This window comes from Polyodon spathula, chromosome 6, assembly GCF_017654505.1.
Source record: "Polyodon spathula isolate WHYD16114869_AA chromosome 6, ASM1765450v1, whole genome shotgun sequence".
Taxonomy (NCBI): domain Eukaryota; kingdom Metazoa; phylum Chordata; class Actinopteri; order Acipenseriformes; family Polyodontidae; genus Polyodon; species Polyodon spathula.
In genome coordinates, this window is record NC_054539.1 from 46013365 (window position 1) to 46145856 (window position 132492).

General features: G+C 37.1%; 1 protein-coding gene across 1 annotated transcript; it reads right to left on the reverse strand.

Annotated features, from left to right (window-relative positions):
* Positions 1–31239: 31239 nt before the first annotated feature.
* aplf (aprataxin and PNKP like factor) lies at positions 31240–121451 on the reverse strand. The gene is made up of 11 exons (XM_041252944.1): positions 121253–121451; positions 96031–96102; positions 78367–78533; positions 70868–71033; positions 70224–70341; positions 59938–60086; positions 50437–50816; positions 48073–48198; positions 41967–42013; positions 41418–41459; positions 31240–31507 (listed from the first exon to the last, which is right to left on the reverse strand). Exons 1-11 carry the CDS (start codon positions 121391–121393, stop codon positions 31305–31307), a joined length of 1611 nt encoding a protein of 536 aa, XP_041108878.1. The 5' UTR covers positions 121394–121451; the 3' UTR covers positions 31240–31304.
* Between the last annotated feature and the right edge of the window lie 11041 nt (positions 121452–132492).

A 132492-nucleotide genomic window follows, 5' to 3' on the forward strand; every position in this document is an offset into this window, starting at 1 on the left:
TAACAAACTACTCATCACAAGCAAGCAGCTTCTAATAAGATTCCTGAGTAATCTGAGCTAACCATAGGGTTTACATAATAGACACGGCTTTCAAAACAGTTTCGTCATACAGTACATATTCAACTTCATGACAGCTGTGCACGTAAAGGGGCATCAAGCAGCATTTGAAGTCTTTGATTTGAAGAGGAGTCATGAGTAAAGCAAGACAAAGACCATTATGAGGACATTCTGATAATTACAATGATGACAAAACATAAGAGAGCAGTTAGCCAGAATGTTGATAACAGTACAGAGCAAACTCCACTTTAACAGGACAACAGTTATTTGACCATGAAGTTGAAAGAGTTGGATGCTTTTAAAACTAACTTTACAGAGTAATAGCTTCAAATTGCGTTGCCATGCTTTATGTGATACTTTTTTTACAACCCAGTGACAGTGCCTTGAACAAGTAAATATATATATTGTGGTTGGTTTTGGCAGGGATGGGGTTAAAATCCACGTGAAATTGCTGTACGATTTCAGTTGGTCAGGCCAATTTCAATAGGAGGCATTAGCAAATTGAAATAGAAACAAAAATCCATGTGCAATAAGTGATCAGGCAAATTTAACCTGAACACATGTATTTAAAAGCAACTGCTAGAAGCATATGACTGAAGGAGATGGAGCATTGGTCACTGGTCAGTTATTTGAATGTCACAGGCTGGTGAGTGGATAGAGGCCCAGAGACAGACTGCAGTTCAAAAATAATACTTTTATTAACAAATAAACACAAAATAAAAGTATTTAAACACAAATAACAAAACACAAAGCAAAACTTACAAAATAAAGGTTTCCAGGCTGGGCGATGCCTTCACTGGACCAGAAAATACAAAAACCAAAAAACAGCAAGCACAAACATCAGCTTGCTTCCCCAGCTCCCTCCTCTCTCTAATGGGACGTTGAGACCTCCTTTTATGTCAGATGGCTGGGTGCTGATTGATCATTAATTACTCCAATCAACCCCCAGCCACCTGAACACAATAAACCCAGACAGGTAGGGCAATTTAACCCCATCACTGCCAATCTGTACAAGGCAGAGCTCTGCTCTGCCACAATCTGAAACTATTTACTATTTACATCCATAGGCCATTTTATTATTAAAGCATTTCAACATTATACATACATATATTTCTCCTTTTTTCACAAGTGCAAAAAAAATGTAGTAATTATTATTATTATTATTATTATTATTATTATTATTATTATTATTATTATTATTATTATTATTATTTTGTTACAAATTTCAACTACAGGTCTATCTCAGTGTCAAGACATATAATGAATACATTTGTCAAATAGTTTATTTTAGTGATGCTACATATTGTCCCATTCACAATCCATCTGGTTTCTGACTTCTGAATACTCTCTACTGTATCCCATTTACTTATTATTATTGTATGTCATGAATAAAGTTGTATATAAATAAGTCTTTACTGACAAAGGCAGCCATTATCATGCAAGCAATATAAGGCAATTCTATTTTAATATTCCATCCGGGTTTATGAGTACATGAAGGTCAGAAATGTTTATATTAAAAGCATGTACTCTCAAGGTTGCTCACTTACATTAATATTTATGACCCAGTATCTTCAGTTCAGCTCTGCTCTCATCTTGGCGCACGAGTACTTGTTGATCCCCTGAAGCTGATTTACAGTGTTACAAAGCTACATGTACATTATCACCACCATATATTTGCATAAAACTCACAATGTAGAGTGTAGTAGACAGACAGATGGACGCTATTAAGATACATCAATTAAACTAACTAGTCCAAAGTTGTACTGCCTGTATTAAATATACATAAATGCCTGCTCATGATACAATGTTCCAATTTCATCTAAATAACACTGATTTCTATTTTTTAATTACATATTAGTATGTTGTAAGTGTTGTCCTAGTTTTTTCTTAACCTGTTCTTCTGTGACCTTATACTTAGTTGACCTTGGCTTACTTAATGCCCTCATCATAAAACCAAGTGAATATTGATACATAAGAATATAAGAAAGTTTACAAATGAGAGGAGGCCATTTGGTCCATCTTATTTGTTTGGCTGTTAGTAAATTATTGATCACAGAATCTCCTCAAGCAGCTTCTTGAGATATATCAATTTCTTTTCTGAGAAGATTTTAAAGCAGTGAAATGTGTATCTCTAAATCTGACCTGGAATATGAAACACAGACTACCTATTTCACTCAACAAGAAACACAATGATGATGCAGTTTACCCCTAAGATCTACAAGAAGGGAATGGTTATCAAGAGTTCTCAGACTTGGATGCATTGCTGAAATTTGAGTCAAGATCAGCTCTGAAATTATTTTTCATGAATTTATACCCACAAATGAAACTGAATCTGCCATGCAAATGTCCAATAGAATAATGTTTGTAAGAGTATTTTTTAAACATAACGTTCATCTTTTCAGTGCAGAGATTTATAATTCAAAGGAAGGGACAATTGTTGTGCTGTTCCTTAGCACATAAGCTCACTTAGGAAAGAAGACACTAACTTGTACAAACATTCATAAATTGGACTGGATATGCTGGACAGAATCAATAATCATTACTTGGCAAATATGTGACTTATTAGTTTGATCAACATCCCCTAAACTGACCTACTACTGTTTCTTCCAAAAGTTCCAGTCTCCCAGCAACTCTGTAGGCACCGTCTTGCAGTTAAAGGGTTCTGGAGTAGTTGCTCTGTGGATCAAACGCTCTCCTCCTTGATGTAAACAAGCAAGGTTTCATTCAGCGCTCATCTGTGTGGCAAAGGCCATGCAGTAGCCTCGAACTGTGGCGCAGACAATTTTTCAACTCCGCACAGTATCCCTAGGCACACCCCCCAGCCAATCTGGACCTCCCTATCAGCTCAGCGCTGGGCGAGCCCACTGCTCAACTGGTCGCTTAGCACCTAAATGCTTCAACCCTACACACTCACAGTAGGTGAACTGCTGGGGACCCCGTAGTTTAATGCATTACTAATCAAAAAAATCATCTGAAGACCCAAAAGTGTTACATAACACCCCACAAAGTTTAAAAAATGCATTTTGTTACTGTTGCTGTGTCCTGTGTTCATCGCATCACGGCGTTAGATTTTTAAAAATATTGCTGACTCTTAAACTTTTAATCATATATTATGTGTGAAATGAGCTGAACAATATATTTCACAACATTTATTTTGAAGTATTCGGCAGAAAAAAATACTTTTTTTTTATCTCAGTGTATCCAGATCATGCCCCCTTCCTGCAGGACCAGCACTTTGATGTTTAGAAGAAAAAAATCTCCTTCTCTTGGGGAACACTCTTGAGTAAAAGTTGAACCAAGGGGTTGGGTAGTACAAAGGGGATGCAGCTGTGTGAGTACAGCCCCTTACGCTGATGTGTGTTTGTTTTGTGTTTTTTGTGTATAGAGTACGAGAGGACAGGAGCTGCAGCCACGGAGCCAACTCACACTCTTCAGCACTAGTCTTAGCACAAGTGTTTAAAATGTATATTTTTGTATTTAGGCACGAGGATTGCACAGCACATCACGTGCAAGTAAAATAATATGTGAGCACGGGGAATTGCACTTTTATTAATTCACATGCAATTGTACCGAGACTGCATGTTTTCACTCACTCGCGGTTGTGTGTTCATGAGTGGAGAACGGGAGAGAGAAGGAAGTTTAAAAATAACAATTGCTACAGCATGCTGGAAATGCACTGTCTTGTTTAGCCTTGTCCATTTTGTTTGTTTGGCCAACATGCCCTTTATTCACCACCCTACCTTTGTTGTTCTTCGTCCTTCTTCTGGTCTGACATCACCCCTGCAAAGCCATCCTGTTCACAGTTGGTGTCAGAAACTGGACAACAGCGTCTCCTAGCGTCAGACCAGGAGTGTTTTTTGTTTGGAGGGGGGGAAAAGCGGCCGGAGAAAGCAGCAACCTCCCCAGCAGCCAGAGCAAGTGCTCTGGTTTAGATGACTACATCCAGGGAAATTCCTGATGAGGACCTGGATGCATTTGTGGAGGCCTGGGAGAGCCAGGGGGGATAGGGCCTCCTGTGCAAACGCTACAGCCATGGAGTGGCTGACTGCCCTCTCCCGGTTACAGAAGAGGGACAGTCTCCACGCCAGCGGCTGGAGCCAGAGCGCCTGGAGGCCCAGAAGAGGAAGGTAAGGAGAAGGAGGCAGAGAGGGGGAAAGGTTAGAGGAAGCAGAAGGAGCCAAGGTGGTGCACCCTGTGCATTGCCTGTGGGCATGAGGACAAGGACTGTCCAGAGCAGGAGCCAGAGGACGAGCATCCCAAATGGCCTATGCCTGAGTGGGAGGAGCCTTAGCACCCAGTCCCAGAAAGGTGGAGCACAGGCATCTACAGCCCACAAAGGGGGAGTTGGTGCGTCCACAGCTCCAGAAGGGGAAGGCAGAGCGTCCACAGCCCAAGTCTCCATCAGCAGAGGAAGAATGCCTGCTGTTTCCATCTCCACCAGCAGAGGAAGAATGCCTGCTGTTTCCAGCTCCACCAGCAGAGGAAGAATGCCTGCTAGTTTCGCCCCCTGCAAGAGAAGGAGAGCCGCACCAGTCCCCGGCAAGAGAGGGAGAGCCGCACCAGTCCACTGCAAGAGAGGGAGAGCTACACCAGTCCACTGCAAGAGAGGGAGAGCCGCACCAGTCCCCTGCAAGAGAGGGAGAGCCGCACCAGTCCCCTGCAAGAGAGGGAGAGCCGCACCAGTCCACTGCAAGAGAGGGAGAGCCGCACCAGTCCCCTGCAAGGGAGGGAGAGCCGCACCAGTCCCCTGCAAGGGAGGGAGAGCCGCACCAGTACCTTGCAAGTGAGGGAGAGCCGCACCAGTCCCTTGCAAGAGAGAGAGAGCCGCACCAGTCCCTTGCAAGAGAGAGAGAGCCGCACCAGTCCCCTACAAGAGAGGGAGAGCCACACCAGTCCCTTGCAAGTGAGGGAGAGCCACACCAGTCCCCTGCAACAGGAGGAGACTACATGCTGCTCCCAACTCCATCACCAGGAGACTACATGCTGCTCCCAACTCCATCACCAGGAGACTACACACTGATCCCAACCCCATCGCCAGGAGACTACACGCTGCTCCAAACCCCGTCGCCAGGAGACTAGAAGCAGCTCCCACCTCCACCAGCAGAGGATGAATTCCTGCTGGTTCCACCTCCAGCGCCGTGGGAGGACTGCTTGCAGCTGCTTCCAGCTCCCACCTCCACCAGCAGAGGCTGAATTCCTGCTGGTTCCACATCCACCAACTTGGGAGGACTGCTTGCAGCTCCCACCTCCACCAGCAGAGGGTGAATTCCTGCTAGTTCCACAGTTTGCTTACCAACAGCAGACTTCACTTTATATTACTTCATAAATGACAGAAGAGAAGATACAGTTTTGTTTTAATCTTCAACCTTGTACAAATTGTTGGAAAAAAGTTAACCTTTTAAGAAACAAAAACAGATTTATAGCTTGACAACCCAAATAAGGTTAAATCCAGACCTTAAGCCTGCAGTTCTCAAACTTTCTGGACCTTTCCTCCCTTCCTCTTGTCTGTGGTGCTTGATGCCGCTCCCCTCCACATTTTTTAAATCCATTGATGGAAATGTCCAGTCTACTTTTAATGTTTTCAAGCAAATTGGCTTCATCACTGCCATTCTCATATCGACTTTGATATCTGACATATTATTACACTTGTCCAGTGCTTCTTTAATCTGTTTTGTATGCCAGTCTGACAGAGGACAGTATCGCTACGACGACTGTATGCAACCCTCTGATTGGTGGAAGTATTATTGGCGATCCAATCAAAATAGCCAATACAGCCCAAATAAAGTATCCGCCAGTTACACAATATAGCCTAGGTTGTGATGTGCACTGTAATTTAAAATATAAAAGATACAGGCACACTCCCCAGTTTGAGAACTGCTGCCTTAAACAACTTGATATTTTCTTGAAATGCTATTCAGTATGTGTTATAGAATACTGTATATTTTACCTCAGTATGTTTTAATGATAATTGATCAGTTTGTTGTGCTTTCCCCATGCTTATATTGTGTATTTGCCATGGTTATTCAAAACCCTTTACCATTTTTATAGTGGTTTACTGTAGCTCACCAGTGCTAAACCACAAATTAAACTGTTTTTAAATATATGGTGAAACATTTAATATAGTAAGACAAAAAGACAAAGTTTTTAGAAGCACTGATGAAGGCACCAGCCAAAACATTTGTCTGCTTGACTTTCACTCCCTTTGGGCCCCTTAGCCAAGATCTGCAATCCAGTGCTAATGGAATTCAAATCACACTGACATGACTATCCCAGCACTTCAATTGGCAGTGCTTTTCCTAAGTGGGCCACTGAAGACCCTCAGGTGTTCTTCTTCAGTGTACATTTTCTACTGCATTAGGGTGGAATGCTATAACAATAAAAGTTAATCTGCTGGTAATGGTTATTGTAGAAATTGATTTAAGAAAAACAATCTATTGAAATGACACCCCTAAAGGGATATTGACTCAATAAAAAAAAAAAAACAGTTTGTGTAAATAGACGTCTATGGAGATTGATGATCACATTGCATAACCAATTATTGTGCATGTCCTTTCCAGTCATTCTGTTATCAATGCTTTGACTCAATTAAATATAGATTTGTTTCGCATGGTCTTCTTGGATATAAAAACATACCTAAACAAAAGTTTCCAGATGAAGAGATGGGTGTAGATTATACTAACTTTTTAAATACCTGTACAATTGTATGTTTTTGGTGAAAAACATGTATCTTTTAAGTATTTGATTTTTCTGTACAAGGTATACTGTTTCTGTCGTAAGACATGGTAGTCTTTTTTCTCATACAGGGTAAGTCAATTATATTGAAAGAATGTTTTCTTATTAAATGTGATATTGTAGGTATACTGAATGTGGTAGCTTTTCTAGTATTTATTACACTAATTACTTGCATTTTCTTATTAGATTTACATTACAGCTATGGCAAAACGTTTTGCATCACCCTAGATTTTAATTGAAACATATATATTTTTTTAAAACTATATGAACATTATTCAGATTTTTTTATTTATTTAACATTGTGTTATCAAAGAAACTACAAAATGATATTGCAAACGTCTATACTATTTTTACTTGTGTTCTCTGCAAAAGAATTAAAAAAAACATAACTGAAAATATGAAAAAGAAACAAGAGACAATGGGTCAGGAAAAAAATTTGTCTGTTACAATATTGCAGGGCAAGGTAGAGGACAAGACTGGGGGAAGAGATTGTGAGAGGGGACCAGGAAGTAGGAAATACAAGAAGCAGTGTTGGAGTGCAGAGGGTAGAGAGCAATGACGAACACAACGGATTAACTCTTTGCAGTCCATTTATTCAGCACTTGCCAGGCGCATCAGGTTCAATTTATTTTCACACATGCTGTTTAATTTTTTTTTTTCCCCCAGAGTAAAACAGGTTTAAAAGGCATTGAATCGCAAAAGGACACTCAGTACTGTACAGTCAAGCCCCACCTCTTGTTTGCTTTATTTTTCACATACATCTTTATAGATGTGCATACTAATAAATCCTCTCCTAATCACTCATTTTATCACTGAACTCCTCAATAATGCGATTCAAGTTATTATTTTATTACTATAGCATCTCAAAAAGCTCTGAGCGCTGGATGCAGAAGCAACTACCTCTTTTGTTATGTCCGTTATCTCTGCATTGGGCTATAAGATACACAATTTATTTTTTTTCGGCTTCATTCGATCCCTATCTGTCTCACTCAGCCATTGAAAGGTTTTCTTGGCTTTTTCCTGAGAAAAAAAACGACTAGCGACCTGTGCTTTACGTCTTTTTGATGATGTCGGACATCAAACTGGAAAAGTAAAATTGTAATGTTGGACCTGGTCCGACATAGGACCGCAAAGGGTTAATGTTGCAGGTGATGAACACAAAGGATATGAGGGATCCTCTCCTACCCAGAGGTTTAGGTTCTGTGGTGATGGGAGAACATCATATGTTGAACTGATAAGGAAACTAATCCTGCTCTGCTCTGTTCCATTGTCCATCAGTCTTGCCAGCCGATCTTGCATTGTTGCATATCTATCTATCTATCTATCTATCTATCTATCTATATATATATATATATATATATATATATATATATATATATATATATATATATATATATATATACACACACACACACACACACACACACACACACACATATACAGTGGCTTGGAAAAGTGTCAGACCCCTGACCAATTCTCTCATATTACTGAAATACAAATGGTACATTGAAATTTCGTTCTGTTCGATATTTTATTTTAAAACACTTAAACTCAAAATCAATTATTGTAAGGTGACATTGGTTTTATGTTGGGAAATATTTTTAAGAAAAATAAAAAAACTGAAATATCTTGCTTGCATAAGTATTCCACCCCCACACATTAATATTTGGTAGAGTGATTTTGGCCCATTCTTCTTGGCAGATTTGCTCCAGGTTGTTCAGGTTGGTTGGACGACGCTTGTGAACCACAATTTTCAAATAGTGCCACAGATTCTCAATGGGATTGAGATCATGACTTTGACTGGGCCATTGTAGGACATTCACCTTTTTGTTCTTGAGCCACTCCAATGTTGCTTTGGCCTTGTGCTTAGGATCACTGTCCTGCTGAAAGGTAAATTTCCTCCCAAGCTTCAGTTTTTTAGCAGACTGAAGCAGATTCTCTTGCAGTATTTTCCTATATTTTGCTCCATCCATTCTTCCTTCAATTGTAACAAGATGCCCAGTCCCTGCTGATGAGAAGCTTCCCCACGGCATGCTGCTGCCACCACCATACTTCACTGTAGGGATGGTGTGTCTTGAGGCATGGGCAGTGTTAGGTTTGTGCCACACATAGCGCTTTGAGTTTTGGCCAAAAAGCTCTATCTTGGTCTCATCTGACCACAAAACCTTTTCCCACATCGCAGCTGGGTCACTCTCATGCTTTCTGGCAAACTCCAGACATGCTTTCAGATGGTACTTTTTGAGTAAAGGCGTCTTTCTTGCCACCCTCCCATACAGGCCAGTGTTATGCAGAGCTCTTGATATGGTTGACTGGTGCACCATTACTCCACTTATAGCCACTGAACTTTGTAGCTCCTTCAAAGTGATTGTTGGCCTCTCTGTGGCTTCTCTCACATGTCTCCTTCTTGTTTGAGTGCTGAGTTTTGAGGGACGGCCTTTTCTTGGCAGTGCCTGGGTGGTATGATGCAGCTTCCACTTATTGATTAATGATCCAAATGTGCTCACTGGGATATCCAAACACTTGGATATTATTTTGTACCCTTTCCCTAATCTATGCATTTGTATTACTTTATCTTTAACTTCTGTAGAATGCTCTTTGGTCTTCATTTTCCTTCAGATTCACAGCCTTATCAATGATCCTTCAACAGTGGGGTTTTTATCCAGAAAATGTGACAGCAACTTTAATGGTTCACAGGTGGAGGCCAATGGTAAGGTAATTGTGTCCTCGTTAGGGCAGTTTCTTTCATCGGTGCAAACTGGGAGCTTCCACAGCACAGGGGTTGAATACTTTTGCAAAGCAAGATATTTCAGTTTTTTAATTTTCTTAAAAATATTTCCCAACATAAAACCAATGTCACCTTAGAATAATTGATTCTGAGTTTCAGTGTTTAAAAATAAAATATTAAACAGAACTAAATTTCAATGTACCATTTGTACAGTAATTTGGTAATATGAGAGAATTGGTCAGGGGTCTGAATACTTTTGCAAGGCACTGTATATATATATATATATATATATATATATATATATATATATATATATATATATATATATATATATATATATAATATATATTGTAACCAGGCAGGGAGAGAGTTAAAATCCTGCCAAAGTGATGTGTGTATCCACATTGCCCAGCCTGGAAACCTTAATTGTGCAAGTTTTGTTTTTGTATTGCTTTATTTGTGTTTAAATCCCTTTATTTTGCCCTTGTGCACTTTTATTTTGTGTTTATAATAAAAGTATATTTGTTTGAACTGCAGTCTGTCTCTGGGCCTCTATCCACTCACCAGCCTGCCACAGAAGGCATGACCAGTCGGCCAGTAGAGGAGGATTGGAAAGGGGCGAGAGTGGGCATAGGGAGAATTGTAGAGGAGGAGGCAGTGTGGAGAAGAGAGAACAAGGGCCTTAAATTGAATGGGAGAAGAGCTAGGAAGCCAGTGGAGGGAGTGAAGCAAATGGGTAGCATGACAGTAGCAAGGTTGGGAGAAAACAAGACAAGCAGCAGAATTCAGCTGAAGGGGCAGATAGCCAAAGCAGGGATACCACCAAGGAGAAAGTTACAGTAGTCCAATCTGGAGAGTACAAGTGTTTGGACAAACAGTTGAGTGGAATAAGTAGTGAAAAAAGGATGGATTCGGTAGATCTTGCTAAGAAAGAAGTGGCAAGTGTGTGTCAGGGAAGTGATGTGTTGAGATAAGGAAAAGGAGGGATCAAGAGTAACAGTGATAGTCAAGGGAGACTTAGATTGAGAGGTCAGAGGAGGAAAGAAGCAGAAAGAAAGTAGAAGAGGTCAGATTTAGAAACGTTAAGTTTAAGGTGATGTGAATGCATCCAAGCTGAGATAGCTAAAAGGCATTCTGAGATTCACAAGGAGATGTGGGAGTCAAAGGAAAGAATGTGGCAGGCAGTATATGACACCTTGGGGATCGTGTCCCATTTTTCTGATTTTTGGTTTTAACCAATAAAAACCGACAACACCCCCGATACAAAAAAAATTAAATGGGTGTATAGCCAATAAACACTGGAAAGACACTAGAAATGGTTATTCAATTCGCATTGACTTCACCCCTTTCCCATGTCCCTCCTTCCCTACTTGTATCTATCATTGATTCGTTCTGAATACATTAAACCCACCCCAACTAGCAAATGTAGGATTTTCCTACATTCCTCTGAAATTTAAAACGACATTACAATTTGAAGGTGTGTTCATGGGATTTAAAGCTATATTACAGTTATAGGGAGACTTTAAAACAGAATTGCAAATTGTGGTGAAGTATAAAAAAAATAAAAAGCCTAGACACACAAAAACCCCAGAAGAATGTACCCGTGTTTCGTTGTGGAAGATAGCAAAGGAAAGAAGGTACAACTTAAGTACTGTCGAGTTACTACATATTGCAACATAAAAAAAAGCCTAAGTATTTAGGAAAGTAACAGAAAACAATAATTTCATACAGTATATAAAAAGTGAAAGCCCCGAAATATTCTTTATCGTAGAAAATTAAAATGTTTTTGCACATATGTGTTACCTTTTAAGGCAGTGGTTCTCAATCTGTGGTCTGCCAGCTCCCTTCAGGTTGTCCCTGGAAAGGTTACACAATTATGAAAAGGAAGCGGCAGCATAGTTTATAGGTCCCATTGCAAACCCAATATGTGAGACCTTAAAAACTCAGCTACAGAAGCAGGAAGAAGTATGCGTCATAATTCATTTTTGGAGTGTCTAAAATATATTTTTTACTAGGGAGTTTGTGTATTACACTCACATGCACTTAATACAGCAGCTTGAAAAGTAAGGGATAACACATGTGTTGTTTTGCATTGACATACAACTGTAGTTGGGTTGAAGGCTCAAACATTTATTGTCTATCCTTCCACTTTAAAGAAAAAAAACAGTCCCTAAACAAGGTTCTATTTGTTGTAAACACTAAACAGGGTTTTCAATGTTTCCATTTATTGTTAAATAATTAAAATGAATGAAGCCTCCATGCTGGTCTCAATCGCTGTGTAAACAGAGCTGACATAATCCATAATGTTAGCATATAAAATGCCAATCATGTATTTTTGTTGATAATGAAAAGACAGAAAAAGAGGCAAAGACAAAGTTCAATATCCACACATTACTACTGCTGACCTGGAGAAACAAATACAAAAATACATTATACTACTCTTGACCAGCCGAATTACGCACTGAAGCACAGAATTCTCTTAACGGACCAATTAGATTTTCAAGACAAACTTCCTTCCTTTCTTTCTTTCTTTCTTTCTTTCTTTCTTTCTTTCTTTCTTTCTTTCTTTCTTTCTTTCTTTCTTTCTTTCTCTCCCTCTCCAACAACCTCCAACCCCAGTCAACAAAAGCTGTTGGTTGTTATAGTGGTCAAGGGATTAACTGGTTATCAATTACCTCGTTTATACCTCAACCACATTCCGCGCAGGTTTTCTAATGAGCGTGGTCGACAGCCAATTTGTCAATAAATTATTAGCTGTCGACCACACATTCTCATGGGATGTCATTTCGTAGAGATGAGAAGCAAACATTGTTCCTGCCAAATACATTTAACTAAAGTAAACACAAATACATTCAACAATAATACAAATAAACACAGGGGCAGGGTTTACCAGTCACAACGTGCTACATCCCATAATAATGATTGTGGAGGGAGAGTGATAACTTTCTAAGCTGCGTGGAAATTTGGACATTCTGGCCTGTCTAATCCCCATGATTAGTCTTCAACTCCCCAGTTAAAAAATACCGGTATGTCATGACTGGAATAGACTGCCTTAATGTTGTTATTGGGAATCCTAAGGCAGGCCTTTAATATTTGATGACAATTTAAAACTTTGTATCTTGTTAGGAATGTAGTTGATGTATTTTGTGCAATTAACGTCTTATAAAGGGGAGCGAAGTTATCAGAATAGACTGTTCGTGTTTCTATTATGAGAGTGTTAATAGATATGACTGTATCATTTAATATTCAGAAAAGGTCAGTGAACAATGGTCAATTTAAATGCCTCTGGATTAAAAAAAAAAAACAAAAAAAACAATTAAAACCTCCCAAAAGAGTATTCTGTCAGTTGTGCCTTGACCTTTGCATTGTTTTCTCTGGTATGCCAGTCATTTGAATGGCGCATCCTGTGACCTATTGTATATATTGATTCACTTTACACAGCAATCATTTCAAATTTAAATGTAGACTAGATCTTAGTTTTGTTTAAACTTTACTTGAACACTTTTGATCCCTGTTAAAATTCCATGGAAAAGGGGGAAAAACTGATAATGCATCCGGACATTATACAGAAAATACCATAAAATACCACTTGATATTTGTGGATGGGGAGTTTTACCTGGCTAATGAAGCATCTCTTTCTAAATCACATCCTGCAATGCTTAAAATCTATAGTTTATTTTTTAACAAAAAGAAATATGGCTTTTAACTGGGAAAGTCATTTCATATAAAAAATTATATATATATATAATATATATATATATATATATATATATATATATATATATATATATATATATATATATTTGTGAGGGTTTAAAATTAATTAAGGTACAGTTTGGGATGGATTCAAATATACCTGATTCTGAGTCAACACCCAGGGGGTGTAAAGTTACAACATTATTGCAGAGGCATTTTTAACATTAGGTAGATAGATTATGTTTACAATAAGGGATGCTTAAAATTCAAAGATCAGCACAGCACACAGGTACACTAAAGAATCAAGATGTGCAGTTAACATATTTATTGTTTAGTGAAATACAATTCGAAGCTGTTGCAGTATGTCCACTGTTTTGTTATTGGAAATCTTTTCATAAAACATTCAACTTTAAAGCTGCAGTGTCCAGTGCATACCCACATCACGAAAAACCACATTTTTAGGTAAAAAAGCTCTAAAATAAAAGTCGCTACATTTAGTAAATATATAAATATATATAAAGGGCTTTAAATATTCTCTGCAAGTAAGAAATTGCAGTGTCCAATGTGAAAGCACAACACAAAATAATATATTAGCATCCAAAATAGCGCTATAGTATTAAAATGTTCAATACAAAAAAATAGTGCCTGAGTTGCAAACTCTTGCAGTCTAAAAAAAAAAAAAAATCAAAAATATGGATTGTAGCATAACAACAGGAAAGCATAATCAATCAGACTGCAGTTTGTATCATCTGAACCGAACATGGCCCTAAAGGTCACCACACACCGGGCGCAGTGTGACAAGCGAATGTGACAACCGCACCATGACAAAAAAATAAATAAATGAAACATATATTTTTGATAAAAAAACGTACACAACACCTATGATGCGACACTTAAGAGACACAGAAGCAATATGAAAAAAATAGGATTGGTGTCCAAGTTTGCGATTTTGTGACGCGACAGCTGGGGAACTGACCAATGAGGAAGAGCTTCACTTGTGCGCCTTTGGTAAACAATGGTGAAGAAAGGCTATACTAAATAGGACTTTATATCTCCTAAGTGGGACTTTTTACTTCTAATTATGAGTTCATCTAGATTACTTCACAAGCTGAGGTACCCGGCACTGCATAATACATGGTAGTGGTAAGCAGTTTTAATGTTTTTCATTGAAAACTTTAACATCACACAACTACAAACGATGTGGCAGTTGATGAGAAGTTGGCTGTGATCGATAATAAATATGGAAACATGAATGTGGGGTCCTAGACTATTCAATACTCGCAAATTATCAGAAGTTGCGTACAGCACATGGGCCCTAGATCGTTTTTATAGGACAACACATTAGTCTTGTATCTTGTAAAGCACTTTGTGATGGTGGTCCACTATGAAAGGTGCTATATAAAAATAAATAAATTATATATTATTATTATTATTATTATTATTATTATTATTATTATTATTATTACAATTATTATTATTAAGAGCCTGTAAGTATGCACACAGTGTAAATGATTGCAGTTGCAAAAACAGTTTTCTTAAGATACGCTTTTATTAAATACAAATTGAATACTGAAATGAATAATCATTTTTAGAAAACAAAGACAGTTGGCTATAGCAGGACCATGATACCACTGCCAACAGAGCTGTCTATTTAGAACACCTTCAGTTCTTTTTGGGAAGAAGAAAATATGTTCCTTAACATTTGGATATACAAATGTGTTTGCCAACTGACGATAGGAATGAGAATGTAGAGATGGGAGCCCAGCTAACAAGATTTAAGTTTTTGCAGGTATCAGGCTTTTCAAGACTGTCACCCACAACTGTGGTGGCTTTGACAGACTCACTGAGAGCAGAAACTGGCCCAAGACTGTCACAGCTACTGGAAGCAGGTTGATCTTTGGGATACAAATTGAATATTTGTGAAACTGCAACAAATATTGTAATGACTGTAATGTGTTTTAAAGAATATTAAACCAGTAGAAAATATTATTAGAAGATCTGGGTAAGGCCTGTGAGGATTGCATTGAAGGTCAGACTTGCTGTAAGTTCTAAACCTCCCTTATCAGGCAAAAGGATCTTTTTTAACTACTCAGAGTCCAGCGAGAGCAGAATGGCAGAATCTATGGAGTAGTGTTAATATGCCAGAAGCAATTGAACTAGGTTTGATTATAGTAAAAAAAAACAAAATTTAAATAAACACATAAACCTAATATAATAACATTGAGTAAATGTATGAGCAAATCTAATTTAAAATATTCAATTAATATTAATAATAAAAATTAGCCTCTTGCCTTCTGTGTATACCAGTGAAGTAAAATAGAATTGCAGTTTATAAGAGATTGCTATATTGACAAACCTGAATTAGAACTACAGTACTTGTTATAAAATCATTTAAAGTATAAACTGTAACTTTACATATACGGTGAACCGATTTGTAACCTCGTTCTCACCTGCTTGTAGTACAGGTAGTGTTGACGATGACTCATTGGTTTTGGCCGATGAAGTGGGGATTTTTGATGGACAGCGATTTAAAAGCCAACATCTTCTCTATAATGAGCGATCTCGTTAATATTAACGAACGGAAATACCTTTCAGATAACAGAAGATAGGAGTTTATCTTACAATAATCATGTTCTATATATAAAATAAATTAATTAGAACCTGGTAGGAAGAGATGGGAATGGAAAGTGTAGGACATGTTGATACATTGTTAGGTATTGGTTTGAAATAATGAGTATTGGAAAAAGCTTACAATAGTGTTTCATATAAATCAATGCTAAAATTGGCAAAAAGCAAAGGTTGTCATAAAACCTGCTTTAACTGGATTTTGGCTATTATATTTAACATGTTTTATTATAGCTTAAATTTAAATGGAAATAACTGAACTGACCACGGTATTCTTATTCAAAGGCTTGTGATATACACCTACAGTCTTTTAGTTCTAAACTTTGTTAACACACATTTGTATATGAAGTTAAATTGACCCACTGACAACACACTGTTACATATTAAAAACATCTCTCATATATATGCATATACTTGTATTATATGTCATAGCAAGGACCCTGTGAACTCCAGTTCATCTAATTTTTAGGGAAAGGAGGGGTGGAAGATAGTGAACCATGAGCTCACATTCAGTTAATTTTGAAAACAGAGTTGACCAGATCCTTCTAGAAAATATCATTAACTCAAAGATAGAAACTGTCAAGGCAGATTAATGATCAGATTTAATTGGGACTCCTGATGTAAAATCCTATAAAAACCAAGGTAAAACCCCAGTCAAGTTGTGTGATCCATGCTCTGAGGACCACTGATTGCTGTTTGGTCCTATTCAAAAGTCTCTGTCTTTTGAAGACAGTTCTTATTTTTCAATATATCCTACACTACACATCTATTTTATATTGATGCATTTTTATAAGGTCGTTTTGTGCCTCGCAAAAAAGCGTGCTTTGGCACAAAATGAGAGATATTCCAAAATGGCACAAAACAGTTGTGAGACATTGGAATATAACAGTTTTCTGAGCAATTCACTGTCAATTCACTACCAATATAGCAACTGCACACAACAGCCAAGCGAGAATGCAGAATGATGGACAGTCACCATTAGTAATGCGACAAGCTGCTATCATTGGTGTTGCCACAGTATGTACCAATATGACAGCAGACGAGACCACACAATATGTCGTGCACACATACATACGGACCATTGAAATACACAATTGACTCAATAGCTAGGCGCTGAGTTTTCAAATTAATGTACTAATAATGGCACTGTTTTTTTGAATACAGACAGTATTGTATCACAAGGAAATACTATATAGGTTTCTTTAAAGAACAGCTGATCCGACATAGCTGTATGTTTTTGAAGTAAAATTTAAAAAAAATGCTTTGGATACTGTCCTTTTTTTCTGAATGATTATATATATATATATATATATATATATATATATATATATATATATATATATATATATATATATATATATATGTCATGCAGTGACAAAGTCTACTGTGGTAGCACACTCTCTGATTTGTAAATGTAACAAGGTGATTCACCTGCAAAGTAAACATCAATCAAGCATTTTTATATACACAATACACAGTATACGAGTTATGTTATTCATTCTACTCACCCATTTGAACATCACAATTAAGCCCAGTTTGTATTTTGTAAGGTTTTGAATGTCGCCGGAATGGATGTTTTTCGTTATGCCATTTTTTTTTTATTTTTATGAATCATAATTAATTCTAAATATGCTCCTAAAATGTTAATTATAGCCTACTATGATTTCTCAATAAAAGAACAGTCTCTGTACAACTAGCAACACCTACATTCAGCAAACTGGACAGCTGCATAAAAACATCAGTTAACAGAACTGTTTGTCCAGCCTCAGCTAACTTATAATTGGACTGCTACAGAGAAAATACAGGTCTTTGATTGGCTGATTGTATCACTGGTCTGATTTTAGGAAAACATTAACTGCAGCTGCCCACCCCTCACCCATAATGTACAGCAACCTGTGGAATAGCCAAATAAAGCAATGGGCCACAAGATGGGTGTATGATGTATTTATACAATTAATTTACAGATGCGTGGCAACACACAGCAAAGATAACAGACAGGTACACGTTGGATACCGATATGCCTATGGAGCAGTGAAGAACACATATAACTGTATATGTAAACACACTACTGCTGTCCATCATATCAATACAGTGATAAAACACATAACTGATCCGCCCATCCGGTGTGTGAAGATGCGGGGTGGGGGGGTTCTGTACTATTGTACCCAACTCCAGAGTGGACTGTTACTCTGACACTATTTGAGCCAGCAGTGCACAGTTATTGGAACTAGCAGTGCGCAGATATTGGGATATTCAGACGAATTAGGGCTTTCGCCCAATTCAAATTTGATTGCGCTATGTGCATATTGAATGTCCACCTAGAATACATTTGCATCTCATGTTTCTATTTACTGATGCATTACCATATGCTAATAGGACCATATTAAAGGAACAGAAGGCAGTGTGCTGGACAGAGATGAGTGCATGTTTCCAAACTCGTCTGTTGGGCATGAGAATACGCTATAAACGTCACTATGATATGCACTTATTATATATGTTTTGGGAAAAAAAAGAGAGGCTAATTGCTTGTATGTTTTTGCTGCAAATTGACTATGGTGATGCAGTATATAGGTTTGCATCACCATCAACTTTAGGTAAACTGGACTCACTATATTATGCAGCATTGAGGTACAATACAAATACAAGATTTAATACTCATCGTATATAAAATATACGATTTGGTAGGCTGGACTTCTTTGGCTTTGCACAGGTTGAAGCACTGGTATATTCTGGTATATAAGGATATTCAATGTAAATTATATGAATATACTTATTTAAATGAATACATTATAGCTTCCCATAGTAACCATAGCCTCAGATCTCATTCTTTTTTGCATTTTAAAATCCCAAATGTGCGTACTGAGGCTGGTAAAGGATCCTTTGCTTATTATGCCCCATGGTCCTGGAATGAGTTCCAGTCCAAACTAAAGCTGCAGACCCAGATATCTTTATTGCAATTTAAGAGTAAACTGCATGATTTAATGACTGAGAAGAACGAGGATGGAGAGTCCAAGTTTACCCAGTGGAGGTGGGTTGTCGAGGATTTGTGGCACACTCTACAACCCGGTTTCTCAGAGACGTTGGGTTCAGTGGCCAAGAGTTGCGTCGCACAGTGAAGAACTTACCTGAAGCAGCAGAAAGAAGCAGAAAGAAGCAGAAACTGGCTGTGGTTGAGATAGAAAGATTCTGGATGGGGATCTCAAGCACAATAGAAAGAAAGCAACGCTGATGTACACGTAAGTAAGCCAGGCTGAGCTGAGTGGGGGATGGAGGGGACACCAGAATCACTGTTGAGCCCTCTTGAGGTATCGTGGGCTAGTCAATAAAACAAAGAGGATAGAAGGTGCCCACTTGAAGACCTCAGAGATGTACCTTACTTAGCTCAATCCAGACGGTTGTCATGCTGATGCGCTGGGGAGACCACACTGGGTTGATCCCAGGAGCCAGCATCGTAGCCGTTGTGTGCTGATGCGCTGGGGAGGCAAAATGAGCTGATCCCTGGAACTAGCATTATACTTCAGCAATCAACACCAGACAGAAGGATATCTACATCATCAAATGAAAAACAACGCAAATGGATGGAGATGCAGATGGATCACATTAGTTTACTGCAAAGCTGCGAGAGCCGAGTTCAAATCAGCATGAAGTTCAACATCTACTCTCATGTAATGGAAATCATAATCTCAACAATAAATCCTGCTGAGGCAGATTGAGTTACGTAATTTAAATCCTGGTACGTAAATCCTGCTGAGGCAGACTAGGTGCATATTTGCAGTCCGGACAGTCAAGACTAAAGTATTTAATTACTAACATATCAGTCTGAGTTGTAGAACCAGCATTACAGTAAGAACAGTTTGCAGTAAAAATGGCCAATATACCACCATATTCTGAACAAGTGCTAATGAAAACAAATAAAATAATTAACAGAAACAAACAAAAAAGGAATTGATCTGTTCGAGTGTAAAACTGAACAGGAACTGTCCACTTAGTGGCAGGAATTAGGCAGTAAAAATAGATGTAAAAAACCCAACTTAATAAAAACTGCCACTCTACTGACAATAATGCTAGCAGAAAGAAAATGAAGAACAAAAAAAAAAAATTGAGTAGAAAACATGTTTTCCGGAAAAGGCGAAACATAAATCCAAAAGACAATGTCAGTATCTAAAAATGGAAAGGAATATAATTAAATTTAAAATCTCTAACATATAGCGTCATAAGTCCAACAATAGGGAAATTTACAAGCAAAAACTGAAAAGCGTAACAGATTTATTTTAGAGAGAGTATTTAGACGTCCAAATGCATAGGGGTTTACATGAGGTTTTACGTGCTAGGCAGAGATGAAGAGAAGGTTACCCCCCATCTGTCTAGAATGCAAAGGGCTTGCAGTTAGAACAGTTCATGTTGCCAAGAAGAAGAAAATAATAATATAGATTTCCGTATTTTACATTTCCAGCATATTTTAGTTTAGAAAAGTAAATGATGGCTGACACAGTAATGGAGCTGGTATTTCACAGAACGTCGGGGAGGATGAGGATTCCAGCAAATGGTCCGATGCCACTGGCTGATCACCCATTAACCGGTGCATTTCCTCCCAGAACCGAAATTGGGAACTCAAGCTTTGACCGGAGGACTGCAGGCATTGTCTCTCCTGCAGGTACAGATATTTCAGTTTCTTGAATTTATCTTGTACCAGCAGAAGCGTTCTGTTTATACCAAGTTCAGCCAGAGCACCGGTAATACTAGTGAAAATGGTGGCATTTCTTTGGCAAGGTTGATCCAGTTCATTCATAACCCCCAGGTCCGCAATAATTTGGAGGAGGGAATAAGTTTCCTCATCCGTCCAGCGGACCTGGTGTTGCGTGCTGTCAGAAGGGGTGGAAGCTTGAAACTTCCTGTGGGAAAAAAAACTACATTATTTGTAGTATTATTATTATGATAATAATGCTGGTAATAATGATCAGTAGTTCTCATGCATCGTTCATAATTCGGGCTAGGAGTTTATCACAGAAAATTTGGATGTAAATCACAGAGCAGTCACGGTCAATGCATTCAAAATCACGGAGAAAACGACAGAGGGAGAATAAAGTCACGGGGATAAAAAAATGTATAAAATAACTGTCTTTAATAAAAGCATATTGCGGCATTGGTGCACACAGGTTCAGCAAAGAAGGACAAGACATGCAAATGAAATTTCTCTGCAACGGTGACTACTAACTAATAGTAGCATTTATAAGCGCTGAACTAAGCAGAGAATAAAGACGCAAACAGGAGAAAGGGTAAGAGACAGCAAGTGTAACACACTGGGGGTGAGAAATACACATGAGGATCATACAAAGACGACGTGGGGCTGACAAGAGACATGTACATTAAATTAAGTGCAACCGTACAACAACTAAAACACAAGTGGAACAATAATTTCCATAAAAAAGAGGAAACTGTTCAATGTATATCCCACAATCCGTGACACCCGCAACCACCGTGACTAAATCCCAGCCTTATTCATAATACAGTGAAATGAATAAATAATGTTATAAACTGCTGACATCATTGTATTGGTATAAAGCAACATCTCTGTAATCAATTTATATATAATTTAGCAGCGACCCCAGATGGATATTTAACTGATTTGTATTAGTAAGATTGGGATAAGGAAAATCTTACGCTACAGTCTAGAGGAGGGCAACAGACCGTTCCCAGAGAAGAGCGTTCTTTTATATAGGGGAAGTGGAGGAGGTATCGTGGTATTTCATGAAAGTCGATCGTGAAATATTTTACACGACTGTCAAGTTTGTTACTATGGGACTAATTAGGCCAATTAGCACACACTTTATGGTGCTTTATCAAAGTGTAATGACAAGTACAAGTCGTACACTTTTTTTTGCTGTGCACTTTTGGAATGAGCACAACTGTGCATCATTTGTGCATGACATGTCATGAATGCACTACAGTAGCTCAATTAAAACTTGCATCTAAACCCCGCCATTGACTCCTTGTGGAATAAATTAAAAGAATAGAAATGTTCAAATGTCCCCTTGGCCATTGACCAAACAGGGGAGTGTGAACATATTCTGCCAAATTAATTGATATAATTGTAATATTTCTAATTTTTCAGCGTATCGGTATAATATAACACAATACCACAAGCAATACAAAGCCTTGGCATTCTTTTTCTTTTTTTAATTTTTACATTTTTCAATTTTTGCACTTTACAGTGCAGTTCTTTTGCATTTAAAATTGATGCACAAAATAAGTGGCAAAATAACCACATGATATAGCTAAACCAGGCCTGGGACAAAACTAGGTTAAAAAGGAGAATTAACCAAAACAAATGTTGTAAGCTGTGTTGTAGTAATTGGACAAACACAAAAGTTTGAAGATAAAAAGAGAAAATGTAATTCGAAGACAACTGCCTGTACAGTGCGATGGAATGGTGCAAAGATAGGGGGACGCTCCTAAAGACCAATCTGAAACACTGCTACATGCTGTTGTAATTCTTCACATCATCCCTGGAGCTCCAGGCAGATGTGCAGGAATTATAGCTAGGAGCACAGCAATTCATAAATGAGGGAAGAAGAATGTCTCTTGAGTCTGGGTAAACTGAAAACTAAAAGCAGTGGTTAAAACCCAACAAAATTCAATAAAAGTGTCAAATTGGATTTAAATAAAGACTGCAATGAAACGAAGAGTCTTGAATTGGTAATTGAATATACCTGAAATTAAGATAAAATGTTAGTTTAAAATGAATTATAAGAATAACATTGAAATAATTGAAACTGTGATAAGGGACAATTTTCGAAGTTGCAATCAATGTAACAAATGTAAAACAATAGAAAAAGTAAGACGGGAGAATGAGTTCCCTAAACAGTAAATGCACAGTACATACAACTGCAGTTCCAGCAGGCGCAAGGACTATAAGCATGGCACAAGGACAGTCAAAGGTTTGGCTCTGATAAAAATATGGAAATTGTCTGAACAAGACTAATATCCTGAGCCCACGTATGCCCAGATAGGTGGGAGCATAACTCTGCAGCGTCCTGGGGACAGACTGGGAGAACTGACTCACTGCCACTTTTACAGTGTGACACACACAGGGCAACACAGGATTCCTCCTACTGACGAACTGCAAAACTGCATCTACTAGATCATGAACTATGATAATGCCTCTGAGGGACAATGGGACAGCAAAGAAAGTTCAATGGAATATCTGTGTGACATTAGTTTAAACATTAGCCTAAGTAATTCAAGAACCACAGTCTGGAGTGTATTAATAATTAAAGTCAAGTCTCTCTCTGTACATGATGACAAAACCACAGAGACAGGACAATTTAGTTTAAAGTTTAAATGTTTAAGTGGGTTAATCTACTAGACACTGACGATTTAAAATGTTTTTCAAAATTATGTTGGATAATATAAACATGGTCTTGACATATGTGATGTATAATTTTATGAACCTCACTGTTATGTTCAATCAGCATTGCAAGCAACATAGCAGTATTAAATGGTGGCTAGAAAAGCAAATGAACAACCTGATAACAGATTACAAGGAAAGGATCGCTGAACAAGTATACAAGGGTAAAGAGAAAGTAAAAGGAGGTAAGGTTATATGTAAGAAGCATGGGCTGTTTGATGATATAGCCAGACGGTTTGGGGCAGGTAACTCGGCTGCAAACAGTTGGGATATCTATCAGATGTCTAAGGAACAGGCTTGGATAGCAGGAAGCACAGGCACAGGAATAGAGAAGCTCGGTAATGGACAGATGTATGCAAATCATGGCATTAGGTTACAGGGAAAAGCCATATAAGAATTAATGGAAGGGACAGAGGGGACCCGAAATTAGCTGATTGCAGACTGTTTGCAGAAGACACCCTGATTAATATGCAGGAGGAGATAATGGATATTAGGCCTGGTACAATCCCCCATCATGCTGGGGATGAACTTATGGCCCAATTGTCAATTTTTCACTCTAAACAAACTGACCTATTGGGGGCAAGCCTGGTGCAGGCACAAGAAAATGGGAAAGAGCCACTGGGACATATTGGCTTCTATCTATCAATACATATACAAACCTTGATAACCAATATAGAAATAGCCTAAAAGTTAGACCAATAGGAGTGTTACATAATGACACTGTTATTGTATGGGAGAAAGCTACATGGAAGGTACAATGTGGGGGCTGGAGTGGTATGGTGCATAAAGCATGCGGTTACAAAATCAATACTCATGTGGTGTGTCAATGTTCTGCAATTACCCCTATTAATCGTAATATTACTACTGAATTGGAAATCTACCCCTTAGAAGTATGGGAAAAAGCCATACAAGCAGGGAAATTCCAGTGATGCATAATGAGTAATTATACTGAAATGTCAAACTGCACCTGGATTCTCTTTTGCACCAACTCATAGAGCTCAGATATGTCATGTGTGTATACCTGAACCTAAAGCAGATGAATTTGAAATCTCAGCTTGGTGGGATGACACATATTTGGAATCGTACTCTGTCGTGTTGTCACAGGTACTGCACTGAATAAGCTAGCCTTGCAACAAGCAGAACAGAAAATGCTTAAAGCAAAGGTTGAAGTCGATCTCTCAAACCTGAAAGCCACAGTACTAAAGTCGTATGGCTGGTCAGGAGAAGCGATGGGAGATAACTTCTGGGATTGGATATTCCTCATTATCCTTAGGGCTCTAGGACTACTTATGTTGTGGAACTTGTACTCAAATTGTACTCTTTTTTTCTTTTTGTCCAAAAGTACAAAATAGGGGAATTGTAGGAGATGACATTCTGCATAAAGTATTAATTATGTATTTGATTGTAAGTTTCTTTATTTCTATGTTAAAGTCTCTCGTATCTTAACGTCTGGGCAGAGAGCCAAAGTTAGCAGGTCTCTAATCAAGATGTGTGGAGGAGTGGAAACACAGTGTGAAAACAGAAAACCACAAAGGACTGGTTTGAAACAATTTCTAACAGATTAGGTTATGACTGTAAAATGCTTGAATGTGACGCACTGTATGTAGAATTTTATAGAGTTGGACGAGTTTCTCCCTTACCAGGAGGTGTGTTGAGGGTGTGTGATAGCAGGGTGGATCCATACTGATTGGAAGAGAGTATAAGAAATGGGGTGGAAATGCAAATATATTCATAGTATTTAATCTAATGTTTTTGCTTGAATTGTCAGTCAATTCTTTGATTTGACGCCATGGACGTCTGTGTTATGAAACAACGTATACATTAGGGCATGCTGTGACTTGCACGTCTTTGTGTGCTTGTATCTAATGTTTATATGATTGTATTAACATTATTTTCATATATATATATATATATATATATATATATATATATATATATATATATATATATATAAACACATACAGGCGATCCTCGATTTACGACACACGGCACTAACGACTTTTTTGCATTATTACCCTGTTTGGCTTTATGACATCGATGCGGCACTTACGACACGGCGAGACCTAAGCCATGCGTCATGTGCGCACTCTCGGTGTCCAAACAGCATTACCTGCCGTGGTCACCCTTTTTTTTTTTTTTTTTTTTTTTTTTTTTTTTTTTAATTTGCCCTTAACAATGATTGATAAGAGCAATGGACTCAAAATGAAACCTAAGCTGTGAACTCTGTCACATGATGAGGGGCTTAAATTCAGGCGATCGTATTTCCTGCTAGGAGTACAGCATAAACACACTGAATACATACATACTTTGGAATACATATATACTTTGGAAAGCCCTGAGTCTGTACTTTTAAACAAGCCAGGTGTGTGTCTGAATAATGTGTGCGTAATCACCGGGCTGAGTGTAAAGAGTTAAATAAACATTTGCATGAGTACAATATAATGGGTAATTTTTGTAAAACTATACTTATCTGGCTGAAGAGTAAGGAACATAACCCACATTTATAACATTGTTCCTATGGGAAAATGTGCTTCGACTTACAACGTGACTTTCAGGAACCAATTGTCATAAGTGCGAGGACTGCCTGTGTGTGTGTATGTATGTATGTATGTGTATATATATAATATATATATATATATATATATATATATATATATATATATATATATATATATATATACTATATATTATAACCACTATTTTTTTTATTATGTCAGATTTATTTCCCTACAAACCTGTAAAGGCATTGGATCAACCAGACTGCTTTTTACCTGGGATTTATGGTGGTCTGCACAACCAACCAATCCAATTTTTAAAGCATTTAATACACTGAAAAAAGAACTACTACTGCTCTGATTTCTTAAAACTTCTAATTAAATGAGTCTGTGTGATTTTCTTGAATATTAAAAAATTGTCTGGATATATAGCATGCCCAGTGTATGAACAAAACCGCTACAGGAGTTTAAAACATCTTTGTCCTCCTTAAATGTCTCCACTGAGTTTAAGAGTGTGCTCAGAGTGTGTGTGTGTATATATATATATATAATATATATATATATATATATATATGTATGTATATATATATTATATATATATATATATATATATATATATATATATATATATATATATCGATATATATATGATATATATAATATATGCTAACCTGATATAAATGCTGAAACCTGAGAGGAAAATAAAAAAAATAAATAAACAAAATAATCACAAACAATACAACAAAACCCAGATTTAGTTTGGGCAATTGCCTTCACTGATCCTATAGTCTCTTGTTTTTTCAGTTTCATTTCTAATCGCCTCGCTCACTCTCGTACCTCCTCTGAACACCCACCCCAAATGCCAAGAGTTGCAGGCTTTTATATTAGTGACTGAGGGATTAACTAGCTACCAATTATTTATTAATCCCTCGGTCACATTCTGCACACATTTTCCAATTATTCCTGGCAGAGGCCGAGCTTCTAACGTCGCCTCTGCCAGACCACATCCAAATAAAATGAAGCAAAAACACACGGCTTTGCCATCACTAATACAAATAATAATAGCAATACATCAAAATACACGGCTTTCACCGTCATATAAATAAATAATAAATCATAAAATACAAACACAAAATAATAAACTGCACAGGGGTGGAGGAGTACTATGTTCTAAAATAATTAATCCTGTACAGGGCTCCTCGCCCTGTTATATATCCTCCCCTCCCCCTTTAGTCCATAGTCCGGCGCTCTCTTGGTGAGACCGAGACCTGGCGACAGGGGACCAAGGTGCTATGGATAGGGCATCAGGAGCGCAGGCAGACGACCTGTTGGCTGCAGCCCCAGGGAGAGGTACGAGCGCAGGCGACCATGGAGCAACATCTGGGCTACCAGGGGGAGCGGAATAGGAGACCAGGCAACCTCCTGTGCCTGGTGGTGCCGCGACCTGGGAGTCAGGCCCAGAGACCAAAGGTCCAGACATGGAGCCAGGGTGTCTGGGAGTCCAGGCTGAGGGATCCAACCCCCAGGTGCCGGGCTGTGGCACAAGGGTGGTAGTCGGGCCTGTGGTGGAGGTGGTCTCCTCACCTTCCCCAACTTCCTGCTGTAATGCAGGATTGGCAGCGACTCCAGGCGAAGCTGAGCCTGCAGTGACCCCAGGCGAAGCTGAGCCGGTGGTGACAGCGGCAGCGGCAGCGGCAGCAGCGGACCCTCCCCTTCTGGCGGCGAAGGCAGCAGGGGCTCCTCCCCTTCTGGCGGTGAAGATGGCAGGGGCTCCTCCCCTTCCCCCCTGGTGGTGGTGCTGGGAGCGGCAGGTAGTACTCCCATGGCGGTAGAGGTGGGAGCGGCAAGTCATCCTCCCATGGCAGTCGAGGTGAGGGGGGCATGTGCATCTCGTCTGCTAGTGGAGTTGGAAACAGCAGACACTCTTCCTCTGCTGCTGGAGGCAGAACCAGCATGTATTCTCCCTCTGCTATTGGGTACCTGGGCTGTGGATGCACTGACTCCCTCCTCTAAGCTGGGGAAGCACCGACTCTCCCCTCTTGAGCTGTGGAAGTTCGGCCTTCTCTCTCGTGCTCCTTCTCCTCACTCCACATGTAATAACAAAAAACCGAAAAAACTGCAGTACACTTTCCTAGCCTGGAGGCGCTGCGATCCCATGCAGGACACCACATGTGGAAGGATGGTGGGTAGTTCACTGACACATGGGAGACAGAAAAGTGTACTTGTTTTATTAATGCAATTTCTTTTGTTTCTCTGTTCAATTATTTATTTTAACCCGCAGAGGGCATTGCTGTCTATCCGCACGGACCGAGTCTCCGTCCTATGCTCACTCCCTCAGCTCTGCCCCTGAAAGACAACACCACGAGCTAGCGGAAGCTCTGCTCCAAGACCGAGAATGGTCGGAAAAGAAAGAAGCCAAAAAGAAAATAAATATTACTAGCGGTGAAAAAACGAAGAGACCTGTAATTTTATGTCTTTTCGATGATATCGGACAGGGTCTGACATTGGACTGGAAAGGGAAAATCGTAATGTCGGACCTGGTCCGACATAGGACCGCAAAGGGTTAATAAACCTGGGCACCTGTGCTGTGTTTCAAGTACACCTTTCTGTCTCCCGTGTGTCAGTAAACTACCCACCACCCTTCCACAGCCCTGTTGAAATTATATTTGATGTACATGAAAGCAGTGCTGTATTTTTTGGATTGAATCCAACTAAAAACAAGACGTCACTCATGCTCTGTATACTGTGAATTGTCTAAATTGCGATTTTGAAGTTATCATCCTATTCACAAGAAACATTCTGCGTATATGTGAAAGGCTCAATTCTAAATTAATTGCGTTGTTTTCTGCACTGACTGCTCCCACAAATAGATTGTAAGTAAAATTAGAGTCTACCATGTATTCCACATTTTGTGATCTACTAGACTGAAAGAAGCTGCATGACAGTTATATGCAACATTTATTTGGAAGCAGAAGTATCTCGTGACTTCCCAAGGGGATGCCAAGGCCAGAGGATTGTCCCTCAAAGCAGTGGCATATTTGTATCTCATTAGTTTTAAAATTCAATAAAAACACAAGAGACAACAATAGGTTTTCTTTTAAGTTGCATATGTTTGTGTTTTTATATAGCAGATTTGAACCACCAATGCATATTCAAAGCAGCAAAGGGTACTTAATATCAATACAGGGATATCTCAATTAACTGTGCTAATCTTCCTAATTGGGCACATATATTAATATGTATATGCAAATGGCAACATAACATTACAGTAACATCAGCAAGAGTGCTCCAGATGTCCTCAATAGAGCTGTCAATTGTTGAAATGGTTACAATATGAGCCATTTAAAACATGTCAGTTTAAAATACTGTCTTTGAAGCTGCAGTGAAAGCAGAACAAGGACAGTCAATTCAGTCGATCAATATCACGCATTAGAATTCTTGCTGCTCCATTTTGAACATCCTCTCCCAGTGTTAGGGCTTGTCAGCTGTAAATAAATGATAATAAGCGGGTGTATAAAGACATTTCTTTTTAAAACTAAATGTTTAACAAAACAGAAAAAAACCCATGTGAAATCATATTGTGGCAGGGCACAAGCCCTGCTGCTGTAACTAATGTTTGTGTGGGCATGTAAGGTTGGCAGGGATGGGGTTAAATCTGTCCCTGCCAGCAATCACAGGTGTGGCCATCCCCCAGTTAGTTTATTGATGCTAATTGGGGAGTGGCCACATGCATAAAAAGTCTTTGTTTGTTGGAATACTTTTCTTTTGGCACTTGTGCCATGTTTATTTTGTGTTCCTGTTTGCTGGTTTAATAAAGTGTGCAACAGCACTTTAAAACTGCAGATTTGTGTCTCTGGGTCTATAACCTACCGGTAACATCTTGGGCTGTGATGCTATCTTGTCACACATAACTTGGTAAATTGACTGTCAATCTGTAATCAACAAAGCTGAATCTACAGCATGCCGATTCACTCGACTCTCTCTTCTACAAATACTTATGATTTTCAAGTTTTTGTAATCCACTATATGTGAACAATTTATGTCTCAGACGTCCTACAGAAAGATTGTAACTTATGCAAGCTTGCAACCATGCTTCTGTTTTTGAGGATAGCATGTTTTGAACATGGCCACAAGTCTTTTAAAGTGGTTTTCGCAGACAAAATAATTCCATAAATCTTCCATACACTGGTTTAACAAAATGGCAGATGTACATGCAGTACTGATGATACACTAGAAGCGGTCATGTGGGTGTGCCATTTTGATTGAAAAAAGGAGGTTAACAGTTCCATATCTGAAAGGTATCCTATGTCATTTCAGCTGGAGAGTGAAATTATCCTCACTTACTCAATGACCTTGGAAATTAAACAGATTACCTGAAATGTAAGGCAACCAAACTGTTAGCTTTCTTTACCAGATCTATTTTTTTCATCTACTGTATATAGTGAATGTAAATGCATTGTACTGTAGGTAAGGAATGGAATTAGTTATTTATCTATAACCACTTTAAATTAAGACATAATTTGGAATTCTGTTTAATTTTAGCTATAATCATAAACTTATTTTGTAAAAATATTCCAGCAATAGAAAATTATTGATGTATAAAATTATATATTTTATTGAAGCAGAACTCTTTAGAAAAAAAGATTACACTAAAGTAATGTTGCATACATACTTTCAAACCTACAACTTCAGATTTCAGAATTAAAACATTATAACGGTAACATACAATCAAACTTTTTTGCAGCAGTTTAGGTCTGTCAGAAACATAAAAACAGACATTTCCCTAATAGAAACACACAAAAACAAACATTAAAAAATACATATTTAAACCAATGGGCATTGACAGTGACAGAACTTAAAAAAAAACAAAAAAAACACTACATTTTTAGTAGATGGCTAAATCAAGCGCCTTTCTAATATTAATAACACTATGTAACACAATTTTTGTTCCTGGGTAGTAAGTGTTATTTCCTAATTGATTATGCCTCAAAAGTATAGAAAATGGCTATTACTCCCCACAAACTTTGCTTTTGTGACCAGGACAGTGATATTTCAAAATATGACTATTTCCAATGGGAAAACAGGCAAATGTGTGTCTTTTCGTTCACATAAAGTCAGAAAAAAACAACATATGAATCCAAATTAACATGTATTTATACTAAAGTAATACAAAAATGACTACAAAAGATTTAGAAGTGAGTACTTTTTCGAGATTTACGATTATACTGTAAATTTACAGTATAATCGTAAATCTCAAAACTACTCACTTCCAAATCTTTTGTAATCATTTTTGTATTACTTTAGTATAAATACATGTTAATTTGGATTCATATGTTGTTTTTTTCTGACTTTTTGTGTCTTTTCGTTCACATAAGCTCCCGTTTTCCCATTGGAAATAGTGATATTTCAAAATATCACTGTCCTGGTCACAAAAGCAAAGTTTGTGGGGAATAATAGCCATTTCTATACTTTTGAGGCATAAGCAATTAGGAAATAACACTTACTACCCAGGAACAAAAAAATAATAATAATTAGTTACACGGTGTAATTCAAACAAAAAATGAATTTATTTTCTTCTGCTGACAAATTGCTTTGCTTCCTTCTTCAAATCTGCAATATCTTCCTTGGTGCTATCATCAGACTCCGGTTCATAGTCAGAATCTTCATCAGTGTGATCAAAATCCTCTTCATCATTTATGAAACTGTCCTCCAGGTCATACTCATTGGACTGTCCATCCTCATCACTGTCATCAGCCAAAACACTCTTACCTAGACAAAGACAAAGGATTGTAAATTATATCCTCTAACCAATTCAAGTTTCTTCACAAAATGGCTCTGTACTGACAGGGTGTGTATATATAGACACACACACACACACACAGTAAGTATTCAACCCACACACATTAATATTTGGTAGAGCCACCTTTCGCTGCAATAACAGCTTTAAATCTTTTGGGGTAAGTATGTACCAGCTTTGCACACAGCGTCAGAGTGATTTTGGCCCATTCTTCTTGGCAGATTTGCTCCAGGTTGTTCAGGTTGGTTGGACGACGCTTGTGGACCGCAATTTTCAAATAGTGCCACAGATTCTCAATGGGATTGAGATCAGGACTTTGACTGGGCCACTGTAGGACATTCACCTTTTTGTTCTTGAACCACTCCAATGTTGCTTTGGCCTTGTGCTTGGGATCATTGTCCTGCTGAAAGGTGAATTTCCTCCCAAGCTTCAGTTTTTCACAGACTGAAGCAGATTCTCTTGCAGTATTTTCCTGTATTTTGCTCCATCCATTCTTCCTTCAATTGTAACAAGATGCCCAGTCCCTGCTGATGAGAAGCATCCCCACAGCATGATGGGTGGTGTTCTTCACTGTAGGGATGGTGTGTCTTGAGGCATGGGCAATGTTAGTTTTGCGCCACACATAGCACTTTGAGTTTTGGCCAAAAAGCTCTATCTTGGTCTCATCTGACCACAAAACCTTTTCCCGCATCACAGCTGGGTCACTCTCAAGCTTTCTGGCAAACTCCAGCCGTGCTTTCAGATGGTACTTTTTGAGTAACGGCTTCTTTTTTGCCACCCTCCCATACAGGCCAGTGTTATGCAGAGCTCTTGATATGGTTGACAGGTGCACCATTACTCCACTCCCACCCACTAAAATCTGTAGCTCCTTCAAAGTGATTGTTGGCCTCTCTGTGGCTTCTCTCACAAGTCTCCTCCTTGTTTGAGCACTGAGTTTTGAGGGATGGCCTTTTCTTGGCAGTGCCTGGGTGGTGTGATGCAGCTTCCACTTCTTGATTATTGATCCAACTGTGCTCACTGGGATATCCAAACACTTGGATATTATTTTGTACCCTTTCCCTAATCTATTCATTTGTATTACTTTATCTCTAACTTCTGTAGAATGCTCTTTGGTCTTCATTTTCCTTCAGATTCACAGCCTTACCAATGATCCTTCAACAGTGGGGTTTTTATCCACAAAATGTGACAGCAACTTTAATGGTTCACAGGTGGAGGCCAATGGTAAGGTAATTGTGTCCTCGTTAGGGCAGTTTCTTTCATCGGTGCAAACTGTGAGCTTCCACAGCGCAGGGGTTGAATACTTATTCAAGCAAGATATTTCCGCTTTTTATTTTTCTTAAAAATATTTCCCAACATAAAACCAATGTCAAACTCACTCCCCAGTCCAAACTGTTAATCATTCCACACTTTCAGTGCACAATACCTATGTGAGTGTTGCCTTGCCCTTTGAGATAATTTTAAATGTATAATTGAAATATAAAAAAATACACTAAACTTGACTAAGGCAGCAAAATAGTCATTTTTTAATGAAAATCAATTAGATGTAAACTGCAGTTGTGAACATTTTGCCTCCAGCATTTTGTATCAATGTACTCATTTAAAAGTACCATAAAACAGTAATTAAGAAATTATTTTTATGGCATAAGAATGTAAATCCATTAGTCACCTCCACATTTTAAATTATTTCCTGACTCTATATGCAAAATACTGCAACAGATATCAGTAACTAAAACTAACTGTTTTCAAAACAGAGTCACAGATTAACTTTCAGAGTTGTCTGTAAAGCCTTATAATAACTGGACTACTTGTTCCAGCCATTTGCCTGTAATTAATTTATAAGAAATCACATTTGCACATTTTATAAAAATGAAATACTCAAAGAATAAATGATAACTGTCTAGTAACATAATGATCTCAGAAGATGACCGACAGAAACGTTACTTTGTAAATAGCTGTTGCTAAAAACAGGAAAGTAACAAAACACAGTACAATTATCATATTAGATCTAGTTAGAAAAAGGTCACCATCTTAAAAAATTGCTTTTTGATTACCAGTACTGACTTTTGACCAAGATGGCGTTTCACTAATTGCAGCATGCCTCAAAGACATGCAGACATGCCACTTTGTTTCTTGAGACAAGAATGCATTGAATCCTTAATAAACAAAGCAGAATCATTATGTTTCTCTGTCATTCCACAGTAGAGATGTGAGAGTCTAGAATCAACTCCAAAGTAATGTTGTTGAAGCTGACACCCTGGGATCCTTCGAGAAGCTGCTTGATGAGATTCTGGGATCAATAAGCTACTAACAACCAAACGAGTAAGATGGGCCGAATGGCCTCGTCTCGTTTGTGAACTTTCTTGTGTTATTATGTTATACCGGTTTTTCGGTTTACCGCGGTTTAAGTACATTACGGTATTAATACCGTTGCTTTTATTCTAAACCGCAATTATCGTAATTCGGTTATACACAGGTTAACGTATTTTTCTCAACTGCAAACCCACGTCTTCTAAATCAAGCGATGGTACTTGCAGCCTTAGCAAAGTGTCTGAGGAAGATCTTTTTGTGAACTGATACTGTATTTTGATAATGGTTTTAAAGGAAACGGTCAATGACACAGAATTCACGTTACCCAGAGCTTGCTGCGCCAGCTCCTCTTGGCTGTTGTGTTTCTGATGTCACACGCTGTTTTTAGAGAAACACCTCCTTCAAACCTTGCAGCTTAGCATACATTTTCGATGTTCTATATTTACATTTGTCTGGATTATCAACAGTCAGTTTAATTTAATAGATAAACATTTTTATTGTAAAATTATACATCACTTATAACAGATTTAACATTATGGTTTTTTTTAGTTTTTTTTAAATAATTGATTTGTTTATGTAATATAGTATTGCCAAGGCTGTTCACGGCTTCGTTGTATAATAAAATGTCGTTCGCCTCCGCTAGCAAGGTGGCAGCAGTAGTTTTAGTGGTTATTTGCATTCCGATTAGCAGGTCACTCGTGATCATTGCATCGTCCCTTTGATTCACAGCCACAGCCAGCCCCCCTCCCGCAGTAACATTTCAAAGCTGCGCTGGGCTATGCAGAATCTGCACAGATTTCTGTAGGTGCTGAGTGACGTCTACAGCGCATCTCCAAGATTCTGTGCAGCGCTGCGGAAAACTGTGCTATAAGAACACGACCAATGTCCCAAACAAAACTCCACATGTGTAATAATCATTGGAAGCTTATTTGTGCAAGTCGTAAATGTAAGCATGTTTTAGTATTAAAATACCTTTTTCTTTTTTTTTTGCTATACATATTTTATTTATCCGGTTGAAAAAATAAACGACACATCTCTGCTCTTAAATAATAACCTGTGGTAGATGTTTGTGTTTTAAGCAAAAGACCGATCATTACCCAATTCTATTTGCCATCAGCTAAACAAAGTATTTATTTATTTGTTTATTTATTTAATTTTATACGTTAAAATGTTTTAACAAACTGCAGCACCATGTCATTTTGAGCAAATAATGGATCTTCATACTGTTGTAGTATAACGTTGAGTGTACAACTTCAGTTTTTTTTTTTTTTTTTTTTTATTATTCTGATTGTCTTTACAAAAAAGAAACGTACCAAGTTATTTGGCATATTAAAATACTAAATACCAAATGTTTAAATCATTCCATGAAAGGAAGTGTGTTTTGTTGGTTTTATTTTTGTGAATTACAGTAATTTAAGTGATTTACATTAGTCTTTTTTCTTTTGAGCCTTTATTTGATAACTTGCATGATGTACTGTATACCGTTCTATTAAGGTTACAACGGTATTTTTATATATTTTTTTTTAACGGTTATCATACCGTGCAAATTTTATACCGTCCCATCCCTACTCCACAGCCTGAAAACACTTATTTATAAAGTCTATAGATCTTTCAACTGTTCTGCAAGTTCTGACATCAGTTATTGGGAAGATAGCACATATTAAATAACTGTGAACAAACTGAAGTATGTGTTTTAGCTGTGATATGGGGCTTAAAACATGGCATGGGTATGAAATATCACAGTAATCTTAACTAATGTATTTTTTATGTTTTTCAGATTCATTTTGCATTTAGAATTTTCTGTTTTAGTTCATCACTGGTGACTTTATAAAAAAGCACCCTGTGGCTCAGTAGACCACTCAGAATCATGTCTAAGTACATCAAGGTACTCCACAGTGTAACCATTAACCGAAGGTATCAGCGGTATTTACCCCGAGCCAATTAAATAAATAAGCTGATTCATTACAACCATAAATTAAAACCAACGCATAACAACTTGCCTTGAGACTTTAGTTCAGTCCAAGAATGAAACCTCAGCCCCTCAGTGGCAAAAGCAACTACAATTTTCTCTAACAGTGACGATAGAGCTTTATTATACATTATGAACCACTTGTTCTATCTCATGCAGTCGTTTAAGCATAATGTTTTGAGTATAATATGCACCCATTTGAAGATTTTACAAAAATGTCTGTGTTATACACTGTACTGGTTACACAATGATACAGTGTGCAGTATACTCAGGTTATAGTTTATATCCAAGCAGATCAACCTTTTTGGTTGAAATAACCATACAGATGACCAGGGAGTTCTTAAATATTGTGGAAGGGCAGAAGGAAGCCCTGCACATGAATAGGAGGCAGGGCAAAGCCCTGCTTTAAAACATATTATTATTTCAAAAGGGAATGTATTGTTTGTTTATTTTAAAACGGGTGTTATTATTTCTTATGTTTTGTTTTGATTTAAAATTTATGGTTTATTGTTGGATTAGTGTGATTTAAGAATGTATTGTTTTGTGTGTGTGTGTGTGTGTGTGTGTGTGTGTGTGTGTGTGTGTGTGTGTGTGTGTGTGTGTTTTATTTATTTATTTATTTTTTTTAAACAAAGCTGTTTTGTTGTGGTTTGGCAACATGGATAGGGGAAGCCCTATTTTAAATCTCCTGATTTAATTAATGGATTCATTTGTTGCTAATCGAGAGATGGTCACCAATATAAAAGCCTGCAGTGCTCCCTGTTCGAGGGGTAGGTGTTTAAAGTGGAGAACGTGAAACACAAGTGAAAAAGAAACAAAAGAGAAACGAAAGTAAAACTAAAAACAATTGCCATGCATGTAGGAAGCAATGTGTTTGTTTAGTTTTATGTTCGTGACTTGTTTTGGTACAACCTTTAATTTTCTCTCTGTGAGCAGTGTTTTCTGTTTAAATATAAATGTTATTTTTGTGTTAATAAGCACAAAGGCGCAGTTCGCTTTGCACCCAAATACTGTCTGTGCATTGTTGTCTGTGGCTGGCCTGACGTCAACGCCCCGGCTACCCTGTCACACAGCCATACAAATAATCTATTATTAACAGTAAAAAAAAAAGAAACACATATAACATTAAATAAAATTATGTTTGCAAAAACTAAAAAGATGACTGAATAGTAGCAAAATCCAAAAAAAAGAAATATAAAAGGAAAAATACATTGAAATAAGTGTTTCAGGATTACCAAAGGTAAATACAGTCCATTATTGTACAGTTACAATGTCACCATGTGTAAGAAAAAAAAAGTCAAATTACTAAAGATGTATAATGCAACTGGTAATTATGTCCCTAGCCCTTCCAGTTTCACATCCCTTTGCTTCCATTAACTGTGGAAAAATAATCTAATAAAATTAACTTTTGCAACATCCTCACTGTTCTGAAGAGTGTCAAAAACCTCTGCTTAGATTCTGTCCATGTAGTCCACTATCATGTTGGTCAGAACCTCAGAGACATCCATCATGCTGTATAAGTATCAGTATTCAGACAACGCATTAATGCACTCTGTCTTAAAGCATATGTAACCCAATGTCAATGACTTTTAGGAGCTATACTTTCTCCTTCACTGCAAAACCCTTTTTTTATTTTTTTTAAAATCTTGTATTAGAATTTTATTCACCAAAAAAGACTCATCTGTACGAAGAGATTGTAACCATGTAATAAATCTCTGGGGTTAATGCTAACTGTTGGTCAAAATGGATATTTTGACAAAAAAAAAAATAAAAAGGTACTTTTATTAAGAAGCTGCAGAAAGACTGCAATACTATAAAACAACTGAAGCAGGAAACTATTAAATTATCAAACAAAAAAATGACTGCATATATTTTTTATTGCATATTAGCAGTGTTAGCAATTAAATCTACAGAATTGAGAGTAAATTGGCAATTGAGTACAAAAAGGTAAGAATATCAATAATATAGGCTCACTCCCACATCCATGATTTATATAAATAATCCAACCAGTTGAACTTACAACTATCCTATAACTTCCAAGAGAAAAAAAAAAAAAATTCTAGAAATTTGTAGAAAATTAATTAAAAATAAAAACTGAAATCGCTTGGTTGGATAAGTGTCCACCCACCTTGTAATTGGCTCAGGTGTAACCAATCGCCTTCAAAATCACATACCAAGTTAAGCGGCCTCCAGTGGTGCTAAATTGTAGCGATTCACATGATTTCAGGATAAATTCAGCAGTTCCTGTATGTTCCCTCTGCTGGGTAGGGCATTTCAAAGCAAAGACTCAATTTTGAGCACGAAGGCACTTTCAAAAGAACTCCAGGACAAAGTTGTTTGAAAGGCACAGATCAGGGGATGGGAATAAAAAAATATCAAAGGCCTTGAATATCTCTTGGAGCATGGTCAAGACGATTATTGATAAGTGGAAGGTGTATGGCACCACCAAGACCCTCCCTAGATCAGGCCGTACCTCCAAACTGGATGACCGAGCAAGAAGGAGACTGATCAGAGAGGCTACCAAGAGGCCATTGGAAACTTTGCAAGAGCTACAGGCTTTTATAGCCAAGATTGGTCAAAGTGTGCAGTATGGTGTGTAGATAAGTGGAAAACAAATCCTCATTTAAATGCATGAAACTCTGAGGCACTGACAACAAAATGTGAAAAAAGTTCAAGGGGGTGTAGACTTTCTATAGGCACTGTGTGTGTGTGTGTGTCTATATATATATATATATATATATATATATATATATATATATAATATATATATATATATATTACTGTATTACTTTGAATTAGTGCCTCAGCGTTTATTTCAAATTGTTAAAAACGGCTGTGGCCCTTAATTGAGACAGTTGCTGAAATGCCCAGGCAGTTCATGAAGTGTCCAGCTGCGGTGGGCAGATGCCGAATTAGCATCAAATTTTATTTCAGCATCTGCCCGGGCATTTCGTCAACTGCCCACAGCCACCCGGGCTGATGGTGAAGAAAGATTTTTAACAGATTCAGTATACTACTAATACAGAGCGAATTACCGCTTAAATACTGTGACAACACAGTTTAGAACAACGGAACTCAACGAAATATCAATCCACAAGTTATATCAGGGATTAGATACGGAGTGGGGAGGGTCAGAATAAAATGCAGCAATGTTTTATTGTATTCTTATTGCAGTAATCCATACAGATTTCAGTGCAGAGTTGCTTTGTTTGAATGAGAGATCATAAAACAGGCAAAACATGTAAAAAGATGTTCATATCGACTACCTCATGCTTTTCAACTAATTTCCACAAAGCCGCATCCTGGTCAAACTTCACTGGCGACATCTTTCATTCATTCGTGCAGCACTTCCTCTCTATTCCAGCTGTATTCCCAAAATACGATTAATATTGCTGTGATAAATGAGTTGTTTGGCACAGTGTTCTTCCTGAGTTTCAGGTAACTATTTAACTGGGCGGCTTTTACACGTTTAAACTGTGATTATTAGTCTCATGATGATATTGAATGATCTCTCATTCAAAGGAACTCTGCAGATCTATATTTCATTATTGCAATAAGAATATAATAAAATATTGTTGCATTTCATTCTGGACTCATCCCCCCCCCCCCCCCCCCCAATTACTCTAACCTCTGACGAAAATAACCTTGTGCATTGATATTTTGTTGAGTACCACTGTTCTAAACTAGCGTTGTCAGAAAGTATTTAAGTTATTTAAATAAACATGGCAATGGGTGGCTGGATGATGGTGCACTTTTGCGCTTAAAGGCTCTATTAGTATTATACTGTATCTGTTAAAAATCTTTCTTCGCCATCAGCACGGGTGACTGTGGGCAGCTGACGAACTCCTCAGTCAGATGCCAAGACATAAAATTCGATGCCAATTCGGCATCTACGCGATGATGCAGTGAGACACAACAACACTTATCTGACTAAAATACAGAATAAAATAACCCTCTCTATAATGCACATACAGTGAAAACAATTCTGGATCTATGAAAAAACTATGAAATAAGGAAACAGTTAAAGCATTTATGGTAAAATTATATTAAAATGTATGAATATTTAAGATTTTAAAAAAAATATATCTTCTTTATTTATGCCAGTATCTAATCTCAATACTTAACCTTTTCCAGAACATACTAGCCAACGTTTAACAAGCTTCACTTTGAGGTGTGGATGTTCTTTTATTGCATCAGTGTGCCAGCGAATGCACATGCCCACAGTGTATCTATACTAGCACACTAATGAATACACCACTTCGTTTGAAACAGACCAAAACAAACGATGCACTTCACTAGACAATACATTTTCCTATATTTCCCATCTCTTTGAATACTGTTTCCGCTAGTTCCTAGAATTCTGAATTGAGTGTTTTAAGGAATTAATTAAAACACACTTTTCTAAAATAATTAAAAGTTTGATATTCATGGAACTTTTTTACCATTGGTTAAAAGAACCCCAAAAATGAGTCTATACAATTTCTTAATAGGGCTAAAGTCGCACATCACGGCTTTTCTTTAATAGAATATATTTATTTGATTTATTTATTAGTTTGAATATATTTCACACTTAAGGTTGTGATTGTAACAAGATTCAGATTCAGTAAGGTTATGCTACTTGAGGGGTTTTATACTTGGACAATATTATATATGCCTATCATTTAAGCCAATTAATTGTAACCAAATACACAAAGCATTTGAGTTGGCTTTGAGAGCTCAAATACTGCCTCTTTGTCTTGAGTAGCAGATGACCGAATAGCATTATGATGCAGCAACAGGTGTTTCACAGAGATAGTGTTGGGCCAAAAGTATCCAATTACTAAGTGACTGGCAGTTAAATTAATCATTTTCATCCAAATACAATGCAAGTTCTCCATAATTGGTTTAAACAGCATTATAATGGTAATACTCAGAGAATCCCAGGTTCAATCTACTCACTGTCACTGGAACATTCAGATAGAAAAAAGTTATTTAAAATAAATAAATAAATAAACAAAAGACAGAACAGGTAAATACATTTAATTTAAATAGCCTTGCTTAATGCTTGCTATTCTCAATGAAAAGCTCGTACTTTCCCAAGTCACAGTCAACCACCATATGGTAATGCCCTCTATATGGTCCACATGTGTCTGTAAGATTTCTTTAATTTACTTAAAAGCTCTTTAGATGCACATATAGTTGCTCTACCCTGTTTTATATCCCAAACCAGCAGAAGAATATGGAGCATTGGGTCTCAAAGCTACTTAGAGTGATAGTGGTTCTCATAGCATTATACTGAGCTGCAGCTGTGAGCAAAAGCTGTTTGGACTGTGCTAATGGGAATATAAAATGTGCCACTTTGCTGAATGTTTATTTTTTAGCTTTATAGGACAACATACAAATTCCACTGAACATTACTTTAATACACTGCAATGCCCACATTTCAGAAGAAGTGCTGTGATCGAAAGTTTAAGGAGATTGTGCTAATGGTTAAGATATTATTATTCATACTGGCCACAGACCACTTTCCCCATAAGCAAGTACATTACAATGGAGTGGTTCACTTTTGGTTCACTTAATGAAGAACACAAAACATTTGCAGGAGACTTAAAAATTACTTTTTCTACCTTTTAGGTCATGCTTCCTCTTTGATCTGCGCACGCCAGTCTCTAAAAGACAAAAGTATGAAAATAACAGGTTTGTGTTACTGTATAATTGAAATATAAAGAACTAACAGAAACACAGTTTAGAAACATAATGGAAATCCTATTAGGAATCTGTGGAACTCATCATTTATTTGTAATATGAAAAACATTGAAGTACATTTTGTTTGTGTACTTGACCCATGGTTTTAACTTGGTTCCGTGCAACATACTGTACTGACTACATTAGAAAACCATTTCTCTGGATGAGACGTAAAACTGAGGTCCTATAGCAAGTGACTCTGCAGCAGCAGTTGTTGATGCATAGTTCACACCTTACAAGCATCTGACTAATTAATACAACTTAAATATGAGGTAGCAGTTTTACAAATCTAATAATTATTTTGTGAGATCCATAGATTTTTATTCTCCTATATATCAAGGACACAAGGTAAACACATTCTATGGCACAACTCCAGGGCCTTGCCAAAATAAATATTTTTAAGACTAATGTTGACTAATAAATTAATGTACCTGGAGGCATGGTGTGTTTGTACTCCTCCCTGTGTTGTGGATTTTTCCTGTGAAGAATAATAAAAAAAAAAAATGTTATTATCTATTGTGCCAGCTGGACCCTTTTAATTTTTTGCAACAGAATTTTACATGCCATCATTGCCAGTACTTGGATCTTGCTTTTTAAAATATTAATTACTATAGTCTGAGATTGTAATACGAGTTGCCAGATTCTTGACTTTTGTAGGTACTACAAATAAGGCAATATTAACTTTTTATAAAATTACAAAATAAATGTCAGCGCTCTAAAACCCTTAGATGAAAGTTTTGGAAAGGGTGCTACTAAACTATAACTATCAATAATCATGAAAAAACGTCAGTGCTCTCCAGCATTAATCTAAAAGGGAGGGAGGGAGAGGGAGAGACTCTTAATGTTACACACCTTTTCAATTACAGTGCTCCCTCGCTATAACGTGGGTCTCATCGTAACTGAAGAGTGTTATAAATGGGGGAGGGGGTGGGGGGATGCAGTGGGACACAACAACACATATCTGACTAAAATACAGGATAAAATAACCCTCTCTATAATGCACATACAGTGAAGCAAAAATGTAACTTTCTGTGAATTAAGCAGAAAGCACCATGTAATCAACACTATACTATAAAAAAAAATAAATAAATAAAAAAAAAACTGAACTAAATAGCCTGGCTAAATGGCGATCGGGAGTTCAGTTCGAAGCGACAGACAAGCAAACCAAGTGCGAGAAGGAGAGTGGGTTGGGCGAGGGGAAGTTGGAATGGGCTCGCCCCAGGTTCTGCTGCCGGAACTGGGCTGAAGCAGGGCTCTACGTTTATATTTTTAACTACTGGTCCCTCGGGCCGCTGAGCTAGTGTTTTTACTGGCCCGGACGCAATTCTATCTGGCCCAATGTATTTCTATATTTTTTTCATGATGGTTTTTATTATATCAGTATGTTTCTAACTGTGTATGGTAACCAAAGAGCCCACATGTCAAAAGAAAGTAGCTAAACAAAGCCTTTCAATATATGTTACTTCAGCCATTTAACATGTGTGCTAAAAGAAGTAATCCAAACTTGGGTAACATTGAAATTAGAAAGGTAATTTAACATTATGATGAATATAAAGACATACTAAAAGGTTAAAGCAGAACAACACAGTGACTGATAAAAAAAAAAAAAAAAAAAAAAAAAGGCAAGATACTTGGAGTTGGAAAGGAGTTATTTTTTTAACTCTGGACTGCAGTTCAATGTAAAACATCTACTGTTGACTTTTTGCACTGAACATTAAAAGTACAACCAGGTATCCTTATTTTGAATTATTTACAGGTTATTAAATAAACAAAGTAACCTGACTTCGATTCATCTGATGTCAGTACTTGATGGCTAGTTGCAATTAGTAATGTTAAACTATTGTAATGTTGGAATGTATTTTCTACTGTTTTGGCCAGGTTACAATATTTGCACTATTAAGATTATTTTATAAATACTAAAAATTCCACTCTAAATATTAGTCTTCATTTTTTAACATGATTACTTTCTTTATGATTTACTGATTTCGGTATATCCCTTGCAAAAAAGTAATATAGGCTACTGCAAGTAGTTGTGACGGAAGTGTCTGTTAATATATAAAATATATTTATTTTTATATAGCGCCTTTCATAGTAGACCACCATCACAAAATGCTTTACAGAGGTAGGCTGTGAACTGTGCATTATATGCAGTCACTTACAACAGGATACTGATTTAACATCTCATCAGCAGGATAGCACAAGGAGGTTAAGCGACTTGCTCAGGGTCACACAGTGAGTCATTCAGTGGCAGAGGTGGTATTTGAACCAGGTATCTTTGGGTTACAAGCCCTAGACTTTAACCACTGGACCACTGCATTCCACAGTAAGAACCTCATACAAATGGTCAAGCATGGTGGCGGTAGTGTCATGATTTGGGGATGCTTTGCTGCATCAGGACCTGGACGACTTGCCTTCATTGAAGGAACCATGAACTCTGCTCTGTATCAGAGAATTCTACAGGAGAATGTCAGGCCATCCATCCGTGAGCTGAAGCTGAAGCGCAGTTGGGTCATGCAGCAAGACAATGATCCAGAATGTTTTAAGAACAAGAAATCTGAAGTTTTGGAATGGCCTAGTGAATGTCCAGACCTAAACCCCATTGAGATGTTGTGGCAGGACCTGAAACGAGCAGTTTATGCTCAAACCCACAAATGTCATTGAAGCAGTTCTGCACGAAGGAGTGGGCCAAAATTCCTCCACAGCGCTGTAAGAGACTGATCAATAACTACAGGAAGCGTTTGGTTGCAGTTATTGCTGCTAAAGGTGGCGTAACAAGTTACTGAGTCTAAGGGGTGAGTACTTTTTCACACAGGGATATTGGCTGTTGCATAAGTTTCTTTAATAAATAAATGAAATAAGTATAACAATGTAGTATCATTTGTTCACGCAGGGTCTCTTTATTCTAATATTAGATTTTCGTTGAAGATCGGATAACATTCAGTGTCAAAAATACAAAAATGCAGAAAATCAGACAGGGAGCCACTACTTTTTCACAGTACTGTATATACATTTTCTTTTCTTCAGACTGCCACTGTGGGACTAAAGAAAAAACAATTTAGGTAGTAAAAATTTTACAGTAAGATTCAAATATATTATAAACTTCAGTAACATTGTCACACTTATCAATCAATTATTAATTTGACTGCCAAACTTAAAAAATGCATTTGAGAGCAGGAAATTAAGTCAAAAGGACTAGACTTTAGTTTACAATAGAACATGTAATACAAAGACCAAACAACAATGTTTGCCCTGCTTTTACCCTGAAGTAGTTAAATAGTATGACAAATACAAAAAGTGTAATCGCTGTATTCAATAAAAACTAAATTAAAGAAAAAGGATACTAGACACTCATTTAGGGCGAATGTATCCAATTATTATTTATTTATTTTTTTACTGCAATTAAATGGTGAAATAAAAAAAAAAAAAAAAAAAAAAAAAAAAAAAAACAGTTGCAGCAATCTTATATATTACATTTAAAAGGACTGGTTGGTTATATCTGGCCTACACAAAACATCACATTGATTCTGAATTCAGCATCCAGTGTGCCGATGAAAGGTTAATTTAGCCTGGCAGACTGCCTGGGAAGAGCAGACTATGATCAGAAAATAACGTGTGTCACCAGTGCAATTTGAATAATTCTCTATTTTACCCTCCACTTGAAGAATGTTCATTTCTGTATTTTTAATGCCCAAGAAAGGTTACATTTCGTTATCATAGCATATCTTGAGTTCTGATTAAGATACTACATTTTCTACTACCATGTTTTTAATTAGCATTTTATCAATGTCTCATGTTATTTTATCAATAGTTTTATTTGCATCTTGATATAATTAACCTAGTAAGTGCCATTGTCCTCATTTGAGGAAAGGTTACTTTGTACTTTTTTGGAGCATTTATAATTGGTGTCTACTTTAACTATTTTGTTGTGAAAACTTACTAATTTTGTTACCAGCCAGTTAAGTCTAAATGTAATATATCGAATTTTTTCAAAGAAAAATATATTTGCAACTTACATTTTTGTTTTTTGGGTTTTTTTTTTTGTTACCATTTTGTAAAAGTTTTCCTGTTTATTTTTTGGCACAATGCATTGTAGCTTTGTATTCCATGTTGTGCCCCTTCGTTGTGTTGAAAAAATGTATTCATTTCTGGTGTACTTGCTGACATGTTATGGAATACCAACAATTACCTTAATCGCGTCACTTCCATTCAGTGCAGTTCATTGCTGTTATTGTTTTGGCTTGCATTCCGATTCCTCATACTGCTGTTCCTGTTAGCTGTTCTTGGACAGTCCTAATATCAGTATAATCATTGCACACTGATTGGCTAAGCTTTCATTCTGATCAGGATTTTACTTGGGCTCTTTTGTCTTGTGTCCAAATCTCCACCCATGTTTCTCTTTGTGTCAGTGCTAATTGGTTGATCAACTCAGGTGATTCCCAATTGCAGTGCTGGACTGCGAGGGGCTTCTGCCTCTGTGCTGGCGGTGAGGGAGGAGCAGGTGCTGCAAAGCGATTGTGCCTGCGCTCGACCGAAAAACGTGGTGAGCACTGCACAGGCATCACAAAGATACCACACATATTGATCATGCTTATCCTCTGAAGGGATAGGTTTCTTGTAGGTCATGCAAGAATAGAACCCAGGCATCGTTACAGCAAGACTGTATTGTAATGAGCACGGGTGATAACACTGTATGGTGCTCAGTATTGAAACACTGTACGATACGGTATGGTATGCATGGCATAGTGTCCTACAATGCGCGGTGCACGGTACGGTACATTACGGTGCATGGTGTACTACCATGCACAGAGATACGCTAATAATAATAATATTAATAATAATGTTATTTTATATAGCACCTTTCATTACAGAAATCTCAAAGCACTTTATGGAAAGATTAAAACAGTCCGCAACTTTCTTTGAGCACTGGATGCGGAAGCAGCTACCTTGTTTGTTTATGTCCGTGTTATGTGCCTGTGGTGAAGGGACTATGCGTATTGCTCAGATCTGCCTCAGTTTTTTTTTTTTTTTTTTTTTTTGGCTTCTCTCGGCCATTGAAAGCTTTTCTCAGCTATTTCTGGAGAGAAAACAAATAGGGACCTGTGCTTGACGTCTTTTTGAAGAAGTCGGACAGGGTCTGACATTGGACCGAAATGGAAAAATTGTAATGTCAGACATGGTCCGACATAGGACCACAAAGGGTTAAATTATTTAAACAATTTTTTGTTTCAGCAGTTTATCCCAAGGGGAAAAAACAAGCAGAAATAAAATAAGACAAGCTTATCTGACGACTTCTGATTGAAGATAGCAAATTTCCACTCTATCAAATGCTGAATCAGTCTCTGTGTATCTGAAAAGGCTGGCATAGAAAATTGCACTGGGTGCCATCCTGCACACAGTTTTGTCTCCTGTGGGGGCAGAGACAGATGTGCTGACATGGCAGACGTAAGACGCAGCTTTGGTAGAAGTGTTCAGTGTTCGGGTATAATAGGTTATCCCATTGTGTAATGGAATACATTTTGTACTTGAAAGGGAACATACTGTATTTGCTTGTTTTGTACAAAAGAGTATTTATATAATAAGTTTAATCTTTCTAATGAAGAACCTAAATTACTGGTGCATTAGGATTAACAGACATATAACCGAAGTCGCTGAACATGTTAAGGAGTTAGAAATATATTGGAGCACAGTAAATAATGTATTTAGTGAATGAAATAAAAGATAATGCTTTTTTTCTGTATAAACTTTGAATCAAATTATTTATACAAGCCTAATGTTTTCAATGGTGAACATAAAGCCACATGATTTTTTTCCCCACTCACAGAACATTAAACAATTTATTACAATTTACAATTAATTCAAATGAAAATTAGCTTGCTGCAGTTTTTTGCACTTCCATCTCACTCACCGTGATGCAGTCAGTTTATGCAATTACAATGATTCATTACTGCTCTAGATTTGATGCTGTCTATGTGTAGTTGAAAGAAGAAACTAGTCTTTTAAATACAATTTATTGTAACTTTTTTAGTGTGGTTCAGGGGGTAGGAGCTAGGGCTCACCCCCCATTATCTCCCACCGAAAATATCAAATCAGTTTCCCAATTTAAACCCTGGGTTACCCCCTTATTCACCATCTTGCTTTTTCTGTGCCTGTTTATAACAACTGTTTGTCAAAGTAAATAACATGGCAGAAAATCATCATGCTTTGCAAGTACCAGCCTTAATGCTTCTATGACTTGTTAAAGACAAATAAGTATTATACCTCTATGACACACATAATAGGATTAATGTGTTAAATGTTTGGATTCCATCCCAGCATATAAACCACACACACACACACACATTTTTACAGCCACTCGTTGAAATGAAAATACTGTAAAACAGGAAACATTTGCAGCAACTTCATTTTGCAGCTTTGGTGTAACAGAGATGTGAAATAATAATAATGTCCCATCTTTTAAGTGCAACACATCTCTAATGGGCAGCCCAGGGCTTTTCTGTCTGGAAAGAGTACAGTAATAGTGCAGTGTTTCTTCCTCACCTGTAACAGTCAGTCCCGTACGGACATTCTAGCCTGTTATCACTCTCATCCTCATCACTCGCCTTATCTTCTTGATAATCACAGTCACCAGGATGACTGAATTCTTGAAAATGTATAGGGTTTTTTCTACAAAAAAAAAAACACATTTTATATATATATATATATAAATATATATATATATATTATATATATATATATATTGTATACATACATATATCACACATACATATATATATATGTACATACATATATATATATAATATATATAAATATATATTATATTATTATAATATAGATATATAATCTATATATATTATATATATATATATATATATATATAATAAACACATTGTATATTCATAAATACACATTTTATATTGCACACACCATTCATTTTCTACCAGCCTCAAGTGCACTCTTAATATTCCTATAAACATTCACTTTACCACGTATCTACTAGATACAGGAAAAGCAGTTTTATGTTGTATAGTCACTGTTACATATTTAATTTGCCATGATTTACTACATTAAAAGTTATGGTTAGGATCTGCATCATCCCCACTTGATGTACATATCAAGGACAGAGTCAATAGGGGGAGGGTCACCATGGGTGAAGTAGTGGTAAGTTTGTTTTAAAGGAGAAAATGTATTGCAGAATGTAGTTCACAAAGATCAAACAAATTCTATTTGAGCAGAAAATACATTGATTGAAATTTGTCATATACCCTGTGGATAAATGAAATGATCTATAACAAGAAATATTGAGTATCATTAAAGAAAATAAGACGAATGAAGACGGAAGAGTTATGGGTTTTACTAACTTAATTTCACAACAATAAAAAAACTTATCCAGCCCTTCAAAGCACTTAAATATCACCAAGAGGAATTGATTAAAAAAATAATTGGATAATAAACCAGGGCAGAATTCATCAGGAGTTAGCATCAGAGCCGCCACTATTACAAGGTGCGATAACCCTGTTAAACGGTTCTAGTCATCTGTATACTGTAAAGGTCACCTACAGCAGCTGTGTTGTCCTACTCAGACACACCTGATTGTAGAATCACAAAACCTAATATGATCTGGGGATAAAATAATTAAACGAGGGCCAACAAAGTTTTGATATGCAATTTGAACTGAATTTTAATCAAATCCACAGAAGTCTGCAAAGTCTAAAATAACCTCAAATTTGTCAAGAACACATTAAGCCTTTACAAATCAATAGCTGGGATTTTTTTTGTATTTACTCTTCCTTTTGGAAGTCACTTAATTTGCTAAATGCTTTGTTAAATGTCCACAGGTGGTAAAATAGATCAAAAACCTGACTATCTATTATTTTTTAACCAACTTGAAAATATTTTTTAAAACATTAAACAGAACTTACATTTCCTAATTTCACCTACTCTCACCGCAGATATAAGATTAAGGAAATATGCTCACAATCTACATGAAAGATCCCTTGGTAGGAAGCACTATGGGTGCTCAAAGGGATGAATGGTATTCACAGTTTACTGTTTGATGGTATTTCAAAGCAACATCATCTTTAAATAACACATACTGTTCAGCTCTGTTCTTCAGTTTAATTACTATTTTTTCAGTTAAATTGCATGTGATCTTTGTGAACTCAGAGGTATATTTTTTCAGTGAAAGTTTAATGAAAAATTATTTCAAAGCATTGTTATGCTGTAAGTGCATTGCAATCATTTAATTTGTTTGCTCATACTGAAACCATTTGACTTTTGATCCTTTGCACATTTGCAATAGGTTGTTACCTGGTCGCACTGAGTTTAATGGCTAATGTCAGTGCTGTGGTGTGTTACAAGATATTAATGGAACTCCCAAGTCAATAAAATAAGCATTGCTTTTTGAGCGCAGGGTTTGAGCGTCTGTGTGATGAATTTAAAAATCAGCATTTTTTTTTTTCATGTCACTAACTGGTCTAACTGTTAGCCATTCCATTATTCTATAGAAAACCATGGAAGAGCAATGGTTGTTGTACAACCTAAGTTAAAGGAGTACTAAATGCTTTAAAATCAATTTACATACCTTCCTTACCCTGGTTAGCACTATAAAAGACTAGTGAAAGAAACTATAAACTGCATTATAAGCTCGGAAGCGAAGCCATAAGAGATGGAAAGCTAACTAACTAGTAACTATTGTGTAAACTATTTTTTTTTTAGTTGGCTCTAGTTGGTAGCCCTGTGCCTAAAATACAAAAAGTTAATCTCAAGATTCTGTTAGGCGTTTTTCAATTTTTGTGGTGTCTTTAGTGAATTCCCTTGCATAACTTTCTCCCTCTTATTTAGCATACATGTAAAATGTATTTGCTCCCATTTATGAGCGAAAAAGTTAAACATTCTGTTTACCTGTAGCAGCCCTTGCCGTACATACATGGGTTTCTTTTCTGGCTTTTTCCTGCATTAGCCTGTGCTGTGTCTTTGCTCCCAGACGAACCCGAGGCTTTGGTCTCTGGACTCTGCCTTTCACTGAGCTTCTCCGTCTCCCTGCAGGACGTTTCTGATTGCACAGGGCTGTCCTGCTGTGTCTTTTGTCTCTGGGAAGGGGCTTCCTCCTCATTACCACTCATTTCCCCGTCATTAAATTCAGCAGGCGGCCTGGCCTGCACTGTAGGGCTCTCTGCAGACTCATCATCACTGAGCTTCCAGACGGCCTTGTGCACTGAAGCACCAGGGTGTTCCTCATAAGCTGTTTCCTCCTTATTGGTAGCAGCTGAAGAAGAGGCAACCTGCAAACATGAATATTAAATTTATTAAACTAGAACTGGGTTTGCCTAGTAATCACATAATTAAAATACAGGCTTTTTATAAATTAAAACTTAGTTATAATTAATAAGAAGGCCTTTTCAATATGGCCCCGGAAAGAGGCCAGGCACACATATTTTCCCCTGGGTTTGATATCAAATTCTCTAAGTTGTTTATGTACCTGCTTAGATGTATGATTCAACAAAGCCTCCTCATCTAACCCATCTCATAATATTCTAAAACAATAGAGGAAAAAGCTTGAAGCTGAGTCTTGGAAATGGGGATAAATCTATGTAGGCATTGTGTGTCCTTAATGGTCAATGCTTACTTGAACCTTTGTTCTAGGTTTTTAGTACTGGCCATTTTTATTTTTTTTTTTGTTTCCAATGCTCGCCTTTCAATCAAAACTCCTCCTCAAACTTAAGTAAAAACTACCCCACTTAAGGAAGACTGATTACTTCAGTGTCGGCTGTGCCAGCCAATACAAAAATCAGCAACATATCATCAGTCACTACCATGAAACTGAACTTCATCAGAATTTTATTATCAATCAATCATATATTTTTTCTACTTAACCCTTTGCAGTCCTATGTCACTGGTCGGACATTACAATTTTCCCTTTCCAGTCCAATGTCGGACCCTGTCCGACATCATCAAAAAGACGTAAAGCACTAGTCGTTTTTTGCCGGAAAAAAGCCAAGAAAACCTTTAAATGGCCAAGTAAGACTGATAGGAGACAAAAAAAAGGGTTTATCTGATAGCTCCATACACCACATAGATAACACGGACATAAACAAAGGATATAGCTGCTTCTGCATCCAGCGCTCAAAGAATATCACAGACATTTGCTGAGCTTTTTGAGATGTTATAGTCATACAATAATTACTTGGATCCCATTATTGAGGAGTTTGGTGATAAAACAAGTGATCAGGAGAGGATTTATCAGTATGCATGTCTATAAAGAGGTATGTGAAAAATACAGCGAACAAGGGGTGGGGCTTGGCTGGAGATGCAGTACTGAGTGTGCTTTTGCGATTCAGTGCCTTTTAAACCTGTTTTACTCTGATTAACAATATTTCAAACAGCACGTGTAAAATATAACAGCACGTGTAAAAATAAATTGGACCTGACGCGCCTGACAAGTGCTGAATAAATGGACTGCAAAGGGTTAATAAAATGCCTCAAGGAGCTTCACAAAATCTACTTAAAAACAAGAAAATACCTAATTATAAGCCTGGTCGAACAGAAACGTCTTCAGTCTAATTTTAAACAAAGAGATTGTGGGAACACTCCTGATATCTCTGGGAAGAGCGTACCAAAAGTAACTGTCCGAAAAGAAGGTACACAAAGTACGCATCAACAGAGCGCAGTGATCGATTTGGGACATAATGCTCTATAAGTTCAGACAAATAGAAAGAAGCCAGGCCATGCAAAGCCTTTTAAGTAAGCAGAATTACCTTGTACTCTATTTTTTGAGTTACAGAAAGCCTAAGGAGGCCTAACAGTCGCATCCTGGAACGTGTCAAGATTCTAGCCGCAGAGTTATGAATCAATTGAAGCTTAGCTATAGAAGTTTTTGGAAGCCTGGCAAAAAGAGCATTGCAGTAATCCAACCTTGACGTAACAAAAACATGGATTAAGGATTCTGCTGCAGCTGTGTCCAAGTGAGTGTGGAGGCACTGTTTCCCACTTCTCTGACACCACGTGTGAACATGCTGGCTGGTTGTGATGTCAGGTCAGGAAGTAATGACAACAGTACTGCGAGTAAATGAGCTGTTGTGACGGTTTACTGAAAATAATAAATAAAACAGCTGAATATAACAAAACACTGCACACAAAACAAAATGGTACGTTGGCCAAAACAAATAGACAAACAAACAAACAAACAAACAGTGGACGAACACTAAACCAGCATCGTGCACAAGTAGCAATTGCTTTTTAGTTTTAATTTTACTCTCTCTCCCCCGTCCTTTTGCCCTGAACACCCAAACCCCATGTGTGTGAAACACTGGCTCTTTTATGCAGCTGTACCAAGACTCTATTGCTAATCAATCATTCAACTTGAGTCTCGGCAGTCTACACGTGAACTAATTATGCACTTCCCGTGCCCCCATACATACAGTATACCCATTTTAATCTGCACATGAAGTCACTGTGCAATCCCTGTGCCTAAACACAAATATACAATACATTACCTGTGCTACATATCCCCATTTATGCCCCGTGCACCAATATACATACACCAATAATAACACACCACATGCAACATAAAACACGCACATGTGCATTGAAGAAACAGCTAATTTTATTTCATACTAGTTACATTTCATAGCTATTTGTCAAATAGCAATTTAGTTTAGTTTTATTTTATTTTTTGTGTTGCTTAATTTCTTTTAAAGAGCTCCTAACATGAATATATCCTTTCAATACCTCAGTAACTGGTAGTTGTTCCGCCCCCCCCCCCCCCCCACTCCACTCAGTCATGTTACATCAATCAATTTCTAACATAAACCTACGCACATACTATAAAAGCTCCAGAGGTATAAAACATATTGCATTAATGAAACAACCGCATTCAATTTTCAACAAAACAACTAAAAGGAAATAAGTTGTCAACATGCAAGTGAAATGTTGTTAAATCTGCACTTTGCTTATGGGTAAGTAATATATTATGTTTTTATTTGACAGAATCTGGGATCATATTTCCTGTCTTAATTGTAGTATGAAAAGGGAACACAACCATGCATACTTTAAAACTGCCATTACCTGACTGTTTTTGACATGAGCATATTCTAGATGTGACCTGACATGGGGCAGTATTATCCTGACATACTCTGTGTGTGTGTGTATGTGTGTCTATATATATATATATATATGTGCATGCATTAAATGTGCTACACACTCACTGCATTCATTGGAAGCCAATTTCTCAGACATATGGTTTCCAGAAAACAAAAAAAGTAATAAGAACACTTGTAAAGCAACCTTCATCTACTTTTGAAATGTGATGTTTACCATCATATTGAGGCAGACCCATTTGCAGACAAAAAAAAGATGGAATCATGTTACCACAGTCCCTGCTGTCTGGCGTGAACTAAAGTATGACATTTTGATGCTTTAGCAAAAGTACCCCAAACCACTGTTCACGTAATCTTTGTAAATCTCTTTACAGCTTAAAATATTTTTGCAACCCAGTTTTCTCAAGTCTTTCACTTGAACAAACAGTTGAAAATCCATACAAATATTTAAATGAAGGTTGTGAAAAGCAAGGTGTTTCTGAAGTGCATATAAACAAATAAAAATAATCCTAGATTTCTTTTTTTCTACCCTTGATACATGAATTAATCCTTCCCCTAATAATCCTACCCTTGACATTGGCTCCTCTCACAGCTGCAATTACTTCTTAAATTAAAAATAAAATACTGGACATCAGAAATGAGATTCCACAGACACCTTCTATTAAGGAGGACTCAAGCACAATTTCTTGGTATTACTCACTTTCTTCCTGTATAGTTATAGTTTCCTCAGCACTTAAGGTAGCTGTGATAAAGCATATGCTTAAGAAACACAATTTGGACCCTAAATTCCTCATTAACTATAGACCAATCTCCAACATACCATTCTTAGATAAGGTTCTAGACAGAGTTGTTGCAATTCAATTACAAAAATGTCTAAATCTTAATGGTATATTTGAGAAGTTTCAGTCTGGTTTTCATTCTGCAGATAGCACCGAGACAGCCCTTCTCAGAGTTGTGAATGATCTGCTGATAAGCTCTGACTTGGGCTTTCCATCAGTTTTAATTCTAGATCGAAGTGCTGCCTTTGATACTGTAGACAATTCCATCCTACTGAATCATCCTGAAAGCAAGTCTTTCTGATAGGTTTCAGTTTGTCTCTATTGGGGAGGTAAAAAAATCGTCATCATCAGAAGTTGTCTTTGGTGTTCCACAGGGCTCCATTCTAGGTCCCTGGTTGTTTTCAGTATATCCGCAGACACAGAGTGAACTTCCATTGCTATGCTGGTGATACCCAGGTATATTTGTCCCTAAAGCAAGGAATTTCTTCTGCCTGGGTGTTATTAGCTACTTGCCTTACAGATATCACCCATCAGATGTCAGAGCATTTTTTAATATTGAATTCAAATAAAACAGATGCTATGCTAGTGGGCTCACAGAACCAACTATAAGGACATGTGGGACTACATGTGCTCGACCCTTGCAGTCTCACATCAAAACTTAAACAAATTAAAGAATTTGGAGGTCATCTTTGATACTGATCAATCATTTCCGTATCTGATGCCGAGAGACTAATGCATACATTTGTTTCATCTAGAATTGATTATTGTAATGCACTTTTTTCTGGTGTCAAAAAACATGTGGTATCCCACTTGCAGCTTGTTCAGCATACCGCTGCTAGAATTCTGACTAAAACTGTAACCCTGTTTTGGCCTCTTCACACTGGCTGCCTGTGCAGTATAGAAGTCATTTTAAGATGTTGCGGTTAACTTACAAGACCTTGAATGGATTAGCACCTAGTTATTTGCAGGAGTTACTGACCCTGTATCTTCCAAAAACCACACTCTGAGATCACAAGATGCAGGGTTGCTGGTTATTCCTAGGGTCAACAAAAGCAACACGGAAGGTAGGGCTTTTTCTTGTAAAGTTCCAAAATTATAGAATGCTGTGCCTTCATTTGTCAGGGAAGCTGGGATCATTACAGTTTTTAAGTCAAGACTAAAAATGCACTTTTATAAAATAGCTTTCTTGTCTTAGTGGGTTTTAATGTAACTTTAAAATTGCTGTTTTTGTATTATGTGTATACTGTTATTTAAATGTGTTATTTAAATAGTCTGATTATGGCAGCTGTGTGTGTGACATTCTGTACATGCTTTGCAATACTTTTGTATAAAAAACAATATATGAATGCAACAAATAAATAAATAAATAAATAGACATTCAGCACTAATGCTTGCTGTCAATACTACAAAAAATTCAGAACAATGCAAAATTTGTTTAAAGTGTGTATTTAGACTCAAAGAGCTAGTGATTGTTGTGTATAGTGAGTATTATTCACACCTTATTGTATTTTATCTTTAGCAAGTGCTGTGCATGTTTGTCTTGGTCCCTGGTTTGAATTGGTCTGACTCAAATTTAAATTACAGTAGAAGAGTCTCTAGATGGTCATTCCACACCAAAGTGATTACATTTTAGGATCTCCCACCTCATTGTCTCAGATTCTTGACGTCTTACTTGGAAGTACCTGGAAGTGTTTTAGGAAGAATCATGAAATATTAGCTCTTAACTCTCATAATTTTGAAAGTTAAGGGCCTATAGTTGGGGGATGGCAGTGACAGATGAAAAAAAAAAAAAACACTGAAAACGGGGCCATGTTTAAAAAGTCAGTTATTTTAAAGTGTTCAAGACATTTTCTCGGTATTCACTGCACACAGAGCTGCCTGTTTAGTAATGTGTCAATCAATTACCTATTAGTGATAATGCAATTCAGGAAAATGTAGAAAAAATTGCAAAGGTGGCAATAAAAATGCCAACTGAACCACTGCAGTTATCACTTTCACTATGGCCCCTGATTTTGGAAAAGGGCTTCATTTTTGGCGGAAAAAAATCCTCCTATTTTCTAAAGTGAACCGCCGTTTTATATGCCGGTGGATCGCATTTCATGCAAAATTCTCTGCGTTTTTAGGAGCTTTAAATTAATAAGTAATAAGCACTTAAGCTGTGTAATCGGCCAAAACAATAGTTCCAAATGTGTTAGCAATACTATATAAGCACAACTGAAACCTGTCCCAAAACAGCAGGGGAAAAAACGAGTCAAAAAGCAAATACAAACATATTCTATTACATATACATACATATACTGTCTTGTTTTTTACATATCCTTAACAAAAATCTCTAAATCTCAGGACAATGCAACAGTGTAATCTTAACAGATTGTTTGTAGCAAATGTAAATTGTCATTAATATAATATAATATACTGGCAAATGTACTGACATTTACCAAAAAAATGTGTGTCTTTTCGTTCACATAAAGTCAGAAGAAAACAACATATGAATCCAAATTAACATGTATTTACAGTATAATCGTAAATCTCGAAAAACTACTCGCTTCTAAATCTTTTGTAGTCATTTTTGTATTACTTTAGTATAAATACATGTTAATTTGGATTCATATGTTGTTTTTTTCTGACTTTATGTGAACGAAAAGACACACACATGCCCGTTTTCCCATTGGAAATAGTCATATTTTGAAATATCACTGTCCTGGTCACAAAAGCAAAGTTTGTGGGGAATAATAGCCATTTTCTATACTTAAACAAATATGAATTACATGTAGGCCTACTTTTACATTTTCTATTAATTATTTATTAATCATCTGAGTCACTTTTATCGCTGTCACTTATTAGCAGTTGATTACACTCAAGCTCCTCCTCATCTTCCTCAGCTTCAACAGCAATGACAGAGACCTGGCGTTTAACAGAGACCCGCTGTTTATTTACAGTATTTGCCAGCAGAACAAGCGGGTATTGGAGACGTGATTATTTGAGACCAGGCAATTATTTGAAGTTTTACGGTATGTGAAAATGTGATAATTCATACTTTTCATTGTGGATTAACAGGAAAGTGCTAACAAATGTATTTGTTTTTTTTCCTGGAACTTGATATGCTGAGCTGTAAAGCCCAACACCTCCCAGCTGGCTGTAAATGCTCTAAATCTATCTAGAAACAATAAATACATTAATTTTAATAAAAGGCAGCTAGTACACAACACTTTTTTTTTTTTATTTTTTTTTTACAGAATAAGGCAACCCACACAAAGCTTTCTTTAATTTAAACATTTGTTGCCATTTTAATATAAAACATTATTTTGTGAGCAACCTACAAAAAAGTACAGTTCTTTGCACAAAGAAAAGACTAAAACCCAACTCAGTCTAAGAATGTTTTAAATTCTTATTTATTTATTTTTTTACCTAGAGTATTAAATATGTGAAGTGGCTGCAAAGAAAGCTCTTAGGATTTAGGACTAATTCGTCAAGACGTTTTTTCTAATTTATTCAAGGATAAAAGTATTTTAGTAAATTGCAGTCCATCAGCATGCTTTTAACTTTGGAAATTCATGTGAAAGACGGGTGTTTATATTAGTAAAAAAAAAAACCCCAAAAAAACACATTATGAATAATGCTTTCTAAATTTAAAATCACATGCTTTTTAAAACATGACATGTAAAACCAACAAGGCAGCAGCTAGGAAATTGAATACACCTACACATTTTAAGAGCATTATATAAACTATAGAAACATTAACAATAACATTTAGAAATGTAGTTTATAATGACAGTACCTACCCTGCTTTTCGCGTGTCACCAAATCCCTTCACCATGCTGTAAAATAACTACGACCGACGAAGGTCAGGGTGACTGGATCAGAAGTGCTGTAACTTTTTTATACTGGCAGATATATAAGTATTGATCATTCTGAAGCAGGCATAAAGCAAGCTAGTGAAAGTTTAAAGTGAAAAAGGATTATTAGATCATGATATATTCCACCAAAAAGAAAGTGTCTAAATAATGAATTAATCAAACTTGTGGATAGATTCCCACCATGTTTTCTGCAGAAAAAACTGAGATGCCGAAAAAACAGTTGAAATATCCTTCAGTGGATCTCCTTTGAAAATAACCCCCTGTGCAATGTCATTGTCACAGGGTAAACAGTTACCGAGTTATGAGGCCCTAAAGTGGACGTCAAATGACATCCCTTCCACAACCTAGAACCTTAGGGATAGCAGATACACACCTTTGCTTTTAATATGTCATCAAGCTGTGTTTTGCCTACATATGACAAAAAAAAAAAAAAAAAAAAAAAAAGAGAACTGTAAAGTGTTTCCTTCTGCTTAAATATGGCACACTTTATTCTTAAAGCCAGCATGCTTTTTGTGCTTTGTATTTATTTATTTTCTTTATATATTTTTTTTAACAATAATTTTTATTCAGACGCCCTGCCAGCCTCAGGGATTGCTGGTGTGCGGTGATCCAAGGACTCCCCAGCCGACCTAACCCCTACCCTGCCCGGGCAGCGCTTGGCCAGTTGTACGCTGCCCCCTGGGAACTCCTGTCCAAGTTTAGCAGTGGCATAGCTCAGATTCGAACTGGCGATCTCTGGGCGGAATGCCTTTACCGGATGCGCCACTCGGGAGCACCCATATGTTTTTTTTTAGTTTTAATTTTTAGTTTTTTATATATACCATTACCATAATACCGTGTTACACATACCCTGCAATATTATCTGCTGTCAATTAGGTTGCAACATTACTCAATTAATAATACAGCAGTAGAACAATTAAATAAAAAGTGATATACTGAAAGAGACCTGTATCAGATGTACATAACTCAATGGGATATTGTATCATTATGATCTGAACTTAACTTACTGGAAAATAACACACATAATCCTTTTTGCAGTTTGCCCCTTATTTTAAGGCAGGTTTTGATGTTTTTTTTAAATTGTTATATATATATATATATATATATATATATATATATATATATATATATATATATATATATATATATATATATAGTTAGTTCCCTCTTAATAGATTTGAATGCTTACTCTACACTGAATACATAAATTTGATATTTTATCAAGATTTTATAAGCTATTGCACTCATGTTGCATATCTTTGCTTCTGTAAATTAAAATTAACAAATGAGTGCATTACAGGTCAGAAATATTTAAGGAAGAGGAACGGGCTGCTTGATAAACCTTACACATTTTAAAAGGCAACTGTGTTAAAATATTAATAATCCAAGCATCAAAATAGACATGAAACAAAAAAACAACAGATGTTATTTATGCTGAAGACTGCAAGGCTCTCATTAATATGTTTATCATATTGGCCACTAATTAGAAGTGACATCAAAGAGCAAGTCAAACCTTTTATTTTAACATGTTCCTTTGAGTGCAAGATCTTTAATTCAAAGAGGACATACACACACAAAGGTTTCTAGATGAAGGTTCCAGTGTTTACTTCAAGAGATGAACATTACTTAAAACTCCTTGGGAAAATGGTTTAGATTAATTACAAACCTTACCCTCAATTTTGCTTGCTTGTTTTCATCACTCTTCTTCCTCCTCTTTTTCATTGGTGACACCTCTGCTTCAGAAGGCAATCTTTTGCTTGGAGTTCCACTGGGATTTGACAGCCCTTGTTTAATTTTGCATCCTCCTTTCCCTCCATTTCCTAAACACAAAATATAATGTTTTAACTAAGTTAAGGCATTTTTATAACATTTGTACACATGCCGTAGAAAGTCAATAGCAAATCTGTTGTAAGATAGTATAAATACTGTAAAGACATTACTGCCTGTATATATAAAAATTCTCAACATTCGTGACGTCATTTGACACAAATTATTGACAGTCAAACTGTTTATTCAGCAAAACCCATTTTCTGTAGTGGCAAAAAACAACAAAACAATACACTGGCAGGAAAAGGTCAATTGTACCTTACCCAACATAGAACTTGAGCTAAAAAATCACAGGGTACATTTAGAATTAGGTCTTTATCATCAGGCAGATCTCTTAGGTCACAGGTCAAAGTGAAGTGTGCAGTTAGATTTTGAAGTTGGCACCTGTGACAGTGAGACGTTGTCACTGGTTCTTGGTTGAATTGCCTTTATCGAAGCAGCTAGGACACACAACAGGAGATGCGTTGCTAAGTAATTGAGCAGGTAGGTTATTCCAGCACTGAGTTGATCGGGAGGTCCGAATTGGCTGGGAGCGTGCCCAGGGAGGCTGCGTGCAGCTCAAAAAGTGATTGTGCTACAGCTCGGGCCCTGAGGGAAAGATTACTGCGTTTTTTTTTTTTTCGTTTTTGTGTTGCAGACTCGTATCAACCCAGAAGCTCAAGCTATGGAGCCAGTACTAACCCTGGGAGCTTCTACCCCTGCACATGACCACAACCCAGGAGAGTGTCCGCTCCGCAGGATTAACTACTATGGAACCCTTCCACTGCAAGATGGTACTAGTGAAGGCACTACCAAACCGTGACAATTTGGAAAGGCCGTTTGAAGAGGCAGGAGTCGCTGTAATAAGGCCGGACCTCCGGAAGCCCAAAGTATGTCAGTTTAGGGGCTGTTAATCCCAAACATATAGTGAGGGTTTGCATAGAGTAGGATGTTCCTGGAGATTATGTGGCAAACTTTTATGTTTAGCTTTGTTTTCTTTATTAACACTTGAACCGCAACAGCGGTCATTTTGACGGTTTGAGGTTTTCAAATTTAAATTACTCTGCATGTCTGAAAGTTATGCGGTTGTCCGTTTGTGACGATCGGTAAATGTGTTGGTCTATAAAATATATTAGCTGCAAGTTCTTTAAATAAAGAAATAACTGTTAAAATAAAAATGTTAATCTTTCTGATCACTGTAGGATATATTCCCTGAATATGATAATATGTGTACATGTATTAATGCTATAACTGGACTAATTAATGAAACTGATGTGTCTTGGGGGAAAAAGGGCCCCTTGGTTCCTGGCAGGAATACTTAACTGAAGATGACCAGGGCTAGGAGGGGGGTATCTGGACTCGGTGAGGCTGAAAGGACAGTGAAGAGACTGCAAAACTGCAAACACAAGTGGTTTGGTGCAAGGAAGGCAAATTATAGATGTCTACAAGTCCCAACTGCAACAACAAGCTGCTGGACGAAAGGAAGCAGACAAAGGGGAAATCTCAAAGATTCGTTAAAAAGGCAAGATACACAAATTATCTCATGAACGTGGCTACTCAGCAGTGTGAAGAGACTAAAAACCAAAGCGAAATTGAACATTTTGCACTATACATCGAATGCTAAACAAGGTGCTAAGCAAAGCTGCAACTCCGGGACTAAAAACGGACCCAAGATGAGGAAGCAAGCTGCAAGCGAGTCAACTACCACAAGCAACGAGACCCGGCGAGAAGAGTGCCGTAAAACTTACAGTGACATATCAGACAAACCAGTCTGGGTCTGCTATACACCTAAAACCACAGCATCCAAAAGAAACTGTGCCCTGCTACCTGCGTAGTAAAAGATTCAGGGTGCTGCTACTGGGGGATCCTATACGAGGACTGAAGACTTTGTTACAGCTGTTTGTTGATTCTATCGAGAATTGAAACCTTGTTGCCAAGTTTGATCCAACGTAGGCCTGAAGACTGTTGCTGAGAGGACAGTTCTGTATTGGACACTTCAACAGATTGAGTTTCCAAACCAGTGGACCAAAAGTCTAACCTTCAAGGGACCGTTGAGTATAATTCCAGTTGCATTTTCCTTTCATGGAACTAAATGAATTAATTCTAACACATTCACATAGAAATGAACTGTTAATTATTTAGTTTGCACACTTTGCGTGTGAAATAACTTTTAGTGAAACTTGATGAAGTAACTATAAGTAAGCTACCTCATATTGTTATATGAATAAAGAATTTCTTTAACCCTTTGCCGCCGGACTGTTCTAATATCGTGCATTTTTGACTAATGACGCGCCCTGTGTTTTGTGATGTCTCACAGCAATAATAAGCCGTGTGGTAATCAAACCAGTCTTTCTGAAGCTTGTTATTGAGTAAATCCTATATGATACACTTCAAGAAAGTCGTGTACAGGAAATGCGATCGTCAGCGCCAACTCTGAAGCCGAGTTATATAGGAAGTTCGAGATATGCCAGGTGACTGTACATTATTTGCTTGCACTGACTGCAATAACTTTATTGTGTTTTACAAGCAAAACTGGTTTGTATTTACTTTGTATTACATGTATTGCTTTATCATCGTAGTTATTTTTTTCTATTGACTGTTTTTTTTCTGCTGTATACATTCTATATACTTTTCTTTATTTTTTACTTGCTGTGGTCACAACATGCAGGCTATGTTATTCTGTTTTACATAAAATAACTTGTTTTCATACTTGTTTTTACTATTTGTGGTAAAAAACACTAAACTTTTTTTCTATAACGTTTGCATTTAATAATATAGTAATACGGTTAGTGTTTGCTGCATGCTTATTTATTTTACAGTGGATGCTGAAAATAAAGAATGTGCTTTTCATGCACTTTATTAAATGTAAGAAAAATACTTTTATTAATAATAATAATAATAATAATAATAATAATAATAATAATAATAATAATAATAAAAAAAAACAACTGCATTTTCACTTGTTTGTACATTTTCAATGTACGATTTTGCATAAGACTTGACTAAGTACATAAGATGGTGCTGTCTGGGGCATTTTTTGTGCATGTCCAGATATGGGAATTCTGATTAGGCGGCAAAGGGTTAAAAGTAAACTTGCCATATACTTAATCTATACACCATTAATAAGCTTAATGTGATTGTGGAAGGGTGGTGGGTAATTCACTGACACAGGAGACAGACAGGTGAATTTGGCAACACCGCACAGGTGCCCAGTTTTATTTCAGGGTGCTATTTATTTTTTTTATCCCGCAGATGGCGCTGTGATTTACCAACGATGGTAAACAGAACCACGGGCATACCAAGCAATGGTACACAATACCGGCGCAATAAATACAATAATTCAAAACAGAAGGCACAAAGAAACAGGGAAAATAAAACAGTAACAAAACTACAAAGAAAAGGTGCTGCACTTGACAGCTATATCCCAGTCACTGCTACCCGTGCGACCTGGATCACCGTCCTACACTGCTGGCTAACTAGCCTGCTCCATTACAATACTCCGGGGTCTGCTACTCTCACTATCTCGCTCTGACACACTCAGTTTCGGTGTCGGTTTCTCCCGACTGGTTCTCGGTCCTCGACCAGCGCTTCCGCACTCTCGGCGCGTTTAAAGGGCAGACCTGAGGAAACAGCAGAGCATTATTTTATAAGGCCAACAATCTCCCAAGACTCGCCTCTCAGCCATTCAGAGAGGGGGAAAGTCCACACACCCACTTTCCCACCTCCCCGTGTCACTGCCATGACTCACAGGCGGTTGTTAGACGACTGCCGTCCTCTTCCTGCAGCCCTGTGAACACGCCAGCAGAGTCAGCACAGATCTCCCCCTGCTACAGTGATATATTCTTAAGATTGTCTGCATTATCTCAGATGTACTCTGTGATTGAATGTGGGCATCTGTGTGTGAGCGAGTGACTAGCTACGTCACACAGCCTGCGTGTCATATTGCAACTGCCTGCTAGTGAAGCATGAGTGCAGTGAGGTTTTTGAATTGTGTTTTGTGCTTCGAGACTAAGAGATTTACTTTATAACTTTTCTGATTTCTGTTTATTATTTGTGTACTTAATAAAACACTACTATTGATTAACCACTCCTTGTGTCTGCACGTGAATGTGTGCTCATAGTAAATCCTCGATCTTTAGAACATGTCAATTTAAATATTGTTTGTAAGAGAACTAATCAACCCAGATATTAAATTATCAATTATTGAATTGTTCCTACATCATGTTCTATTATTTGACCACCTTGAGTTGTCAGTAATTTTGATTGTCTATGCTTGAGATGAATCATATTATATACATTTATTTATTGGGTGCAATATACAACTAATTGTGCAACATAACATATATATATATATTTAATTGGTTCACTAATTGTGCAATATAATAATGTGTGCAATACTACTAATTCTGTAGGTACTCATGCTGCTATGACTATTACTCTACATTGCCTAACATCACTACTGATGACTATTTAATGCTGCTATTTCTACTCCTCTTGCCAATCTGCATGTACTAATGTTCTAATGCTTCTATTAGTCTACATTGCTTAACCTTATTCATTTCTGTGTTTACATGATTAACGATAGAAAATCTAATTAGAATTCAACTGTATACATGAATTGAAGTTTTCGGAAAACGCAGGATATTTTCGCATGCAAAGTACTGTAGTAGCCTAAGTACAATTTGAAGACCGGACATTTCTGTGACAGATCCAATATAGTGCTTTAACGAAGTGTCAGGTTTTAAATTAAAATATTTCTGTCCTACACCTCTATTCAGATCTCCCACAATGTGCAATCAGCCTTTCCAACAGCTCATACTGTTCTACTGCTGACTGCTGCATAATCCAGTGTATATCCTGTGTGTCATATTTGTTTACATCATTGAGTTGAATTTGTTTGAATTTCAAAACGTCAGAAAGCAGTGACATTTTAATCACCATTTTAGTGTTTGGAGCATTTTTCTTTTGTAGTATGTTTTGTAATTCATTTTCTGTTAACTCACAGAATCGGTGTTCAGCCATTTTCTCTTGTTGTGAAGAGTGCAGGGGAGGAAGGTGTTCCTTTGAAATGGACAGACCAAGACTATTCACCGGTTGTGTAAGGATGTTGGGGAAATAGTTCAATCGAATTTTCCTCCTATGATGAGGTTTTAACCAATCACAGGCTAGGATTTTTTAATCACTATATATATATATATATATATATATATATATATATATATATATATATATATACTATCTTAATATAATATATTACAAAACCAGATATTAGTTACATTTACATGTATGAACGCAACTAATATTGTGGTCATATTAGACTCCTTCCTACTTTCTCTGCACTCTTTGTAGGACCGACCCGACTTGCTTCATTGACACAACAGTGAATTACATGCCGCACAGCCAGGACAGGAACCTGCACCGTATGACTCACCCTGCACACTACACAGCTGTGCTTTTACCAGGCGAGCCATCCCCAGAAACAATTTTTTATTTTTTTTTTAATTATGATTAACTGAAATAAGCGTATAATGTAAACGAACTTTTAAGATCGCAGGACGCTTAAGACTTTGTTTGACTTTCTAACCGAGGACACACGTGCTGTGTGTCTATGCTCATTGTCTGAGCGCCATGCTGCTGGGCGAATCAACATATTACCAGGTAAGTGGATTGTAACTATCCCTGCATTTAATAACTGTAATTAAGTTTTGTTAACTGTGCTGGGCTGTGTTGAATTGTAAGGCTGATTAGAATACTGTGATAAGTAAACGGCTCTAGGCCTACAGGATAATATAATTTGGCAAATAGTGTCTTAGATCGCCAGACTTTCTAGGGGCCACACGTCCAAGGGCAGTCTGAGGTGGCAGTCAGATCGAGGACAGGTAGAGCTAGGACCTTTTCCAAATCTCTCCCAATGGCTATTAGAGGCCTCATTCCTACTCTGACAGTAAACGTCTGGATCCACTGGACAAAGTGTGCTCACTTTTTTCCCCCATTCTAGAATGAACACTGGTAAGTACCTGCTTCAGATACTGCTAATAATTCCATCTTCCCCTGTACTGCCTGCTATAAATTGTAAATTCTCCTTTTTCAACTGGCGTTCTCTGACTAACAAATCTCTATTTCTCATCAAATGTATAACTGATGCTAATCTGATCTTCTCTGCCTAGCAGAAACAAGACACTCTGTAAATGACAAGCACTCACTACATCTATCCACCCCAAATGGCTAGTCGACAAGTCAGGCCTCACTGGCAGAAGTGGGGGCACTCTGTGCTTGCTGCCACAACTTTCTCTTTGACAACCTTTTCTTTATTTGAGCATCCTGCTATCAAAATCCCCTCTCCCATGTTCCTCACCCTTGCTGTTATCTATAGTCCACCAAAGAACAACTCTGCTTTCTTTGCAGAGTTTGTGGAATTCCTCTCCCCAATTTGCACTTCAACTGACAACATTCTACTCTAAGGTGATTTCATAATTCATGTCGACTTGCCTTCTTCCCCTCTAGTGACCGACTTTGTCACGCTCCTGGACTGTCTTGGGCTCTCTCAATCTGTGAATGTCCCCACTCACACCAGTGGACACAACCTGGATTTGTTCATCACCAATGGTCTTGATGTTTGTCTCTCTGTCTTAGAGATCTCTCTGACCATTTCTTAAATCGCTGCCAATATAAATATTCCTTATCCTTCAGCTACTACTGATATTGTTATTTCCTTCCATCCCAAGAATCATCTAAATCATATAATACTTTCAAAATGTGTCTCTTCTTCCCCTCTGACTGCTACTCTCCTGTCTACCTGCCACAAGTTTGAGTGCAAGTGGAGGTTGTCTGAACTAACAGTTCACAGAGAGATCTGGACCAATAACCTCAGTGGCTACAGGCGTGCACCCATATCCATGGGACATATCCATCATATCCATGGGACACGGTAAACTCAATATTTTCTTTAAAACCATTGACGAAATCCTGCATCCAAACACTGATAAATCCATCTCCTGTTCATTCTCCTCTCTTACCTGTCATGATTTCTCCTCTTTCGTTCAGAACAAAATTGACACCACGCTCTCCTACCACACACCCAGTGTATTACTTGACCACCTTGACTCACCTCTGTTTGCCCCTCCTACTCTCTCCTCCTCTTCTCCTCTCTCTATTACTGATATCTCCAGCATACTGCTGAAATCAGCTAATGCCAGTTGCCCCTTGGACCCCTAGCTGAAAAATATTGTCCGTCTGTGTGTCTCTGATCTTGCTCCTTCCATTATGCACATTTCTCAACCTGTCCCTGGACTCTCCAAACTTCTTGAAAAAGCTGTAGCCAGCCAGCTGAAAAAACATCTCACAGATAACAATCAGTTTGAATCTCTGCAGTCTGGCTTTCGGCCGCATCACAGTTCTGAAACTGCACTGCTCTGGATTGTAAATGATCTCCTGCTTAATGCTGATGCTCCATCTGTCCTTGTCCTCCTGGACCTAACTGCTGCACTGCCTTCAGAAGTATGCTGGGATCTCTGGAATCCTGGCTGTTCTCTTACCTATCTGGATGCATGCAGTCCATTTTCTATGATGGAAGCAGGGCTGATGCAAATCCGGTCACTTGCGGTGTCCCTGAAGGGTCTGTTTTGGGCCTCTTCTCTTCAACATCTGCATGCTTCCCTTGGGTCACCGCATCCGCCAACATAGCCTCATGTTTCACTCCTATGCAGACAACACCCAGCTCTACCTAAAACTAGACCCTGGATGTCCCTCTGACATTTTCCGGCTCTCTGCTTGCATTCAATACATCGAGACTGAATGTCTGCCAATTTTCTTCAGCTTGTGGCAACTGCCACTTAAATGATGTTAAAATTACATCATTTTCTGTTCTTTAATTAGGATGGATTAAACCTGGCCAGGTTAAAATAAATTGTTTGTTTCTGCCCTATTTATAACTTTTATCGCCTGTTTGGTTTAGTTGTCCAGGCTTGAGGGGGTTTTTTCAGGGTTCATTGTATTAGGATGATTATTTTTTCTGTTTGAAAGCTCTTCTACTGTGCCAATTACGGTAATTTGTCTTCATTGAAGCCAGCTGGTTTCAGGTGATAAAAGAAAGTATTACAAGAAATAGAGGAGTGTTCTGAAAAGAGAGCTGATGTGTGTTTGCAGGAAGCAAAAGTTAGGCAGAGAAAAGTTTGTTGTGATTTTTTTTTTTCTTTTAGAGTAATAAAGCGTATTTAGAAACAATGTCTTTTTTCTGGAACATTGCTGAGCTAACCTGTTTTTTTTTTTTTTTTAATATCTGCACTGTTTGAAACTTAGAAGACAGAGATCAATTTACAACCAAGGAACAACGTGCAGCTGATCATCAGACACATGGGGGGAGTGGTGAGACTGTCTGTTAAATCCTTTTTTTTATGCTGGACATTGCTGGATTACAATTTTTTTTTTTTTTTTTTTCCATAGTACTATGAGCTTTTTGTTTTTCTTGAAATACATTTTTTGCAAGTTTGTTTTTTCAAGAGAGGAATGATTAAGTTTGTTTTTGTTTGTTTTTTTCTTTTGCAATAAGGAACTTTGTAGCTGCATTCATTTACATGGACTGGTTTCCCTTATATCAATACTATTTTTGCTTTTGCTTAGAAATGTATGTTTGTGTGCAATATTTTACTAGAAGTCTCCACTGTTAATTAGGTTATTTTAGATGTTGTTATATCTTTGCCATAATATGTCTTTGTTTCATTCGGTTCCATAATGCACATATGTATACTCTATATGCATTGCATTGTAATACAGTTTCTTATAGGGTAATAATTGAAGGCTATAATTGCTTTCTTTGCATGGATATGATATGCATTGTACTGCTCTACAGTTTTTTTTGGCATTGTTAAGTAACTAAAGATAAAACACTCTCTCCCACAAACTTTTGGTCCCATTATTCGATCTAAATCAGTCTAGCTATCTGTTTTTGAAATCTGTTAGTTTTGGCTTCTGTCTTAAAAGGCTGGTTGTTACAAGCTCAAGACTAACAAATCTGAACTACTTCTAGTAAGATCGAAAACTCAACTCAAGAATCTCAATACTGCTGCCTTGAACCTCAGAAACTGTCTGCTGCTGCCTTCCCCCACTGTACGAAGCCTTGGTGTACTCCTGGATAGTAACCACTCCTTTAGTGCCCAGATCCCTGCTTCTACCACCTCCGAAACATCTCAAAGGTCCGCCCCTACCTTTCCCTCCCAGATGCAGATATACTCTATCATGCATTAATCTCCTCTTGACTTGACTACTGCAACTCTCTCTATGGTGGTCTTCCGTCATGCGCCATAAAGCTGGTTCAAAATGTTACTTCTAGGATACTTATCAGATGTAGAAAACATGATCACATTACTGTCTTACCCAGCTGCACTGGCTACCTGTAAAGTTCAGGATTACATTCAAAATTCTCCTGCTTGCCTACAAGTCCCTTCATCACACAGGTCCAGAGTATCTCTCCAACCTGCAGAATGGCTATATCGCTCCACATAAGCTGAGGTCCTCTGACTCTGGCTTACTTGTTATACCCAAGCAAAAGTGCACCACACTCGGCAGATTGTTCTTTTAGTTTCATGGAACATACTCTCTGGAACCCTCTTCTAGCTTTAGTGTGGGTAGCTCCCACAGTTGCTCGCTTCAAATCAGTAAGACCCAAGACACACTTGTTCTCTCTTGCTTTCATGCTCTTTAAGCCTGATATATGTTATTCGTTGTTGTCTTAAATTGATATTTCAAGTTTTTCACTCAATCTTATTTGTACAATTCTGTATGACACATCCTAGCCTTGTATTTAATGTACTATGCCTGTATTTAATGTATTTGCATTGTTTTTTACTGTTTGTATTTAATGTAGTATGCCCTGTACTCATTGTATTTAATGTATCATGCATTGTTCCTCACTATCTTGTAAAGTGCTTTGTGATAGTGGTCCAAGAAATACATATTGGTTGATTGACTGACTCTCATTCAGGTGTGAAAGGAAAATTTTAAAAAGTTAAAGACAGTTTCTCATTCAAGAAATACAGGCAAACATCTACTTGACTATTCAAACTACAGAATACAATGAAGACATATGGACACTTCTTTAGGGTAAGGCAAGTATAGCTAGTAATATCAGAACACCAAATGGCGTTTACATTTACCTGATGCGGATGGCCCTGGGGTTTCTGACGCTCCTTTCAACATCCATGCCGGAAGCACTCGCCTCTTCTGTGCAGGTTTGGTTACATTTGGAGGATGAACTGCTCCTGTAAGGCTAACCTGTTAAAACACAGTCAGATAAAATCATTACAATTATTCACATCTTTTGTTTAACAAGCATTACTAAGCTGTCTTGTGTTGCACCCTTTGAATAATGAACACCACTTCATACAGTATATGAGGTGTGCTGTATACTTGGATAATAGTACTTTTTAAAGTGTACAGTGTTTTTGATATGATATCATATAGTTTGATATGATACATATGTTAGTATAATGTGCAAACTGTAGATACCTCATTGAAGAACTCCAAAAATACGCAGTAGCATGGTATTCATCCTATTATTGACAACAAAGTTAAGCTTCTTTTTTTTTTTAGTCTGAAAGATATCCAAGCACAATCTTATTTTAAAGCTACCAAACATTCATATAGCTTGGTAACGCAAGGCATTGTACTCATATATACACCAGCAATGGTAATGTGATTTGCTGTAAACTGTATAACCTGTTCAATAACACAATAAACTTTATTTAAATGTAGTCTTTACACGTATACCATTTCCCCAAATACAATAATTTATGCTCACATGGTTGCCGAAAGGCGAGTTCTCTTGTGTGTTGCTGCCTTCTTTTTTTGCCAAGCTCTTGAAAGCAACCGAAGATTCTTCTGCACTGCTTACAGACTGCTTCTCCCCTCTTGCAGATGCAATATGAGGTATTGCAAAAGTTTCTTCATTCAGAGTCTGGCTGTTTCTAAAATAAGACCAGATAGATAGATAGATAGATAGATAGATAGATAGATAGATAGATAGATAGATAGATAGATAGATAGATAGATAGATAGATAGATAGATAGATAGATAGATAGATAGATAGATAGATAGATAGATAGATAGATAGATAGATAGATAGATAGATAGATAGATAGATAGATAGATAGATAGATAGATAGATGAAGAGTCAACAAGAAGAGCATTGCTTTCATACAAATATATGCTGCCAGGCACAACTCTAAAGGAACTAAGGGGAATGTTGATATTAAGTGGTACCAGCATTTTCAACAGACTAGTTAATTCAATTAAGTGATTTTAAACAGCAGTGTGTTCAGGTGCTTAAAAATGTCAGAATCAAGTGCATCCACAGCTGAGTGCACTCTGTTTGTGCCTTTAGGAGCAGTTGATGTCACTGAATTGTATCTATTAAATTGGATCTCGCTGTTTAAATGTTCAGCGTGAAAGTCATTGTCATCTGTTTTTTTTTTTTTGCCATGAGATAACATCATAATGTTTACGGTCACTTTCAACAGCCAAAGCAAGGTCCAATGTACAGTAAATTGACTACAGGACCAAGGACAGAGCACATTAAAGTACCACTGCATTCACTGAAAGGATCACCGACACCCATTTTTAAGGTGAGCACTGGCAGCAGCCATCACAAAATGCACATATATTTGTTAAAAAATGTTATCTGATGAGGATAATGTTATCTGATGAGTGGCCATTTTAAGTACTGTATGTTCTTTAACTCCTTTGTGCAACCTAATCTTTGTATTGACCACAACCTACTTAGCACTGCCAGGGATGTGTTTTTTCTTCTGAATCAATGTCACTGCAGAAATTGTACACAAAATCCATGCTTACAGATAGTGACAAAAGGGCCACAAGTGGTGAAAGCCATAATGATACTGAGGAAACTAATGTTATGATTGTGGTGGGGTACACCTGCCCCTGTGTGTATCTTGTGTGTACTTTGTATTATTGTTTAAATGTCTTGTTTTGCATTTGTTTTTACATAATGTTTTTGTTATTGTTTTTTACAGCATGGATGGGGTTAAAATCCCCATCCAGCTAAACTCGTACGGAATGTGGCCATCTCCCAAATGAATTTAGTACTTATCAACTGGGGAAGTGGCCACATATATAAAAGCGAAGCCGCCGCTCCAGAGAGGTTGATGAGAGTGGAGAGTGAGAACGAGTCGTGAATGAGTTTAAAAGGAAATATACTACAATTGTAACTCGTGTTGGATTTCGACCAGCATGGTACTTGTGCACTTTAGTGTTCAAATTTACTATCTGTTTTGTTTCAGGCAACGTGCCTTTGGTTTTATGAAAGTGTTTTGTTTTTTTATAATAATTGTATTTATTCATTACCCGCAGCATTGTTGTCATTCTCTTCCTGGTTTGACGTCACCACAAAGCTTTCTGTGTGACAATGAGTCTATAGAATTTACTGTGTCCAGCTCTTACATACTATTTGTTTAACCCTTTGCGGTCCTGTGTCGGACCAGGTCCGACATTCCAATTTTACCTTTCCAGTCCAATGTCGGACCCTGTCCGACATCATCAAAAAGACATCAAGACATTTGCAGAGCTTTTTGTGATGTTATAGTAATAAAATAATGACTTAGATCACATTATTGAGGAGTTTGGTGGTAAAACAAGTGATCAGGAGAGGATTTATCAGTATACACGACTATGAAGAGGTATGTGAAAAATACAGCGAACAAGGGGTGGGGCTTGTCTGGAGATACAGTACTGAGTGTCCTATTGATATGCAGGGCCTTTTAAACCTGTTTTACTGTGGGGAAAAAAAAAAAAAAACTTTAAAAAAGCATGTGTAAAATAAATACTGTGTGTGACAATAAATTGGACCTGACACGCCTGACAAGCGCTGAATAAATGGACCGCTAAGGGTTAAAGTTTTACTATAAACAGTGTGATAAAGCATCTGTGCCAAGGCTGGTCTGCACCCTTAAAACAGTAGACCCAGACATCAAAACTGCAAGTTTAAAGCACTTTTGTGCATGTTTAAAAAACACACTGTAACAAAAAATTTCAAATCTAACTCCCACTGGAGTAATAACTAAGCTTTTCCAAATCCCTAAACTATAAGACAGACGGCTAAGCCGTTTACCGGTTCAAGAAAAACACTTGGAACACACAATATATTTTATGTTTTCAGGAGAACAACACAGGTTCACCCATTCAGGTCTCTTCACAGTCCTTCACGCAGACAGCCCTTTAAACACATTTTAAACCTGCTGTCTCATATCCCTGCCTGCCTGGTGCGGCCCAACCTCTCTCAGCATGAGTCCCCCAAGGATCAGGCTTGGGTCCTCTCCTGTTCTCTCTCTACACCCGCTCCCTGGGCCTCATAGCATCCTATGGTTTCTCATACCATTTCCATGCTGATGATACTCAGATCCCCCCTCTTACCCCACCATCCCCTCCCGTATCTCTACCTGTCTGTCTGCTATCTCCTCCTGGAAACACTTGCATCACCTCAAACTCAACCTCTCTAAATCTGACCTCCTTTTCTTCCCCTCCTCTGATCACTCTATCTCCATTCCTCTGGAATCTACCACGCTCTCTCCGTCTTCCTCAGGCAAGAACCTTGGTGTAACCCTGGACCCCTGCCTCTCCTACTCCCAGCATATCTCCACTCTAGCACACATCTGCCGTTTCTTCCTGAGCAACATACAAAGAATCCGACTCTTTCTCACCAACTAATCCACACAACTCCTCATCCAGGCCCTGGTACTCTCTCGCCTAGACTACTGCAAATGCCTCCTGGCCGGACTTCCTGCGTCCGTTCAAGCTCATCCAGAACTTCGCTGCTCACCTGGTGTTCTCTCTGCTTCGCTTCTCCCATACTGCTCTACTGCTTCGCTCACTCCACTGGTTCCCAATCACCACTCGCATCCAGTTCAAGACTTGTACTTGTCTACCAATGCCTTGACCAGACTCCACCCAGCTACCTCCAGACCCTCATCTCTCCCTAGACCCCCACCCGACCTCACCTCTTCGCTCCGCCTGCAGTAGAAGACTGGCTGTACCTCCCCTGAGTTCAGAGCCTGCTCCTTCTCCACCCTCGCCCTGCAGTGGTGGAACGACCTTTATATGGATGTCACGACTGACCTTCCGGCGCCTCCTCAAGACACACCTCTTCAGACAACACCTGTAAAATTCAACTCTTCCCTTCTGAACAATATAGTATTATAGCATGTATTTTCTGTATACAACTGTAAGTCGCTCAGGGTAAGGGTTCTAATACATAAATAAATAAATAAATAAATAAATAAATAAATAAAGAGCCAGGTGTCCCTCATTCTATTAGAGTCAGGTGTAATCCATTACTGGCTCCATTTCTAAGCTCAAGGCATTCTGAGGAATGCAGTCCTATACACATTTTAATCCCCAGGACTACATTTCTCCTCTCTTCTCTCCCTACTCTGCCACAACAGTGTTTACTATTATTTGTATTCACATCATTGCTACCAAAGTAAACTCACAATCCCATCACTCAAAACTGCAATGGAATAGAGTGATCTTTCTACCTGTGTTATATTACTCTAATCTAATGGTTATTTTGCAAACAAGATTTTACTGTACTGATACATTTCTTCAAATTATTATTTCAATCTGAGGGCGCTAAATAGACATTAGTTTGTGATGCAATCAAAAGTAAGATAACATAATGGTTGTTTTGCAGAGATAGTCTAATGAAATGAATATATAGAAATCTAACTATAGTGAAGGTAAATTTCAAGAATAACCAAGTGGCTTTGGCTGATGACCGAATGTCTTTACAAAATAAACATGACAATGCTTTACTTCGGCCATTTATTTGTAAATCTCAATAAAGTTAGGTTATTATCATAACTCTGGTTCCCTAAAATAGAAATGTAACCATTACAGTGTGGGTATTTACCTTTGAAAGACCTGAAACCTGAATAAGACATATCAAAACTGCTCAAAGAGCCTGTGACACAGTAATGGCCCACCCCCGAGGGTACAAAAGCACTGCGGTAATAGACCTCAACATAATTTTTCCTTCAAGCCTGCTGCAATCATGGATGTAGCGACCTTGAAGGCTAATGGTTTCATTTCTATTTCATGGGAACCAGGGTTATGATAATAACCGAATGTTCCCCCATCAAGATGAACTGTAACCATTACCGTATGGGTGAGTGTACCAAAGCTGTCACAAGGGCAATATTGCAAAATGACTGGAATGCTACAAGGCTAAGCTGTTATCATACAGAACCCCAGTAACAAGTAGCTAGGCCTAAAAAAATGAGGGTGAAACTCATCTCTATGCCTGTGTTGTAAGGGTCGACTGAGAAGCCACCCTTAAAACTCTAGTTCCAAACCAGGGTTTTGAGGATCCATAACATTAAGTCTGTACAACCCAGAAAAAGGTATTGGGTGTAGCCCATATCACTACATTGCAAATGTCTTTGACAAATGCATCCTGGAATAAAGCCCACGAAGTTGCCATGCCCCTGGAGAAATGGGCTGTGAGCTTTTCTGGAGGGGGCAAAATGGCTAGCTCATAGGCAGTCCTGATTGTTTCTGCTATCCATTTGGACAGCCTCTTCTTAGACATGGCTCAGACTGCCTCCAACTTTATGTGCTATCAACATAATATGCTAGTGCCCACACAGGGCAAAGCGTACGGAGCTATCGCTCCCTGTCAGACAGAGCGCTCTGTAGAGATTGCGCTTAGAGAAAAGTGCACAAAAGTCGCAGAAACGGTTTTAAAAGTGCCTCCTTGGTGTGCTCTGGCTCCAGGCTGGAAGAGCATCTGCTGTGCTTGTCCTCAATAGGCAGACTGGCCTTCCATGTCTCGCAGGGATGAAACCCAGGCTTGATGCAAGATGCAAGGCATCCCCGGGCGATCGCGAACATGCATCCCTGGGTGATGGCAACTGGCCTCCCTGGGAGGTGCAGAACAGACCATCCCAGGCATTGCAGGCTGGGCAGCCTTGGGCATTGCAGGTTTGGCAGCACTCAGCTTTGCAGGCTTGGCAGCCCGGTGGTGCAGGAGTTTACCCTTTGGAGGCAACAACAGACGCTGTCCCTTGGGAAGTAGCTTCAGCTCCTCCTGTGTGAGCAGCTCTTCTCCCTCTGGCAGTGGAGGCGGGAGCAGCGGGTAGTCTCCCACTGGCAGTGGAGGCAAGAGCAGCAGATAGTCTCCCCCTGGAGATGGAGGCAGGAGCAACAGGAAGTCTCCCCCAGGGGACTGGTGCAGCTCTCCCTCAGTCACTGGGGAGTGATGCGGCTCTCTCTCGGACGCTGGGGACTGGTGCAGCTCTCCTTCGTTCACTGGGAACTAGTGCGGCTCTCCCCTGGGCCCTAGCGTGGAAGTGCCTGCAACCTGTGGTGGTGGGAGCTGCAGGTCGATTCCTATCTCTGCAGCCAGGTAATGGAACACCATGGTTGCTATGTCTGGGAGGGATGCTGGGTGATGTTGCTGTTCCCAGTCTTCCCACTGCTTCACATTCGCTCCTTGTGCTCCTCCCTCGTGGGTGCTGGAGCTTGTGCTGACATTTTCCCCTTCTTCCTGGGACAGCCACTTCTCCTTCTCACAGTACTCGCAGTAGTACCACTACACTTCCATACTCTCCACTGCTTTAAAAAAATTAAATAAATAAAATAAATCTTAAAAAATAATTCACCCGCAGTACTGTTCCTGACCTGAGTCTGTGGAAGCGCCCACTTTTCTGACCCCGTATGTGAACAGGATGGCTTGTGGGTGACGTCAGACCTGGTAGTGAATGGACACAGTACACTGGTTGAATGATACACGCAGGGTCAGGGGTTAACCCTTCACATAAGGCTTCAGGAGTCATGTATAACTCCAAGTGCTACAAGAGTCTGTCATGCTGCAGTAAGTACATATATATTTTCACTGCCTGTCTTTGTGGCATTTTGTGTCACAAATAAAGTGAGATTTTCTAAATGATTTAAAATGCATTTAACAGAATGTTGTTTTTCATCAAACTACTAGGTATTTGGAGTACAATATTCTTCAACACCATTGTGAATTGTTTTATCTGCAAGTTTATCAGAATGTTGGTTGTTCTACATAAATGGTTCACAATATTGTTCAGTACCATGTTGAACTAGTTTAAAATTTCTCAATTTTGCATTAATAGAAGCTAATTAATGATTATTTTGTTCATGGAAAACATGTATGCAGAAATAAATATATTGTTTATGGATTTGTATGGATATTGTTCGACAGCAATGTTTTTTGTTAAAGTAAAATGTGTGCGGAAATACATTTAAAAAAAATAAAATAAAAATGCAGATTCTTCATTCTTCGTCCTCAAATAAGCAATTTGGACAGTTACCAAAACAATTTTTGACTTATTTTAAAAAATACACACTTTTTATTGTTACTATGAAAAAGGAAAATATATTATTTCAGTAGAACTTAAATAACAATTTGTTTACAAGTGTAGCATTATAACAATATAAATCACAAAATAACATTGTGCAGTCAGATCACGTTTTAGAAACTATTTTATGTGTTATACATTTCAAAGCAGAAGCCCTTCAAACTCTCATGAATGCTAATGTCTATCTAGTACATACACATCAGAAAACTTCAATCAAGTCATATACAGGGTGATAAAAGTTTACCACACAACCCATCGTATCATTGATGTGGTAAACATACTTTCTATCTTCCAGTTTCGGTTTTGTGTGTGTATCGCTGTTACGTACATTATTATCTGTGAAGTGTACTTCATCAGCAGAATAAATCGGTTCCAACCCCTTGTAACATCAACAATGACATAAATACCCTCCTCTCATTCGCTGTAGTAAGCATCCATTTTTTACTCGGCAAATGCAGCCATCCATTTTTTACTGCTCATCTATGGATTGTCTGTCAAGCACATTTCTTAGGGATTGCTGCCATTTGCCAGCGAAAAACTAAACTGCAGACTATAGTACCACATATTCTGCTTATGAAATTTAGTGTGGCAGGTCAAAAAGACGTGTTAAACTTTGCAGATGCACATATAACCCCTGCACGCTATAGTCACGAGTGACAAATTTGGACTGGTTAAGCAGCTGGGTGATTAATGATTATGTTATTTCTTCATAATTTCTGACATTTACCAATAAGCTTTGAGAGGCCATAAGATTAACTGGTCAGTGTATGAAAAGCAATCTATTTCTTCTTAATTTCTGACATTTACCACCTTATTTGATTGACCGTAACACATACTCATTTTTTTTTTTTTAAATCCTAACACAATAACAGACATAACCCACATGTATAAAGTATGTACCTTTGTGTGTTATTGTTTTTGCTGTCAGTTGAGATGACCCTGAATATGTATTTGTCTGGAAGCAAAGAAAAAAGGTTTCCTGGGTATAGAGGCTGCCACTTATCTTTCTCCAAGGGCCGAGGGGTGTCTTCAATTGAGGATTGATAGAAGCACGGATTAAAATGGGTCTGTAATGAAAGTAAAAAAGGGAAAATACATGAATACATCTTCCAGTTTAACATACCCATTGACTCAAGAGACAACAAAGCAATTCGGCATTTTTTCTACAAAATCAGGGTTATAAGTAGTTGTCTGTCATCTTTGGATGAATCAATGGCAATTTCTACATGACTCATTCAAGTCACTGGAGGATACGATCGTATTGGTAACACGATTAAGAGAAAATAGTTGCTTCCGGCAACTTGGCTCCGAGCTGGCTATTTTAAAATAAAAATTTCACAATAACAGTAAGTTATTGTAGTGATGTTGAGTGATTAATCAAAAATACAGTTAATTTCCGATTATATCTTGACCTTGTTGTCTAACAGACAAGGATTGTGTATTTTGATTTGTTCTATGGTCACAGACCTAAATGATTATTTTACTGTTAGATTAAATCCCATTTTAAAGAAGAAGAAGAAGAATCCACTGTTCTGGCTTGCAATCATGCTTGTGATCAGAACTGTGAATTATGACTGAATGATTATTACGTGCACATTGTCATTTTTCTATTTCAAACATGATACACATACAGATATATATTTCTTCATGACATCTAGAATATATAACCATATTGAGATAATCTCTGCTTTTTGTTAAGTGTATGGGGACTTCAATTTATGCTTTGTTTCAAGCACTAAGCTAATTTCCTCCAATGTTGTATCAAATTATCAAAATTGACTACCTTCAAAGGCAAATTAAGAATAACAGAAAAGAATATGGAAATGATCTAAGATCAAAGAGCGCACAAACAGAAAATGGAACAGCAGACATTATTATCCCTATGAGAAATGTATTTAAAGTGAAGACCTTGAGAAATTTATGCCAGAATACTACTAATGTTAAAATATTTTAAGAGCATCTCAGTTACAGTTGTGTGATTAAGTTTCATTTGAGCATAATACATTTTGAACCACATGGCCGAATTTTCCTTTTAAAATTTCAGAGGAATATTTAAATATTAGGAATAATACTGTAGCGATGTCAGTTGACACAGGCATGTGCAATACACTCCACACACAGATGGAGGGCAGGCGCGAACCCGGGACCTCTTGGACTAAGCATAGTGCCGATACCGTTGTACAAAACAGCTTGCTCTAATGCAAAGGAGCGTATATCGGGCTTAGGTCTTCGTGTGTGATTATGTCACCTACCAGCCCTATGCTGCCTGCCCCAGTGCACACTACAATATGATGAACCGCCACCTGATCCTCGAATTATGCTGGTAAACACATCCTGATATTTATTATTTTTATAAACTCTACTGAATATCTCAATTTTGATTGTATTTATTGGTTTGAACCTAAAATCATAGAAGTAATACATAACCTTGTGCATCGTGTATAGCTGTAGTCCTATGCATCAGTATGACAGCCTATAAATATTTGAATGTGCAATGATTTAAAAGAATGTTTTTGAATATGACAAAGTAATCATTGCCAGCTGGTGAATTCTGGTAATGACCACATGCTGCCCATTCAAATGAACCAAGACGCTTTGCTATGTTATTATTAAAGACACCTCAAGGTGCCCTTTGCAGCAGCAAAGAAGTTGCTAAAGGGATACCTGCATCATATTTTTTGCACACGTTTCAGGATATTTTATATATATAGAAACTAGGGCAGCGTATTGTTGCTCGCTGTCTTGGGTGCTCACAGCCAGCAATTTCAAACCTGGCGAGACACTCTGTCAATGATAGGCCACGAAATGGGAGACAAAGAGTCACAACACTGGCCCAAGATCGACCGATCATTTTGCAGCATCTTTGTGGTGTCAATTGTTAATAAGCACAAGAAAAAGCCACTGCACCTGCTCTAAAACAGAGTTTGTCATTTTTCGATCACATCTAGTGAATTTTATCCAACTATAAAGTGATAAGTTTCTTTTGATGCTCAAATATAAGTGATATGTTTCTTTTAATGCTCAGTATATATGAGAGTTGGTGAACTAAATACGAATTCACCATTGCAATGAGAATCGCTTGAGGAGTTGTAATAGGGGTAATAGTTTTAACAGTTTTTGTATAATTAAACCTGCAGAGAAAAATAAGCTTGCAACAATAATTAATTTAGAGAACAAATGGTTGAAAAATATGAAACTGGTATTATGAAAAATTGGCTGCCATTATGTAACCTCAACATTATGCTTGATTATCACCATGACAATTTATCTTCCTACAAATCAGATTTATTTGGTTGTTTTCTTTTATTTTAACTAATTTCCAATGAGCAGCCAGGCAAGTAAAAGAAAAAAAAAAGAACTTGTTTTAACTTGTTCAAAAATACTTAACTGTGGTTTCCAATACACACTCAACTATAGCAATAGACTGCAGTAAATCAAACACTATTAGCTCTGCTCCTCATACCCTCAACAGTGCAAACACCTAGAAAGCTGTCGCATGAACTGTCACAGAGCTCCTGATAAGGTTTTGGGTCACTGAGTAATTTACTCTCCTTTTTAGACACAGAAACAGAAGTTTTGTTTTTATGCCAACGCTGAAGATGGAATATACACATACTATGCATTTCTAAAGAAACAATAATATTGTATTACTGATTGATTGCCTTGCTATAGCAATATAAAGCATCTCAACTTTCTTGTAAACACGGAATATTGTATTTATTATATAGATTTACCTTCTAAAAAATCTGGTTGACAAGTAAATTGCGAGGCTAGGATGAGGGGCATTAAGACAACACCGAGGAATCCAGAATGCAAAATCAAGAATCCAGTTGCTTATTCACGTCACAAATCTTGCCTCGCAAGTGAGTTGAATCAACTGTAGTCTTTTGTAATTTTTTTTATTGAAAACCCGGACTTATTGGTCATGTGTTTCCGAAACCTTCCCAGTCAGGCTACAAGCTGTCCATTCATTTCTATGATCCATTCTCTAGCTATAGCATGCAGTACGTTCGACAAAATGGACACAACACTAGGTATATTACACAGGTCTTCTGGATTGAAGTTTTGGAGGAAAAAAAATTGGTAGTGGGACACAGACTAAGTACCACATCCCCAGCTTAGGGCAAGGGTGCTTACAAAAGTCAGGAAGATTGGCCATCCGTGCAAAAATGTTTTCTAAAACCAATTAACAACCAAAGCAATGGCACTGTTGACAATTCACCTCTGCAGTAATGCCATTTAGTGTAGTAATAAATTAAAAGAATCACAGGAACAAACGAGTATAATATAATGTTAATATATAATGTTTAAGAGGTATTCAATGAAGCAGTAAAGGTGGTGTCTACAAGAATCACTAAAGCAGTGTTTCATGTTAAGTCTGATAAGGGAAGATGCTTTTAGTCATTCTAATTGGTAGCAGAAAATGATTTAAATGATTTTGCCCTTCTTAGCAGCTTGACTGACTTTTTAATGAATGACTGACATTTCAAACTGGAAATGAAAATATTTTTTAATGAGGAATTTAAATGAAATGCAATTGGCTAGCTCTTGATACAAAAATAGAATTAAAAGTATTTTACAAAGTGGTGAACACAGGAAGCATTGTAACACTGAAACCACTCTACACTCCACAATAAAAATAAAAATATGTATGCATTATGCATTCATCAGGAAAGAATACCTGACAAAGAAAAAACTTTTTTTCTAAAATATAAATATATAAGACTTGTATCTATTTAAAACCAGGTTGCCAGCAGAGCAGGGCTTCAATCACCACAGTGCCCTGTGCAGTTTTTTTTTTTTTTTTTTTCCTGGAACAGCATCCAATAATATGACAAATCACACAAACATTCACACTTGTATTCAGCAAATTATTGATTTTCATATGCATTTGACCAGTGTTCTCGTTTAATTGTGAATTAGAGAAATAAAAACATATTTTTTATATGTCACCAATTTAAACTATCAGTAAAAATGGCATTAGAATTATTATTATTATTTTATTTTATTTTTTTAAAGACTGTATCCGTTGATAGTTCTGGACAATTAAATTATACACTATATTTTGATTTTTTTTTTTTTTCCACCCCTGGCGCTACTCCATTTGATCTCGTCAGATAAGAAACAGCAGTGAATTTTGAGAAATGTTTTTTTGGGGAAAAAAGGAAATAAATAATAATGTTATTGAAGCGGACACCCTGGTATCCTTCAAGAAGCTGCTTGATGAGATTCTGGGATTAACAACAACCAAAACAAGTAAGATGAACCGAAAGGCATCCTCATTTGTAACCTTTCTTATGTTCTTATGTTCCAGATGTAGTATGGAAAACCGTGCTTAATAAAGCACAGGCATTTTGTGTTTAAGAATTAGTGACAGCTCTGTTCCTGCAGCACTGCACCCTTGTTCAGTATATAAAATGAATCTGTTTGTGGTGTGTGAAAAAAGACAAAAAATGTGCAGGTTCATCATCGTCAAAAAAAAAAAAAAAAGTTGGTCCAGAAATATGTTGATTGGGAATTGGATTCATCTTTGTTGACACTGCAGATAAACTTCGTCCTTGGTGTCGCCTGTGGTGATGTACTGGCAAATGGCAGACTATTAATAAAAAATGGTGCAGCTGGAGTATTGTGTGTTTTTAAAAGTTTGCAGCGATTTCGGTAATATATTCTTCAGGGAAAACTAGTGTGAAGTTAATCCAAATTTAAAGACAGAATTAAGTCAATAGGATTATCTATTTTACAAACGTTATCAAGGATGTGCGTTTTTTTTTTTTTTTTTTTTTTCCTTTTTGAATGCTGGAATTAGTTGTGGTGTTCTATACACGGGATGATATCTGTACAAAGTATAAGATGCACTGGAATACACATTTGGTTGCTGTGTTTATTTTTTAGTTCTGAAAGAAAATATGTCGCAGGACCATTTCAGGTATCCCTTTTTCCGTTTCAATCTGACTTTTATAAGCATTTTAATCAGCTGCATTATATTCTCTCCCTCATCTTTGGATACAATGCATTTGTAACGGTAGAAAGGAACAAACATCCACAATTTTCAAAGAAAACTGCAACATCAGAAAATGCCTCTTGAAGACAACATTCTTCTGGGCAAAGTGTACTGTATTTTTTAGGAGGGTGTTCATTTATATCTGCTCACATTAGGTCTCATAGTTTTAACACCTTTTGCTAGGTCTATATATAACCTGGCATGTTCATAATCTATACTAGTGTGCCAATGTGTCTTTGTATGTCACTTTAGAGATGTCTGCTGCAAATTACTTGACCAACCATTTACTCTGTCCGAGTCCCAACTATAGAGAAATCTATAGCAAGTTGATGACCAATAAGTAACACAAAAAAAAAGGTTTAGAATAATCTACTTAATTTGGCACTGCTGTTGAGAACTCAACTCTTAACACAACTTGACTGCTAATTATTCAATCTGTAGCCGGCACAGTCTGCATGTGAAGTAATTGGGACTTCCCGGTGCTCACCAACATATATTTTAACCCACCTGTGCTACATAACCCAAACACATTCAGATACGGGGGGGGGGGTACCCCGACACAGGTAATGTTTATACATTTTCCTCAATGATATTCAGTACAAAAGGGTTTTGAGTGGGAAATAAAGGATAATGAAAGCTAGTCGTTTGATTTCATATCATTGGCAGAGGTCCATAAACTATACTGTGATTACCAAGTGTTCAATGTTATACCTTTGTTATAGATATAATTGTTATATCTAACAGAGACAAATCATATTTTTTTTTATACCAGCCCATAAGTGACAAATATATGGATAATTGTTCCAGAGGCATCTTACTCATTTCAGAGGTCAAGCTTCATCTGCGAAAATGACACACATCCTATTTAGTTTAGTACACGTCATTACACCGTGTCTCCTCTGCAAATAAACCAAACCAAACCAAACCATTCTGGCAAAACTGTCTGTACATCAGCGAGATAGCAGGAAAACTAAGGTTCAATTGCCCATTTACTAACTTGAATTTCATGGCAAGACCACCCGTATCCCCCCAAAAAATAAACTACTTGATTACATAAAAAAAACAACAGCAAAAAGAAAAAAAAAAACATTGTTTCCTTCAAGAATTCAGACAACTAGAGCCTTTGATCAATATGTTTTGCTTCAATAGATAAATCTCATCTCTCTCCGTTTAGAAGGTTAACATCAAAGAATCTTCAGTGCTGAACCAAAAACTAGAAATAGATGCAAAAAAAAAAAAAAAAAAAAAGCATCCCCATATGCATAATACAATGGGAATGGGATTTTTGATGGAATGGTTTGTAAATATGAAGTAATATGATTATGTTAAAATGTATAGTGTCTTTTTTCTTAAACAGTAAGTAATGTGGTTCCAAAAAACATAGTGTTATACATCCCCACGTGTTGCTACAACTGTTTAAATAATGTACCTGTAATTTTTCTTTTCATTGTTAACATCCTGACAACTTTGTACACTTAGAAGATTAAAGAATACTTCAAAAGGTATTTTCAAGATTAGAAAAAATAAAAATAAAAACTACAAGTGCACTGGCTTTGTGTTCCGTGTGACATCATGGATCGTGTTACCGGTTTGGCAATGTGGGCAATAATCCTTACACTATAATAATAATAATAATAATAATAATAATAATAATAATGTTAACATCCTAACAACTTTTTACACTTATAACTTTAAAGTCTGTTTCAAAGCTCTTTTCAAAATGTCTGCGTTAGTGCACTGGGGCTTGAGATCTGTCCTCTAAATCACTTCAGGAAAAAAAAAAAAAAAAAAAAACACAAGTGGTCTGGCTTTTCTGTTCCATACCATATCGTGGATCATTACTGCTGTGTTACCTATTTGACAATGTGTGCAATAATCCTTACACCATCAGTGCACTAGAGCTTTCAAACATCGATACCTCCTCTCATCTCGATCAGTTTGGAAAGCAAAGCGTCAGCTAGCTTCCTTAATGCACTCCCCATAACTTCTTCTCTGAATGGATGGCGTAACAGAGATCCCTGCTATCACTGGTTGTTTTAAGTGCCCATTAAAATAAAATTATTGATCTTATGAACTGGAGTGGTTCCACCTATCACTCTCCATTTTTTTATACAAACTTGAAGCAGACAATGATAGCGCTAGCAGGGAGGGACTGTAGCTAAATTGGAGCCCTCCTGGAGATCGATGACACAACCCGGAGAACCAGAATCTCCTGGAAAAATCCTGAGGTTAGGCAGGTATGACTTATCTTGCAAGCATGAGTACCCTCATTGCATTTATGAAAAATGCTTTCCTGTTAAAAATGTTTGCATGCATACCAGTTATGTGAACCCCTGGTTATACGTAATACTTCAAATATAAAATACGCTTCTGCTCCTTAAATAGGATAGTGCTTGCAATTCAACAAGAAACATTCTTTTTTGCTAATACTGAAGTCCTTGTCCTTATACTCTAGGTGTCCTTATACTCAGAGGTGGCCAAACCTCTGCTCTTGGGCAGTTCAAGTGCAGCTCCCGGTGAAACGCTGAGTGACGCACACTTTAAGGCTCGAATGAACTGAAGAAAAAATAAGAAACAAAAATAAAAAAAAAAGAGAAAAAGTAAAAATAAACACAAGTTTATTATTTTTGTTCTCTATTCATTCACATTTATTATGCTTTCTTCTCTCACTTCAGTTTAATTGAGCCTGCATGTTCACTGCAAGGACATTCTGTCACTTGATGACCGTCGTCACCGCACTCTCAAAGTGAATTTAATCATTTTGATTTAAGTGCTCGTTCGTTTCTTGGAGACAATGGAATTGAGCAAACCATCCACGAGTAATAAACGAAAGTATGATACTAGGCTAGAATGGGAGGAAGAGTTTGCTTTCACTGAAAACAGTGGTAAACATGTCTCAAAACATATGTCTCATCTGCAACACACTTTAGTCTGTACAAGACAAGCAACCTCAAACATCATTATGAAACAAAAATACAACAAATTTTCATCTGAATATCCTCCTGAATCAGACTTGAGGAGAAACAAGCTAGCCTCTTTAAAAGCATGTCTCAGCAATCAACAGATGCTCCTTTTGGTGTTCAGTAAAGAACCTGATGTCACGACTCAAGCAAGTTTTGTATGGCAAATCGCTTCTGCCAAACGCTATTCAAATGAATTTATCTTTGTATAAAATTGCAATGTTGACAATAGACTAGAGAATGCATGTTTAAATGTTATATTGGAGGTCTAAAATTAATATTATATTTAAATATCTTGCATCTCATCATGAGCAGGTACTGTGATCCCTTTCAAAATAAATACAGTGCAGGGCTTCCCAGTAGCACACCCAGTAAATGCACCCTATAGTCTGGACGTCGTCAGTTCGAGTCCAGGCTATTTTTTTGCTGACAAAGGACGGGAGCTCCCAGGGAGCGGCACACAATTGGCTGAGCACTGCCCGGGGGGAGGGGGGGTTAGGTCGGCCATGGTTTCCTCGGCTCACCGCTCACCGCTCACCAACGACCCCTGTGGTCTGGCCAGGCGCCTGCGGGCTTGCCGGTAAGCTGCCCAGGGCTACATTGTCCTCCGACGCTGTAGCTCTGGGGGACTGCACGGTGAGTCTTAAGGGCCTTATCCATACAGTCATATATATTATAGTAACAGGCTATCGTAAACCAGCATATCAAAATATAATCTGTTTGTTATTTGGGGGCTGGCGGCAGGCCTGAGTACAGGCTTTAATATTTTGCTGACATAAATCTAGGTGAAATTAAGTTAGAAGTGTTTCCTTTCTCTCGTATTTTACATGTATTTAAATCAGAAACTAAGTTTAAGTCTCTTAATACATTATTTTATTCTTTCTATAGTCCCTTAACTTTTTTTTTTTATTATTATTATGTTTGCAATCATTTTTCATGGATCTTATTTCAATTACCCAAATAGATATTTTTTTTTTTTTGTCAGTGTTATTGTACTTTCTCCGGAGTTCAAATGCTGTTCTACAGTTACCTGCCATAGACATATGTAATGTAGGCTATATTTCTGTATATATAAAACTGCATTTAAGGAGGGGCTTCTGCCTCCATTCGAGGCAATGTCTATTCTTTACATGACTGATTAATTGGTAATTGATAAAAACAGGTGCTTCCATATCCAAAAGCACACCAATTACTGAAGTTTCATGAGGAACTCAAACTCACAATACGGTGTCTCAAATATTAAAACTTCCCAGAAAACAGTAATCACTGAGGCATGGTCGCGTATCACTCTCCAAAATTGCTCAATCAAATGTTGAATTAATTGCAACTGTGGAATTGAGCAAGAAAACTCCCGTTAGTGATGTACAAAGTAATTTGGAGGATATAAATAACAAACAAAAAAAGGATAAACCATCAGTGACACAAAAGGATATAATTCTGGAAGATGGATAAATTAACATGGTAATAATTAGCAATCATTAGGTTTAATAGGGAGTGAGCCCAGCAAATGACAGCACATAAACGTTCTGGCCTCAAAGTATATTCACTTACAATCTAGTTATCATCTTGTACACTCCCAATTTAACATCTATTAACATTACTGCAGTAGACAGTGGTAATTCATGAAGTCCTCAGTGTCTTTTCTAACCAAAGTTTGCAAGATTCTTTTTGCACTACATAGAGTTACAGCAGTTAACGTATGAACTAATGGGATTGGTTTTGCCTGAATTCTATCCCCCCTGGTAAATTTGCACTTTTTTCTATCTTGGTATCCCTCTCATGTTTTCAGTTTGAGTAAACATATTTACAGTCCCTAATGAGACTTCGTTTCTGCCATAAATAAGAGGCACTCACTTCTGCTGCACCTACTGGAAATAACCTCTTAATACTGTAGACCAGTGTTTCCAAACTTTTTGATTGGCTACCCAAATGAACACAGGAATAATGAACCCACGACCCAAAATTATTCACGCTTCGGTATTTTAGCTAAAACACTTCTTAACCAATCAAAAATCAATGTTCATTTATTTGTAACTGCATTCAGGCTTGGTATTATAGATCTGATTTGCTGATGGATAGTGTCTTCTTTTTTAATACTTTGTTTTAGTGTTGTTGCCCATACTGCTTTTTACACATCATCTGTGGGGGAGGGGAGGTTAGATCTTTATTAATAATAAACTGGGCTAAATCCTACTGGATGTTGAACAGGCATTTGGGCTATTGCAAGGGAGGGGGTGGATACTACTGAAGTGTACTGAAGTGAACCATGAGCTTGTTCCACAAATTATTACAGCCTGCTGTATAGCGCACAATCGTAAGGAGGTGTTCAGGGCAAGCAGAGGAACAGCTAACTCAGCCGCCAGCAAGACTTGCGCAACAGCGATATGAAGAGGGTCCTGCTATTAGAGATGCATTGCTATCTTTATTTTTGTAACGGTGTACTTTTATTTTGTATCACATTTTTGTTTCATTAGCTTGTTTTGTACCTCTTTATACCAAATATACTATCCTCATCTGCGCTGGACTTGTATGACTGCTTCTGCTTAGTAAAGAATTGGAATATTGAGTAGTATTGTTATTCCCAAGAAATAAGTCGCGAAAATTCCACACCACATTGTATTTTGAGAGTGGGTTAAACAATGTTTGTGTTGTGCATTGTATCAAGCTGCCTCATTATATCCTTTTCTCTTATGGATATTAACACCTGACTCTCTTCATTGCTCCAGCAGACGTAAGTGGAGAATTGGAATGGGTTTTGCTCAGACATAAGTAACTAGGAGAAACTGCATTGGAGTATAGTTATACACATTTAAACATAGTACTTTACAATAAAGACGTCCTGAAAGTTGTTTGGAAAGTTATTTGCAAGTGTATTATGAAGTACTGTACAGTAGCTGTAACCACTTGAACTTACAAGCCCACGATGCAGTTTATCAAACATTTTTAGTAAAAGTTTTAAACAGAAACTTGGTAAATACAATCTGTATGATATTTTCATGATGCAAAGTTCTAGGCAAGACAGAGAAAAAAGTGGGGTTATCTGCAACATCAATCTGATAAAGGAAATACTGCAAACAAAACATTAATTTCCCTGCTGCCATCTTTGGACCATGGTAACGTACATATTCCCATGTGACTTTTATAGCAGCTTTAGGAAAGGACTTGAATGATCTAATTAACATTTTCATGAGAAACACGTGTTTACATGTGCAAGTGGACGTTGATTTCTCAAACATTTCCTATAATCTCACAAGATATTGAGACTTTCACAGTAAAATACAGAGACCGTTTTTTGGGACATTTTCACAAGCTTTCTTTATTTTCCTCAGGTCACATATAATAATCAGTTTTAACTAAAGCCATTATTAAACAAATTAAAATTGCACATCAAGCTATGGTTACCATAGCAATGCCTTCAGAAAGGGACTCCCCAGCGTAGTGAGTTGCCATGGTAACAAACAGCTTTGTGAGGCATTCAAGGTTTATTGCTGTTCAGCTATTAGATAAGCTTGCTTCTGGAAAAATTTGTGTCGTTTCCCAACGCAATCTGGATGTCGTGTCTCAAGATGTTAACAGCTTAGCTTTGGTGAGCCAGTACTTCACGACAAATGACATATCACCCTAAAAAAAAAATCCAAGTAGCTTCCGAGTGGCGCATCCGGTAAAGGCACTCCGCGTGTAGTGCAGGATGCGCCCTATAGCCTGGTTGTCGCCGGTTTGAGTCCAGGCAACTCCATTCTAGACCATGGACGGGAGTTCCCAGGGGGTGGCGCACAATTGGCCGAGCGCCGCTCTGGGGTTAGGGCTTAGGTCGGCCAGGGTGTCCTCGGCTTACCGTGCACTAGCAACCCCTGTGGTCTGGCTGGGCGCCTGCAGGCTTGCCTGTAAACTGCCCAGAGCTGTGTTGTCCTCCAACGCTGTAACTCGGAGGTGACTGCATGGTGAGTCTGGTGTTTGTCTTTGGCCCTACTGAGTCAGCACAGGGGTGGTAGTGGTGAGCGGCCTAAAAATAATTGGATATTCTAAATTGGGAGAAAATAATAAAACATAATTGCAGACGAATAAATAAAAATAAAAAAAATCGAATACAATGGTAATTAATTTATTTATTTAGTTTCTTTGAGCTGCAAGTAGGATTAGACATTTTTCGTTTTCCATTCATTTTAACAATTGTTTTCAAAATTCCAAGTAACCGCAAGTAAAATGTCACCTTATATATATATTTTTTTGGTTCATATTTAAAGCAGAATGCTGGTGATAAAACAATAAATTGTTTACATAATTACTGCTAATGATTTGTATGCAAACTATATATATTTTGAATATAAGCATGACAAGTTGCATAGTGAAACTAAATCTTAACAGTGTGCACTGAATGTCATTTTTTAGATTGGTTGGTGACCCATCAAAAACCTTGCAGTAACCCATATTTGAAAAACTTTGGGAAACGCTGCTGTAGACCTCTTAATGCTGTACATGCATAAATACATAAAAACATTTTGTACAAATAACAATGGTTTAGATAGTCAGGTAAGCAGAGTTCACATTTTATTTGCAGCAACAAACAGATATGTCGTACATTACTAAAATCTTAAAAAGCTCAAATGAGACAGGCATACAACCCTATACAACTTGTAATTATTTGGGAAAGTATTTTTTTTTTTATCTATATATCTTTCCAATACTTGCTGATGCTTGACAGGACATAATTATTCCTCAGTATTTCTATTATTGAAACGTCAAATCAATAATTATATACCGACTATCTCAACCCTTGGATAACTTTGTAAAAATAAGAATTACTTTTTTCATTCATTTAATCAGCAAATTCATAGTCTAATCAATAGAACATACAGCATTATTTAAAGACACATTGAAATCATACAAAATCATGTAATTAATTATTCTTAGTAAGTGTTATCAATAAAGTCAATATCGATTGAGGGGTAGATTTATAAAAATAAAACAGAATATTGCACTATTTTATTTCCCTGTTCTACGGTGTTAGTCAATAAATGGTACTACTCAGATAGGTAAGGCCCTGCCACTTAGAGTGTGAGGTGAGTAATGTAGTCTTGATCTTGCTGGGTCAGATCTTGGATGAACCATAGGGTGGTTAGGGAGGAATATCTACATCGGCTAGTTTGCTCAGGTGCTAGAAAAGGGCTGGCAGAGATGGGGCCAGACTAGGCACACACCAATCAAGACAATCTCCAAAACCAGTAAAAAGCAGATGTAGTAACTGAATATTTATGACCAACCCAATTACATACAATGACAAGAACATGTTCTCAATTTGGAACATATATTACACATAGAATTCACTCTTCCTAAATATAAGTTTCCTGCAATGGCAGAACATTTTGAAGCGAGGGTCCACATAGCGCACCCCTTTCACTCCTATCTTTGTTCCAAGCATGTTCTATATTGTTTAATTGAACCAATTAAACCTCCATCCAGAAACAGAGGTATTTAATTATATCATTTCACCTATTAAAACCATCCGAACCAAGAATTCCTCTTGTCCACAAAACCTCTTCCTGTTCTTCTGAAATAACCTGCTTTCCTCTTGTGTAGTCCAACACCCCATTTTGCCAATCATTTTTCCATCATTAGTATCATTTTCATCTTTAGAAGCAAATGTTTTTATGCCTAATTCCCATCGTCCCTGCTACTACCACCACTGCAAAATGTTTCGAGAGTAAGTGGCACATCGAATTCGGAGTTCGACTAACACATACTACGAGCAAATCTCTAGCTTTTAGTTTTGCTACACTAACTCATGCCAATATAGACTAGAAACATGGACAAATACTCAATTGCCTCATATGATGTTAGATAATTGACTCTTATTAGCTAAGAATTACTCAATTAGCAACAACTAAGTGGCATAAACAACAAAAAGTGCTAAAAAAAATGGCAACAAATCCACAGTTCTCGTGTCTAATTGTACTTGAAGGTGTTGAATTAGTTTGACGATTGAACACTTTTTGTTTATCCCACACAGATTATATAAACTATGATAAGAAAAATGGAAAGTATTAATATATACTGTAAAATAGAGGTTAATGTACAAGGAATGTTACAGTTAATAAATGCATATACTTCTAAACAAACACATTTCTAAAGTTTAGAATACCACAAAATAAATTACTCACATGTATCAGACGTGTTCATTGTCCTTTGAAACAGAAAATAGAAATAGACATTTTTTGTTGGGTTGAAACACAACTCATTACAGGCGATCTGGGAATGTGGGTCTGTGAGACAGTAACAGCTGCAACACCAATCAATGCCTCTACCTTCAAATCAAACAGCCTGTCAGTAAAGCTGATTAGCTAAACATAGAAGTCTGGCAAGTTTGCAAAGGGCTCGCCTGTCTCTATACAAAGTTTGGTGCAGTTTAATGACAGAGTGCTGTAGTTACACAGCTAAGAAGGGATGCATAGCATGAAAGCAAACATGGCTGCAGGGGCTTTAGGGGCTGCAGTCCAGGGCCTCAGATATTGAGGGGCCTCAAAAAAAAAAAAAAAAAAAAAAAAAAAAAAAAAAAAAAAAAAAAAAAAATATAAAATATATATATATATATATATATATATATATATATATATATATATATATATATATATATATATATATATATATAGAGGCCTTGTGCAACTTACTGATATTGTACAGCTTTTTTAAACCGGGTTTCCATGAAGTTGTTAGGTTGTCTTAAAACACAGCCTGCCTTATTTGGTCCCCAAAAAGAACCAAAAAACATTGTTCCTGTGTGTGCAGCTCTGCTGACACAAATAATAATAAAAAAAAACAACAAGAAAGCGCTGTGTGCTATCCTTGCATTATTCGCTAAACATTTTTTTGTTGCATATATATTTATTATAAACCTATTATACACGTACATATTCGTAAGAGATATAATAGCAAGTTATCTGGAAACACATTTCCAGATAACTTGCTATTACGACAAAGAGTCTGTATTTTGCCTTTTGCATTTCCCATTTTGTATTTGAAACTGCCAGTAACCAACGCTGTGGCCAATGCTCATTTTCAAAACTGGTGCCAATGCAAACATTGAATCAGGGGAAATATGGACCATCTAAGACTGAATAATTTGACATTAATGCTAATCGAGTGTGGTGGTAGTAAAACATTTAAGGGAAGCAAATGAATATGCAAAGAGGGGCCTCCAAAACATTAACAGCCCCAGGGCCCCCATTAAACTTAATCCGGGCCTGGGCTGATGGCGGCTGCCCATATACTAGCAGGGGGATCAAGCATAGCAGACGGAGGCTGCAAAGTGGTTAAGGGTAAGGGTTAGTCATTGATGTACGAAGAACCATAAAATACATCCACCATGATCGCCATTAAAGCTCTAAATCAGACTGGGAAATTGAAGATTTAGATGGTGTTATATTCCTGTCACGAGTGGTCATGGCCATTAAGGAGAGTGTCAAAACTAGTGCCAGATGGAATAACCGCCAGCAGATTTTTGTCAAACATGTGTGGAATTCACTCAAGACCACAGAAAATGTTAAAAAAAAAAAAAAAAAAAATGAAAAAAAGAAAGGGGAATTCCTGCGGAATTCAATAGATTCAAATAATGTGAGAAATAAAGTATTGTCTACACTACAAGAGTAACACAAGTACCAGCATAATCATGCACTGCAAGATTCATGTCAATTAACTACATCCAAATTCATATTGGTGTATATTACACTGTCCATGGCACTTACCGATCGTTTCTATGACAGTTGCATTTCCGGTCACACAATCAGCATACAATAATTTGATTTGAAATACTGATAGCTACGAGTATTAAGTAGTTATTAAAAACAAGACCAATGCTAAAAATCACACAAAAACAGGAAGAAAAGCACTGATGGTGCCAGGAAAAAAATAAAAAAAAACACATTTCAACCTAAATTAGTGCACGGGATCAGGCTCAACAATTTCCATCTGATTTCTATGAAGATGGGGTATGCTTTTTTGTATTACCCTCAGAATCAAACCGTATTGCAACACATGAACTCTCAGGCACATCAACAGAAAAGCAAAAAATTACGAAAGTGAGAATACACATTATTATTCTTTTTTTTTTCCGTTTTGCTCTGTATACATGGATAGCAGATCTTATCTTCCGGTTTTGTAAACTAGCCAACAGCAGCATTAAGATTAATATTATTAAGAGCACCCAAAATCATGGATCAGCTAATGTCCAGTTTCATGTGTTTAAAAATTCCTCCAAGTATGAATCAACGTTATTTGATTGGAGGTTAATTTGAGTTCTCCCTTATAATAAATTAAATATTAAATACATTGTTTATATTAAATTGTACATGGTACTTGATATACATGGTACTTGATATATTTTTGATATAATGAGTTTGGCTGACAGCTTGAACCAAATGTTATGAAACATTAAGAAATGCCATCTTAATGAATATTGTAGTTTCAGAAAATGTGGGGAAATACTAATAATTATTATTATTATTATTATTATTTTATTATTATATTATTATTATATTTATTATTCTATTTACACCATACACGACCATTATTTTGGTTACGTGAACAAATGCACGATTCTTATTCTGTTAAATTCTACAAGTTGTAGAATTATACACTCTTAAAATAAAGAAGAAAGACTGTCTGTCTGTCTGTTCCTTTATGCATTCGGACCCCGCAGGAGCCAGTGCAACCAAACTTTGCATGGCCTCCTCTGTCATCCAGGGGAAGGCAGAGGGCTATATTTGGAGCCAAAATTTTGACCCCTGGGGTACTTTATTTAGTAACCCCATTGCTGGATCACTACAGTAGCCATGCATCTCAAATTAAAGAAACCCACAAAACAAAACCCAAATAAATAAATAAATAAATAAATAAATAAATAAATGGAAAAAACCAAAAAAAAAATTTAAAAAGGGGAAAGAGGTCCGAGCACATTGTGCGACATCCAAGATCGGTAATTTATAGGAAACCGTAAGGCTACCGTTCCCAAATTTGTCATGCATGAAATATTGAAATATTTAATTTTCCTGGGCAACGCAGGGTACTCTTCAGCTAGTTATGTATAAATGCAAATTTGTGACAGAGGTTAATAAACAGCAAATATGTACATTGCAGTATGTTTCATATTATTTTTATTCATAAAACATAATAGCCTTTTACATAAAATCAAACTTTAGGTAAAATGAACTGCAGAATTTTGAAAAATTCCTCGCAGATTCTGTCTCGGTCTGGTCATAACATTACGACAAACGGATGCCATGACAATGGTAGAGTTTTTATAATTTTACAGCCTACAACTTGATTAGCTACAAGCACTTCCTTCAAAAATATTTCTTTAAACACTTAATGATAAACAGCAGAAAAGCACAGAACTTTAAAAGGCAAAGTCAGCTTGTGACGTTCATTTTTTTTCAGTGATTTACTATGAAACACTTTATAATGTGTATGCAACAATACATGATTATGTCTATATTACTCAGTACATAGAGCCTAAGCACCCTAAGCATATCAATATAACATTCACCTGTAGATGTGCAGTGTTGTCATTTAAATAAAACCCAAAAAGGGAAAATTTAAGGAGATACGTACTGGTTTGATTCGGAGCTGATCTTCAATAACTTCTAGTAGGCTATGGTTTCTAGATACCCGTTTATCAGTGACCTGTAAAAAAAAAAAAACATTTAATAAATATCAAACAGATGGAATAACACATTTGAATGTATCACTAAGGACTTCTCAAAACAGCTAGGTCAAGTACTGGTACTATAAAAAATATTGAAGTATTGACACACATTTCAGTGGTTTACTCTTTTTGCAACAGATAATGGAAATAAATACGTCGCACTGACACATGCCTAATAATCAATGTTAGTGCTGTCCAATAGCAAACCAAAAATACTTTTCTGACTTCTTTAAACATTACTATTCTACTTATCTAACTAAATATGCATCTAGCAATCATTTACAGTATATTGGATTTCAACAGTTTGTTTAGTCCATCAGAACACAAGTTTGGCAGCGTCCATCACGAGCATCGATGACATGCAGCCAATTACATTAGTGTCAATTCACAAAACAGTAAGACAAGATGCAAAGATGGCACCGACCACAGAAATAACTTTACCAAGAAGAACATTTACAAGGATTGCACTTTAACAGACTTTTTCAGAATTGCTACAAGAGACTCACTCCTGCTGTGACATGCTGATCATTTTAATGACATGGGTTTACTCCAGTCTAACACACATTTTGTTTTTAGGCAATAAGCCTGTTAATTTTACAAAACAAGAACCAAACAATTAAATAATGCAATTCAAGTTCTCTTCAGCACTCTGGGTGTGTTTATGTCTCATTTTGTAACATTAAGATGATGTTTTAATCTGATTTTTAAAAAAAATAAATAAATTGAAAATAATAAGTGGAGGAAATGCTTTGAAAATATTTTGCCTGACTCTTACTCTTTTCACCCCCTAAAGACGATATGATGCACTTCATTCACTGCTCTCAACCAGGGATGAAACAATTTTTCGATTGTACGATATATCGTGATAATCATATCGCTAACATTTTTTAATTATTCAATAATCGTAGAAAACGATAGCCACAGACTCACTAAACGTAGCTGAAAGCATAACAGACGCTTTTCTCTCCAAATAAGGATAAAGGGCTGCTACACTGTAAACCCTAACAACCTTGCATTGATAAAAAAGTACATGTACTTAATTTAGTTTAGTTGTTCTAGTGTGACTGGCTTAAGCAGCGCACGCGCTGGGACATTGCTGGTTTGGCACTTCAGTTGACTCGGTAGTGTGTGTTGTTACGTACAAGTAAGTATTATCTCTAACTAGCAATGCAATTTCTAAAACTTGAACGTAATAGTGTTAACATGTAGTTAGGTTGCAAGTCTCAAAATATTTCTAATTAACCACGTTGTTTAATAATTGTTACCTTTACATTTCTGAACGCGATTGGGTCAGTTATTCTTTCAACACCACTCTCAGTATTACAGTACTGATAGAAATTCGATCGTGTTTTTTTTTTTTATCTTGCATTTTTGGTTTGAATACAAGGCGAGTAGTTTGTTTCAGGGGGCTTGCTCTTTGAGGTAGCAGAAGTAGGTTAAAATAGCGCCATTTATTGCAGGCTTTGTGTTTTTTAAAATGGCGATGAAGTTTTAATTCAGGACATGTACAGAGCTGGTAAATTAAATAGCTGGAGATTACTACAGAAGTGAGAGAAAGTCACTGACAGTATGAAATACCTTTGTTTTGTTTTTTTGTTTTACAATATAATACATACCGTGGCATAAATATGTTGAAATGCAATTAAATGTTACTTTAAGTAAAGTTTAATTTTTGAAAACCTGATTTCTGTGTATTTTATTGTGAACCACATGATACTGTTCAACATATTTAAGTTAGGATTACATAACAGTAGGACATTTTGTAACACACACACACACACACACACACACACACACACACACACACACACACACACACACACACACACACACACACACACACACACACACACACACACACACACACACACACACACACACACACACACACACACACACACACACACCTGATTTTATAGTGAAGTCCACAAGCACAGGCTGTCCTGAGATTTTTCTTATTTTTATTTAAAGATAACTGTAACAGGGAGAGATCTGTTATGACTCTGCTGGCGTGTTCACGGGCTGCAGGAAGAGGGCGGCAGTCGTCCAACAACCGCCTGTGAGTCATGGCAGTGAAACGGGGAGGTGGGAAAGTGGGTGTGTAGACTTTCCCCCTCTCTGAATGGCTGAGAGGCGCGTCTTGGGAGATTGTTAGCCCTATAAATTAACGCTCCGTTGTTTCCTCAGGTCTGCCCACTTAGACGCACCGAGAATGCGGAAGCTCTGATCCAGGACCGGGAATCATGCGAAACAAAGAGAGTTTCACAGCGAGACAGAGAGAGCGGGGAACCCTTGGGCAGACCCCAGCGTATTGTAAAAGAGAAGGCTAGTTAGCCTACAGAGTAGGACGGTGATCCGGGTCGTGCGGGTAGCGGCGACCGGGATAACGCTGCCGAGTGCAGCACCTTTTATTTGTAGTTTGATTACTGTTTTATTTTCCATTGTTCTTTTCGCCTTCTGTTTTCATTATTATTTCTTTGAGCACCTGCGAGTGCACTTGCTGTTCACGTACCAGCTGTGGTATTTCCGTGGTGCTGTCTATCATCGTTGATAGGCAGCCCACAGTCAACAGTGCCCTCTGCCGGAAAAAGCAAGAACTGTTTGAAAATAAAATTGGGCACCTGTGTGGTGTTTTCAAGTACACCTGTCTGTCTCCTAGTCAGTGAATTACCCACACCCCTTCCACAGGTAACATATTGTGGAAAGGTTGTTTTATCTTGTTTTATTTTCCAGGTACTTGTTGAATTCCATAGAATTGCAAATATCAATCTGGAACACAGTTTTTTTTTTTTTTTTTACCCCCTACACTGGATCGCCACACACCACGCCTTTTGACACTATTCAGCGAGGAAAAGGGAACAGCAGGAGAAACATTGTCAAAGATCCTGAAACTTAACAAATCAACAAGTAAGATATCTGAAGCAGTTACATAAAGTACTAAAATAAAAAATAAAAATAAAATGTGTGTAATTTCTCCCTTAGCACAATAATAACCGCTCCCATTTATTCATATTTTGATTTATTTGTTGCTGCTATCATTCACATATATAAAGAATAATTGTCAACAAAGAAATACACTGGTACTGAAAAATAGGAATAGTAATTACAAAAATACTGAGTGCTTCTTTCCATTTTGTCTTGTTTCCAAGGAGGAGACACGACTGGTAATCGCACCACTGTGCTTAGAGGGCTTCCAGTGTTTCTGGGCGAGGAAGCAACAGGCTTCTTCAAAACATGAGTGGTAGGTCTTAGTGAATCTTAGTTATGACTATCGACTAATTTCACAGACCCATATTAGCAGTAACTTTAGACTACATTATCTGAAATAGACTTAGGTAGTCCTAGATTAGTGCTGATAGGGATCTATGGAATCAGCCATATATTGCTCAGTGTAATGCAGTCTATGTTTCATTGTCCGAGACGTACTATAACCCCAAAACAATCTTATATGATTATCCTATGTTACCCATTTTACTGGCTCTTCCTGTATTAAACTAATACAAAGCGTACAACGGATATATGGGGTTAATCAAGGATTAACTGGGAGGTATACTAAATCATCAATCCATCAATTTTATGATGAACTGTAATTGTTACTACTTTTGTTGCTTCTGCTGTTCTAGGTTCACTAATTTGTATTTGTTGTTTTTTTGTTTTTCAGAAAACTGATTCAGGAGACCAGCAAATCGACAATACAATACTGAACATTTCAATCATACTGGAGGGGAAAATTGTCATGTCGGACATAACTTGCATGCTAGAGGCTTTGGGTCTTTTGTTTGGTCTTCTGTATGCTTTACATCTGAATTACCCTAAAGGTATGTCAAACACATTTGCGGTAATCCAGAAAGTTTTTCTGTCTCTTGGTGATGACAAGCTTAAGCCAAATCTGCAAACTCTGAAAAACGCTCTGTTTATGAAACTGTGATGTGTTACATGTTTGCATATGTAACTGTTTAAGTAAGGTATGTGCATTGCTTTTTTATTATTATTGAAAAAAACAGCCTAAATGACTGTGGTCATGACTTAAAGGGGAAGTCAAGTTGTTTGTTTTTTGCATGTGTGTGTTACATGTTCCCATATGTTTCTACAACTGTTTAAAGTGTGCATATTGTTTTGTATTTTTTTTTTTTTACATCCTGACCAATTTTTTACACTGTGCTCCATTTCAAAGATGGCTTCATATGTACCGTTCAGAAGAACTTCAGAACTACATTTCCCATCATAGATACGTGAGCAGGAGGATGACTGGAAATGTAATACTGAAGTTCTCAGCTGTATATATTAAGCTATCTTGGAAACAAGCACAGTGGACAGCAATTTAATAGTGTAAAAAAGTGGTCAGGATGTCACAAAAATAAAATGTAAACAATACACAAACAGTTGTAGCAACATATGGGAACAATTAACACACACACAAAAACATGAGGCTTTTTTTTAATGTATAAGAATCATTTTTATTAATTTTCTTAAGAGTTACTCCCTAGTTTTTTTGGCCTCATGCCAATTTTATGTGAGACTGAAAAAACAGCCTAAATGACTGGTCAGAGTCAGGGTATGATAAAGGGGAACTCAAGTTGTTTGTTTTAGTGTGTGTTACATGTTCCCATATGTTGCTGCAACTGTTGAGTAAGGTGCAATTTAATAGTGTAAAAAAAGTTGTCAGGATGTCATACACCTTAAACAGTTATTTCTACATTAAGCCATATTTCTCGTATGTTGCCACATCCTTGTTAACAATAAAATGTTCACATCATTCGGTAAGTTCTAACTTATATTAGTCAAGTTTATGTAATTTGGTGTAAATTACTACAACTTAAATCAGTTAAGTATTTGTTACTCTTTTTTGTGAGTTAGTAGAGCTCATGAGAGTCAAGAGCAATTAATTAGCTTTTAAAAGTTGAGTGAACAAAAAAATCTACTTAGGTTAAGTTAGTTTTCCCAGTATTGGACACTTGAATTTGTTAAGTACCTTTACTTAGTTTTTCTCAGGCAATCGGTTGTGTCAATTTTTTTTAAGTAAACTTATCTTGTCGGGGTTTACAGTGTACGATTAAATAAAAAATCTATTTTTCAATCAATTCCATTCCTCATTACATACATGGGTATAAATACTGGATAACAGATTCAATAATTACATTTTTGTAACAAGCATAGTTAATACAATTATTTAAGTTTATCAATGAAACTGCGCCGAACGTCCTACCTTGCTATTTACAGTATTTCTACCAGACAAAGACTTGTTTTCCTGCTTGTGTTAACTAGCATCTGATTTGCTGGTCCCGTCCTACCAGCGAATCAGTTTTGAAAATTATTTGTAAGTACGCCCCTCTGTGTATTCAATGTGCAAAAAAAAAAAAAAAAAAAAGGTGACACCTTGTATCCAGAGCAGGACGACTGTTATCTGCTTCGCCTCGTGACTTATAACGCACCCGGGGCATGTGGATATTAGAGTATATCCTCCACACCCTGTCGTGCCTTATTGCTTACTTATGTACTGTTTCCAAGTACATTTACATACATAAATAAAATGTGTAAATAAAGTAGGAGGAAAAAAGCCTGCAGTCCCATTTTGGCAGACTTAAATATAGGTATCATGTTTTACCACTATTAGATGGTAATATAAAGACCATTTCATTAAGATTATTTTTCTTCCACCTGTGTGCTAGCAATTTTTTTTCATTCTTGTCTAGTCCTAGATTGAATTATGAATCTACAGCATTTCCACAGTGTACGAAGTGTAAAAAAACAAAAACAAGCTTCTCATCCTCACTGTGGAGACAACCAGTTACACTGGAGTGCTGTGCCACAGCAACTGCAGCCTTTAATAGTCTTAAAGTCCTAGTCTGCAAAACCCTAATCTGTTTGCAAAGTACACTGTCACAGTAAACAGCCTTCACAGATGAAACATGACTGAAAAACAGTTTAGTAAAAGCTACATTAATCACACATAGCGGCACTTTTATAGAGAGAGAATTACACTTGCTCCTTCTGCTGGGACAGTATAGTCTAATGTGCATGTAAGCTCTATAGTATAAGCCCCCTTTCCTGGAGTGGCAACATAAATGTACAGTAAATTCAAAAGGGAAGGGCAAGAAGAAAGTCTTTAACTTGTACAGGAAGGGTCTTTTTAGTTCTCTTTCAAGTGGATGCTCTTTTTGTGGCCAGAAATCAAAAAGAAGATTATTGCCCAAACGTTCTCGTTTTGAAAATATCCTGCAACAAAAGATTGCGAGAGAATCCCAAAGAAACATCTAGATAATGAAAAAGTACAGGCAAACCAAAATATAAAAAATTCAGTACTAACAAAAGGGACGTGTTTACAGTAGTTCCTATACAATGTAAGACGACAGTACAGATACATCAACTGCTCTTTGGTTCTGAATTGGCAGGGATTTCCAGAATTGTAGTGGTGGTTTTGTGCTGCACTGGTTTGCTCAACTACAAAGGGCTGTTTGGATACTGTATAATGTGTACGTATCTGTCACAGATGGCTAGAGTGGTGCGTGTAGGTGGTGACGTCAGGTACAGGAAGCAGCACAAAACAGACTGAAGGTACAGGTCTAAAATGGTCTCAGCCATATCTTTATTAAATAACAAAATAAACTGTTTAAACAAAAACATACAATAAACAAAAAGGGAACACGAGCCAAAGTAAAACAAACACAAAACTATAATTCTATGTTATAACAAGTACCTTGTTCGCTGGCTGGCAGCATTCATTCTTAATCTCATTAATTCTCCTCACAACTCTCTTCATTGCTCCGAGCCTAGAGTGGGTCTTTTATACTGTGGCTGGAGCCTTCACTGCCTATTAAACAATTACCTTATTAAGGCTCCAGCCACATTCCCACAAGCTACTCAGGATGGGGATTCAACCCCATCCATGCCAACCACATTTTATGAGTTTCAAACAACAATGGATACACACAAGGGGTGGACACCCTGTCACACTATCTTACAATAGTTTAGATACTACTTACTGAACCAAGAAAATAACCTCTTCATGTTTACTTTGAAAAGCTTTCATCTTTATAGCATGTGTAAATCAATACAGCACGCACACAACCTCCAAGCATAAATAAATGACAGCTATCTGAACCATTTTAATTTAGAATTTAAATGACAGTACACTTGGCTTCTTGGTACCTGTGTTTATATACTTCTGTGGTACACACATTTTCTATGGGGCAACATTCTCATGTTTCTACTACAAACAGCCATGTAATAAAAAAAAAGTGTGTTCTAGAAAGTTCTAGAAATGCGTTTGAGTTCATCTGTGCCCTTGCCTTATAATAACCCCGTATCTTATATAACTTGTTTTTGTCACGTTTATATAACTTGTTTTTGTTAGAATGTTCTAGGGAAAGGGATGGTTTATTCAGAGGGCCGAGCCTCGAGGGAGTGATCTGGCCAATTACTCTCTCGCATGCAAAAGCCTAACTTGGTAAGTTATAAAGGACGGGGTTCTCCCCTGCTCTGATGAGAGTCAGCCGTGAGGATTAGCGCACAGTCCTGCTCGGTAATTTCTTGGAGACAGCTGCTTTCTCTTACCAGGGTCGAAGGGCTCTCCTGATCCGCTTGGAAGGGCAAGAATTAGTTCAGTTGCGTCTCATGGATTGTATTGATCTGTGATTAATATAATCTTTGTATGTAACCTTGTTGGGTTGTGTCCCGTTAGCGATATCGTTATTCGCAGTATAGCATCTGTGTATGTAACTGTGTGTGTGTGTGTGTGTGTGTGTGTGTGTGTGTGTGTGTGTGTGTGAAATAATAAAGGACCTTTTTAAAATTACTCTGTGAAGTAATTGTCTTATTTACTTCCACATCAACTTCCTTTTAAATTTAAAGTAATTAAATTTCACACAACAAGCCATTACCATGTTTTTTCCAGATGGTAAAATGCACCAAATAAAAGTTACCAAACCAAAAATAAACAACTCAATTTAACTTAGGGGTTTGTAAACTTTAAAAAAAGACATTGAAAAAAAAACTTCTAAGCCAAAACTATTGTCATCAATTTCTTTTAGTATTTATAACTTGACCTCATACCAGACTCACTGCACAGTTTGGTCGCTTATGGTGACTCTTACTGCTGTTGTGAATAGGACATTAAGCCCATGTGCAACGGACTGGAGATTTCCTCAGTAGTATATTTTATAGATATCGGGCATTGTCCACAATCTATCTGGAAACGGGAGAAAGAGTCACACCACACTGACCAGCTACACATCTTTGTGTACTCCCAGACACCAGCATTTGAGCACCTCTGCCAACCTGGACTTCAATCAGAAATCTTTATTTGCCACCACCGAGCATCTTTAAAGCCATGACTCCCAAAACAGCAACAACATTATCACCTGAGCAGCCACTTTGGTGCAAAATAGATGGCTATAAGTGGACCAAGGAAAACAGTAAGATCATGCCTGCTGTACAAAGATTTTATTTCCAAATGTCTTACTTATGGCTTTATCAATCTGTGGGTTGCAGATATAATACAGTGCAGGTCCTGATATTAGTCAGGGTGTTGTTGACAGAATGTCAAGTACCTGCAACCCCCACATGAGTTGGAGTTGCTACAGCAAGTGGGAAGTGGGAGTACAAATGACTAAGGACTAAAAAGTACGTAGCAGGACTCCAAAAAAAAAAAAAAAATGGTGTTACGCGTCCCCACGTGTTGCTACAACTGTTTAAATAAGGTACCTGTAATTTTACTTTTCACTGTTAACATCCCAACAACTTTTTACACTTCTAACTTTAAAATCTGTTTCAAAGCTCTTTTTCAAAATGTCCACTCTAGTGCACTGACAGTGTAACACAGCAATAACGATCTATGATGTGGTATGGAATAGAAAAGCCAGAGCACTTGTTATGTTTTTTTTTTTTTTTTTTTAAATCGCTCTGCCCGAAAATAAAACCAGAGGAGGGGCGGTCATTCACCCTACGAGGGGGGAGGCAGAGTGGCCAGAGCCCAAGAAAGAGTCGCACCAATCTCCACTGACCGAGGGAGAGCCGCACCAGTTTCCAGAGATAGAGGGAGACTGCCTGCTGCTCCCGCCTCCGCCGCTAGAGGGAGACAACATGCCTTTCCCACCTCCAGCGCGAGAGGAACCTGGCGAAGCCAGCTGCACGTCCTCATCTGAAGTGTCCAATGTCACCTCCCGAGGGACCGTCACTGCTATCGCCTCCCAAGGGTCTGCCGCTGCCGTTATTGCCCAGGGATTTCTGCCGTTCACCAGCAGAAGTTTCACTGCTGGAAATTTTGTGGCAGGAGCCCAGCAAGAGGTAGTTGCCGGCTACAGAGAAAGGGGGGAGAGGTCAGGAGACCACCTCCACCAGCAATATTGTCACTGCCACAGTTGCCTCTCTCAGAGGACCACCAAGACCTTAGGGACTTTAAGGGGGGAGGTGGCCATTGGGGCCAGGTGTGCTTAGCACAAGGGGAGGGATATGTAATGTTTTATGGTGTTTTGGTGGTGGATGGCAGGGATAGGGTTAATTCCTGTCACTGTCAAAAACATGTGAGAATATGGCTGCTCCTTATTTGTGTTAATTTGGAGCAGCCACATCCCATGAAAGGAGAGCCCAGGGCTCCATTTTGGGAAAAGGAGTTTGGTGAGTGTGCACTGTTTTTGTTACTGTGTTTCTGTACATTTTATTTTTGTGAAGTAGTGAAGACGAATGCCCAGCCTACGTTTTGTTTAAACCTTTATTTTTGCCCTTGTGCCTTTTTTGTTTGTACTTTTCTGTTATTTGTTAACTAAAATGTGCTGTAGCACTTGTACTGCAGTTTCCTGGCTTCTGAGTCTCTGTCTTGCCGCTACCCTATCATATCATTATAATCATTTATTGGAATCTAGACATTAAATAGATTCTGTAACATATGTAGGCTGTGTTTCTTTGTTTTGTTTTTCGTGATTTTGTGATATAATGCGAATAAATTTTTTTTTTAAAAAGTTTTCATAAGCCCGCAAGTGTTACTTACGTTGTTTGATGAAAGACTTGCATTATATTTTGCTATTAAACTAAAACATTGTTAACCCAGTCTTCTTTCATGGATTGGTGTTGCTTAGTGAAAAAGTGTCCATATGAAGAAACACTTTTTTCAATGTACACGGCATTCGTAACAACTGACAAATATATTTTAGCCTTTCTTGCTAAATTGGGAAATAGTTCTGCATTTCGCTAAAATTCGGTCAAAGAACTTCCACTACCGTTTTCTTTTGCATATAGCTGATATCCCTCTACTTCTGATTTACAGTGAACATCAAACCCTGAAATACAATTTAACGAGTGGGGTTCTTTATCCAAACCACAAACATGTTGTGGGTATAAAATCCTTATTGCCTTCAGAAACCTGTGAGATTTTGAAATAAAACGTGGTTTTATTCTGCATTAATCAGGGTTGTAGTAACTTGTCCATTTTTCAAAACCTTTGTGGAAAGTTAACACCCTGTTATTCTGCCATCTGTACTGAGCAACTCTTATACCAGTGCTCGGTATGTATTTATTAATTCTGCACCTTTATTATACACTTGATGAATTCTAACGTTACAGCTTTCAAAAGCAGCAGCACACCAGGTGGATATTGCTGCGTGCGAAATCTCACAGAAATGCCGAGTTGAGTTTGTCGGCATATTTGTTCTAAAACAGCAAGTCTCAAGGTAAGCTTTTTCTTTAAATGCATTAGTTTCTAGAATGGAAATCAGTGTCCCTCGTAATTAGGGGGTGTTTTCTAATTAGCCAGAATTTTATGGGTTGATTTCTTAATTATTCTTCTGATCAGTTTAGCTGCAGTGGCTATGTGGACATCTGAATGTTTAGGACTGAATTGCAGGTTTAAAAAAAACAAGTTGTGAAAAATGCAGGGCTTCTCACTGAAATATAATGTGTTCTGTTGGATATCTGGCACCCGGTAAACTGCTACAATGTTCACCTCAAAGTGAACATGCAGAATAAAGCTTGTTAAGTTTTGATTCATTTGAGAAGGATATTCACATGCTCTTTCGTTGTTAAAACTACACTGTTATCAAATTTACACATTTAACTAAATATTGCAAAAAATATATACAGTACTGTGCAAAAGTTTTAGGCAGGTGTGAAAAAAGTAATAATGCTTTCAAAAATAGACATGTTAATGGTTTATATTTACCAATTAACAAAATGCAAAATGAGTGAACAGAAGAAAAATCTACATGAAAATCAATATTTGGTGTGACCACCCTTTGCCTTCAAAACAGCATCAATTCTTCTAGGTACACTTGCACACAGTTTTTGAAGGAACTCGACAGGTAGGTTGGCCCAAACATCTTGGAGAACTAACCACAGTTCTTCTGTGGATTTAGGCAGCCTCAGTTGCTTCTCCATCTTCATGTAATCTCAGACAGACTCGATGATGTTGAGATCAGGGCTCTGTGGGGGCCATACCATCACTTCCAGGACTCCTTGTTCTTCTTTAAACTGAAGATAGTTCTTAATGACTTTCGCTGTATGTTTGGGGTCGTTGTCATGCTGCAGAATAAATTTGGGGCCAATCAGATGCCTCCCTGATGGAATTGCATGATGGATAAGTATCTGCCTGTACTTTTATCTGTCTGAGACCATTAATTCTAACCAAATCCCCAACTCCATTTGCAGAAATGCAGCCCCAAACTTGCAAGGAACCTCCACCATGCTTCACTGTTGCCTGCAGACACTCATTCATGTACTGCTCTCCAGCCCTTCGGCAAACAAACTGCCTTCTGCTACAGTCAAATATTTCAAATTTTGACTCAGTCCAGAGCACCTGCTGCCATTTTTCTGCACCCCAGTTCCTGTGTTTTTAGTTGAGTCGCTTAGCCTTGTTTTCACATCAAAGGTATGGCTTTTTGGCCACAAGTCTTCCATGAAGGCCACTTCTGACCAGACTTCTCCGAACATTAGATGGGTGTACCAGGGTCCCACTGTTTTCTGCCAATTCTGAGCTGATGGCACTGCTGGACATCTTCCGCTTGCAAAGGGAAGTAAGCATGATGTGTCTTTCATCTGCTGCTGTAAGTTTCCTTGGCCGACCACTGCGTCTAAGGTCCTCAACGTTGCCCGTTTCTTTGTGCTTCTTCAAAAGAGCTTGGACAGCACATCTGGAAACTTTGCATTTAGTTAATTAATAAATATAATCTATTAAAATGTCTATTTTTGAAAGCATTCTTACTTTACATCATTTTTTCACACCTGCCTAAAACTTTTGCACAGTACTGTATATAATACCAATAGCTGTTTTAACATAGTTTCATGTTTTACAGATTTTTTTGTGTGTTGTTGCATTTGAGTACATTTGATTTATTCAATGACCCTTGCTATGTAACAAATAAATATGGCACCACATCTCAATCAATACTTTAATATTCCTATCGACTGGAGAAATAGCTTCTCATTTGTTGTTTTAAATACAATACAGCATTCAATTGTCATGCGTCAGGTGTGATGTGGATAGTTCTACAGCCAAAGAGGAAATTCTCAAGATCATATGAGACACTCTCTATTTAGACTGATTTGTCACTCCCATAAGTAACTGAACTTTAACTCCATTAAAGCATGCACAGATATTTTTTTGTTTCAGTATGTTCAAGGAACATGGTTAATGATCTTTAGTTCAAATATCCAATTATTTCAATACTACATCTATATCAGCACTAGTAGAAGTGAATGGGCCATGGTCAGCACAACCCACACAGATGCCCACAGTCCTATAAATCTATTACAGTATATACTGCTTTATTATTAATATTCCATTTCAAAATCTAAAAAATTGAGAAGTGGTTGTAAAGTGGAACAATATTAAGGGTGTATCGTTAACAGTTCCTGGGGTTAAAACTAGGCCACAAAACAATTCTATTATGCAGCAGAGTACCAATTTATAAAAAAATGTGTGTTAATGTACATATGATTATTCTGGCGTTAATTATTATATTTGCTGTACCTGCTGGCGCCTGATCATTTTAGTAACATGTTTGAAATTGGAAACCGTTATGGTGTTCATTTTCTAAAAGATAACAAGATTCTTTAAATGAATCTTCCATTAAAGCTGACCTATAATACAAAAAAAAAAAAAGACGCTCCAGGGCTTGCAGATTTGAGTTAACCCCCAGCGGTTTGCAAGTTGATGATAAATTAATCACCCTGCAGATTACACTGTTTACACTACCCGCCAGGAATGCAATTTATATGTCTACTTATATTACAGATCAACTAGTGTTTGCTACATCATTAAAACAATTTGCGACTTTAAATCAATAAAATAGCATATCATCAATTGTTAATTAAATGTTTAGACAAATGCCAACCTAGTTCTCATAAGCGGTTTCAATTTGACTAAGGCTGATTAGCTCAGCACCTAAGTAATATGATTCAAGAATTATTTTGTCTATCTTGTTGCTCCAGGCTTGTATGTTACTGTACATGTTTATAAAACTGAAATTAAAATAGAAATGAGTTTTTTCGGAACAGTATTCTAAGTAGAAAAATCTAAAGGGCTTGTCATTTCAGATCAAATGGTTTGTGAGCATGAAGTAAAATGGAATGTAAAAAATAATGTATTACTGATACAGTAGCCCCTCGCTAATACAGACATAGTTATACATAGGGGTCTACCTGAAATCGTGAAATTGAGGGGTCACCATGAAATTCATCTCTTTTAGGGAACAATGCATACCGAACAAGTACCGAGAGGTTAAAAAAAAAAAACCTTGTTAAATGAACGCAAGCGATGCTAACTATGCATCTTCCACTTAAGCAAAAAACAAACAAAAAATGTTTACAAAAAAAATCTCCAAAGCAGTTTACGTTCTTGTTTACTATTCAAATGACAACAAAGTTTTAATCAGCCTATCAGTGCATCTGTACTGCTTTTCTGTGACCTGTACTGTGCAGTAGGGGGTGGGACAAAGTCAGTGCTGCATTGTTTTGATTTATGTTACTAAAATCTAGTTTTCAGCATTGGAGGTAAAATAGTAGAAATTAATGACAAAGCAAAAAAAGCAAAGTATATTTCGGTAATTGATTGTGTCAAGATATACCCTAAAGAAACTGTACATGCAGATGGAGGTAACTGTTTTGCATGAGTCTTTGGAGAAAATCAGAATCACACATTAAACAAAAGGCTACTACAGTTGCTGCTGAACAGAACGTAAAATAAATTGCTTTTAGAAACCAAGCTGGAAAGTCACATTTTTTCGCAATTGGAATTTTAGACATGAATATCCACATTTTCTTTGTTTTGCCTTATTAATATGCCCTTGGGTAAATAAGTTTTGGGACTGTTTCTAATCGATTCCCACATCTGTATAACTTGGCAAAGCTTTGCCTTAACTTCCAACCAATTCCGTGGATGCAGAATGTGCAAGTCAACTGCAGGGGGATGCTGCATGCTTGCCTTTAACAAATGACAGCACTCTGTTTCAGTAAGGAATAAAGTACCACAATTTTTAGGCTTTATAGTGTTCTGAAATGCCTACTACTTAGGTTTGTTTAGTATTTAAACAGGTCTGCTAAATGTCCATGAAATCCAATTTTATTCTGCAAACTACCAGTGAAAAATGCGTAAATTTACTGCGATGTAAGCAGACCCCTAGTTATACCATACCTTCTGATATGCCAGACACAATGTATGTCCCCCAGTAACATACAATTAAGCATGACACTAGGTCACTGAATTGCATGATCCAAAGAGACACAATAAAAAAAATGGCTGGTATACTGACACTAAAGACAGGGTGAAAATAAAAGGAAGAACAGACACATATGTCCTACTGAACCACTAAAATGAAGTGTAGTACATGATTAAAGGAGGGCATGTAAACTCTACAGAGTTTAGACTAACTGCAATTGATCGGTTAGAAATGGGTGAGAAGCTTTCAGAAATACTGATGGACTACAGTGCTTCGAAACACAAGATGTGGACTACAATAATTACAATTCTGAAGTCTTTAAGAACACAAAGGTTACAAACGAGGCCATTCTGCCCATCTTGCTCATTTGGTTGTTAGTAGCTTATTGATCCCAGAATCTCATGCAGCTTCTTGAAGGATCCCAGGGTGTAAGCTTCAAAAACATTACTGGGGAGTTGGTTCCAGACCCTCACAATTTTCTGTGTAAAAAAAGTGCCTTCTTTCTGTTCTGAATGCCCCTTTATCTAATCTCCATTTGTGACCCTGGTCCTTGTTTTTTCCTGGTTGAAAAAGTTCCCTGGGTCAACATTCTCAATATCTTTTAGAATTCAGAATGCTTGAATTAGATCGCCATGTAGTCTTCTTTGTTCAAGACTGAATACATTCAGTTATTGTAGCCTGTCTGCATATGGCATGCCTTTTAAACCAGGAATAATTCTGGTTGCTTCTTTGCACTCTTTCTAGAGCAGCAACATCCTTATCCTTTAACTGCTTTTGCAAAGTCTGGCTTGCCAACAGAAAACAAAAATAGCAGATAGGCTATGTGTTTTACTTCCAGCCATGCATACACTTAAAATATCTATGTACATTTAAAAATTATTTATTTCTGTAAAGTGTTTACAGTATATGCAAGGCACTGTACAGTATCAAAATGTGACATTGTACAGTAAAGTGCATAATGCAGCAGCAGGATTTATTTTGTGTTACCGGTAGCCTATAGGCTAAAAAAAAAAAAAGTATGCTAGATATTCATTCGATTTTACCACTGTACTGTACACACTATAGGCCCACTGTACAGATGTATATTTGTGCATAATGTAACTTGTAAAGAGAACACAAGTTATTTCAGCACAATGATATATACATTAAATAAATTGAGCACTGTAAATGTACGCGATTGATTTTATTTATTTATTTATTTATAAACAGACATCTTTTTTTCTGAGAATTTGTCTGTCTCCCAAAATGTTTGGTTTAGCAAGGAACTACTGAATATGCAGAAGTGTTCTCTGGAAACCACCTGTCATGGAACATTATTGTCCGAGACAAATTATTGTTTAAAGTGCAATATAAGCCAATTTACTAATCGATTTTCAGACAGGTTATTATTTACCATGTAATGTCTGGCATTATTTGACACTATCTGTGAAAAAGAGTCCACATTATGTATGAGGACCCCTAAAATTGTTTCAACAACATTATTTTCCTTAGACTATCAGTGTGTTAACATCTGTAACAATACCTTGCATGATAGTGCCACCTACAGTCACAGACAAAAGTATTGGCACCCTACGGTTCCCATACCATAATTCAAGCTAACAAATTAATGACAAACATTTAGTAAACTTTAACCACTTTTTAATAACACAAAAAGCAAAATGGCATCATTGTACTTTGTAGAATCTTTTGATACATGGTTGCATTCATTTGATCTTCAATCACATCAATGTCTATCCCTGAAATGTTACAACACCCCCATATCATGATCAAACCACCTTTATGTTTAAATGTAGGTACAAGGTTTTCTTCATTGAAGTCTTCTGTGTTTAGGTGCCTTCATACAGTTCTTTCATGCATTATTAGGCCTGATGCTTTTAAATCTTTCTTTAAGTCCTTGGCTATTAATCTTGTTTTTGTTTTGTTTTTTGTTGCTTGGATGACTCTCCTACCTGCTGTACCCGTAGTTTTCTTTGGATGTCCACTTCTTTCAAGTGTTTCAGTTGAATGTGTTCTGTGGTACTTTTTGATTATTGCTCTGATTGGGGATTTTGGTATTCCATATTTCTTTCTTGTTGCTCCGTAGCCATTTCCTTGGTTGTAGTTTGCTAAGAGGGCTGTCTTGTCATCTGCTGTGTTGCCAAAAAGGTTGTTCTTCAACAGATGTTGGAAATAATTACCTCTTTTCTGGCCATTGACTTCATAATGCACCTTAATTACTGTGTAATGGGTTTCAATCAATTAATATATTTTTAAATTAGTTCTATTAAAAGCCTGTAAAAATGTGTAATAAAAAAAAAGTGTGTTCTAGAAAGTTCTAGAAATGCGTTCGAGTTCATCTGTGCCCTTGCCCTATAATAACCCTGTATCTTATATAACTTGTTTTTGTTAGAATGTTCTAGGGAAAGGGATGGTTTATTCAGAGGGCCGAGTCTCGAGGGAGTGATCTGGCCAATTACTCTCTCTCATGCAAAAGCCTAACTTGGTAAGTTATAAAGGACGGGGTTCTCCCCTGCTCTGATGAGAGTCAGCCGTGAGGTTTAGTGCGCAGTCCTGCTCTGTAATTTCTTGGAGACAGCTGCTTTCTCTTACCAGGGTCGAAGGGCTCTCCCGATCCACTTGGAAGGGTAAGAATTAGTTCAGTTGCGTCTCATGGATTGTATTGATCTGTGATTAATATAATCTTTGTATGTAACCTTGTTGGGTTGTGTCCCGTTAGGGATATCGTTATTCGCAGTATAGCATCTGTGTATGTAACTGCGTGTGTGTGTGTGTGTGTGTGAGAAATAATAAAGGACCTTTTAAAATTACTCTGTGAAGTAATTGTCTTATTTACTTCCACATCAACTTCCTTTTAAATTTAAAGTAATTAAATTTCACACAACAAAATGTAATGTAAATGTGCCAATATTTCTGTCATGAACAAATACTTAAAACTGCTGAAGTGTTTTTTTTTGTTGTTGTTGTTGTTGTTTTTGGTTAAATGACCAGAAAATTGTGTATTTTGGTCTTGTCTTATTAATTAGTGGCTAATACCCACAATTGCTTGTATTTAACATTGTAACTACAAGTGTAGGGTGCTACTATTTTTGTCTGGAACTATAGAAATATGAAAATGACCCTACACCCAAGTGTCTACAAAACGCTCTATCAATTGTACAATAATTTTAACCTTGTGCTGCACGCAGTGTTCATGTTAAGGCTGTCCATTTTAGCGCAAAACTGAAAGGTTAAAATTAACTGCCCTATTTGTTTTTATAGACACCAGGGAACGAGGCATGGGGGATCATCAGTTAGTTTTTCATTAATGTACAATATATGAAATATGCTCACAAAAACTTAATCCATTAAAATGTAGTGAAACCTAAATTTCAATTAGCTATACTATTTGATACAAGTGGATCAAACTTTGATCCAATCACTAACCTTACTCAAAAAGGTATAGGTGCAGTGAGAAGGGGTCTTACACTGTAAACTGAACTCAGAACTGATAAATGCTAGGCTATATTTAATTGTTTATTTAACAGAAAGAAACTGTTAGTCTCTGTTAAAGTTGCCACAGTGAACTACTTTGGATTGTGTTTAAAACACATCCTGACCCCTTGTGGGTTTTTAAAAGCACTGCAAAAATGTGTAGCATTTTATTTTAGCTGGAAACAGGTTAAGTTGAAAAGTAGATCTGATATAATTTTCCTTCTGACATACTTTTGTTCAGAATTTTATATATATATATATATATATATATATATATATATATATATATATATATATATATATATATATATATAACTATATATCTATAGATAATGTTGACCTTATATGGGGACAGACAAAAATGCATCTTAAAGTCTTTATATGATGACATATGGACACTATAACTGCACTGTTTCTACAGAACACTTCACGTGATGTATCTTTAAGCTGCTGGGCACAGTATTTCGACCCCTGTGGTGTTTAAGATACCATAAACAAACTTTATTCACAGTGTATACTTTACAAAAGAGCAGTGCAAATGCCAACAATCACAAGTATACAAAACATTTGGAAACTATACAAAACATTTGGAAACTATGGAAAACAACAACAAAAGCTATATTATGTATCACTGGTGGGAGAACCGCGGGGCATATCCCCCCCCCCCCCCCCCCAACTCCAAGTCTCTTTAAGGTATGAAAGAGGTATACCTGTATATTTAAAAATGGATCAGGGATTCCCTTTAACCTAAAAAATATATAAATACAGTATTATTTTATGTATTTTACGTTTTTCACACCCTTTGAATGTTGTTTGTCAATATCAGCAGCCACACAGTAAGCCCAGCAGGAATAGCAGCTAGTCTCTGGTTTGAATGACAAGTTGTAGAAATCAAACAACTGGATGCAGACTGATTACTTTGAATAAACTATGTGAACAAGTTACTAAACAAACAGCACAATCAGCACTAATACATGTAGTCTACTACATATCTTTAAATACTAAAACTTTTTTTTTTTTTTTACTTTCGGTAAAGTCTATTAGGAACTTATTGGTATCTTAAAGCTCATATGCCATTTCATAATACTATCTGATTATATTTTTTATTAAAACTACACTATAATAGTGTTCGCTCTCTTGACAACTGTGACGTCACTAGAGGAAAACAAAGCACAAACGTGTACACAATATTGCACTGTATCCATCTTGTTTAACAGACTTCTAGAGGTATACACTACCGGTCAAAAGTTTTAGAACATCCCTATTTTTCCAGTTTTTATTGAAATTTAAGCAGTTCAAGTCCAGTGAATAACCTGAAATGGTACAAAGGTAAGCGGTAAACTGCCAGAGGTTAAAAAAAAAGTATAGGTTACCAAAAACTGAAAAATAATGTACATTTCAGAGTTATACAAAAAGGCCTTTTTCAGGGAACAAGTAATGAGTTAACAACTTACAGCTGTTCTGCAGCAATGGAAGTAAATTAAGCCTTGAAAGTTGATGCTAACAATTCCTACAGGTGTCCCAACTTTTGTTGATTACTTACAAACCCTCTGTCTGTATAAAAGCAGTGTTGGAACAGATAGTGTTACTACACCCTCTTAAGCATTATTTGGATAGTATTGTACTGCAGAAAGTAGTAAATTGCTATCATAATGGCGAGAAAAAGGCAATTAACAAAGGAAGACAGACAGACCATTATAACCCTTAAAAGTGTAGGTCTTTCCTTCAGAGAAATTGCAAAGAAAGCCAAGGTGTCGGTAAGTACAGTTTCCTACACCATCAAAAGGCACTTGGAAACCGGAGGAAACTCTGACAGGAAGAGGTCTGGCAGACCCAAAGCCACAACAGACTCAGAAGTCAATTTTCTGAGAGTCAACAGCTTGCGTGAGAGGCGGCTCACAGGACAACAGCTTCAAGCACAGCTTAACACTGGTCGAAGTAAGCAAGTCTCAGTTTCAACTGTGAAGAGAAGACTTCGAGCTGCAGGTTTGACAGGTCGAGTGGCAGTAAGAAAGCCATTGCTAAGATGGCAAAATAAGAAAAAGAGGCTTGCCTGGGCCATGAAGCACCAGTGATATGTAATTTGTTGCCCATTATGAAAGTAACCTAAGTATGGCCCAAAAGCCAAAAAATGTATTTTCTATGTGAGATATGGACTTCAAATTACATTGAAAAAAAAAGTTAGCTGTACTTTTATTCTTTTATGTGTTTTACTTTTTTTGTTTTTTATCTACTGCCTTAAAAAAACAAACCATGTTCCCTTTTATGTAGGAGGTACTTGAAGTTTGCAAGAGTTTTCCTAGGGAATGCTCACTTGATCACGTGTTCCTGTACAGACAGTACAGCTTGAATTCAAGCAAAAACAAAGTATGTTTGTGAGTGCTATAGACCATGCGTGGCAGTATCCGAAAAATGTAGCAAGTGCATTTTTGTTTGAAATGTAATGCCTGTAAACTGTAAACATAGAGGGATATGCAGGCTGCACTTGATATTGTACAGCAAAAACTATTTCAAGATAGATTATTACTAAATGTACCTAAGACGCAAACAATGCTGTTCTGTTCTAATAAGAGGATGATTAAAAATTGTGTCCCATTATAAATACTTAGGCATATGGATTGATAAGTATCTTATGTTTAACTATCACATTAATACATTGGCTTCAAAATTAGGACCTAAATTTGTTTTGCTTTTTGTCATGGTCTCTTATTTGTGGGTTTTAATAACTGCAAAATGCAACCGTAACAATGTACAAATAATACTTTTATCAGAATGGCTCGTTCAGCTTGCTACCAGGTCACTCTCTGGTCCCGTCACTACTCTCCCGCCAGACCTTTGACCCCTGATTAATAAACATCCAGTTCAAACCATACCGGCTGAGGTTGGCGACGTCAGGCCAGATGCAGGAACTGAAAACACTCAGGTGCAAAGCGCACTGCAGCGTCGTGTTTTTTTAAACACAAAAATAAATAAAAATGTTGTACAAAAACAATGCTCACAGAGCAAAACAAAAAGGCAAACAAAAACACCTGCTTCTTACCTCTGTGTCTGTGTAATCTTAGCCTGTGTGTGTACGTTCTTTGTCTCCCGTGATTGGCTTTTGTCTGTCGGCCCCCACTGGTGGTTGTTTGTCTGTGTCCATTGGTCCTAGGGTCCTAGTGTGCGGCTAAGGACGAATGGGATGCACGTACACTCTGGTACCCTTGGCTGAGCTGAGTGTATATGAATGGGCTGGACCTGGCATTCTGTGTCACTGTTGTAACCTGTGGAGCTGACAGAGCTGTGGACTCTGTGTGAGAAAAGCGTGCTTAAATAAAAAAGCATTCCAAGAACCAAGCGTCCTCCTTTGTTTTCTGCCTCTTGCACCCACACGCTATATTATGATGAATATACATTTGGTTAGCCTACCATTTTGAGCGTGTAAAGAAATCTTTCTTTACTGTACGTCTTCACTTTTGAAAGTTAAGAGCCTTCCTGTTCGACACACAGACATAAATCAAATAGGAACACGGTCAATTTAAGACAGTGTCTGTTTTAAGCTATGCAGCCCATGTGAAAGCCTTCATAAAAGATGTACAGTATTCGAACAATACAATATTACGCTGGCACTTTGACATGACGCACTTGGTGTGAAAGGACCAACCAAGCAATCACCGAATGAAGATTCCAACAGTTTGGACAACACAAAAACATCAGCCCTACAAAAAGAAATCAGCACCAAGCCAGAACTAAGTCTGTAAATTTCTCATCAGCCAGGATCTTCAATATCTGGACAAGAGCAAAAAAACTCCCCCGCAAGTATTCATTCTGTTGATTACCCTGACTGTCGAAGTAAAAAGCAATATCTGGAATACAAAGCCAAATACAAATAGCTGTTTTCGAAAGGTTCTGTCATGACGCAAATAAATTAAATAATGTCTATTCAAGGTGTTACATGAGCCCCTCAATGGGTAGCATGTAATATATTCCAATTTGGAAGCACCCCAAAAATTCAACGGCACTCGCTAAAAACATTTTAAAATATATAATTTATAGAGATGATGATGCACAATCTAAAAGCAATTCACAGTAAAACAAGTTTTAGGCGTTTTCATTGGTACGGTTTTGTTTTTAAGGTTCTTAAAGGATTGTTACTTCCTCATCTTAATGTTCTAGTTTAAAGCATTAACACTGGCTATAGTTTACACTCTCAGGACTGTTTGTTTGGCTGTCCTGTGAGTTCACAAACATTTGGGAGAACTGTCTTTCACCTATCAGCTCCCAGAAATGTGGAACTCCTACTTCTAGTATGAAGGTGGAATCTGGCAATCTCTCCTTTTCTGGTGATAAAGATTGTATTTGTGAATTGCTTAGAGCCTCTTGCCATTGTTTTTCCTTTAGTCCACATTAACATATACAGTAGATGCGTCCTATTTATGCTGTTCTTTTTTGTAGGCTGATGAGTAAGTTTGAACCACACTTGTATTTGGGTTGCTTGTATATGTTTTGTTGTCTAACAGAACCCCCTTGTAAATTATGCCTCGGTCTCAAGGGGTAAACCTTCTGTATAAATAAGTGTATACATATGGCGGGAGAGATAGACGCACAGAATGGGAAAGGTACGAAGACATGCATATTCGCGGTATTCTATTACTGCAGCAAAATGAAACTTAAAATACTTTTATTTTTTTTTATTTTTTTTTATAATGTTCTGCAATATAACATCATTGGCTGTTTTATTAAGGATATTTACTTTTAGGCCTTGTTCATACTAAATAACATAACCAATCTCGAGAACCTTAAAAACTTTTAATTCGTGCTCACACTGAAGTACCGTTTCATAGTCGGGCGTAATGCGTACACAAACTATGACTATTAAATTAGTTTAGTGACAGTTCCTAACAGCGCAATAAACAGTGGAAATTAATACGATAGTATCCTACTATGCAATGTATTTATTCTATTTTAAAAGAATGTGTTATGCCCCATATTAACAGAGGTCCATATTGCTAAAAGATGTATTTTGGAAAAAGTAAATGCGCACACACGAAAACACATGCACATAAGTAGGGCTTTCGGGGTTTATTTCTAATTAGGTGACGTCCTTTTACGCAAAGTTTGCTGGTTGTTTCATAATGAAGCTCAGAAAAAGCTGTTAATTACAAAACAATCTTTGCTTTTACCTTTCTATCTTTTCTGAGCCTAATTCTGGTAGCTTTAATTTGATTTCAAACAGAGCCGACAAATTACGTGAATGTTCATCCGCGATCACACTTTTATAAGTCGCAATTCATTTTTGCAGTCGCCTAATTTTACATTGTGCTTTTGTTATTTTCCCCAACTAGTTTAACAGGGATGTCCTGCCATATTTTGTAAACACAAAAATGAATACCTAGTACGGAGTTTACACTAATAGCAAGCCAGTTGTCAATCGGGAGTTTTTTTTGCTAAACTGTCACCATCTTCAGTGGATATTCGTTAAGGTCTCCTCTGCATCTCTCAACCATCTACTTCTGATTGTATGAGTACAGTGACTACGTTCTAATAATTTTGAATGGGAGATTTAGTATCCGTGGCTTGTCGAGTCAGCAAGATGTACTATTGTGTGTGTGAAAGAGCTGCTGAGCAAAACAAAACAAAACAAAACAAAACAAAAAAACATATACACACAGATGAACAGATTTTCAAGAATCTTCGCTTAAAAGACAGGCAGCTGTCTTCACGTAGGTGAAGGCAACACACAGTGCTTAGAATCCCGTCTCGCAATGGCACGCGAACTGTCTGCTGTTAGTATATAAAAAAGAATAAAAGTGTGCGTGTATTTATTTGTAGATTTATACAGACATAGATTGGTTAAACTACTATATGGCATACAGTTTAAAAGTTAATAAAAAAGAACCAAAATGCACATCCCTGGAGTTAGCCTTTGCGTTAACAATAGTTTAGTATTTGTTGGATCAGACGCAAAATTTTGGGCATGTGCGTTTCAGGAACGCATGAAGAGACATACACACAGGTATGTCTGGGCTCGCTTTTGTGTTCCAAATGTATTTACTGTGAAATAATGTGAATGCACTGGTCAATCTACAAAGTTTGCTGGGATTTTTCATGCTTTGGTCTCAATTGAGCTGCATGTTTTGAAGATATCGCCGGGATTTAGGTAGGGCCTTAATTATTTTCAATATAACTCACGAATTGTGTGTCGGTGGGAACACTAATAGCACAGGGGGAAGGAAAGCATCGCGCCCCCACCGTTGTAAAAAACATCCTCAGATGGTGTTATTTACTTTAATTTGAAATCAAGATATTTAAAATAGTTAATCAAAAATAGTAAGAATAATTTTCTTTAAAATTATTAAAATGTTTAATACCTTTGTATTTGCATGCAATTTTTTGTGGTCCTTTGGCTACATTTTAACTTTGACTTCTGGAAATGAAAAATGTACCGAGTTGGACAAAAAAATAAAAAGATAGTTAAACGTCTGCCATGCCACTGTCAATTCCACGTAGCAGACCACCAATGTGTTTCAGTTGTTGTGGAGTGACAAGATAATTCCACATTGATTTAAAACTGTTTCTCATTAAATTTCAGTAAGATGGGACGTGTAGATATGGAAGAATCTGCCTTCATAAAACTTTTCCACATCTGCTGTGTCCAGCAGCCTGAAACTGACTTGCAGAAAGGAGATGCGAGGATTGTATTTAAGAGAAGTCACTTGAGAATTGTAAATGTACATAAGTGTGCGCTACGTGTAGCATTATTTTATTTAATTAAATGTATTTATTTTTGTCCAAACCTTATAGCCTGTACCTACTCTGTGCTACGGATCCAGGCAGTACTGCACAACACAATGCAATAACAAACCAGATCTCACTGTGTACAGCACTAGTTTACATGATGATCACTTTAAAAGTATACTGATTGATGGAAGCCTAGTTATATATGTTATTGTTACCTTAAAATTAAATTAACAAGTTCAATTAAGATATAGGTTACTGTACATGCACTACATATATAACATGTTATACTTACTCCAAGTAAAGGACCTCGACCAACAACTGTTTCCCCGTCTGTCAGAGATATTAAACTGCCTCCGTCAACGGGCTCTAGCTGAAATGCCGACATTTGCACTAGTTTTACAAATATTAATCTAAAACAAAAGTTCATCAACATGAAGAAGACTATTCGAACCAAGAACCCGAGCTGTTACTTCCGAGTTTCAATTGATGTCCATCCGTCCCCGGAAACTAAAGCCAACAACTAGCGTTCCTATAGCTGACGAACTAAGCCCCTAGGTAAATAAAAATCAATACTCACTTTCTTGAATCAATCCAATTATCAACTGTATAATAGCTAAAATAGCAGAATTACGTTTTTGATGTATAAATGTATGTTTTGCATTAAAAAAAAGACTGGCAGGTGGAAGGATACATTACATTTAACGTAAAGTTTAAAATGGTATTGTTTTTTATTTTTTATTTTCTATTTATAAAATAAACTGAGCCATTTTACAAGGCAGTAACTCACTCCAGGGTGTGTGCTGCTAAATCAAGACACACTTTGGCCTCAGGCATGTGTAAGTTTTTTGCAGAAAATACATTTTTCTCTGCAGATTATATATATATATATATATATATATATATATATATATATATATATATATATATATATATATATATACCCTTAATATATACCCTTAATACTTAATCATAGTAAAGTAACATTCTTGTTCTATAGAAAATTATAATGGTAGTCTGTAATTGCCTTTAGTGGAGAGTTATGTTCATAACTTTTAGTAGTGCTAAATTAAAGATGTGTTGTCTTAAAATCAATATAACGCTATGTGGCAGAGCAAAGCTCTGCCCTTTTTAAATTGGCAGGGATGGGGTTAATTTCCCCTACCTGCCTGGGTTTATTATGTTCAGGTGGCTGGGGTTGATTAGGTTAATTAAGGATCAATCAGCACCCAGCCACGTGACATAAAAGGAGGCCTGTGCTTCTCATTTAGGAAGAGGGAGCTGAGGAAGCAGGTTGGTGTTTTGGTTTTGTATGTTTGAAAGTTTGAATCCAGTGAAGGCATTGCCCAGCCTAGAAATTGTTATTTTTGTTAGTTTTTTTTTTTTTTTTTAAAAAAAAAAAAAAAAAAATATATATATATATATATATATATATATATATATATATTATAAATAAACACAAAAATGAAAGGGCACAAGGGCCAAAATAAAGGGATTTAAACACAAATAAAGCAATATAAAAAGCAAAAATAACAATTTCCAGGCTGGGCAATGCCTTCATGGATTCAGACTTTCAAACATACAAACAAAACAACAACCTGCTTCCTCAGCTCCCTCTTTCTAAATGAGAAGCAGAGGCCTCCTTTTATGTCAGGTGGCTGGGAGCTGATTGATCGTTAATTAACCTAATCAACTAATCAACCCCAGCCACCTGAACATAATAAACCCAGGCAGGTAGGGGAAATTAACCCCATCCCTGCCAATTTAAAAAGGGCAGAGCTTTGCTCTGCCACACGCTACTATTGAAAATATATTGTAACGTTTTCAGAGTTCAATGATGGAGGCTGAAGCAAGAGTAACAATGTAACAATTATGCTCAAGCCAAGTTTAATTTAACAGCTGTACTCCACCCCCGCCCCCGCACCCAAAATTGCACATACCAATGACACAAATGAATCCCATTCATATGACAGAAGCACACACACACAGACACACACACACACACACACACACACACATATATAAATGCAGTGCCTATAGATATAATATAATTTCACATCAATACATATAGTATTTAATTTCACAACATATAAAAATTATACATGCATTTACAGTGCCTATACAAAGTCTACACCCCCTTGAATTTTTTTTCATTTTGTTGTGTCAGTGCCTCAGAATTTAATGCATTTAAATGAGGATTGTTTTCGACTTATCTACATACCATACTCCATACTGTTAAGGGGGAAAAAGTTTTTATTGAGAAAATATATATAAATATATTAAAAATACAAAACTTAGATAAGTCTCCAACCCCCCTGAGTTAATAACTGGTGGAAGCACCTTTGGCAGCAATTACAGCTGTCAGCCTGTTGGGATAGGTCTCTTCCAATTGTGCACACCTAGATTCGGCAATATTTGACCATTCTTCTTTACAAAACTGTTCAAGCTCTGTCAAGTTCCTTGGGGAGCATTGATAGACAGCAATCTTTAAGTCATGCCACAAATTTTCGAAAATTTGCTCCATTAATATTCCCTTCTATCCTGAAAGTGCCCCTGTCCCTGCCGATGAGAAACATCCCCATAACATGATGCTGCCACCATCGTGCTTCACAGTAGGAATGGTGTTCTTTGGGTGATGCACTGTGTTGGGTTTGTACCAAACAACACTTTGCGTTTAGGCCTAAAAGTTTCATTTTTGTTTAATCAGAATACAAAACTTTTTGCCACATGGTGACAGAATCTCCTGAGTGTTTTTTGCATACTTCAAATGGGATTCAAGGTGGGCTTTCTTGAGTCATGGCTAACTTCTTGCCACCCTACCATACAGGCCAGATTTGTGGAATGCTTGGGATATTGTTGTCACATGCACATTTTGACTAGTATTGGCCATAAAGGCCTGTAGCTCTTGCAAAGTTCCCATTGGCTTCTTGGTAGCCTCTTTGATCAGTCTCTTTCTTCCTTGGTCATCCAGTTTGATAACTAATCTTCTTAATAATCTTCTTGACCGTGCTCCAAGGGATATTTAAGGCCTTTGATATTTTTTTTATACCCATCCCCTGATCTGTGCCTTTCAACAACTTTGCCCCAGAGTTCTTTTTAAAGCTCCTTGGTGCTCATGGTTGAGTCTTTGCTTTGAAATGCACTACCAAGCAGAGGGAACCCACAAGAACTGCTGAATTTATCCTGAAATCATGTGAATCACTACAATTTAACATAGGTGGAGACAAGGGGGTGGACACTTATCCAACCAAGCTATTTCAGTTTTTATTTTTTATAAAATTTCTACAAATTTCTAGAATACTTTTTTCACTTGGAAATTGTAGGGTAGGATGTGTAGATAAATGATTTTTTTTAATGCATTTTAATTCCAGGCTATAAGGCAACAAAAGGTGAAAATTTTGAAAGGGGGTGTAGACTAACACAAAGATATGATCAAGAAACTTTTGCGGAAGAGTGCCAGGAAGAATAAGTAATGCATAAAAGAAACAAACACCATTCCGAAGCTTTCCAGTACTTGCGTGATGCGAGTGATCGTGGTGTTCTAGTAATTTCATGTGGTAGCTTTATTCTCAGCAATCTGTCATGTAGTTGCCTGATTTCCCTGCCTATATACCATGACTGCAAGCAATTTTGTGGGCCAAACTGCCTGGTGACACCTAAAAGAACTGCATGCATGTAACTGGGGCAAATCCAGATATTATGTTAAACATTGGGAGTAAAAGTAGTCTTACTCCTTTCACACTATTTACCAGTGAATCAGATTGCAGTGCCTCAATAGTATTATTCTTGAACTGTTCCTGTTCTTGAATCTTGTAAATGCTCTTTATAAGGTTGTATGCATACATAACCCCTTCCTTGTTTTACTACTTCACCAGGATTCAGGCACCAGTCACACCCATATACTCCATGACATTGTTTTGTGTTATGCAGTAGTAGTCTGGCAACAGCATCAGAGGAGCTCACAAGACAGAAAACCCTGGACTGATGGGAAGTACAAACAATATCATTCCACCATATGGGAGCGCTGGCAAGTTCACAGCACTCCTCTACAAATTGCTTCAAAAACTTATCCATATGTGACTTTTGTAGGCCAAACCACAGAGCTGCAATCATCACATTTTCTTTTCTTTGTTTATGTGATAGTTCATTCACTGGGAACTGAAGAGGTCATATGGAGTACTTAGATGGCTTAAATATAGGCACACCATCACAGTTTCACATTAAGGTCCTTACCCATTTTTTTTTCTTTAACTAGTTCTTGATAAATGTGTAGTAACCTTGGTATACAATTTATTTATATATAAATTAGTCTCCAGGCATACTGCTTAAGAACGTTCAAATGTTAATAACTGAGACATACCATAATAGTTCAGTTATATCATGTAGAACTCAGATTCCCTTGACAGCAATTGACATCCACACAACATGTAAGAAATATAAAACAATCAGTTAAGGGAAAAAGGAGTGCACAACTAATCTAATATTACAGAAAGGAAAGGCGTGAATAGTAATATGCAGTTCATTGATTCCATAGTCAAACGATTACAACGACTATAACAACATTAGCATACATGGTTAATATACCAATATTGAATATGTCTTATCACACAAAGTGTCTACTTTGCATTAGTATTTTCAATACCCGTTTCTCATTGTAATCGATCATGTCAATATGCACGAGAATTAATTCAACTTCCCATTCAGAAAGGAATCCAACATTCCAGTACCTAATTTAGGAAATTAGTTTTACCATTTTAATTTAGTTTAGACCTGATGTACCAAACTAATAATATGTTATCAACCTCAGTTGATTATATATTCAAACTAACTCAGAAATGGGGCAATGATGAAATTCGCTGCATTTACGAGGCAACTCCTTTTGAGTTGCACATTTCAAACAACCATAATACATTTCTTACACACTCTAAAACAGGAAGTTATATTCTATTCCTAGAACAGTTTCCATTTAACTTGACAGCATTTGCTTCAGTTACTGTCTCGAGTCATAAAGTATTTAATATTAGACATGTTGAAAACTTATCGATTTCCATATGCAGAAGTCAATCTGTGTCGATGAATACTGCAGCTCTCCGGATCCGCAGTTCCTATGTAGAGAGCACTTTGCTGTACGCATTGTATTGCGTAGGCCCGCAATAAACAAATAATTCCTTTTCAAATGGACATCAGCTTGTTGATCTCCAAGTCTTGCATAATTAGTTGTTGTTGGCAGTTTTCCCACTGGGAATGGTTCCGCTGATCAGACGTAACTCAGTTCAGCTAATACGTTGCAATTGAAAAGTTATATAGTTTGTAAAAGTGTTCTTGTGACAATTCTTCTGTACATGGAAACAAAGACCTGCTTTCCGATTAATGCAGTATCCCGTTTACTGATCCAGTCTCTCATAGAACAGACGGCAGGGCCCTTCCTCAGAAGATGATTTTAGCCATTATTCAGAATATTGGTTCTTCTTTGCCTTCTGTGAATTTGAGCATGTGTGCTTCCATGACATCAGCTTTCTTCACAGTAGTGTAGCATCCATTTCATTCCTCCAAACTCCCAGCCACCTCCTTTGCAGTCAGCACACTTGGTCAGCACGCATGTCTGGGCAGCAGCAGCATGACTGGAAGCAGCCACGCAGCAGAAGCTCGCTCACACTTCGAAAGTCAGCTGGTTTTGTGATTCTCTTCAACCTTGTGATTGGTTAGTTTGATACTTTTGGCAGTGCCTGAGTCCACGTGAAGTGGCTTTCATTGGTTGTTCTCGTACCGACGCGGCCCCTTATTCTCCATTGGTCTGCTATTTCGCCTCGTCGGCTGGATTTACGACAAGGACTGGTTCCAGTCTAGTGTGAAGACACCTAGAATTGTTTGGCTTGTGGAGCGGAATGGGTCATTCAGCAACCGTGAAGATAAGCCATGTGTCCAGTATTTAGTTTACAACTCTTTTTAAAAGCATTCCTTGTCAGTGGGGGAGTTGGAGATCATAAACCAAGAAGACACAGAGAATGGTTTAAGACTCCCCCTTGTATATTTAAATTCTGTTACTGTTATTTTTCTATCGTATGCCCCAATTTACTATAGGAATTTTACTATAAGATTCCTACAGTAATACTATAGAATTATTTTCATAAGGGTGCATATATGTGTGTGTGTGTGTGTGTGTGTGTGTATTAGTCCCCACTGAAATCTGCACTAAAATGTCCAAAAATCTGCAGAGAATTTTATTTTCTGCAAAGAATTTGTCTAATTCTGTGGCAATGATTTTTCACTGGAAACAGGCTGTGCGGGAGGACACTGGCACTTAGACATGCCTGAGGCCAAAGTGTGTCTTGATTTAGCACACACCCTGGAGTGAGTTAGTGAGTGAGTAAAATGGCTCAGTTTATTTTATAAATAGAAAATAAAAAGCAATACAATTTAAACTTTACGTTATATGTAATGTATCCTTCCACCTGCCAGTCTTTTTCTTTTTTATTATTATTAATGCAAAAATAGACATACAGAACATACATTTATACATCAAAATTAACAACAGAAATGAACATGAAGCAGCCTTTAGAACATATAAGATAATTAGTATTACATTGGGGGGGTTACATTCTTTATAAACAGATCATACTTACAGCTTGTTTCCTGTTTAGTTTATTCAGAGTAATTATATAGCATTTGGTTTCTTCAAAGAAGGCTGGTTTATACTTTAAAAATGTAGGTTTAGTGTATATGATATTTTGCAATAATATCAACAGATTTATAATGTCTATCAAGTTATTTTCAATTATATTTGTATTTTGTAAACCAAATAGTATAGCTTTTAAATGGAGTTTAAGATTTAGAAGCACTCCTCTAAAAATTAAATGTCCCTTATCAATCCAGAACACTTTGGTATAATAGCATTCAAGAAACGAGGAACGGCTTCATTGAAAACACCACAAAAAGTACAAACTGTATCTATATTTGGGTGTATTCTTGCTGAGGTTGTTTTGGTTGGGTAGAATTAAAGGATACTTCCTTTATCTTATAAATTAAAGGATATTTATTGACTAGAGTCCATGTTCTTTTCCAGTTAATATACCCAAATTTAGAAGCCCAAAAGGAAGTTGCAGAAGGTATAGAAGAGTGTACATTTTGAAATTGCTTTTTAAAGTATGTATTATTGCATCTATATTAATAAAATTTAACATGGCCAATATATAGAGTGCTGTAGTCAAAGATAGGGAGGGTAGCTGACCCTGAACTACAGGATTTAAGTATAATGATTTGTTTAGGAAGAGCATCAAAAACAATAGAATATTCTTTAGGGATAACTGGAAAGTTATATTTTTCCATAAATCTTGAGTAAGACAAAGGAAACCCTTCCTTATCCAATAATTGGTTGACCAAAATAATGTTTTTTTTTTTTTTTTTCCACCCAGTTTTTAAAACAGATATATTTATTTTTGTACCTTAAATTTCTGTTGTTCCAAATGATATACTTGGGGAAAAGTAGTGAATCAGTTTCCAAGCTGATAATACCTATTGGTGGAAGTTAGATAGTTTAATAGGACTTTTACAGACATCAAAATCACAGTGCAAAAGAAAATAAATACAACCTAATTTGTTAAACAAGACTGTTGGTATTATGTTCCAAACAGAATCTGGATTATTAATGTTTTTTTTTTTTGTTGTTTTTTTTTTTTTTTTTTTAAGGTAATTAAAACTCGTTTTACAATTCCCTTCATCTTAAGTCTCGTAAGTCTCTTAAGTCAGAGATAAAGACTATATATATATAAATCTAAATATATATATATATATATATATATATATATATATATATATATATATATATATATATATATATTAACATGTTGTGTTTTATTTTTCCATATAAATCTAAGAAGTAATGTATCTAAACTTCTACAGATGTCTTTATTTACATCAAGGGCTAATGCTAAATAGATCAAACGTGATATACCCTCAGCTTTGGATAATAATATCCTACCTTGTAAGATTAAGTCTCTTTGGAGCCAACAATTGAATCTGGATTTAATTTTTGGAATTGCAGCATTGAAGTTAGAAGATTTAGGGTTTTTATCTATTAGTACACCCAAATAAATTACTGCATGTTTTACTGGGATATTTTCAATCTCCGTACCACCTGCCAGTATGCTAGGGCAATGACGTCATAGATGGACGGAGCTAAAACAGCCCAGAAAGGATTTTCTTGTTCAGATTACACGGTGGCAAGGAAGGAATACATTTTGCAATGAATAATATAGAGTTCAGCCAAGTTAGAAGAAAGGCTGCAGTAATTTATAGCCAATGCAGAATACCTGCAAAATTCTTACATGTTCTTCAATAATCGTCATAAAAAAAGAGCTATCAAAATAGGGTTGTAAATTATACATGCGTTATATCGCATATTCGTGACAACGTGATTGTAGTGTATAGTGTTGTCCTTTTTTTGGTAATTTTGTTATGCATACAACTGCTACCGCATAAACGTGTCTACACTGCGTTAATAATGCATATTTTTGAAAAAAACACATATACACATGATATATAATAGGTCAGAATTACAAAATAAATTTCAACTGTGACATTATCATAGATTGGTTCTTAGGTAATGGTACAAAATTAGAAATTGTAGAAACGTCAGTTTTTCGGGTGTCTGTCCAAAGCTTTGTATTACCGTCCACCGCTGAACGGGCTCCAATAATGGCGCCTGTAGTGATTACACGTATTGAATCATGGGATGGATTGTCCTATCTTTTTCGATCCTTGCTAGCTCCTGCACTTTGCTTTTAGACTCTACACATTTGCTGAAATAATATGTTACTGTGGATGACATTTTTCATTAGAATTTTTGTTTTTGTTTTTATTTTTATTTTTTTTTCAGTTTGAAAATCAAAACATATAACTGCCCTACTTACATTTTTTTTTTATACCAGTAGTGGCTGATAGAGTTTTCCAATAACGTTTCAAGTCACGTGATCTTTATCGCGTGTCTCGAGCTGGTGGGTAGGCGAGGTATGTCCTGATTCACTTAAAGCGGTTTCAGACCATAAATAAAGTTTAGTTTGCTTTTATGAAAAAATAGTGAACACTTGTGTAGTTAACTGGTTGTTGCAGTAGGCACGGACGAGACGACGTTTCATTTTATAGGTTGCCGAGGGTTATACAATTGCAGAGAGAAAAAAATAAGACATAAGATTAGGCAAGTGGATAGGTAATAATATATGAAGGGCAGGCCTGAAGGAGTGTAGCTACTTGTCCTCAAGAGTACGTTCATGACATTTCATTAGGGATGCTACTTTTATCGCATTACTGAATAGTAGATATTTTAAATTTCCTGTTCCAGAAATATAATATAAATAAGTTACAGTGATTAGAATATAAATTGAGCAACATATATATTTTTTAATGATTAAATACCTCAATATATTAATAATTCTGTTTGATTTTGTAACACACAGAATGCAGTGTTATCAAAAAAAGGATTAGAAAAGAGATAATTCCTGTATATATATTATATATATATATATATATATATATATATATATATATATATATATATATATATATATATATATAAACATGATTTTTTTTTCAGCTGAAGGTATACAATACACACACAAACAACTCACAGTCAGATCTAAACTCTCATAGCTGTATCGTAATGTACTCTGGGAATGTAGTTTATTGGTGTCTACTGCATATTCACACATTAAAAACTACAAATCCCATACCCCGCCAATGTCACTGATTTATCAGTGCGATGGCTACTGGTTTCCATACAATTTGAAAACTTCTCAAACCAAGATGAGGAAAATAACAAATTATTTTCATGTGACTGGAGAAGTTTAAAAAGAAAACCGCAATGAACAAAATTCAGATATATCAGGGTCTTTACAAGAAATGAGCAATGAAGCTATATCAAAAGATGAAAGCGAACAGGGAACTTCGAGAAGGGAAACGTGCTCACAGTTGTAAGTCGCAAAAGAACATACAAGTTCAACCAACAGTGGCTACATGATTTTCCCTGGCTTAAGTTTGACAATGTTAAAAAAACAAAAATCCATGTTTTGTCAGGATGCAGGGGAACTGATGGCAGCCAAGACTGCATTTTTAACAGGGAGCCAGAAGTTTAAATGTGAAAATATATTAAAGCACAGTGCTTCAAAACGGCACGCAATGTGCAGTATGGAGCACCATTTGTGCCAAAACTAGCCGACCATTAGTTTGTCAATTTGTTTGTCAATTCGTTTAATTCGTGAATTTGTCCAGCAATGCATCCATAAATTTGTCAATTCATACAGACAAAGAGAGAGAGAAGTGATACCTTTTATTGGACTAACTAAATAATAATTATTGACAACTTTCAAGACCTCAAAGGTCTGTTCTTCAGGTGAAAGTAGGAAAGAGAGATTGATGTTACCAAAACATCAGCAAAAACCAGCAACATTTCGTACACCTGCATTGACTCTCCATAGAATTTTTTTTGCTTAACTCTATAGTCGAGTCTCTTGTTAAATAGAATGTCTTTTGAAACGCCCTTCTAAATATAATTGGCTGAAGCAGTTTTAAGTGAGGCTGGATTTTCATTGATTAAAATATTAGTGTGTGCTCCAATTGGCTAGAAAGGTTGCAGTGTTTTCGGCACAGTGTGAGATTGACAGTTAGAAGTTTGTCTGGTTGTTGGCAAGTTTGTCAGGTTGATTGGAAATTTGCAGGTCTGTATAGCCTTTAGTATTAATGAATTGACAAATTAATTAATTAATTATTAGATGAATTAACAAATACGTTTACAAATTACTGTATGAACTGATAAATTTATGGACATATTGCTGGACAAATTGACCAATTCACAAATTGACAAACAAATTGACAAATTGACAAATTATTAAACGAATTAACAAACAAATTGAGGACGATGCTACCAGGCAGTTAAAAATCATTTAAGTTGGAAAAAAAGTTTTCCATTATAATTTTGTTGATTCAAAAGCACAAGTGTTATGTAAGAAAAGAAGGAAATAAATATTTGTAGATATTCAACAATAAATTTGAGCAAATTGTTTTTTTTTTTTTTTATGTGTGCCCATACATTTTTCAGTACTCACCTACATTTTTTAACTGAGGGGCTCACGTGCCTAAAAAGAAGTTAGCATCAAGGCCTACACCAGGTTTCAAGACTCAGATGAAAAATGCTGGTAAGTTTCTGTTGTATAACAACCTATGCTTATGTAACCCTCTGGGTCAAGCCAGCCATACACTACAAACCAATAATCTTGCTTAGAGCAAGCCTGGACAACATGTAGATTCTATATACTATACTAGTGATGAACCTAATTATCCTTGTGAACCCGGTCAGGTGAACCAGCGTAAGAGAGAAAATAACCTCAACGGGCACAACCGTCTGGACTGAGTTGAGTAGGGTACTTTTCTGGGGTCTTCAAGTGGGCACCTTCCATCCTTGGTGTTTCGTTGATTAGCCCACTACACCTAAAAAGGGCTCGACAGTGATTCTGACATCCCAGCTTCACCCCCCTCCGTCCCCCA

What these genes read in the sequence shown, in the direction of transcription:
- aplf (XM_041252944.1), bottom strand. Translation starts at nt 121,393, where the DNA reads ATGTTGATGAACTTTTGTTTTAGATTAATATTTGTAAAACTAGTGCAA. An exon ending in GTCGAGGTCCTTTACTTGGA is followed by an intron (nt 96,103 to 121,252) that starts GTAAGTATAACA and finishes TTTTTTTTACAG; the next exon opens with GTCACTGATAAACGGGTATC. An exon ending in ACTCGCCTTTCGGCAACCAT is followed by an intron (nt 70,342 to 70,867) that starts GTGAGCATAAAT and finishes GTGTTTTAACAG; the next exon opens with GTTAGCCTTACAGGAGCAGT.